Here is a 116,123-nt window from a genome sequence, read left to right as displayed (position 1 = left end):
TGATTAATAGGTATTTGCTTTTTGCTTGTGATCAATGGTTTAGTGACAAAAAACGTTTCAATAAACCCCTTAAAATTCAATGTCAAAATAGACCAAACAGGTTGCATGAAAAAATTAAATAAAACAACCTATTTAGTCGAAACATTTCGTATTTCGTTATTTTGACGAAATCAAATAAATAAGGAAGTTCGGTGTTTTAAAAAAAACATGTTTGTTAATACTATCAAACTAAGCAAAAAAAATAATATTTTAATGTATCGTATTATCATTTTTTGTTGTTTTTTTTAAATCTTTTTCATCAAATTTTGTATTTTTTTAAATTACCCAGCACGTGACGTCAGAAGTTTTCTTCGGGGAGTTGTCCTGATTGGTGAGTTGGCTTTCCGTTAACCGGTGACGAAACTTGCAAAACAATAAACCATCACGCCGTTTCACCGTAGGGGTAGGCAGAAAGTATAAAACGCCATATCACCCTGTCTTTGCATACATACATCGCTTCCTCTACATTCATTCATCTTCTGATGCACGCACCTTGCCTATTCCCACTCTTGGCATGTCCATCTTCAAGTGTTTGATGGATTTTATCTTGCCATGTCTTCCTCGTTTTCTGCATCCATAAACATCTCTCATTACTGTTTCCATGCATTTTCGAGACCCTTCGTCGTACAATTAAATGCTGTAATTTTTACCGCGTGAAAGAAAACATTTCTTATTAAAAAAATCCCACTGAACTTCCTCATTGTGAATGAATTTTTTTTACACAACTATCATGGTGTTACTGGACCTGAGGCATAATCGAATTCAATAAATAAAAATTCCTATAGCGGTAAGTAATATATCATTCAGTAATTTAATTATTTTTAATATTTTACACACAGATAGTAATAATAATGGTTCATTAACAAAAACTTGCAATTTCTTCTTCTACTACATCTTAATATTATTTTATTTTTTTTACAGAAACAGACAGTCGACAATGAAATAATAACATAAAAAAGATACGGCTTAAGGACAGACCAGCGAAGTTTCTAAATAAAAATCATACATACTAAATTGTGGTACAACAAAAGGATATGTTTATGTGTATAGGTGTGTTTGTGTGTATGTGGGAGTAAGTGTGAGCATCATTAAATAGCAAGCTTAATTTATTTTATTTTATTTATAGCCCCATTTTCTTAATAAAATACCTCAAGGGCGCTTTACATAGTGATTCTAGAGATAAATATATTTAATTTAAGCTTTTTAATTTATAATTGAATTAAGACAATTTATTTTGTTATCACATGCTACGGATTTATTCAAATGATTTAGAGAACGAGTGGGTTTTAATTTTTTTCCGTAACATAATTTCACTTCTACAGCCTCGCACCTCTGCTGCGAGAGCATTCCATGCCATAGGGCCTGCGACCGAAAATGCGCGTTCACGGAATTTAGTGCGCTGTTTGCGTAGAGACGTAAATCAGACGTAGCTGTAATCTAAGACGAATCTAATTATGTATTTGAACAATTTTAATGATTTTCAAAGTACCATAAGATTTTACTAGTGCTGTGAGTGTTTTCTGCAAATTGAGAAATGCCGTTTCTGTGATCTACATCATTTTCAGAAGGTATTAGGTATGAAAGCGGTCTGGATGTTTTTAGCAGAACATAGACTCAACCTTACTGCACCCGATAATACCAATATCTCATTTTTTTAAAATCGTAGACTGGCTGTTTTCTGCATTGTTCAATTGGGGTTCTATAGCCAAAACAAATCGAAAAATGCTGCCCTAGGTGTTGAATCTAGTCCTCGTCAACAAAAATTGGGACAAACTAAAACATTGTTGATTAATTATTACTAATTAATAAATAAAAGTCGTTTATGAAATTGTCTGTATGAACAAACATTCGTTTATTTAAATTAAGTAGAAAAGTAAATAAAAAACGCAATCGAAATATTGTCGGTAACTAATATCACCAAATACAAAAATATTTATAGGTAAAAAGTTATACAGATTCGCATGTATTTAAAATCCAGTCTTAGCATGGTGAGTTTTAGTACATACATCATCATTTGTGTTGAATTCTTAGTAGTAAGGTTTTATTTTACATACATAGTGATAAATTGTTGGGGATTGTTATTACGAATGGTAAGGCTCCGCCATCGATTTAAGAAATTTAACCATTGTAATTTTATTACATTATTATGACACCAAACCCGTGCTAAATACATAAAAAAATGCTTTGAAAAAGTTTTTAAAATAGTTTACAATTTAAAGATTTAAGCCACAGCAAATTGTCAGCAAAATATTTGTATTTCTATCGGGTAACTAATAATATTATTATCTAATTCTAATTGGTGGATTTCAACACACAAAAATATATTATTAGTATCGTGATTTGATACAACGAAGATGAGATTGCATACACAACCAGCATGTAATTTTTAAAATGAAATGTTTACAATGCGAAATATTGTGTTACTTGTGAATCCCACGTGACATATGAAATGTACAAAGGAGTCAAATTAATTAATGAAAAACTGTATTAAAGAATTATTTAAAAAGTAAGATTTTTATTCAAGTATCACAGAAATTGAGAAATGCGTAAAATAGGGTATATTTAAGTGGAAATGAGGAAAAAGAAATAGTGGAAAAAGAAAAAAAGGAGAGAAGAAAATAAAAATAAATCCAACGCACGAAAAACACGAAATCAGAAAGGTTATAAGTATGTAAGTGAGTTTTGAAAGAAGATTTCAGAAGTAAGAGATATCAATGTATATTTATTTCGTATATGTAAATAAGACTGAAAAAGTGAAAACATAAAAATATAATAAAAGTCGAAGAAAGGAATGAAGAATAAAGGAAATAAAATAGTCTTAAAGTATAAATTTGTAAAAAAGACTAGCCTTCTAGAAGGAATACGATTTTAAAATTATATTTTTAATTTTATTGCATAATATTTGGTATTTTGTTCAAGTATAGGAGAAACGTATAAAGGAAAGTGTTTTGAAAATATGTATAAAAAGATAAAATAAGGAAGATGATTAAGAAATTTTAAAGATTGCGTCTACTATAAATATATAGTAGGTATAAAGTAATTGAAAAAATAAAAACAAAGCTTTGAAAGATAATAATTTAGGAAGTGTATAGAATCTAAGGATAGAGATAAATAAAACAAATTGGAAAATAATAAATAGTATGAGAAAAAATAAAGAAACAGCTAAAATACAAAGTGTAAGTGTACAATAAATGAAATAAGTGATCAAGAAAAGCTTACAAAAACAAAATAAATTGATTGAAAAGGGAGAAAATAAAACTTTTGGCATAGAAAATGGAAATTGAAAAATGGTAATAAGTTTCTACAAATTGAATAGTATTTTATGAAAAAGAAAAACTTTAGAGAAGGAAATAAGTAATAAGTACAACTTTATAAAGTAAAAGAATACTATAGATTCGATAGAAAATGAAAAGAGTAGAGAAGGTTTTAGATATAAGAAATATTGGAACTTGGAAAAAGAAAAAAAATAGACAGAAATAAAATGAAGAAGGTAAAATTGAAGAAAATAGAATAGGTAAATAAATATAGCATAATGCTTGGACACGTAAGTTACAGAAAAAAAGAGTAAAGGAGTTCAAAGTAGTACTATAGAGGAAGCAGGAAGATAAACATGACTGCAGAAAGATGAAAGGATAAGAAAAAAATAAAGAAATAAAGCTTGAAATTGTGAAATAGGACTACGTGTAGAACTTAATACTATAAAGAACAGGCTAATGTGAAATTGCTACCAACAAAAATGTTTGAAGAGGAAAAAAGTCATCAAAATTAAAAGTAAATTAAGAAGAATGTTATTCATAGTGTCGTTGGTAGAAAAAGTAAAAATAAAAAATATATAGAAGAGGAAAGGCAGGCAGTCTTTAAATAGTAAAACTTAGAATGAACAGACAGGGTCAAAGAGTTATTAAGAGTAAGAAATGTATTAAGTACATCAAAGTAAACAGTGATAAACGAGAAATAAATGACAACAGAAGCGTCTATGTAAAAAGAGAAAAAGGAAAAGTATTAAGGATAATAAATAGTGAAGAATCAAGAAACCACTCTTCTCTCGTATGTGGAGGACGGATGTAAGAAGATGTGTAGAGGAAAGTCAACCAAATTAGGAATACAAGCTCTACGCAATTAATGAGTGTGAAAGAGGATGCATGGATAGAATTTAAGACGTCGTCTACAGCCCTAGGATCTCATGAATCGATGAATTGTGAAGAGTGTTCAGCGCTCAAAGCTTGATGTATGGTTCCAGCTTCATGGCCCTCATGATGTCTCCTGTAACAGAGCACTTCCCCGCCTGCACAGCAGCCCTGGCAGCCACCTTTCCCAATGCCATGGCTTCTAAAGTCTCCTCAGTCAAGGTGAAAGTAGCGTCTGGCTCCTGATCGTCTTCTGGCTCTCCAGGGTAGACGATCACTTTGTTGAAGTCCATTGCTGCGAAGAACAAAACCCCATTTAAAAAAATATTATTGCTGTAATTCGTGGCACTGCAAACGAACATCTCATCAAGCAGGGAGGATAGCACGCCACACCACATCTTAACATACCGACAACGCTTTCTCTTCATTCGTTCGCATTCTACATTCACGCATCTTCTCCGACTAAATTATTTATTCCAATTGAATTTCGTCTTGCCATTTTGTCTTGTTATGTCATGTTTCGGTCTTCCTCGTTTTTGGCATCCATCAATATCAGCATCATAAATCTTTTTAGCCTTTCTTTTGCTGTTTATTCGCTCTACATGTCCAAACCATCGCTCTGCAAATAAATCTATAGTAATTTTTAATAAATGTACAGTCACCGTTATGATACTATGAAAAATCTCATGTATCATACGTCCATATACATTCACGTAAAAATAATCTTTTAGACGCACCTTGCCCCAATAATGATTCAAAGCGGCAAACTGATTATATCTTTTAGCTAAAAATAGATAACTAGTCAAGCAGAACTGATTTCATTTTAATTTTAATCTATAGATAGCAAGTTACATTACATTTAATCATTTTAAGTTTCCAAAAAAGAAGGAAAAATCGTTATCAATACGAAACCTAAAATTTTGTCACAAATTAACTTTGAATAAGCATTAATAGTTCAAATAAAATCATAAGAAACCGTACAGCTTTTGTGACGAATTGCTAAAAATATACAGGGGCCAGACACTCAACATTCAAGTCCACACAGATATATATACATATATAATAGTAAGAGAGAAAAAAAAATGAAAAAGAAAACAACATTATATTATTAGTACAGCTCAAACATTTAACTACTGCGGAGACATTAGGTCAAGTAACAAGCTACTGTCAGCTCCCAGTGGCCCAATTATTTATTCTTTATTTATAATTAAAAAATATGTTACACTATCAAACAAAAATAATTATATCTATCGCATTGTAAGTATTTTTAATTCAATGTTTTTAGTATGAAAACAGTTAACATTTTACTGAACATGACTGATCTTTATTTCGCATGTCTAAGGATGTTGTCACCGCTTTTTTTTACCTGTAGTGTTCCTGTAGTGTATATCAATCGACAGGTTTACGAAGCCCGTAAGGATTGGCATTAAATATATAAACACATTGAATAAAACATCTAACATTTAAACACAATGGAACATTGATTAAAATAAACCTGAACTTTGTTATTTAATATTGATTCACCTTTCGTAAATAACCGTGTAAGAAAATGGCGAACATCACTTGTGGACGTTGTGGTAGAGCGGAGTTCGAAACTACCCACAAGTCCGCAATTCGCATTTACCCGTTTAATTATTTCATTTTATAAGTTGATAGATTTCGTATTTACATAATCACCTTATTCTTATTGTATATTATGAGAGTCAGTGCTAAGTAAGCTCCCAACGCCTCTGTGATTCATTGTAAAGGTTTAAATTAACTTCACTGAAAAATGAAGATTTTAAGATAAATCAACTATAAGTCAAGTCCTATTTGCAATTCTCAACTCACTCTTTGATGCGCCTGAACTACTGAGCTCAATAAAATTAAATATCCCAACTAGAAACCTCAGACAAAACTAACTCTTTCATACCGATAACCATAGAAATAACTACGCTTTTCATTCCCAAATGCCCAGAATTCTTAGGTCTGCAAACAAACATACCAGTCTTGATTTCTTTCATCACCGAATCGAATTCAATGAGGAACTTCAACCCTACGGGAAATTGGATAAAAAAAATGTTTTCTTACGCGGGGTAAAAATTAGAGCATTAAATTGTTAAATATACGAAAAAATAATAATATATATTTTGATAAAAACGCACTACTTTAAATGACGTCACTGGTTCATGTGAATCAACCTATGATCTGAGAGCTATGGAAGATTTCCGATCTGCTTGTCGCTTCTGGACCAATAGGAAGAACTGAATGAGAATAAGCGGAAATGAACCTCTGACGTTACACGCGGAGTTATTTCAGAAATACAAAACTTTAAAAAATCGTATCGCCGATAATACGATATGTAAAAATTAAAAAAAAAAATTTAACTTAGTTTAACAGTCTATTAACAAATAAAAAAATTGAAAAAAACCACTGAACTTCCTCATTATAAACACCTCTCTCCCGCTTCCATTCCCACCAAGTCTACTATATGCCATTGCGTCTTTCTACTTTCTTTTATAATAATTTTCTATGTGTATATATGTCCTTAAAAATTCCCATTGGGCGTATCTATAAATAAATAAATAAAATAAGAAACCGCTTATTTAAAGGAAATGCGATAATAGAGGACAATCAAATCAAAAGGTATCTTGTTATTAATTTATGGGACAAGTAATAACATATTTTAAATCTGTTACATGTTCTTTGATTCACACATTAAGTATAATCCCTTTCACCTTATCTCAGAGTACTTTGTATTTTTGATAAAAGACACCTTAGTAGAAAGGTTACTGAAAACAGAAACATCAATAACTGACACGTTTAATTATAATTTATTGACATTCAAATGCATATGATCCATATCTTTGTATATCGTCTTATAATGGAATTGATAGTGTTTTAATTTTTAATTTAAAACGGTAAAATTTCAGCATTTAGATTATTCTAAAATTCCCGAGAATTAAAAACAAATCATCTTCTAAAATTATTTCATGTACATTTTGAAATAGGTCTTTATCTCTTTTAGCCTTTCCCTTACTGTCCTAAAAACGCCCGCGCGGTACGGTGCTGCGTAGTCATTACACATTAAAAATAAGAGATTTAAAAAGGGAATATTTATAGGGAATGGCCTTAATTAACCATAATTTAATTCAAAGACGATAATATTTCAAATCTAACTGCTGAAAACATGAAAAAACAATTGGGTATCACTAACGACTCAGGCGAAACTTGCACCCGCGCCAATTTCCTTTCGTGAATATTGTATATATTATCTTCATTTTTAATTTCCACTTTAATTGATCTTTAAAACTGCATTAAAAACGTGTTAAAATTCCTTGTACTTTAGGAAACAGGTAGGCAACAAAATTTTTATTTGACTCCATAAATATTTGTTCTAAAGAACAAAAAGGTTTTATTTGATTTTTTGGGGCAGCTATGGGCCTATCCATGCAAATTATTTTAACATCATTTTCACTAAACTCGCTGCATCTTTTATTGAAAAATATTTTTAAATAAATAAATAATAAGATCAAAATGTGAATAGAATACTTTAAATGGCAAATATTTAAGAAATAACTGAAAAATCGCGAATCAAAACTTCAATATCTCAGTTCCAATAAAAAGCCAAATGATACCTTGTTGTTCTATGGTCAAGATATGTCAAATTTAGTCCGGTTTTACAAATTTAAATATTCGGAATACGACACATTTAGATTTAAAATTGCGTCGCAAAATGAATGTCGAGTCCAATTCGACATAGCAGTCGGTGTAAGAAATGCGATGTTGAGCCTCACTCGACATAGGAGTGGTAAGGATCAAAGGGTTTTCGTCTCTACCAATGTCAATTATCAATTTGTCTACGCTACCAGCTTTTTAATATGTTTCTGACTCTCAAGTGAACTTACTCCAGTATCGAACGGACTGTTTCTTCATGACGCAGAAGAGAAATATTCCACCGAGAGACTTGACGAGGTTCGGGTCAGCCGTTTGCAGTTTATTTGCAATCCTCTGGAACATCTCCGTCCGCTCCACCTCTGTACTGCTCCCATTACCCTGAGGATAGAATACACATAGGAATAAAATTTATTATAATAATATATTTATCATATTTAAAATATACACAGAAAAATGCGAATGAAATTATATGTGTATTTAAAATACTAACCAAGCCAATTTACTTGGCTTGTCGGTGAAGATCTTTAAAAAATCACTAATAGTACAATTTACATATTTGAGAAATATAATTTTTCAAACAAAAGTTATCAATATGTTTCTTTTTTATTTATTTATTAGTGTATACACGGCACAAATGCCTTTTATAAACATAAATACAATTAACATACAGTGTTCTATTACAAAATTATGAAATAATATAATAACAATATATTTATACATATTACACAGTTGTTTTATAAATGTTCTATATAATAACTTAGAGATTTTAATACTTAACATACTTAAGTAGAAAAATAATAAAAATAAAGATAACGCGGTATATTCAAAATAGCAAAAATAATAAATTATTGATTTGTTGGTATTGTTGCAATGTATATTGAATGCTCTAGGAATAATACTGTCTCCTGATAAGAGCCCAGGGGTTCTTAACCGTTTTAAAAATAAAATATAAAAAGAAACAAAATACTTAACCTTTAAAAAAAAAAAAAAAAAAATTAAATTTAAATTTGAAAAACTAAAAAAAAAAACAAATATCTAGTCATACGTTTATAAATATTTGACATGTATTTATTTATAAAGTTATTTGTCTTTTTTATAAATGAACATAAATACTTAAACGTCAGTCAAAATCCTAAACTATTTCTTTAATAGCAAGTTTAAACTTCATTTGGCTCATGTGAAAAATGTCAATACAACTGATCTGGTTCCCTAGACTGTGCAATCTTGAAATAGGTGAATTCATAGCATAATTGGTAGCAACAATATGTGAAATGGGACATTATGTCTAGTAGTCCTAACAGGTATTCGGAATTGAATCATGTTTAGCAAGTCAGGAGAGTCCAACATGCCATTTATTATCTCAAAGAGAAACATTAAATCACTTAGTTTCCGTCTTCTAGATAAACAACAATATTTTGAGTTTGTCCAAATTTTTTTTTGGACGAACTCAAAATATTGTTGATAAATTACCTGGTCCATGAAGAAGTATAGAAATTGAAAAAATAATATTTTCAGGCGTTGCCTAGTATGTAGGTGAAATAATTCAATTAGATGAATCTCATCCGCATAAATAAAGGTTTCAGCTCTTTAACTGCACAAACATCAACAGATGAAAGAATTGAAGGAATATAGATGTTCAAATATAGGCAGAATGGTGAATGTTACACCGTGTGTAAAGTGGCCACTTAAACCAGCCGTTGACAGGCCATAAGCCCTGTAGATGCCTTGACTTCTATATTACCTTTTCTTAAATGTTCTTCATCTCTGTTATAATGTGTTGTTCTAGATAAACTTTCCAAATGTGTTCATTAAGAAGTCATAGTTTAAAGATTCAATAGGAATAGATAGCTTGTAGTTGATAAAACGTAAAAGTTTTCTCTGCACTCTCTCAAGTTTTAACGAATGAACTCCGTAAAATGGGTTTTTTGGGCGATACCGCGTGTTTTTGGGTGATACTGTGGGATTTGTTGCACAAATCCTTTATATTTTTATGTGTCGTATTATCAGCGCTCTGATTTTTTAAAGTTTTGTATTTCTGGAATAACTCCGCGTGTGACGTCAGAGGTTGTTCTATGACAGTTCTTCCGATTGGTTCGTTTACGGTGACCAAACCGGATATCCTTCAAAGCTCTCATATCATTGGATGGTTCATATGAACCAGTGACGTCATTCAAAGTAATGCTCTTATTTTTACCGCGCAAGAAAACATTTTCTGTATACAATTTCCCGTAGGGCTGAAGTTCCGCATTCAGAATGATGGTTGCCTACCGCCGGTAGGAGCGGCGAAAAAGGATGAAGAATAAATGAGTAGACAGCAATATAACCGTCAACTATATAAATCTTTTACTTTTACTATAACTCGAAAGTGGAAAGAATTCCGATTTCTATCTTTATTGTACGTATAATATAAAATAAAAATTCGGTTCGCTGGCGCACGCGGGTATGAGCAAACTTCGTATTATATAACGCACTTAATGGTTACTTGTCAGAGCTGAGAGTTAATGGCATTTACTAATTGGCGGTTTTATGTGTAAATAAAGGCTTTTCATGAATAACCATTTGACAGCGATAATTAATGGAGTCGCCAATTTGTCAATACAAAAATTCTTTAAAGAATATCGGAACAACACATTAAACAAAAAGAGTTTTAGAAGAACACAAAAAATTCAAAAAAAATAAGCCTTCTTTTTGTTTTCCGTGCCATAGGGAAATATCACATACTACGAATACCGATAAAAATAATATTTATGCAATGGATTTAGAATCATTAATTGTACTTTCAAAATCAATATGGATATTGTGGAGAAATGTTTTTATACATAAATGTAAAATAGAAATTTAATAAAAATACTTTTCTAGAAAAACGCGACGTGTTTGGCCTTGGTTGTTGTGACGTCAAGATTCGTGGTAATGTACTACAGGAACAAATAAACATGAATCGTGACGTGTTAAGGGCGTGGCAAATAGAATCACCGTTTTTGCGGGAATTCAAAATTACAAATTTAAAAATATTTTTTGTGCTACTGATAATTAGCTAATTTTACTGGACAGTAGTTCATAGACCTTTATTACTTTAAAAATGTAAAAAAGTGATATTTCTCTATTTTTCAAACTTCATTTGTATATACCTCGTAAATATAAATTATTCAAAGTTTTTTTTAATGTAAATAATCTTAATTTTAAGGAAGGTAGATTAATAAAAAAACGAATTAAAAAACTTGTTCTACAATTTGAGAAATGTACTAAATATACAAAGCTTAAGGGCAGTGTACTTTACACTATGTCACAGTATAATAGAATATGGGATCATACGTTAGGGATCAGCCTTTAAAACCGCACTTAATCCCCTAAAAGTATCTCAAATGATATTTCTTAAAAAAATGTTTAAGTTGCCAATTGTCACCAGTTCAGTACATGTGTTCGAAGCAGCGGCTGTTATGGATGTTATTGAAATTTTCAATAGGGTTTTACTATGTTATTAGTTCAATCACAAGACATAGGAATCCGGGAAGCCATTGAAGAACTGCGGTCGGTGCTGAGAATGAGGCCATCTTATGGTTAATGCTCTCACTTATATATTGGATCCAAATCCTTCAACAGTCTGCCAAAAAATGTTCACGACGTATCAACATATTCAAAATTCAAACAGAAAAAAACATGTTAATCGACAGAAATGGAATCAACCCGGAAACTATAGTCACCATATAATGAGGAACTTCAGCCCGACGGGAAATTGGATACAAAAAATGTTTTCTTACGCGGGGTAAAAATTAGAGCATTAAATTGTACAACAAAGTTTCTTGAAAATGTACAGAAAAAATAATAAAAAATATTTTGATAAAAACGCACTACTTTAAATGACGTCACTGGTTCATGTGAACCAACCTATGATCTGAGAGCTATGGAAGATTTCCGGTCTGCTTGTCGCTTCTGGACCAATGGGAAGAACTGAATGAGAATAAGCGGAAATGAACCTCTGACGTCACACGCGGAGTTATTTCAGAAATACAAAACTTTAAAAAATCGTAGCACCGATAATACGATATGTAAAAATTTAAAAAAAAAATGACTTAGTTTAACAGTCTATTAACAAATAAAAAATTTGAAAAAAACCACTGAACTTCCTCATTCCGATAATCCAAGCTAAGCTACCTACACTTAGCTGATACTTGTAACAATGTGTTTGTATTTTAATTAAATTATTTTCTGTTTATCTAAAACAATTAATTATGTAAAAAATATACGTATATATCACGCTAAAATAAAATTGTAAAATGTCTTCCTCGGCGCGGGTTTTCCCAGTGAGGAATACATTGTAAATTCAATTTTGTAATATATTTTTGTGAAGTATTAAATAAATAAAATTATTATCAATTGTTCTGTTTGTATAAACCACTTTAATTTAGAGTTATTCTTCGACCGGTTTCGAGGTTACTACCTCATTGTCAGGAATTAAACTAACTTACAATTACTCGCGTTGCTATTTAGATTATAAAATATTGTATAAAAGAGACAGAAAAATGAAAGAAAGAGAGAAAGAGGATAAAATGAATCATAACGGGAGTATTTTTAAACGGGGACTCGAAGTTAAATTTAATTGATTATTTATCATTTGAAGTTTTTGATTGACGGCTTTACTAATTCCTAATCGTTCTAAATTGTCTAAAAATTAATAAAATCTTGAGTAATTATAAGTTAGTTTAATTCCTGGCGATGAGGTAGTAACCTCGAAACCGGTCGAAGTATAACTTTAAATTAAAGTGGTTTATACAAATTTATAAACACACTAGCGGACCCAACAGACGTTGTCCTGCCCGAACGTTGGCTTGCCTGCTATTAGCTTGGAAAAATACTTTTTATTGATAAGTAGGTACCTAGGTTCATGTTTATGGTTGAATTCCAAAACATAAAATAATTCATTTTCAAATATAGATTTATTTTTGTAAATGTCAAACTCGGCTCTTCTCTCGAACAGGGTTTCACTTTAATTATGAATGCAATTTTCAAAAATGTATTTGATGACAGTTAATATTATTTTAGCATTACCAAAAATCCAGTAAAAAGAAATAAATGGGTAGAAATTATAAAGACTTTAAGGAACGAATCATCAGATTCAATCATGAAATCCACAAAAAACAAATGTTGTTTGTAAACATTCAAAAATAAACTTATTTTATACAGAAAAATATCTTTCCATCTTTTGTAAATGAATTCTCCTCGAATGCAACCCTGGTAGATCGATGAATACAACATATATGCTCCTTACTCTTTTGTACATATTAAATTGAAGATTTTAATACCTACGAACACGCACAGCGCAAAGATCTATATTTCTCTGAAAACCGCTCGTAAATCGGTTAAGCCATTTAGGAGGAGTTCGATGACATCAGACGTACAGAGAAATTATATATTTAAAGATAAGTGTAAAATGTCATACTACAAAGTGAAAAATGTTTTTGAAAACAATAATATGTTTTATTTGTTTTTATAATCCTAACATTATGAAATTACGGTCAACCAAATAATACACGTATGATAAACATGACCAAATTCGTATACACACGTGCGAGTAGGTGATACATATGTAGGCACACATTTGCCAATAAATTTGAATAAATAAAGCGATGTTTAAATAACCAGAGTGATGTTGCAATAATTAAGTCGATTCTTTGCCATTTAGTTTTAGGTAAACAAAGTTTTGAAACACTTTCTAGCTGCCCACTCTCGCCCAATTTATTTTACGTGAAATAAAGCGATATGATTTTTGTGTTTAATATTCCTTATACGGAGAAAGTGTTACGCGTTGCATCTACCTCGAAATGAGAGACACGATTAAACTTTGATATTCAGAAACCACAGACGTATAAAAAGCGTATAATAACGTAAATTAAACACGCCGAACACGCGCTAACTCTAAATTTGAGCCTTTCAACTGGGCGTGCGTTCAAATTGCAGACTCGAAATGTAAGATTTACTCATTTAAATTTACTAGATTTATTTATGAATTTAATATTTATGTGGTTTAATATTCCGAAAGGAGTCAAACAGGGATGTGTAATGTCACCATGGTTGTTCAACATATACATCGATATCTGTATGAAAGAACTGAAAGATTTAAGAATGGGAGTAAAAATAAGTGGTATAACTGTTAAATGTCTTCTGTATGCGGATGATATCATGCTTCTTGCTAGCAGCAAAGAAGACCTTCAATTCTTGGTAACAAAAGTCTACGATGCATGCAAGAAAAGCGATTTGCTTATGAATGTTCATAAATCGAAAGTGATGGTTTTTGAAAGGGATGAAAATATAAATAAATGTGAGATCAGCGTGAACGGAGATATTCTGAATCAGGTGGAAGAATTTGTGTACCTGGGAAGTATGTTTACTAGGAACGGAAAGGCCGAGAAAGATATTGAAAGGTGGGTGAGTGCCGGGAACAGGGTGAACGGTGCACTAAAATCTACTTTGGCAAACAAATGTTTATCGCAGGAGGCTAAGCAGTTCACAACGGAGTTCTAGTGCCAACTCTAATGTATGGGAGCGAAGTATGGAATTGGAAAAATGATGATGAAAGTAGATTGAATGCTGTCGACATGCGATCCCTCAGGCGAATGTGTGGTAAAACGATGTATGATAGGTGCGGTGCACAAAAGTCGAGAGCCGTGAAGTGAGTAAGGCTGAGACATGCATTATTGACAGAATCAAGAAAGGGGTGCTGCGTTGGTTTGGACATGTAGAGCGAATGGACAGCGAAAGAACAGCTAAAAGGATCTACGATGCAAATGTTGATGGATGCAGAAAACGAGGAAGACCGAGAAAGACATGGCACGATCAAGTCCATCAAATACTTGAAGATGGATATATCAAAAGTAGGAATAATCGGCGTGCGTGCATGAGAAGATGTATGAAAGTAGAGGAAGCGAGGTCTGTATGACGAGATAGAGTATCATTGCGTTGTATCCTCTCTGCCTACCCCTACGGGGAAACGGCGTGATGGTTTGTTTGTTGTTTGTTTGTTTGTTTGTTTATGTATTATTTTGTGAACAGTGGGTGTCGTTAAGGATAGAGGAGGGGTGATTGTGTTTATGGTGGGGTGGGGGTAAGGGAGGGGGTAGACTTTACTGGGAAAATGTTTAAAATAGGACTTTGAGTTAAGTTTAATTGATTATTTATAATATTTAAATTTTGTATGACGGCCTTTTTATTTCGAGAATTACCAAATTATTTGATTGATGAATTTTACTATTTAAATGTAATATTTCTCTTCCATCTTCAAAATTAAATGAATGGTGTTAAAATATGTTCAGCAAGTTCCAAAAATTTTTATCATTGAGACATCTCATAAGTTCTTTTATTCAAATTTTAAATGACCGCGATGTTTTCCCTATATTTTTTCCCCTTTTATAGTTTCTTTTACGTACGTATATTTAGTTATTATATAACCCTGAAGCGGGCAACGTGAGTTGCAGAAACGAGTCGGTTGTGACATTAACGGCGGCCTCCGTGGTGTAGTGGTCAAGACGCTTGACTCACGCTCGGAAGGTTCCGGGTTCGATTCCCGGTGAGAACACAAAAATCAAAATTAATTTTTCTCAAGCCTGGGTGTTCTGTGATGAAATTCACCACTGTAATTGGGCCTACTGGCCTGTAGTGGTGCAAAAATAAATGAAAATTAAAAAAAGTGATTCATAAAACAAAGTAATTTTATTTATTCCTTTAGAATATAACAATAAACTACAAATTTAGTGCTACAAACATCAAAAATAATCAATAATTTAATTGAAAAAACAGAATTTCGTCTAAAGCCAGTTTATATTAAAAAAGAACGTTAAATAATTTCCTTCAGCACAACACTTTTAACACAATATTTTTTGTGTCTGAAAGTGTTTATATGAACAATAAAAATAAACGTTTTGCGGAATAACACTTTCACAGTTGAGTGATCAGATTTGTTCACCGAACCGAGAAATAAAGGTCGTGGTTTTATTTTCCCATAAATGTTAGTGGGTATTTCTATTTCTTATATTTTAGAAACCGTATCATACAATTCATTTATTATTTTTATTTATTGCATCCACATAATCTCTTTCTTTTGTGGGCAATCACTGACACGCCGCACGGCGCGTAGACTTACTCTCGGGTTACGCTACATCGGAATACCAAATTCAGCGAACCTACCTCTCTAAAAAACACGAGGAAGTTAGGTGGTTTTTATATATTTTTTTATTTGTTTACAGTCTAAACTAAGCAATTTTTTTTACTATTTTTCTATTTTTAAAAATCAGCGGTATGATTTATTAATGTTTTGTGTTTCTGAAATAACTCCGCGTGTGCCATTGGTCTATTGACGACAAGTAAACCGGAAATCATCCATAACTCTCTTATAATTGATAGATTCGAATCAACCAGTGACGTCTTTCAGAGTAACATTTTTTTTGGTTCGTGTACCTGCACACAAATCTGGATTTTCTCCCAAGACGGGAGTAGGTATATATTTTTATTTATATCCCTACAGAGATGAGGTAGAATTTTTTCAAATTCAAGATTCAGGATTATGGATATTCGAGCGATTACAGGGCTTATGACCTGTCATTGGCTGGGTTAAGTGGCCCCTTTATGTAGGTACTACAACATTCCCCATTACGCTTATTTAGCGAATATCCACACCAGGTAACATTTTTGGTTTTTGTATATATGCTACGAATCTTTCAGAGTAGTTCGTTTTTATTATATTTTTCGTATATTTTCAGGAACCTTTGTCATACAATTTAATGCTACTTATAAATATGGGTAAACAATATGCGGTAAACCGCACGCAAGAAAAAAAAATTGTATCCAATTTCCCGTAGGGCTGAAGTTCATCATTCTTGCGGACATAAAGAGAACGTCTGACAATAAAGCATTTTTTCATTTAATTAGTAAATATTTTCAATTTAAAATATGAGTGACAAAAAATATTCAGTGTTATATACATAAAAAATAATTATTAATAAAATATTTGACTTTTTAAAAAATATGTTGTATTACTGACTGTTTTTTTAAATTTCCTTTGTTCATTTTATTTCAGAAAAATATTCCCTCGTAAGTATAATGATGTTGCTATGTAGTTGTTTTTAATTTTTGAATTAAGACGTTACTAATGAGTGATTTTATTTATTTGTAAATAGACTATTAAACTAAGCCTATTTTTTTTTACAGATCGTATTATAAGCGCTATGATTTTTAAGGTTTTGTATTTCTGTAGCTCATTCACAAATAACTATCGACATGCTTAAAAATATGATGATGAACAATGTACAATAATGAACATGCTTAATTTATAGCAGTCATAAGTCAACGCGTGTGTAATCTCTAAGTCAACGCTCGTATCAGTTTGATTTTTGTTTTCCTAGTAAATAAAAACAGTTCAATGGCGAAAAATCGGCGTGCACTATAAAAATAATACAATATATTGCATTTGCAAAATAGTAAGGAGTATCTAATACAACGCACCCTCTCCCTCTTTCATTCCCACACGCACATGTATCCTCTCCCTCATTCATTCACGCATACACACATTCACATACACATGAATACAAACGTCACACAAATACAATTACTAAACTTCTTTTCTTATATATTATGTGTCATTATATTTACAGTGTATTTTTTTAAATTGGCTTTAGTATTATTAAGATTTTTCTAATTATTTTGTTTATGTAATAGCTGTAAAAATCCCAAATAAAATGAAATAAATAAATAAAAAAGTAAACATTAAATTACAATTACCATGGCGACTGCTTTTTTTGACATTTGGATTGCAACCGCCGCCGCCGGCTAAATGCAATAAATAGCATAATAAATAATAAATAAATAAAAATAGCAGTTTAGGAATATTTTCCATATTTACACCGGTGAAATTCAAATATGTGATGGCGCAACAGGATTATACGATGCGAAACGTAAATATTTTGACATTTAATATTAGGTGTTCACGGATGTTCCATTATGATCGCGAATACGAGAAACAACCATGGTGAGAAATTCTAAATAAAACTACTAAATAATAAAACATGAAATATAATGCAATATAAGTTGTCCGACTCGTAGTCTAATGATCGGCGCGATTGCCTACCATGCAAGAGACCGTGGGTTCGGTTCGAAAGTAAAAAAAATATATTTACACTAGAATATTTCATAGTCTTGGGGCTGCCAGATACCTGAAGCGTAAGACTGAGCATATTTCCTTCGTGTAACAAAAATTAACAAGATGCGCTGCGGTTGGTGTACCCACAAATGTAGTTCCCTATGCACCATACCTTCTAAACTTCTTTCACCAACAAATTTTAATGTATTTACATACATAAAAAATAATAAGTTGTGTCAATTTTTTTCTAAATTAAAAAAATATCACCAAAAGTAAAACAAAACGGTAAAAGTTATACGTCATTCGAAAGAGTTTTTTCTGCTCTACAAGATTTTGTATTTGCTTTTAAGTTAAATATTATTTTATTTTATTAAAAACCTGTAAAGTGGAATGTCAAGTAGACGAAAGTGCACATTTCGACACCTTCTTTTGTTCGCGTTCAATCGAGAGAGTAAAGCTGTCAAAGCTGCTCGCGACATTTGTGCAGCGAGCGATAAAGATGCTATGAATGAAAGGACAGCTTGTCGGTAGGCTTTTCTTGAAAACGTGTGAAATAAAAATCGTTTTACTAAAAACTAACTACTTACTACAATGGTAGAGTGATGAGATAGATTTTCGGTTTACTTCGGAAGAACTTGTGACGTCACACGCGGAGTAATTTCTAAATGACAAAACTTTAAAAAATCATAGCACTGATAATATGATTCATAAAAAACAAATATTTTTTGACTTAGTTTGATAATCTATTAAAAAATAGAATAAACCACTGAAATTCTTCAATCCACATCCATACCAATATTATATCTTCAATTACAGAATAGATAGAATAACAATATATTGCAACAGAGATGAAGAACATTTTAGAGAAGGTAGTATAGAAGTCTAGGTATCTACAGGATTTATGACCTGTCATTGGCTGGTTTTAGTGGCCAATTTACACACTGTATAACATTCACCATTCTGCCCATATTTAAACATCTTTATTCTTTCAATTCTAAAGAGCTGAAACCTTTATTTATGCGGGTGAGATTCATCAAATCGACTCACCCGCATAAATAAAGGCTTCACAAACATCAACAGATAAAAGAATTTAAGGAATACAGATGTTAAAATATGGGTAGAATTTCACCAAACGTTACACAGTGTGTAAAATGGCCACCAGTGGTCACAAGCCCTGTAGATGCCTAGACTTCTATATTACCTTCCCTAAAATGTTCTTCAGCTCTTTAGTAATATGTTAATATTGACAGCTTCCCAGGGAGTTGAATACAACCCTTGTCTACAAAAGTTTGGACAAACTCAAAATATTGTAGATCGAATAACATTTATAATTTTTCAAATCTCTTAAAATAAGTTGTACCGTATGCTCATAATGATATTAAATTTTATTCAAGTAAAATGGCAAAATAATGCCGAGCTAATTCTACCATATAAAACAAAACATATTTAATTTTAATATAACAACGTAGTTGTATAACATATAAATGTAGTTAATTAGTATGTAGTAATTAATATGTAGAGACGAGTTTGTCGATATTTTAAAAGTTCGAAATAAGCGGAAATTGACTAATCTACTTTCCTTCCATGCTTTTATTTGCTTTTTATATAAATATCTTGATATTTTTGTATTATTTTATTTAGTACTTACAATTATTTGGCATATTATTTATTGCTCTTATTTCCTTCTAAAAATTAATGCAATTAATAAATAACGCAGAGCTATTTCTACCCTATAAAACAAAACGTATTTAAATTTAATATAACAACGTACTTACAAAATTTGTATAGCATATTAATGTGTACATAATTAGTATGCCGTAATTAATATGTAGGGACGAGGTTGTCAATCGTTTTAAAGTTTGAAATAAGCGGAAATTGACTAATCTGCTTCCTTCCGTATTTTTATTTGCTTTTTATATATCTTGATATTTTATGTTTTTTCACTCCGAATTTTTGTATTATTTAATTTAGTACTCATTGTTATTTGGCATATTATTTATTACTCTCATTTCTTACTACAGAATAGAGTGAGTTTCTAGAAAACATATCTCAATTATCAATTCAATTATGTTTTTATATATTTTTTTCTATTGATTTCAATGATATTATTATTTTGTAAAATTGATTATGTATTAATCTAAATATGTATAATTTGTATTTTAATGTTTATATCTGATAAAAAAAAAACATTGTATTCTTTGGAATTTTATTATTTATTATTTATACTTTGTTTTTCTGGATTGTTATTCCATTGCATCATATGTCATTATAATTTAATTTAATTTATTTTATAATTTATTTTTTTAACAAATTACAACAGGGATGGCGAATACCTTAAAGAAGGGAATATGGAAGTCTAGGCACTTACAGAGCTTATGACTTGTCATTGGCTGGTTTAAGTGGCCACTCTATACACTGTGTAACATTCACCATTTTGTATATGTTTGAACATCTATATTTCTTCAATTCTTCCATTTGTTGATTTTAGTTAAGTTAAAGAGCTGAAACCTTTATTGCTGTGAAGAGATTCATCTGACTGAATTATTTCACATACTAGGCAACGTCAGAAAACCCTTTTCTAATTTTTAAACTTCTTCTTGGACTAGTTAGTTTTATTACAATAATGACTTAATGACTCCCGAGAGGTTGAAATCCAGTATTTTCATTTCAAATATTGTATTGTATTTTTTTATTCGTTATTATTATGGCCTGACACGGACACAGCCTAAAAAGCCTTAATCAGTTAATTAATATTTAAAGTAGTGTAATTTTGAATGAATAAATAAACAAATTAGTAGAAATTTCTAAAATTGTTTAACTGAAGTTATATGATATTGTAAGTTAAAATTTATTCCTGAGAGAGTTGGGAAATTAAATTATTTAAAGATCTTAGGTGTACGCGGTCAGCACTCACCATATTGGGCGTCCCTCAGTACCGGAAGTGCGTGTGTGTGGCAAGCCGGAAGCAGCAGGCAGCAACAGCCAGCTCGGCCATCCGGCGGAGACTGCCGACTGTGCCCGTAACTTTGTCTCCATCTGCCTCTCCGACCTCTCCAACTGCAACTTTCACTTTTCTCCTTTCATTTCTCTTTGTATGTGCCAAACTCGAGTGCCACAGCCCCAGTGCTCGCAGTCATACGACAATTTAAGTTTTTATACCAAAACCAACTGGACCTAGAAGAAGTTGGTGTAAAAAATTTAATCACAAATAACTATCGATGTGCTAATAAGCGACGTGATAACAATTTCTCACGACGGTTTGTTATCGTATTCGCGATCACAATGCAACATCCGTAACCGCCTAATATTAAATGTCAAAATATTTACGTTTCGCTACGTATAATCCTGCTGCGCAATCACATATTTGAATTTCACCGGTGTAAATATGGAAAATATTCCAAAACTGTTAATTTATTTTCTTTTTTTTTTTTTAAATAAATATTTGGGATCTTATTATTTATTTTTTATTTATTTATTTTAAATAAACAAACAGTCAATAATGATATAGTAACATTAATAAATACAGTTTAAAGACAGACCAGCAAAGTTTCTTGATAAGTATCATACATATTATTAAATTGTGTAACAACAAAAAGGTGTGTTCATGTGTTTTGTATGAGAGTAAGTGTAGATGTGTGTTTATGTGTATTAGTGTAGGAGTAAGTGTTCATGTATGTGTAAGTGTGAGCATCATTAAATAGTAAGTGGGACTGTATCGCGCAGCCAGAAATAATGGGTCTTAATTTATTTTTTAATAAATTAAGAGGCATGTAATATATATTAATTGATGGAAAAAAAGCATTATATTTAGAGCAAGAACGATAGAGGAAAGAGTGTTGTACATAGTTAGTGCTACAGACTGGCAGATGGAATAAATACTTATTTCTTGTCACGCGAAAGGGGACATTAAGATTAATTTTGGAGAGTAGGTTAAAAGTACAAAGCGTTTTATTGTTTTTATATTCTAGGTATTTAAAAAAAATCGTTAAACATTCTCAATTCTTTCTATGTTTGTTATTTATGCAACAACGGATGCAAAATCCAAGTTGCTGCGTACAAAAGTGTTGTATAAAGTTTTCAATGTACTTAATATTTCGATTTTGGGGTCATTTTCAACGAGTTGTAAGTAACTCACTATTAGAAAATAGAAGTCAAGTTGGGGTAGAGTAGGGTTCGAACCTCGGACCTCTCATTTATTTATTTATTTATTATTAATCATGCTATTTATTGCATTTAGCCGGCGGTTGGCAAGCCAAATGTCAAAAAAAGCAGTCGCCGTAGTAATTGTAATTTAATTTTAACATTTTTGTATTAGATACTCCTTACTATTTTGCAAATGCAATATATTGTATTTTTTTTTATTGTAAACGCCGAATTTTTGCCAGTGAGCTGTATTTATTTACGAGGAAAACAAAAAACAAACCGATCGTTGACTTAGAGATTACACACGCGTTGACTTATGACTGCGATAACTTAAGCATGTTCATTATTGTTCATTGTGATCGCCCAAATGCTTAGCATGTTTTTAAGCACGCCGATAGTTATTTGTGATTGAGTTACAAGTGTTGCGTACATGGGTAAATAAATTCAGTCACATAAAACTCAGGAATATATTCATAGATAATACTAGGCAACGCCCGAATTTGTTTTTAAACTTTTTTTAAATCTTTTCTTCCTGCCAATTAGTTGAATCAAAAATATTTTGGGTAAGACCGAATGTTTGTAGACAAGGCTGGACTTTACTGCCCTCCAAATGCCGGTCTATCCACTAAATCCACGTCAAGAAACATTTAGACATGCTCAATATACTGTTAGCTAACTGTTACTAAAAAATTGCTTTGTTCTGAGATTATTTAAAATCTGTTCACTTTGGAAGTGTTTGTTGCGTCTGAAATCGATTAAAGGGGCTCTGGCTCTGTGAATGTAATATACAACTGTATTATAGTTGCATCAATAACGGCTTTAAAGGTTTGTATTAAGTTTGTACAAAAGAAATACGGTACTTGAATTAAGTTATACAGTTTCGTAACAAAATGCAGAGTAGGACCGAGGAATCGCAATTTTAATCAAACAAATTAAGTTTATGACTCATTTACTAACTAGTTTTAGGCAACAAACTCCTAATAATTATAAATTGTAATTGAGACAATCAGTGCCAATGCATTGAAGATGTTTGGATTTATTTTATTTATTTATTTTATTTTATTTATTTGGATAACCAACAGCTATAATTATCTCATATTTATATAACAAAACAAATAACAAATAAGCCAATTACAGGTTTTCACAAGTAGCATTACAGTAAGTTAAAAAAGATTCTCGAACATAAAATGAATAGTAATTAAATGTAAATTTAAAAGAAAAGAAAAAAAATATATACATATATACTACGAGTTAATTCGAAAGCAAACGCCGTACGTCATTAAGATTATTTGCAAATAAATCTATGTTAAATGATTTATTTATTACATAAAAATTATTATTTGTTCTGCGTACTGCCAGGGTTTTCGAAAATACTCGCGTACTGAGAACTCTTTAAAACTCCTTGGTGCGAAGTAGACTCGAGAGTGGCTCGACGATTTGGGGGTCACATAAACTGAAGTACTCTCTTATGATAGAGAAAATCCAAAAGAAGTTTCTGAGATATCTCTACATAAGAGAGTGCGAGCATTATCCTTGGCTCTACTCGACCGAGTTTCTCCAGGGTATGCTTGGCTACAGCAGTTTAGAGACTAGAAGGAATGTGTATTTGACTACACATTTTTATCGATTGTTGCGCGGTGTGATCGATAATTCTGAGATTATGATGAGCATTGGTTTGTATGTTCCTGATAATCACCTAAGACAGCGTCAGCATAGATTGTTTCATATTCCAATATATAGGACCAATGCTGAACAACATCGCTCTGGATATTGATCTGTTCCATGTATCCGAAGGGGTCATGAGTCAGGAGCGGGATTCTCCTACTACTTTTTGACATGAGTCTCATTCATGTATTTTTTTCTTTTTTATAATATGTACGCATTGAGTATATGTTTGTAATGTATATGATATATTTGAAATAAATGAATTGAATTGGAAAAAAAGGTCTAAAAATCTATGAATTTTTAAATAAACGCAATACCTATTTATCAGGGGCATGCGGTGGGGTTTTCGATTAGGGAAGCAAATAATATAAAGGTATTTGATACATAAAATATACACTGCCCTTAATAAATTAAGGACAAACTAAATACTATATACATACGACTATAAATAATAACAATAATTTGGCATATCTAGTAATAAATTATTATACCAAATCAATCAACTTAACTATATAGGCTAATAAATAACTGCGAAGTATTTTGTGGCATTATATTTTATTTGACTAAAATGCAGTGAAACCAAAATAGATATTACATTTATAAAAAACATGGCTTTTCAACGAAAAAGAATTAGTCATTATTTGAACCCAAAAAATTCAATATATGTCAATTATTTATTTATACTTTTACATTGTTTGTATTCTTTTTTTATACAGAATAATGTTCCCTCACTGGGGTGTCCCGTGCCGAGGAAAACATTTACAAAATGTGAAACATGCCTAAGATTAGCTATTTAACAAAGTTAACATAATCGTAACAATAAAAAAAAACGTAATTCATCCAATTAACCTAATTATCATTAACATAATAAACAACATAAACTAAAATAATGATAAAAAACATAACCAATTTATATAGACCAATAGAACAAATTTCATAAACAGTACACACATTTTACCTATTTGGCTTAATCCACTCATCAATCCGTGCGCAACCCACCTCCACTATCCATTTCTTAATAGCAATTTTATATTGTGAGAACTTACTAATTGTCCTTATGAATAATGGAAGTAAATTGTACACTTTAACCGAGTAGTAGGCCAATCCTCTTTGACCGAAGGTTGTATTTATTTTTTTATTTTTTGCATCATCAGGGTGGAGTATCTAGTAACTCTTGTATTTGTAACGGAAGGTAGAGAATAATGTTTAAGTGCATATAGTAACAAAGCTTTTACATAAAGTTGTTTTATAGGTTTTACATTAAGATTTTCAAATATACCGAGGGAGCTAGTTCTAATTGGGACTCTTAAGATATTTTTTATTAAAGTTTTTGTGCAATTATTATTTGCTTGATCAGTGTGTCATTTGCACATCCCCATCCAATTATCCCATATTCCAAAACTGATTGAGTTATTGCGTAATATATTTTTACAAGTTCTTTTAGGCTGATTATATTTCTTATAGTTTTGAAAAAGTAAATTTGCTTTTTAAATTTATTTTTAATATGATCAACTTGATTCGTTCATCATTAATTCCCAAATATTTAATTGAATCTACTCTGTCCAATGATTTACAAATACATTCAATATATTGACAGTACACCCGTTTAGTTGTACGATGTCAGTAATTATATATGTACTCGTATATTCATTATTAAATTTTGTACTTTTTAGAATATTTTTATATAACTGTATTTTTTTTCTTATTATTCAAATTTATTTTATTTTATTTACTATATTTTCATTAATATATACATATTTGTATTTTTATTTTATTTTTTATTTGCAACTTCTAAGTGCCTAACATTTCTCAATTTTAAAATCGCTTTTATTTTTGATACCTATAATGTACTTTATTAATAGCTTACATCACTGTGGAAAACTTATATTGACCGCTTTCACAATTTTAGTTTACTTACATTCTTATTTTCTGTCGGTAAAAACTGTTTTTTTTCCAAATAAATAAATAAATATAACAACAAGGCCCTGATAGTCCGAACACCCAAAATTATACCCTATTCGGATGTACGAAGCGTTCGCATTATACGAGTAGTTTGCGGTTAATTTGCAAGGCATTTTTAAAAGTTTTTTGTAACTGAAAGTATGTTTTAATCATACGAAATGTTACGTCTGTAATTTAGTATACACCTCCCGAATACAATCTGTGTAAATCTTGACATTTGATTTAAGAAGAAGAAGATGAGTGGATCTCGACATTTTACTTGTCGTGGGTATAACAACATGTACCATAAAACCCGGGAGTTCACTTTTTGCGTTTTTAACGTTAAAAAGCGTATCTTGACCATTGTTGTTACATGAAGGTAAGATGATCAGTCTAACGCTTCAGGTACCAGTCCAGGGACTATGAAATATTCTAGTGCGAACACATCCTTTTAAATGAAAATTTCATATCAACCGTACCGGGAATCGAACCTGAGACCTCTTGCATGGTAGAAAGACGCGCTGACTATTACACCACGAGGCCGACAAGCTACGTTATACGTGAATAGTCCACTTTCCTTATCAAAATATTTTTTTAAGTTAAAATAAAAATGTGAAATTCACTTCACACATTTTGGTTTAATGCAAAAAATATCAGTAGTCCCAGATACGCCATTTTAATTTGTACTATTATAATCAAAATAGTTTTACATTGAAAGTTCATTTTAGATTGAATTTCTTTGAGGTTAGCCTCAATTCTACCACGTTACTCCCAAAACTGTTTTTTTTACGACACATTTTGTAATATCGCAAACAGTTATGTTTGTTTGTTCAAAAATCTCGGTAAAGCTAGGGTTTCCTAGGACAGCGATGCCCGTATCTCAACGGCCGTAGTGAACGGTGTTGCGGTGGACAGCCTGCGTAACTGTGTCTAGAGAGTGGTTTTATTTTTTAACGGTGTTGTTAACACTGTTTTTCTATGAAACTACTCTCTAGTCACCGTTACCACGGCTGTCCACCGCATCACCGTTCACTACGGCCGTTAAGATACGGGCACCGCTGTCCTAGGAAACACTAGCTTAAGCAGCGGGAGAAGCGGTGGCTGTGTTATGTCATTAAAACAGCCAATTGTTCGAGATATTTAAAAATCTGTGGAATTACCGTCGAATTTGGTAGATTGCTCCGATAATCGGTAGAGCTGGCAACGCTGCTTCCACGGGACCACAACCCGGTTCTCCAACATCACAGTATATAAAATAAATAATTGTTAAAAATGACTTTTCTCCGACTTGTATTCATCATCTACCCTACCCCTCCATCGAAAGACCTACCCCCCCCCCCCAAGCCACGACTCACCATAGACCATGAAGGCAAACCGCACTCCACTACCAACCTGCCGATGGTAATGCCAGTAGGAAGAGCAATGTCTTTACTCAACCGTATTTCTTCGGATATCGACATTTTTCGTATTAGTGAAAAAAAGTTCAGAGAGGAGAGCATCCTTTTTCTATAATTGCTGGGGACTTTTATTTTACCATCTTTGTATATTTACATTTTAGTATCAATTTTTTCGTGTTATGTATGCGTTAAAATATTTTTGTAATGTACGTGTTAACGTAAATGAAATTAATAAATTGAAATTTAAATAAATTACGCCACATAAAGATACATATATTGCTGCATATCAACAAACTTTCTTATTCGTAAGTAGTATTATATGTACATATTATCTAAGCAGAAACGTAAGTACGTAATTACCAGAATTACCAAAAATTATCTACTTATCGTATTAAGATACAGAATTCAATATCGGCTGCATTTATCAGTACGATGGATTGCATAATTGTAATGGTGTCGGTTACATGCATTTAAATACACGTACATCGCAAAAGGTAATATACTGGTGGATTTTCTAAAGCTGGCGCGTTCGCAATACTTACACAAACGCATTGAATTAGTATCTGTGAATAAGCTCATGGTATGACATCGCACGGCATGCGCAATTTGAAAACAATCTCTGACCCTCTCACGCTCAGTAGCTCAATTACAAATAACTATCGATGTGCTTAAAAACATGCTAAGCATTTGAGCGATCACAATGAACAATAACGAACAAATAATCTTATAATATTAGAAATCAAACACTGATTTCACAGACTCAAATCAGTGTTTGATTTCTAATATTATAAGTTTAATATCATAAGTCAACGCGTGTGTAATCTCTAAGTCAACGCTCGTGTCGGTTTGTTTTTTGTTTTCCTCGTAAAAAAAAACAGCTCATTGGCGAAAAATCGACGTTTACTATAAAAAATATTACAATAAACTCGTATTGCATTTGCAAAATGGTAAGGAGTATTTAATACAAAAACGTGAAAATGAAATTATAATTACTATGGCGACTGCTTTTCTTGACATTTGGCTTGAAACCGCTGGCTAATTGCAATGAATACCATGATAAATAATAAATAAATCTATAAAAATAGCAGCTACTTTTTTTACACCGGTGAAATTCAAATATGTGATTGCGCAGCAGGATTATACGTCGCGAAACGTAAATATGTTGACATTTAATATTAGGTGTTCCATTGTTATCGTGAATACGATAACAACCATGGTGAGATATAGTTATCACGTCGCTTATTAGCACGTCGATAGATATTTGTGATTGAGTTTCGCGAACACGCCAGCTTTAATTAAACAACCACTATCCATGTGTAGGTATTATACATTATACGTATATAGAATACATTACATACATAATATGTAATACGCAAATACAACGTAGCGGAGAAAGCTGTTAAAGGTCAGATTTACAATCGTGCACAAAGTTTCTAAACATCCGAATGGAAGAAAAAGCTAGGTTACTTCGTTATTGACCATTCTTTATGCAATTAATTTGTAATTAGGTAGGTATAACTTAACTTATAATTTTCTTTGGTGGTAAGTAAAAGTGAACTAATTATAATATTTTTAATTGGTAAGATTTTTAGAACATTTACATTAATCGAAAAATATTATCTGTCAATTATTCGGAGACGCGTAAAATAATCGAATAAAGTAAACAATGTTTTGAGTTTGTCCAAATGTTTGTAGACATGTAGACAAGGGCTAGACTCAAACCCCCAGGGAGCTGTCAATATTAACACATTCCAACATTTCTCAAGTTTTCTCTGTTGTAATTCAAAATATTGTTTATAAATCCACCTGGTCCAAGAAGAAGTATAAAATAAAATAATAAGTATATATTTATAATCGCTAGAAGGAATTTATCTTCAACTGTACCGTCAAGGTGAAGGTATGACGTCTTTATCTTCCATCATGATCGAGGCCCTGAAATACATATTAATTTAGAGGCTCGAATAAAGACTCCAATAATCGTACTAGAAAATGAGAAGTAAGGTTTGAACGTCCGAACGTTTGATCCGAAATCAGCGACGCTACAACAGGATCACATTAGTACAATAAATACATAACATAGGAATCTCATAATATTGTAATTACAAACATAAGTTAGAGAAAAACGGAACATATTTTTAGATTCTATACCTTGCATTCGATTGACCTTTTTAATATACTCACCATTTATTTTATTACCTGTTAATGTTATCTGTGAACATCATCGATATTATCTTTAAAGTTATAAATTTGTAACATTATGATAACTGAAAATTGACGTGGACGATTTTTATCAAAATGTAAAATTAAACTTTGCACATCACACGAAAGATAAAGTTTAATTTTAAAATGGTGGTTATCCGATTTTCTTATTTGTATCATCTGCACATATTTTTAGAAACAATGCAAATATTGATATTACATACTTTTTAAATAGTTTCTCTAAGTTCATGAAATACGTATAAATAAATTATTTAATAAGCAACTTGTTTTTTTTGTAAGTAGTAAGTAAATAAGTAATGGACTTTGAGTGGAGGCGTAAAAAAAAAAAAAAAAAAAAAAAAAAAAAAGTAATGGACTTTGCATGACACGGCGCAACGCCGCGCGTGTTGACGTTGATTGACATCTATTGAATATTACTGAAATTTCGTTAGACTTTCATAACCCTTCTTTCACTTGTGCCAACTTTCGCGTTCCGGTGCTGTGACTGCTGTTTGGTCAACGCACGTACAACAATGAGGAACTTAAGGTGATTCTATCATAAGGTGATTCTAATAAATGATCTTATTTTTTGTTTTCTACACCATTTTGTAAAAAGGTCCTAAATTATACTGTTATGGTATTTGTTACAATCAATACAGTGTAAAATTTCCGTAAACCAAGTTTTGTAAAATTTCCATTGAAAATAAACGTAAAAATGTAAGTTTTCAATAAAAAATGTTAAAAGCGCCATCTATAAATAATTAGTTTCATATTTTCGTTTAGAATCAACTTGAAATCTGATAAATGGAAAATTGGCAATAAGGAAGTTCAGTGGTTATTTATTTTTTTATTTTTTGACTATTAAACTAAACTAAAAGAAAAACATTTTTCTATGTATCGTATTATCATCGCTACGATTTTTCCAAGTTTTGTGATTGCTCCGCGTGTGACGTCACTAGTTCCCTTCGGTGAATTGTCCTGATTGGTGGGTTGGTGTCCTGAAAATCTATCTAAAATCATTATCTAAATCTATATGTGTTCCAAATAGTGGTTGTTATGGGTGTTTTCCAAATTTTTAATCCGGTTTTACTTGTTATTGGTACTTAACATTTGGATTCAATCGGCGCACAACCCACCTCTATTACACATTTTTGTGTAGAAAAATACTACATGGATCTTAATATAATTTTTACATTTTTTATGAAAACAATATTTAGATTGATAGATATTAGATTAAAATATTTAAATATCAAAAATATTTTTTTAAGGAATGAGAAACACCTAGTAGTAAAAAACAGCGTATTTGATTTTAGAAAACATTTATTTTTTCGTCATAAGTTTTATCAGCATTTCAATCATTTTACAAACATACAAATCTTACAACATCTATTTAATTTATATAATCATAATTTACATGGTACTATGTTTTCTTAGATAAAATAAATATAGCTGGTATGAAAATAATGAAAAATAACCCTTTTTTTCTTTGACAAAATTGATATTTCCAAATACTCAAACAAAAGTATTTGTGAAAGAATCAACATTTTATCTGTTCTAACATAACTGCGATAGCTTAATATTATTTTGGTATACATTATTGGTATTTTGTTTGATGGACTTCATGAAATGAAAAACTCACAAAATTTTACATAGATTAGCTTAATGATGGAACGTCTAGAGTTGTGTCCTTCCGGTAGATAGATTTGTAGCCATCATGGCTAGACTGATCACAGAAACATGGTTCGAAAACTTGCTAAGAAAAGGCCCGCTTTATGTCCTTCAAAAGCTTTTTTTTGCGATTTTTGCGACTAAGCTTCATTGTTAGGAATATTTAGGCATACATTCGAAGTGGACAATTATTTATTAGCCGATTCCTGGAGCATCTTGCCACTGCAGTCTCTAATTGGCAGGAAAGATTCTGCTCGTAATTCTTGTCAGAAAAGAAAAAATCAAAATGATTTTTAATTATGATCTGAACTAAAAAGCAGAAAATGCACGTTTTTTTTCATAAAAAAATGTATATTTAAAAATAAAATTTAGTTTGACATTCAATAAAACTCAATTTAAAATACTTTTTTGGTTATTTTATTGGTTCACTTAAAAAATTATTTAACGCTTAAGGGAATAAGCTTTGGTTTGGTTTAATAGATCATATAGTTTTTATGCTATCAAGGCTTCGAATTGGCCTCTATAACTTTGTGAATATATTCGTAGAATTTTTTTTTTTCAGTATGTCCAAATGTTTGTAGAAAAGCTGGACTAAGCTGGTTCAACCGGATGAATCTCACCCAGGTTTCAGATCTTTCATTTCACAAAAGTCGACAGATGGAAGAGTTGCGGAAATTTGTATGTTTTAAACATAGGCAGAGTGGTGAATGTTACACCATTTGTAAAGTGGCCGCTTAAACCAGCCAATGACAGGTCATTAACCCTGCGGATGCCTAGACTTCTACATTCCCTTCTCTAAAATATTTTCCCTCTCTGTTGCAACAAATTAATTCTTAGATAGTTTATCTATCGATTTATGCATTTATGCGTTTTGGTCCTTGTAAAGCAGGTTAAAAATAATGAGTCTCACTAGCAGGTCTAGAAATCCTCATATAACAAGAACATGTGTATCCTACCGGTAGATCGTAAAGCGCTGTAAGCAGGACTCTGGAAGTTTTATCATTTGAAAAAACTCTAAGAAAATGACAATGTGCTGTTTTAAAATGCTTCCTAAGCTGAATACATTATTTTTCAGTAAAAGTTTTTGAGATCCCAATAACCATTATAAGTTTATGTGTAATATGTTTTTGAAATATAAAATAATCAGATATGTATTTCAAAAAGGACTTAAATGTTTAAGTAAGGAATAATGCAGAATAACATTTTTGCATAATTTTGGTATCGAGTCAACATTGTAAATATTTTTAATAATTTTGTTTAATTTTGTAAAAGAAGCACACATCAACATTACAGCTAATCTTAACATTATCATTAATCTCTTGGAAACTAACATAAAATGAATTCAAACTCTTTGCAATCATCATTATATTTTTGAGTCAATAGAGGTATGGAATTTTTTAGTAAAACTAGGTGGTAAAATGTCATATTTCTTCTCTTTCTATTGAAATTATTTTCTTACAATGTCATTTGCGGAGTCGTACACCGCAGCATTTTCTTCAGTTATCGGAGAAATTGGGAATAAATCTATGGTAAATATGTATAACTGATATTTATTTCCATACAGGTCTCCGTTCAAACCAGACTCCATTTCTTCAAGCACCCTTACTAATTTTCATAAAAACACATAACATTAAAATACACAATATATGCTAGGTCATTTGTGCGTAGATTGTGAAATACTTCGGTGATTTCCTAAGAAAATTATATTTTGTAACATTTTTCAAGATTTTTTTTTCAATACTAATATTACGCATTTGAAGAACATACTGAAAATCTGTTATTACCATTTCATCAATGAAACTGCAATACCGTGTAACTATCAATTGAATTTTTTGGCAAAGGAACCTAAAAAGCGTTCTGTTTTATATAATTTATTACTTACGATTTTAATCTGTCATCAATACCGCTGGAGTACCAGAAAAACTATTATTATTTAGAGTAAAAATAGCAATAATTTAAATCTCACGTCTCTTAGTTCATGTAACGAGTTTAATGTTGTAACACATTTTCTCTAAAAAGTCAGGTTATTCGGTATCACACTATCACCAACGATTTCCTTGTTACATTCTTAATAAAAAAAAACTATTCCAATTCTATTATTTTTGTGGAAAGTACCAAATGATTTTATATATATTTTACATAATGAATAATTTAATTTATAAGTGATTTGGACCACCACTGAAATAAAGAAATGTGTAATTATGGCAATTTATATAATTTTGTTAAGGAGTTTGAGAATATTGTTTACGTTATGGCTATTCATAATTTTTATGAAATAGTAGTGCAGAGATTCAAAAGCTTTCTTGAGATTACTACACTCAACAATAGGATTCATACGAATAACATATATTTTTTTGAACATTATTGATTTTAATTTATTAACACATTCATTGAAACAGTCTATCTATTTAAAGGCTTTGCTTTACATATTAATTTATGATATCTACATACAAATCTGTTATTCTTGGACCATCTGTACATATTTTGCAAGTTATTTTATCCAAGAAGGATCAAAGGCTTTGTGTGAATTGAAATATTAGGAAATAATTGCGGATGTGCGGTCATATTATTATCATTATAGAACTTTTTATATACAATACAATGTCAAATCTAATTTACATTTGCAAGCCTGTATCAAGAATCAAGAGACAAATTCACATTTAATATAGTCAATACAATTTGTAACTTTCAATTTGATAAATTTGTGTAAAACTAGCAAAACTTCTTAGAGGATATTGTGTTTTTGTATGGCATACTTGGATAATACTTTCTTACGGTTTACCTTACACTATACATTATAGCACACCTGATAAAATAGAGTCACAAGTAAAAAAATGTGATTCTTTGCTAAGCATACAGAATAAATTTTTATAATAACTCTCATATGCTAAAAAATTTACATAATTCTAACTTTTCAATTTACCCGCTTGATGGCTGTATGATTTACTTACATTAACTTATTTGAACGCTGATGTTCTTAAACAGTGTCATATTGGAACAATTTTCAAGAATCAAAATATATATTATATGACACATTGGGATTAAAAAAATTCTATAAAAATACACATTTTTAAACATTGAGGTATATAACTAGAGTAAACATGAGCGTTTGAAATATGATCCCTCAACTTGTGGGCAATTTCCATATGTTTGATAGAATAGCGAGCGAAATGCGATATGATAGAAATGCGAGCATTCCCCGGGTAATTTTCTCCTCGCAATTACTAAAATGCCCATATGTACGCTACACTGCACAAATCAATCTGGGAAAGATAGAAAAAGCGATGGTTTTTATCTTAATCAATATTTGTTTAAAATAGCTCTTTTCACGTTAAAAAATGTTTTATTAATATGTTACCAGTCGTGAGCTACGTCTCTGTCCTGCTCAGCTAGTTGGGTGAAACGATAAACAAAGGCAACGTGTATGCGAAAGGGAGCGACATACTGAATAGAACTTACAGTAGACCGATGTAAACAGTCCGTGGTTTTACTGTACTACGTGTTTTGCTTGTCGAAGTCGACGAGATATGACGTGATGATACTTGCTCCCTCCGCTGGTCATTCCCTTTCCTTTGAGGACGACTTTTTAGCTCAGATTTGTTTGGAGTGTCATCTCTATATATTCTATCTCAATGGTTTTAAAACATGTTTTTTTTTTGGCTCTTCTAGAAATTCTGCTTTGTTTAGTCATAACTGTATTTCATCAGTTGTGCTATATCTATATTTATGCAATAGAAGTGGAGCTTCAATACTCTTTGCCGTCATAAGAATAATTAAAAAGTTTGTTTATAATATAACCACACATGTGACAATACAATAAAATTACTGTTCACTATTTTACAGTGTTCTTCGGGCTAATATATTTTTTTATTTCACTGGATGTGTAATTACATTTAACAATAAAACACTAATACTATTTGATAATTTAAACTATGGCAATTTAATCGCAAGTTCTTCCTTAATACATTTAGTAACAAAAATATATTTTGTTTCAACAGTCAAAAAACTTTTTAAAGATTCAAAAACAATAGAAGTAGGTACAAATTAAGCACTTAACAAATTTGGAAAACAATAACAAAATTGTTTGATTTCATTAGAATACCTAATGAACTTGGACACATTAAAATATTGTATTATACCAGACCTCCAAATTAAAAATTATAAAAAAATATGTTCTATTATATTTATCTCTATTATCACTACCAAATATTAGGAATCATTATATTATGGACAAATACTTGACTGCTATGGAGAGCCATGAGAAGATCCACAGTATGCCGAGTGGAAGAGCTGCTATCGAAGCAGATGACATAATCCCCTTCCCTGAAATCAAAAATAATATAACAGACTTTAAAAAAAACATTTAAATTTTTGTGTTCTCACCGGGAATCGAACCCGGAACCTTCCGTGTGTAAGTCAAGCATCTTGACCACTACACCACGAAACTGTTACAAACTGTAATCAATAATAAAAATAATGTGACCTCACTGGGGTTACCCGTGCCGAGGACACTTAACAATATACTTTTTTGAAATGTTATTACATTTGAGAATAAACAAAGAAGACTTATTTAATAAGCAGATATAATCAACAAAATATATAGACAATTTTAAAAACAAGGTATATAAGTAGGTACATTTATATTATTTATATTACAAAACGCACAATAAAAATAATAAAAACCTAATATAAGATATACACTTCTGGAGCAGTTGATTCAATATTGGTTTGGGCGAATGAAACAATTCATTTTACTTCTACCTAGCTCAACTATCCATTTTTTAGTATTTTTATTTTATTTAGGTTAGAATATTTAGCCTCAAAGTATCACTCGGTATAGATATAAAGCAGTTTTTTTTTGTCAAAAGTGTTATATAAAGGGGTGTAATAGTAGTTAGTTGTGTTTTGGTCTCACGTACATTATAAAAAGGCCCAGGGGGGAAATAAAAATAATCACTGAATTAAATATTTTAATGTTATCCCCTATAATTCTCCTGATATAGCAAATATATCTACTAACCCTTCAGCAGGAATGTTTATGGCAGGCAGGTGCCTTGCATACCCCATGTACCATACGTGATAGCATGTGTCGCAGGCGGAGATAAGAACTTGCTGTGATGCCTGTTACATTTTTTCATTTCGACTTGAACATTATTACGAGAAATATAATGATGATTAGGTTTTATTCCACAAATAGAATAGAGATGTTCTGAGTTTGAATATTATCTCATAGACTTGACTTAGAACTTTAGTCTAATAAAAAAAAGGGTACATTTTGTTATACTCTATTATAATATTATTAAATTTAGATGGCCAGCACTTTCAAAATTAGCCCAAAAATGTATGGAGGCTGGGTGATCTTTCAAAAAGTAAAAATAATCATTATTTCGAATGTACTCTAGCGTACCTAGACAATATAATTAAAAAGAATGCTAAAATATTGCTTAGTGACAAACTTCATCAAAAAGTCAACAGATGTCGCATAATATGATGAAGCGTCTGCTAAAGAACGTCTGTTTTAACCAGATATACAATTTCTGAAAATTGTGTAGATGAAGAAATCACATTACGCAGAATGCTGAATATTAAACGATGCGTAAAAGCGATCACTTATATCAGCAAATTTCAGGTCACAAGCTCTGTAAATGCTAAGATTTCCACCTTCCACAATAATTCCTCCATCTCGGTTAAGAAATCTATCAAAAAGTTATTCCCTCGGTCTCTGTTGAGATTTTGGGCACTTACATTTTTTGGCAATATATTTCTCACAGCAGCAAGTTCGGAGACGAACATATTCCGAGCAATCGGTGGCATCCGTGGCACATCGCTCTGGACCCAGGTAACATGTGTGAGGTACGTACGGAAAAACCTCTACAAAAACAAAATTTCATTTATTTATTTAACTTGTAAAATTTTGTTTAGACTTATTGCAAAATGACATATTCTTTTGAACCACCAATAAAATAAATAGTATTGTTTTTCATGTTTCAATACATATGTAAATAAACAAAATAAAATTGATAAAATAATGATACGAGTGTATAAATAAATTATTTGATTCTTATCATAGAAAGGAAATAAAAGTATAAGAAGAGAAAAGTGGAAATGTTTTTCAGATGCCATAAAAATATCTAACTAAACTATTTATCTAACTAAAGCCATAAAAAATTAACGAAAATATGAAACTAATTATTTATAGATGCTTTTATGACGTTTTTATTGAAAAATTACATTTTTACGTTTATTTTACGAAACTTGGTTTGCGGAAACTTTACCTTTACACTATATTGATTGTAACAAATACCATAACAATATAATTTACATCCTTTTCACGAAATAGTGTACAAAACAAAAAAAAACTTAAGAAAAGATAAGTTATTTTATTATAAGTACAAAATAAATATAAACTATACATTTTTTTGCACCACAACAGGCCAGGAGGCCCAATTGCAGTGGGGAATCACAGCGGAGGCCGCCGTTTATAGATATTTTATTTATTTTCACAAATCGTCCTTATAACAATCTTAAAACAGATGCATATACTCTAAGGTTAAAACGTAACACGGTACAAAACGTGAAAAGAAAATGTGTTAAGACACAATATTTATGTCCAAATTCTGCACAAGATTTTGTACCATTTACTGACCAATATAAAACGGGCTTAAGATTATAGTTTCAAAAATTGGCCGTGAGATGGCGGTACAAGCGCTCGCAGCGCGCTTGACGTAGCGTAGGGGAGCCGTGAACGACACGGCGCGGCGGTTCTCGCACAAGACGGGGCGAGAGGCGAGACTTTCAATTATTATTCGTACGTTCGTGTATTTTGTATGTAAATACACGTGATAATTCAGCCACGAGAGCGTTTGGAATACCAGCCCTGATAATTTCCGGTATTCGTAATATTTTAATACACTTAGGTACTTAGGTCCAGTTGTATTTTTTTTATTTTTTTTTTTATTAATAACAAATAAAAATACAATATTACAACTAAATACAATTTTACATTAATCAAATACATATATTTACATTAATGTTTCCCATTACGTAAAATAAATAAATAATTCTTGTGTACATAATGGGGAGTGACGTCTTACAATAGATTATTTTATTTTAATCAATAATATTTTTAGAACAACATAAATAAATTACAAAAAAGATATAAACGATGTTTTCAATCAGTGTTACATAAAGAAGAATTATAGATGTAATTTTTTACTTTTCTCTTAGATATATTGTATTCCTGACTGTACTTTTAATTATCTTTGTTCATTTCATTAAAGAAAAATATTCCTCTGTAAGTATAATGATGTTGTGCAGTAGTTGTTTTTAATTTAGGAATTAAGATATTACCACCTGTTCTAGGTCGCGTACTTACGTTTTGAGACCTAGAAATACTACTATTTATTTTATCTTTATGTATTTGAAGCAAACAATTCTTTTTATATAGCAATTTTATAGCTAAAACCTTAATTTTTTTAAATAATTGAACAGTGGGAAAAGTAGACGGTTTTTTCAAAATAACTTTTATAATTAATTTTTGTATTTTTTCAACCGGTAAAATATTTGTTTTAAAAGCACCACCCCATCCGATTATTCCGTACTGTAATATGGATTGGGCGAATGCAAAGTAAATTGATTTTAATTTTTCGATGGTTAATATATTTATTTATTTACATATTACATTTGTTCTAAATGTGGTGCGATTTTTGTAACTGTTTTGAATAAATATTTAAAAGCATCCGTTCCTTAACGGGCAGAATATTTCTAGATGAGGAGAGTATTGCTAGAGCTAGTTCAACGTGGTTACCTAAATAGCTCTTATCACAGCAGCAGTGGTCGTTAATGACCTGGAACCCCGCACAGTACTGCATTTCCTTGGGCGTGCACTCCATACACCCGGTTGTCTCTGGTACTGCAACAAAGGAAAATCCTAAATATGACATCAAATATTGAAAAACAAAATATACCGCGTAGATTTGAAAAAGGATGATGAGTCAACTAGCCAACACGTCGAACCATGAGTTATCTTACAGAAGAAGTTTCATCGTTACCTGTACATGAGAGAGCATGGATACTCTACATTGCAGTGGCTCAATCACAAATAACTATCGACGTGCTAATAAGCGACGTGATAACAATGTTTCACCATGGTTGTTTATTGTTTTTGCGATCACAATAAAACATCCGTGAACACCCAATATTAAATGTCAAAATATTTACTTAATAATTTTAATCCTGCTGCGCAATCACATATTTGAATTTCACCGGTATAAATATGGAAAATATTCCAAATCTGCTATTTTTATTTGTTTATTTATCATTTATCATGATATTTATTGTATTAAGCCGGCGGTTGGCAAGCCAAATGTCAAGAAAAGCATTCGCTATAGTAATTGTAATTTATTTTTCACTTTTTTGTATAAATTACTCCTTACTATTTTGCAAATGAAATATATTGTATTATTTTTGTAACGCCGATTTTTTTTGCGAGCGTTGACTTGGAGATTACACACGCGTTGACTTATGACTGTGTGGGGACCAGAGAGTGAGAGAGGAGGATGTGTTGTTGTATATGGCCACAGTGCCCAATGTACCTATATAAGGGCGCGTAACACGCCACTCGCCCTTCTCTGTCTTCACCAGTATTCAAATTCACTCTATAATATTTTTTGTGTAATCTGTGTATTTTCGTGTGTAATAAACCAAAAATTGTAAGTAACTTAAATTATTTTATTTATTTATTCCTTGAGGTTAAATCCGTTAAATCCATTCAATCATAATATGTTTTACATGAACTAACAAATAGCTACTATCAAGTAAATTATAATAATAATACTTATACAAAATGGACTTCTTTGACATGCCGATAACTTATATTGATATTCATTATTGTTCATTGTTATCGCTAAATTGCTTAGCATGTTTTTAAGCGCGTCGATAGTTATTTATGATTGAGCTGCTGGTTCCTACCCCCAACACACGGGATGTACCGGCCTTTCAAAACTGCACTGTCTATTTTGCTGCAGCTTGTATATACATTGTATGTGTATATAAAATAAAGTGTAAAATAAATCAATGATACAGGGGTCCGATAGATATCTTGCAGCCATTTCATTTGAGGGATTTGAATACTGTCCAGCAAAGCTTGTATTTTATTATCTCGAAAAGGAAGAGAAAACAGAAAAAGTAGAAAGAAGAAGAAAATATAAAACAGTGCAAAATTAATATTAATATACATGAATTTAAGTAATCTACGATTCTAAAATGTAAGCGATAAATTTGTAATTGAAACTTCTGGCACTGACTGAGTTACATATTGCTGTACTGTAAATTGGCTTTATATATTCCCTTTTTCTTGCGCCAATTAGATCTAATAATCTTAATTAATGGAGCCTACTTCGTTTGATGTTGAAACAGTTCAGAAATTAGCGCGAGCTCGGGGAACTGCCCGAATAAAAACACACGCTGACAAAATGTTTACAAGTGGCGTCCATTACGCTGATCTTCCATCACGTTACTTTCTTTAGATCCTCAAAATAACAGGTATGCGTTATTGTATGTGGTATCTAAATGAAAATTATAAACGATTGATAATTATTGACCTACAGAAACAAGATTTTCAGCCGAAAATGACACCGAATTTCGGCTTCTGTTCTAGCTGTGGCCGAAACTGAAACTTATTTCAATAGGTTAAAAGTCACTTCAAAACGCCCAAAATTAGGCATTTTTATTATTAAACCTCACAAATTCATTTAAATAAGTGTCAAATAAAATTCACAATGGCACAAATGTACTACTTGCAAACCCGGCAAAATCCAAAATCTATACGGGAAATTGGATACAAAAAATGTTTTCTTACGTGGGGTAAAAATTAGAGCATTAAATTGTACTGCAAAGTTTCTAGAAAATGTACAGAAAAAATAATAAAAAATATTTTGATAAAAACGCACTACTTTAAATGACGTCACTGGTTCATGTGAATCGACCTATGATCTGAGAGCTATGGAAGATTTCCGGTATGCTTGTTGCTTCTGGACCAATGGGAAGAACTGAATGAGAATAAGCGGAAATGAACCTCTGACGTTACACGCGGAGTTATTTTAGAAATACAAAACTTTGAAAAATCGTAGCGCCGATAATACGATATATGATTTTTTTTTTTTAAACTGACTTAGTTTAACGGTCTATTAACAAATAATTTTTTTTTTAAAACCACTGAACTTCCTCATTATTTTTTTCTTAAAAGTTTTGTCAACATTTTCTTTTAAGATCTGCTTAGGAATCTTATTGAAAATTTTAGGAATTGTATAATGAAGTGTTCTTTGGCCATACTTATTTAAAAACCTCGGTACTGACAAGCCTTCACGTTGTGCTAGCCTTGTATTATGTATATGTATATCTTTTCTGGGAGGTAGGTACTATCAAACCGATATCTAGAAACATATTTCAGCCATAGAATAGCATTTACGGACTGGCACCCTCGCTTTTTAAAAAGTTTAGGTGCCTCTTCCTAACGAATTCCAGCTGATCTGTTGATACCACAATGTGACTGCAATATTGGGTATGTTTTGCGATTTCATTGTACTCAATACTCACTGCATAATGTCGCAGTTCCTCGCAGGACCCAGTTTTGACATCATAGACTCGTTGACAGTCGCATAAATAAATGGCGTCAATATAAAGTAGTTTAACTGGATAAAACTTGGTACAAAAACATCGAGATGAAACTACTCAAGCGCACCAAACAATGGCGGATCCCAAGGTAACTGTCACGTTTCTCGCCCATTTGGACGTGCGTTTTCATGTTAGAATTGACAGACGATTAGATTTATAAGTCACCACGGTACAGTGGCTATGTCCTCAGACCTTCGAAGAGCATTGAAGATCAAAACCACTCAATTATGGTTTATTAGACGTAATAATATTCCCAACAACATAAATTAAAATGAGTCTATTCGCTTATTTATATTATTTGCCGTAAAACATTTCATTGCTCGCAGGACAATAAAATTGGAAACATTTTATATTTTACCCATAGAATTAAGAATAGTCCAGAAGGAGCGTAGAATCATATTTGAATACATCGGACTGTGTCTAATAATTCCCTCACTTTCACTTAAGAAGTATAAAAATGGAAAAAATAACATTTTCAGGCGTTGCCTAGTATGTAGGTGAAATAATTCAATTAGATGAATCTCACCCGCATAAATAAAGGTTTCAGCTATTTAACTTCACAAACATCAACATATGAAAGAATTGAAGGAATATAGATGTTCAAATATAGGCAGAATGGTGAATGTTACACAGTGTGTAAAGTGGCCACTTAAACTAGCCATTGACAGGTCATAAGCCCTGTAGATGCCTAGACTTCTATATTACCTTCTCTTAAATGTTCTTTATCTCTTTTGTAATATGTTAATTCTTGAGAGCTTTCGTGAGCCGTCGATCTAAATTATTTTAAGAGCAATGTGCAACTTGTGCGTAGTATAACAGATAGCGAAAAGACTATTTATTTTAAGTTAAATGTGCAACTTGTGCGTGGTATAACAGATAGCGAAAAGACTATTTATTTTAAGTTAAATGTGCAACTTGTGGGTGGTATAACAGATAGCGAAAAGACTATTTATTTTAAGTTCAATGTGCAACTTGTGCGTGGTATAACAGATAGCGAAAAGACTATTTATTTTAAGTTAAATGTGCAACTTGTGGGTGGTATAACAGATAGCGAAAAGACTATTTATTTTAAGTTCAATGTGCAACTTGTGCGTGGTATAACAGATAGCGAAAAGACTATTTATTTTAAGTTCAATGTGCAACTTGTGCGTCGTATAACAGATAGCGAAAATATTATTTATTTAAGCTGAATGTGCACATCGAACTTAAAGGAAATATCAACAATATTTTGTGTTTGTACAAATTTTTGCAGACAAGGACTGGATTCAACTCCCTAGGAAGCTAGTAATATGTTAGTATTTTTATTTAATTCGATTTCAAAATTTACTTATTTCTCTCTTATACAGGGTGTTCTTTAGTTAGAATAGGCTTTTGAGAAAAAAGTGCCAACCTCAAAACGACCAAAAATTTAAATAAATCGTAATTAAAGGAAAAATTGCTCGGTGGAACAATTTTTTTTTCACTTTTAATGCGTAGATAAACGTATCGAGGGGTTCTAGACCCGTCGGTATGAACCGATGTACTTACATCAAAATATGATGGTAAGGGGATCGGTAGTGTATCTTAGTAGTCGGCCGGGAGACTTTAATCTTCAACTATAATGTCATACTGAAGCTATGTCATTTCAGTGCGTAGATATGTGTACCGTGACGTACGTTTCCCCTTGTTTCATATCGATGTACCTATCCAAAACTTGAAAGGGGGAGGGTCGGTAGTGTATCTTCGTAATCGCTAGAGAGAGTTTATCTTCAACTATACCATCAAGGTAAAGGTATGACGTCTTGATCATCCCATCATAATGGAGGCACGGGTTTTGTTGGTTTTCCCAAAAACAGCGATCACGGACAATGGCGGTTTTGCATTTATCCCCACAATTGTAAAGATCAAAAATTAAATATAAAAGTTGAATACTATAACTGACGTAATGAGAATTTCCTTCCTGAAGTGCTTTGAAATTAGATTAACCTTGGCATATCAATATGACGAGGGACAAGGTACCAAATGAAGTGCATTATTTGATGATATGATGCGAGTTGCATGTTGTACGTAGTTGATATACAGTTACCGAGCAGTACCGGACTGCGGACTGCTGACTGTGATGACTCAAATTCCTCAATACCCACATACTTTTAGATCTCTGAGCCCTGTGCCTCCTACGCCCAACGCAAATAAGCTATCCTAAAATACTGTTTTAATCAAAATAGTTACGAACCTCCAATATTGAAGTATTATTTTAAGTATGATTCTGATAAAAACATCGATAATGTTAGGATTTGTTCTGCGTACTGTCAGGCTTTTTGAAAATACCCGCGTACTGAGAACTCTTTACAGCTCCTTGGTGCGAAGTAGACTCGAGAGTGGCTCGATGATTTGGGGGCCACATGAACTGAAGTACTCTCTTATGATAGAGAGAATCCAAAGGAACTTTCTGAGATATCTTTACATGAGAGAGTGCGAGTATTATCCTTGGCTCTACCCGACAGAGTTTCTCCAGGATATGCTTGGCTACAATAGTTTGGAGACTAGAAGGAATGTGTATTTGACTACACATTTTTATCGATTGTTGCGCGGTGTGATCGATAATTCTGAGATTATGATGAGCATTGGTTTGTATGTTCCTGATAATTACCTCAGACAGCGTCAGCATAGATTGTTTCATATTCCGATATTCAGGACCAACCTGCCTATGGTTATGCCTGTTGGAAGGGCTACCGCTATGCTGAAAAACATCGCTCTGGATATTGATCTGTTCCATGTATCCGAAGGGGTTTTCCGGGGCAGGATTCTCCTACTACTTCGACATGAGTCTCTTTCGTGTATTTTTTTTTCTTTTTTATAATATGTACGTATTGAATACGTGTTTGTTATGTACATATATGTTATATTTAAAATAAATTTTGGGGCCCAGAAACCTGAATTTTTTTGCCCGAATTCAGAGTTTCTGGTAGACCCCATAACCCATTTCCACCTCAGAGGAATTTCTCTTTTGTGGCCCCAAGAGTGTTCAATGTCCTGGATGAACATATTAAGTGCCTATTAAATATGTACACACTTCTGTTTAAAATTTTGGTACTTCGGTTCTGTATTTATTTATTTTTTATCTTAAAATCATCATTTTTATCATTCACTTATTTTTTGCTTTTTTTTACATCTTCTAAATATTTTTTTTGAAAGCATCAATTGATGCATGTAATTACATGTACTTTTTTTCGCTCCCTATATCTAAGTTAGTAGTAATTATTATTATAAAACCATGTAGGACTATCATATGATTAATTGTAAAGGATCTTTACCGACAAGCCATATTCATTGGCTTGGTGAGTCCTGTAAAAAATAAATAATTTTTAAAAATGTCTTAAAATAACTAAAATGTAATATTGTATGTAAATAATAAATAAAATAAAGTTCTCCAAAACGAAAGCCGTTTTCAAGAGGGGTGTACAATTCTAGATTTTGTCTAAGGGAAGAGACTATTGCAGGAGACTGCTGCGAGATATTGCATAGATGTATAAACTATTAAGCGTGTTGTCCAGATGCCCTTTGAAAAATACGCATGTTTATGTAATAATATTTATTTTTTATTTTTTTGCTATTATTAAATTATGTATGTGCTTTTACTCTCCATTGTGTTGTATCCCAACTTAACACAGGGCCCTTGGCCTCATAGAGTTTGGAATACGTTATTATTGTATTTTTTGGTAATGTATATGTATTTGCATTAATGAATAAATAAATTACCGTGCCTTTTAGATTAAACTGATACGTGTGAAATAGGCTATTTTTCGTCGGGTATCACGCGACTAGTTTGTCTATTTGAAAATTCTTGTAATAATGAACAAACTTTAGTATTTAGTACAATAACCCAGGAAGAAAACACGGGAATACGTTTGTACGATTATCTCTAGCTACTTCTATTACATTTACGTCCTAATCCAATACTGGTACGCACAATATTACAGAACTAATAAAAATATAGCATTATCATAGAAAATTAATTACGGTGTAGTGACATGGGTTAGTACGAAGTGCCTACTTAGCTTTATCTACTTTAACATAACCAACGTGACATTCACAATGATTTATGTCATTCTTACATAATATACGTGTAGTTAAAATGACAAATGCCTAGAAATATTAATATATTTTTTAACAATTACATGTGCAAAAGACTAAGAAAATTACTCCACATATTTTATCGACGGATCAATTAAAGACAGTTTATTATGCTCTAGTACAGTCAATCATTCAATATGCAATAGTTGGATGGGGGGGGGGATTATAACGCTCATCTTAGACGCTTAAAAATTCTACAAAAAAATCAATAAAATAATACTTTATAAACACCTATATTAAAAATACATCTCTTTTTTCAAAATACAGTAAATGTTAATTATGTCAAGAAGCTTTTCTTTAATTTATCCTTAAATTTTCCGTAATTTATTTCTTGCCGTAGATTTTGTGTAAATTATTGAAAAGCTTCCGTCCTATGCTCTACCGAGAATCAAAACTACCACGGCCAAACATCATTATACTTACATAGGACGGAAGCTTTTCAATAATTTACCACAAAATCTACGGCAAGAAATAAATTACGGAAAATTTAAGGATAAATTAAAGAAAAGCTTCTTGACATAATTAACATTTACTGTATTTTGAAAAAAGAGATGTATTTTTAATATATGCCCGTGTTTATAAATTTTGTGTTTTTATTTAATATTTTTTAGTGTTATATTTTCTCAATTTTTAAAATTGTTTAATTTTTTATTTATTTTATTATTTTGTTTTGCATTTTATGTTTTATTTTTATGTTATTTTATTAACTTGCCAAACACAAGAGCTAGATTCTTTTTTGGCAAGTTCAACCTGAAGTGTTCCATTTTTCTACTGAATGTATCGTTTATTTATGCTAAAAAAGGTTTTTATAAAAATAAAAAATAAATGTTTTAACCAGTAGCTCAATCACAATTAACTATCGACGTGCTAATAAGCGATGCAATAACAATTTTTCACCATGGTTGTTTATCGTATTCGCGATCACAATGGAACATCCATGAACATCTAGTAATAAATGACAAAATATTTACCGAAGGTTGAATTTATTTTTATTATTTTTTGCAGCATCAGGGTGGAGTATCTTTATCTAGTTACTATCTAGTTACTCTTGTATTTCTTAAATACTCTTGAGTATCTAGTTACTCTTGTATTTGCAACGGAAGGTAGAGAATAATGTTTACGTGCGCATGGTAACAAAGCTTTTACATAAAGTTGTTTTATAGATTTTACATTAAGATTTTCAAATATACCGAGGGAGCTAGTTCTGATTGGGACTCTTAAGATTATTTTTATTAAAGCTTTTTGTGCAATTATTATTTGCTTGATCAGTGTGTCATTTGCACATCCCCATCCAATTATCCCATATTCCAAAACTGATTGAGTTATTGCGTAATATATTTTTACAAGTTCTTTTAGGCTGATTATATTTCTTATAGTTTTAAAAAAGTAAATTTGCTTTTTCAATTTATTTTTAATATGATCAATTTGATAAGTCCATCTTAAATTCCCATCTATATTAATTCCCAAATATTTCATTGAATCTAATTTGTCCAACGATTTACAAATACATTCAATCTTCGGAATCTGGTTATTGTAATTACAGTTGTAAATATTTAAGGAAAGATTTGGATTACATATAGTTTTATTATTAATTTTAAATGTATGTCAAAGGTTTAAAAGATTCGGCATCTTACTGATATAGAAATAGCAAGGGAGCCACAGATATTGACTCTGTTTTTGTGCTGCAGAAGAGGGCTGTTTCAGCAATATACAATATGATCCCCGGAGAGTCACTTAGAGATAGGCTCAAAGATATTAACATATTGACGGTACGTGTCAATATATTGACGAAAATTTAATGTACGTTCACAAACATATTGATGATTATTTCCATAGGTTCTACACAATGAATAAAGATAAACTAGCTGTGCCCACTACTAGACTGCAAAGAATGCATAATTCTTCTTCCTCAAACTGCATACGATTCTACAACACGGTACCTCTTGAAATTCAGGATTTGCCAATAAAGAATTTTAAAGATTTTGTCAAGCACAGGCTGTTTGGAAAGAGCTGGGCCCCGATTACAATTGGAAGTTAACATGTATCTTCAATTTTATCTACAAAGTAAAATGAAGTTTTATGTATGAAAAACAGAATATGCATTTTATTTTTTCTTCTAAACGTGTTCAATTATAGGTGACTGGCGAAGATACTTTGAATTTTCATGCAAATATACTCATTTTCGTACACAAATATCGATTTTTCTTCACCGACAGTCGAAGACAATTCTGTTAACTTCCCATCGGGACCCTGGACAACACGATAATTAGTATATAAATCTATGCAATGTCTCGCAGTAGTCTCCTTAAATGGTCTCTTCCCTTAGGAGAAATCCAAACTTGGACAATTCTAACTTCTATGACGGCAATATAGCTTTTTAAAAAAGCGATCGTGTTTTGTTGAACAATTTTAGCATTTTGTGTGAACTTATCGCGTACGTGGTGATAAAAAGCTATTGATTTTTGACATTTCAATATATTCCCTTGTCCTATGATAAGATAACCACAGATAACATTCCTGAAAGACAGTACCAACCATCAACCGATGGATCTCTGTTACACCATTTAACTCTACCGAGGCCAAGGGATATTAATTATCATCATTATTTCCCTATCTGAATTGTTTTTGTTACTTCGAACATGTTGTTTGAGAAATAGTTGAAAAAAGTAGAGGGGTTGGAGGGAGAGGGTGAGCTTAATAGGTTTAATAGGGTGACCATTACAGTGGAACATCGTATAAAGGACTAAATTGAAAGTTTGTTTGATTATTGATCAAAGGAACATTATTTTTAAAGCTTTCCTAATGTGAAATATTTCCATGTTATTTACTTATAACCCTTTATTATTTGCATGTAAGATTTTAACCGCTGTATTTTAAAAGTATTAAAGTCATGAATTAAATTGATTGGGTGGTTTGTGAATTCAGAGAAATTATTATTGTAAAGACACCTCATATGTTATTTAACACAAATATCAATATTTCTTGATGTTCTTCCAACGTAAACTGAAGGACAAGAATTGCATTTTAATTGTTACAACATACAATATTTTCATAATTTAAGCAGTGCATGTTTGTCTTAATCAGTGCATGTGCTTATTAAAATGTATGTCGTGTTGGTTTTATATTTTTGTGCAACAACTATGGTGAAGGTGTATAGTGGGTTTTGCATGTTGGTTTAATTGGTGTCCTGGCGAAGAGACGGGTTCGTCTCAAAACTGGTAGACATGAAAAGTCGGTAAGTGGTTATGTACAAATATTTAATAACATTAAGTAAAATGTTTGACCACAAAGTTAATGCTTAAAATATTAATAATAATAAATTGTATTTTCAAAATCAATATTGTGGAGAAATGTTTTCAGATGTTTTTTTTACTTTAAAAAAATGTCACTAGAAAAACGCGATATGTTTGGAATTGAAAATTGTGATGTGAAGATTCATCAATATTCTAAAAATAAAAAAAAAACGGTTTGGAACAAAGTTGAAAATTAACACGAATCGTGACTTATTTGGGGCGTGGCAAATGTAATGACCGTTTTTGCGGGAATTCAATATTACGAATAAAAAAATATTTTTAATGTTAGATACTAGTAAATAGTTTAATTTTATTTTTGTACTCGACAATATTTTATAAGTTTGTATTACTTGAAAAATGTAAAAAAAAGTGGTATTTCCGTATTAAATGTTCTAATTTTTACCGCGTGTGGGTTTTTTTTTTTAATATTCGATTCGATTAACTTCCTTATTGCAGCACCTTATGTATGGATAGGGAAATGATGCCAGTAAAAAATATAATACTAAAGTCCCAGAGGAAAAGAAATAAAATGGCACGTACAGTTTGAGATGTTCAGCAGTCGAATTGCCAGCTTGGCTTGCGAGTTAGAGATCTCGTGTTCCACCACGTAGACGGTGGGGGCCTCCACGGGGCGGTTGCGGCTGCCCTGCACCAGCGGCTCCAGTCCCCCTGGCGATGGGACCACCGGGGGCGGAGCCTCCTTCAGCATTCTCCACTTGTCACTGCCGTGATGCTGCTTCTCCTGTGACGCACGAATTACATAGTTATCGGTAATCGGCAAATCGGTTGTTTTGTTCTATGAAATGACACTATTTTGCATTTCTCAATATTTAGTTCTAATCTGTTGATAATATATAAATATAACAAAGTCTACTCAATTCAATTTCAATCATAAAAGCAAAGTACAAATAATTTGCAAATAAAAAAGTAGATTTAAGTATCATTTGTCTTTTATTTCTATAATAAATTACAATTAACTCACACCAAGAATTTTGACTAAAAAACTTGGATAAAAAATTTTAATATTAGAAAAAAATATCCAATAATCCGTGTTTTCACATACTCAAAATGTCGTTGAAAAAATGCTAAAGAGATTTCATTTACTTCTATACTCTCTTACCAAGAATTTGTCTTCCTCCGCGGGAGGCAAAGCTTCGTTGGACAGGGCGCCGAGCCTCTTTCCCTTGTAGGGGCTCGCGGAGTCTCCCGCCCGGCCCAGGGGGCTGGCCGAGCTGGCTAGCAGCAGCAGGAGCAGGGCCCCCGCCAGCCCGCGCGCCCCCAGCGCCCCCAGCCTGGGGCCGAGCCCCCTCAGGTGGCGGAGCACTGCTTGGTCTGCCATAGGGAAGGAAGGCGGACGGAGAAACACATATCACGATGCGATTGATTTTATCTGATTTTTAAAAATTATTTTTATGTGAGATCTGAAACAAAAGAAAAACATAAAATTACTTTTTTTATGTAATAAACTATTGTAGTCAGCAGTTAGTTTTAATAAATGTTGCGACATCAATTGTCTTCAACTTAACATTGACAAATGTAAAATAATATATTTCTCGGTAAACCTATATAATTCAACTGCAAACTAAAAAATATTTCTCTTTCAATGGTTTCGTCCATAAAGGATCTTAGCATTACTTTGGATAGTAAACTCTCCTTCGTGACCGAATTGATAATATTGTAAACAAATTTCTCAAACTTCTCGGTTTTATCAATAGAATGACGACGGACTTCAAAAATATGAATACTATCAAAACTCTTTGTTGCTCACTAGTTCGACCCTATCTAGAATACACTTCTTCTATTTGGTCTCCATTCTACAGAATTCATATTATGTGGAGTCTGTCCAACACCGTTTTCTAAGAAAAGTGGCATAGTTGCTCCGATTACAAAGGGGTAATTATTCCTATTTTGAAAGAGAGCAATCTCTTAATCTGTCTTCATTTGAGAAACGTAGAACTGAGATGGACCTTATATGCATTTTCAAAATACTTAATGTTTTAATGGATGCCCCATCTCTGTTGCAATCAATTTCTTTTCATGTTCCCAACCATGTCACCAGAAGTCAAACTCTGATATTTATTAAATCTTCTAAGAGAAACTTTTGTTTTTGTGGCCCAATGTCCAAAATTTGTTTATTAATCAATTCGTCACACGACTTGGAATTCTTTGGGATAGTACTTCCGGCTTTTTGTAGATCTTTTCGCGACTGAAACAGTGTGGGATGAAGTTTTAATAATTTAATAATTTTAATAATTTTAACGTTTCAAAAAATATTCCGCACTACTTTTGGCCCTCAACCGAGGTTTGAAGTTTATAACTGTCTGAACATTTTGTTAGTTATCTATATTGATAAAATATTTATTTTGTTATTAAAAATATAACTTAATCACATTACAAATTAGAACACGATTTAAAACTACCGAAATGCAAAAAGTTTACACTCCGCGGAACTGATTCCGTTGAGCGCCTGACTAATATTAACGAAAACAATGCTACCCATTTATTACAAAAAAGTGCAACTCACGCCCTCACACGCTTATTTAATAAGGTTTAAACAATTTTTAAATTTTTAAACTTCTTCTTGGACCAGTTGGTTTCATTACAAAATTTGAGTTTGTCTAAATGTTCGTAGACAAAATACTGGATTTCACCCCCTCGGGAGTCATTAAGATTAACAAATTACAACAGGGATGGAGAATTATAATGGTTTTCAGGCGTTGCTTAGTATGTGAAATAATTCAGTCAGATGAATCAGCCAGCCAATGACAGGTCATTAACCCTGTAAATGCCTAGACTTCCATATTCCCTTATTTAAGGTATTCTCCATCCGTTGTAATTTGTTAATTGTGACATTTATTTAAAGTAAAAAAACATCTGAAAACATTTCTCCACAATATTCATATTAATTTTGAAAATACAATTAATTATTATTAATATTTAAAGCATTAACTTTGTGGTCAAACATTTTACTAAATGTTATTAAATATTTGTACATAACCAATTACCGACTTTCCTATGTCTACCGGTTTCGAGACGTACCCGTCTCTTCGTCAGGACACCAATTAAACCAACATGCATAACCCACTATACACCTTCACCATAGTTGTGGCACAAAAATATGAAACCAACACTACATGCATTTTAATAAGCACATACACAGTTTGTAGCGGTGGTAATAAAATTCGATGGACTCAGCTTCTAACTTTGTACATTTAATAAAAGATTCAAGCTCGAGTGAGTTTGCTATAAAAAGCTATATTTTTTACTCGTTTTACATTGCCATATTTATGAAAAAATGTATTTAACGGTTGGATAAATTCAGGACATATTTAACATTAAAAACCTTGATAGGCTACCTCCAGAAATCATTACAAATAATAAATATCTATGTTTTTTGCATACTTGAAAAACTAGATCTACGATAAACATATTTATTCGTTCTGTTCAATAGACTTACGTGTTTCCTTGTGAGTTCCAAGTATACTATATGTTTTTTTTTGTTTTGTTTGTGGAACTACGCAAGCATGTAAAATTAAAGAGTTTTCGATAATATCCTTTTGTTTTCCTTGCTTCTTTCCTTGGTTTTTTATTTTTTTATTTATAAAGTAATTGTTCTAAGATGGAGATTTTCTATCTTTAGAGCATAAGTAGTTTATACAAATATAACAAAAACATAAAAAAGAACAACTAAAACTACTTAATTATAAATGCCTAGCTTATCAAATGTAAGAAATTAAAAATCGTTATTATACAAATATAAAGTATTTAAATGTGCCAAGAATACATGTTACTTAAACATAAATAATATAGTATAATATAAAATAAAACAAATATAAAGCAATGAAATACATAAAAATATAAATAATATATGTACCAATTATATAAAGTACCTACTACGTTTTTGATTGACATAAAAAATAAAAAATAAATCTCTTGCTACACTATTTATATGTGCAGTTATTATTATTTTAAAATTTGTTTTACATTTTGAGTCTTTTATATTTGGCAATAAATCATGAAATATTTTTGGAGCTATAGCAGTTTTACTTCTAAGCTTCCTAAATCAAAAGTATAGAAAAATATGGGCTTTAAATTTACTTATACTATGCACACACAGTAATTCAGTTAGGCAGTTGTTATTGTTAAATTTTGTATTTTTTTTATTTATTGAAAAAAATATTGACAAAATAAGTATAAAATTGTATTTATTTATTTTATTTTATTTATTTATATATACGCCCAATGGGCATTTTCTAAGGACATATTTATACATAGAAAATTATTATAAAAGAAAGTAGAAAGATAAAATGGTATAAACCTAGTAGACTTGGTGGGAGTGGAAACGGGAAAGAGGTGTTTATAATTGAATTTGATTCAGTGATCGTTTGAAGTTAATATGTTTCTTTTTTGGGTGATACCGTGTGTGTTGGATTTGTTCCGGCGTTTCGGCTACCATTGCAGGAGCCATCTTCAGGGTAAACTGAGTAAAAAAATTGAAGGAGACTGAGTAGAAGTTCGAGTAAGTCCGTCTCCAAGTGATGTGGTTGGCGCATAAGACGGACTACCTAATTCCGATAGCTGAAAATATTATGTAATTGCACGTGACCAACCGGAAGAACTAAAATCACTCCACTCGATAACAGGCGCCGAGATATTACATACCCCTGCGTTCATATCTTTGCTTAACCGAAGTCCGAATTGATGGAGCTAAAACAATGCATTAGTCACCGAACACGGCGATGCATTTGTAATATTAATGTAAATGTGAGCAGACACCTTTCGCAGGAATTCTAGAAGTACGCCGATTCTGATTATCCAGTGATGGAATCGGCACATAAATATTTAGGTACAGAAATCATACTCATTGTCTTGTTGAACTCATTCGAATCAGCATAAAACTCGACCAGGAGCAATTTTAAATTGAAATGTTTACATTCAGGGTTTCATTTTCATTAAAAAAAAACTCTCGTATATGTATCTACATCAGGGGCGAATTGTATATAGAAGCGATTATGCGCAGCCCACCATTATATTTTACTATCCATAATATTTTTTTACGGTGACTTTATTTACAGAAAAACAAACAAATAATTTATATTTCTTTTAAATCATTGCCACTATTTGTATGTTTCTTTAAATATGAATAAAAATATTAATAAAGCGCGCACAGCGCCAGCCTTTATTTACAGAAAAACAAACAAATAATTAATATGTTTTATAAATCATTGCCACTATTCGTATTTTTCTTCAAATATGAATAAAAATGTTAATAAAGCGCGCACAGCGCCAGCAATGAGCCAAGGAACTAGCCGATAACTCCAGTTTATTTCTTCATACAAATAAGTTTACTATATTTTTAACATATTAAACCCAGTAGCGGGATTTTTCTCTTGGAGTAAACTTGCAGAATACACAGATTCTTTAAAGATTCTCGATTTGGAAAACAGTATTTCAAACATTATTTCTTAAGGACTATTTTTCTTTGAGACTCGCTGACGTTCGACGCGGCCGTTTTTGGCATTATTCATTTCTAGAACAAATCGGCCAGTTGACATATCAATCGTTATGAAAATACCCAATACTGACTGAATCATAAACTTTTATGCTAGTTATGTGTTAAATTAATGGATAATATATCTACGCAATATAATATATTACGAAGTTAAGTCGTTTGAGTTGATTTCATAGATGAGAGTTGTTGTGTCACACAGAACCACAGGAAAAAATAGTCATTTACAGTAAATGTACATTATATTATGTACCTACTATGTAGGTACAAATAAATGATATTTTTTTATTGCTTACCTGTAAATAAAATCACCGTTCGCCACTAATGTATGCATGTATTTGTGCGGATCATGGAGGGCCGGCAGCTAGTTGGTATAGAGGAGCCAAATCTAAATCAATATAAAGCGATAAAGTTTCCTCGTTTGTATAGGGGACATTCAGTAATATTTTCTAAATTTTTCATTTCATTTCATCTGATGCCAATCGTAGAAGATCTAATATTCCTGCGTCAGTGTTTTCCTCGATACATTTTAAGACTTGTATATATGAAAATTGAATTTTTGCAGTTTCTGATTCACGTATCAATTTTTTTACGTTCCGTTTTTTTGCTGTCTGCGGCACCTCAACTATTTTACATGGTCTCCCTTTTATGCTCTTTTCTGTCAATGACGATTAAGCTTTATCGACATTAATAGGTAAATCGTTATCCAACCACAATTTATTTTTGCCGAGGAACCTATCTTTCGTTTCCGTTCCACCGCCTTTTAAATTCCGGCAAGACATAGGTACGACAGAATGTGCACAATAACATAACTCATATGTGATTCCGATAAATCAATCCATGTTTAATACAATTTTCAGCTGATAAGATATGCTTTCCATGTTCTATGAAAGCTTCACACAAATCTCTTCTTGTAACTTTGAATGTACTAATTTTAAATAAATATAAATTAATACCCTTAAAATAAAATTAGACCTTCAACTGGTAATTTTTTCACATATTCACTCAGTGAGCAAAATTAAAAAATATATATTTATGTTATTAACCACGCATACAATGAGTTACCTGAAGAAATAAAGGTGATGGAAAAGATTGAAATATTTCAAATTAATTTGAAAAAATATGTAATTGAGAAATTTTGATAAAAAAAAATTGTAATGTTATTAAAAGTTTAAATTAGTTCTTTAGATGTTATGAACTAACTTAATAAAGCATGGCCCACAAAATGGCAGAAAAATTACTCTGAGATTGGCCCTTTAAGATCCAAGCCTCAGATTTAACTCATTTTGTGATATTTGTCGAAAAACTGCATTTTTGGTTGAGGGCAGAATAACACTAACATGCAAATCCCACGATACACATTCACCATCTTCGTCCCCCACCCTTTATTTTAACTGTTGATCCCACGAGATTAAATTTCAATTGTATTACTTTTGTCGGCCTCGTGGTGTAATGGTCAGCGGGAATGCCTACCATGCAAGAGGTCTCGGGTTCGATTCCCGAGATGGTTTAATTGAAATATTTATTTAAAAGGGTGTTTTCACACTAGAATATTTCATAGTCCCTGGACTATTGATCAAGATACGCTGCGATTGTACCAATGCAGTGCCCCATGCATCATTGGGTGCGGAAAGGGAATGATGATGACGATGACTATGGTAAAGATGCATAGTGGAATTTGCAAATCAGTATAATTAGTGTCCTGACAAAGAGACGGGTAAGTCTCAAGACCGGTAGACGGAAACGCTGTTAACTCTTGTGTGGCTGTGATGTCACACTAGTGGACACAAGACACAAGACTTGACATATCTCTCTTATTTTTTTAAACGATGAATTCGTATTTTTTGTAAGGAAGACGGAGACACAGTTCAGTAGCCGGTGTTTGTGAGAAAAATAACAAAACAAAAGAAGAACGCTGGGCGCGTAATACCTCCCTCCAATGTGACAAAATTTTAATTACACGGGAAAGTGAAAAAACCGATTTTGAAATTTCTTCTACTGGGCAGCAGTGTATCTTTTTTCACCAAAGGTTAAAACCTTTATTTGTAAACACGATCAAAATATCATCATTTCCCTTTACACCGCCATATGGGCCATAGGGCACTGCATTTGTGCTCCAATCTTTATTATTTTTGCTACTTCCTTATTGTCGTTCTGTGGAAGGAAAAAAGATTAACCGAATGAGAACAGTGACCTGAGTAAAAAAACGATCCATTTATCAATGAAATATAGAATTATGATACGAAAAATTAAATTATTCCAAAAGTGTCTTCCTGGCGTGAGAATGTTAATAATAAAATGTTGGAATTAATTAAGTCGCAGGTGTTCGTCTGTATATTATACCTGAGGACGTGCGAGAGTTTGTTCCAGTAAATTTTACGTTCTGCGTTATAAATGACAGTTATATTTTTGTTTTTTGCAAGACAAACAATGTTTATTTATGTACCAGAGGCGGTTTCTTAGTATGTGCATAAGTTGCAGTGTACTGCCAAGTAAAAATATATGGAAATAAAATGAACATTTAAGAAAAGGTAATATAGAAGTCTAGGCATCTACAGGGCTTATGACCTGTCAATGGCTGGTTTAAGTGGCCACTTTACACACTGTGTAACATTCACCATTCTGCCTATATTTGAACATCTATATTCCTTCAATTCTTTCATCTGTTGATGTTTGTGAAGTTAAAGAGCTGAAACCTTTTTTTATGCGGGTGAGACTCATGTTTATACCTTAGTCGTCATAGAAATCAATAAAATATCAGCAATAAAAAAAATATCTAATTATCAAGAATATTTTGAGTTTGTCCAAATTTTTGTAGACAAGGACTGGATTCAGCTCCCTGGGGAGCTGTTTATATTAACATATTACAACAGAGATGAAGAACATTTCAGAGAAGGTAATATAGAAGTCCAGGCATCTACAGGGCTTACGACCTGTCAATGGCTGGTCTATGTCTATGTCGAGATGCCTATACTTCTATATTACCTTCTCTTAAATGTTCTTCATCTCCGTTGAAATATGTTCTTGTATCTGTTTTTTGTGAAGTAAAAGAGCAGCCAATTTCAGGTCATAAGCCCTGAAATGTAATGAAGAAGTATAGAAATTTAAAAAATAAGATTTTCAGGCGTTGCCTAGTATGTATATTTATTGGCGGCCTCCGTGGTGTAGTGGTCAAGACGCTTGACTCACGCACGGAAGGTTCCAGGTTCGATTCCCGGTGAGAACACAAACATTAAAATGTGATTTTTCTCAAGCCTGGGTGCTCTGTGATGTAATTCACCACTGTAATTAGGCCTCCTGGCCTGTTGTGGTGCAAAAAAAAGTAAAATAATTTAATTAGATGAATCTCACCCGCAAGGTTTCAGCTTTTTAACTTCACAAACATCAACAGATGAAAGAATTGAAGGAATAAAGATGTTCAAATGTGGGTAGAATGGTGAATGTTACACAGTGTGTAAAGTGGCCACTTAAACCAGCCATTGACAGGTCATAAGCCCTGTAGATGCCTAGACTTCTATATTACCTTTTCTTAAATGTTCTTCATCTCTGTTGTAATATTTTAATAATAGTGTTTCTTTAAAATTATTCAATTAGTTGAATATCACCCGCATAAATAAAGGTTTCAGCTCTTTAACTTCACAAACATCAACAGATGAAAGAATTTGGACAAACTCAAAATATTTTTGATAAATTCACCTAGCCCAGATGAAAGAATTGAAGGAATATAGATGTTCAAATATGCCAGAATGGTGAATGTTACACAGTGTGTAAAGTGGCCACTTAAACCAGCCATTGACAGGTCATAAGCCCTGTAGATGCTTAGACTTCTAAATTACATTCTCTTAAATGTTCTTCATCTCTGTTGTAGTATGTTAATAATAGTATTTGATTAAAACAATACCTAGGTATCGACCGAATTAGTATTCTGGAGTTATTTGTGATGAATATTTATTATGGCACGCGACCTTCGTAATCCATCATCAGATAAGTGCTGGTAATCAATAGTCAGCTCCAGTGGTGCACTTGGATACTACAGCCTGACATGGACTGGACTGATACAAATAGATAACTTTCACAAGGGCGATTACCACCGTTGACAGATTTAGACAACTGATAAAATGATATAAATCATATTAAATCGTTGTACCTACCGGTATATTGCAAGTGACAATCTATAATATTAAGGTCTTAAAATTATTGATTGAGTCTGTTATGTACGGGCCTGTTTCACACGTATCGCGCCATTCAAGTCGGTCCGGTAAAATTAGGGTGGGTGACTTTTATTTTATTTTATTTTTATTTATTAAGGAAAAACAACAGTTGTTATATAAGAATACAAAATATAAAAAATAGTACATACATCCAGTTAAAGTTTTTCACAAGTATAATGTGTGAACATGTTTCACAGAGAAGCCCTTTAATCTCGATATTTTATTTAAAATCATTTTTATATGAAATATATACAAGGTATATATTAGTTTTCTTGCGTAAAATGGATATTTTTAGAAAAAAAAAAACAAGAAGTTTGATCGATATTTTGTATCAAAATTATTGACTATGAAGTTTTATAAAGAAATATCTAAAAAAAACATAAATATTATTTAAAAATAAAATGCATAAAGACAACATCTCAGAGTAATAATTCACTAGAAAAAGCCTGTTAACTCTGTTGCATAAAACAAAAACCTTCAAAATGTTTGATTTGTTTTTTAGTTTAACAAAAAACGTGTAACGGACGGTTTAGGTTTGCGCTTGCATTTCTCGACTTGCGTACCTCAGCCCACTGTATTGCTGTAAACTGTAACTAACTTCGCGGTTGATAATCGCAGAATGTTTTTTGTTCGTATGGGCGACTCTATTAGCCAGACGTGTTATTACTCTACTCTAGAACAACATACAGAATAGTATGTCTACGTCATAAAACGCAATTACGAGACCTAGATCATCATCATCATCATTCCCTTTCCGCACCAAATAATGAAAACGAACCTCATAAACAAACAAACAGAAAGTAAACTTCGATTTTATAACCTCAAAATATTTTACGTTTACCTCGAACCAGTCTGACGAAGAAAGAGAGAGATAGCGCTATACTAAACAATTAGGACGCATGTGTATTCCCTTTCCAAACGACGTATGTCTTCTGCTATCGCTGACGTGCTTAACATGGGATGGTCCTATCAAATGACATAGAGTGGGTTTATTAATATATATATTTTTTTTAATTTCGTTTATCAATTGGCTGGTGAAAACACGAAAAAGTACACCATGAGGCGGACTAATCTCTACTCGATTTATTTCAGCATAATTTTTACCCGCGAGTAGAAACTAAATAAATAAACGTAGAAGCATTTTTGATCTGTCTTTCCTCTTCAAAATTTTAAACAATTTTATCGATGGTCCATATCTCTTGGAGCGTATTTCAATCAATTGTCCCGTAAAGTCAACACGACAAGTTATTTTTTTAAATAATTTATTGCCAAAAAAAATTATGTTCAAAACTCGTTTATTTATCGTAGCTGCTCCAAATTTAATTTACTTTGTCCCCATTTAGATATTTTTAATACAAAATTTTGTGACTTAAAAAAAAAACTTTTTGAAACACTATAAAATAAAAAACATTTGTCAGTGTGTTATAAGTTTATGTTCCTTTAATTATGTTTATTTTATTATAATATCAAAATTTTGAATTGGTTATGAAACTATATTATGAAAATCCCTCTCCTCCACTCCTCCACTCTATTTCCTCACCCCTTAACCTTCATAAGAGCTCTTTTTTTTCTCATGTCTTTTATAATATATTATTTTTCTCTTTACTTTGAATTTACAAATTACAAAGTTGTAAATTCGTCTTTGTATTTCATTACGAATGCAATAAAACACTTTAAATTATTCCATATTTGGTTTAAAAATATATGCAATAACAATATTATGCATATGGGCATTTGTTACTCTAAAACATGTAAGAACCTACGTGTTCTATTTTTTGAATTTATCGTATTTATTTATTTATTAACGGTATTGTCCATTTATACATTTTATGGGGTTTTAATATTACAATAAAAGAATAGTTAAAAACATTTTAAAAAAAAGAAAAGAATCATTGACAAACATAAGGGACATCGAGACAAGATCTGCACTATTTATTTAGTGCTCGTTTAAATCGCAGTAAACTTAAACCAAAAAGTTCAGATCTTGTCTCGAGTTAACAATACGACAAAAACAAGCCATTGGAGAATTAAGGCCATAGTTTGTTCTATGCTGATCGATGAACAGTACTTCATTGTTTCTCGACCTAAGAGTCGGAATATGGAATTTTACTTGTCCCAGTAATGATGGAACATGGATTATACCATCGATTATACCATCGATTATAATATCGATTAAGAAGTTTCATTGATAAGCTTATTTATAATTTTATCATAATCATCGATTATACCATTTAGTATGACGAACATATATATGGAATCAATATTAGTCCTACGTTTTTGTAGACTAGAAATATTTAACATTGACTCAGTATAAGAATAATTACCTCTCTAGTCCAAGCATCCATGCTACTTTTCGAAGCAAGCGATGTTGGACTGATTCAATGTGATTTATGCGATTCGAGTAGAATGGAGACAGACCACTTTTTCAGGAGGCATATTCTAGAAGAGGGCAAACAGTTAAGTAATAAAGAGTTTTGATTGCACGGACATTAGTAAAATCAAAAGATATTCTGTTAATGAAGCCGAGTAATTTCAATGATTTATTTAATGTATTATCTATATGGCGGGGGCAAACCGTATAAATAAGCGATTATGCGCAGCTTACCATTATATTTAACTAACCATAATAATGTTTTATTGTAACTTTATTTACAGAAAAACATAATTACCATTTATTTTAAATCAATTCCACCGTTTGTATTTTTATCCTAATATAAATATACATTTTGATAAAGCGCGCCCTAGTACTAATTAGCCGATTATTCCAGCTTATTTTTTCATACAAATAAGTATACTATATTTTGAATGTACTAACCCCAGTGCGGGTTTTTTCTCCTAGATTAAAATTGCAGATTAGATAATTTCGATTTGAAAAACAGTATTTCAAACATTGTTTCTTAAGGACTATTTTTCTTTGAGATAATACTTTTGACATAAGACCATAATTACTTTCATGCGTCATATTGCAGGACATATAGCGCTCCACGCGGCCGTTTTTTGCACTATTAATTACTAGAACAATTCGGCCAGTTGACATTTCAATTGAATACCGAATATCGACTGAATTCAAAGTGGTATTTTTTATTTATTTTTTAATGAATTATACATGAAAGTAATGGATAATATATCTATATAATATAATATATCACGAAGTCACATCGTTTGAGTTGATTTCATGAATGAGAGTTGTATCACACAGAACTACAAAAAATATCAATTTATAGTATATATTACTTGCATTATATTATGTACCTCCTGTGTAGGTAAAAATATATGTTTTTTTTTATAGCTTACCTGTAAATAAAATCACCATTCGCCACTGCTATATGGTCGTTGTACGTCATTTATGGTTCAAAACAAATCCTTAATTGTCAATTTTGGCGTTTTTTATTAGGTACTAGAAGAAAATCGGTTGTTTTGTTTTATAAAATGACATTAATTGGCATTTTTTAATATTAAGTTAGAACTAATCTATTGATTTTGCACCATTGATCGTGTGTTTTATTATTATTATTATTTTATTTTTTTCTTTACATATTTATTACAGCAATATACAAGTAATTATTTATACATCAAATTAATTCAGTGGGGTCTAGAATTTCAACCGTCCATGCGCTCAGTAGCTGCAAGACTTGTTGCTATCTAACTTCCAATTTTATAAATTTGCTTTTTATTTCGTTTTTAAAATATCACTTAAACTCTAAACTTCATTGTCAAATAAAAAAATTAAAAATAAAAATGTAAATAGGGGCTAGATTTCTTATTGTCCATGCGCTCTGTAGCTGCAAGACGTTCTGTTATCTAGCTCATATATATCATAATTGGAGACGAGGAACTAGAATCCCAACCGCCCATGCGCTCTGTAGCTGCAAGACGTGTTGGGATATTTATTTATTGTACAGCGCCCTTGAGCTGATTTTCACAAAAATGGCGCTATATAAATTATCCAAACATTATTATTATTTTTTTTATTATTATTATTAAAAGTAAACATACATATTTTTTTTATTTTTGTTGTTGGTTCATCTAAACTGCCTAACTAGGGATAGCTAAGGCAGTAAATTATGTATTTTATAATGATATTTAAAAGTATTTACAGTTTTATCATAATGTGTGCTTTTTCAGTCTTAAAGGTAAACAATGAATATCCAGAGAAAACATAAATAATACCAAAATCTCTATATCCTAAGTCCCAAGTCATTAAAACAAGCAACCAGCTTACGTCCTTCTACATCGGACAACAAATTCTCTGACTCCCTCCGACCAATATGGATTAAGAATGCAGTCAACACCTTCCTCAGACTGGCAATCCCACCACATTTCCACTAATCTGAGATATGGCTATATACCCTCGGGCCTATATAATATTGCTGCCTTTGAGCCAAAAAAGTATTAACTGTAAAAGTATTAAGTATTATTATTTGATATAACATGTTAGTAAGTTGAAATTATTTGGGAATTACAAAGATGTGCTTGTGTTAAATTTGGTTTACTTTGATCAACTGAAAAATCGTTTTTTTTCTGTAAATATTGTTTCGTACAAACTTTAATTTTACAATGCCTATATTGCCCATGAATATGACTGTGAGAAAACAAAAAGTCTCCTAAATGCGTATCATCATCAATGCAATCCCACTACATTTCCACGAAACTGGGATAAGGTTATATACCCTCGGGCCTATATAATATTGCTGCCTTTGAGCCAAAAAAGTATGGTTATATTGTTTTCATTTAGTTCTAAATTCGTTGTTTATTTTAAATAAAAACACACCGGTTATTGTGAATTTTCAGTTACTTTAGAGGTGTAATTTGGTAGGTGTAATTTGGGATGTACACAAAATACATACAGTTTTATGTTTCTTGATCAAATTAAATTATAATCATTTAATTGGAAATTAGTTTTGAAAGACAAGAATGAGCTCACTTCGCCAATTAGTCACCAACACAAGAACAAGTCCGCTGCTAATAAGACATGTTATGAGTGTGAGGTCAATTTAATTTAATCCAATTGTAGATTTTAGTCTTTACTTCGGAGACTTAACTTAGCGAAGGCGAAAAATAGCCACGAAGGATATTCATGGGACCAAGTCTGTAGCTCAATCACAAATAACTATCGACGTGCTAATAAACGACGCGATAACAATTTCTCACCATGGTTGTTTATCGTATTCGCGATCACAATAGAACATCCGTGAACACCTAATATGAAATGTAAAAATATTTACGTCTCGCGACGTATAATCCTGCTGCGCAATCACATATTTGAATTTCGCCGGTGTAAATATGGAAAATATTCCAAAACTGTTATTTTTATTTATTTATTTATTAACATATTACAACAGAGGCGAAGAACATTTAAGATAAGGTAATATAGAAGTCTAGGCATCTACAGGGCTTATGACCTGTCAATGGCTGGTTTAAGTGGCCACTTTCACCTGGTCCATGAAGAAGTATAGAAATTGAAAAAATAACATTTTCAGGCGTTGCCTAGTATGTAGGTGAAATAATTCAATTAGATGAATCTCATCCGCATAATAAAAGGTTTCAGCTCCTTTACTTCACAAATATCAACATATGAAAGAATTGAAGGAATATAGATGTTCAAATATGGGCAGAATAGTGAATGTTACACAGTGTGTAAAGTGGCCACTTAAACCAGCCATGCATAGGTCATAAGCCCTGTAGATGCCTTGACTTCTATATTACCTTCTCTTAAATGTTCTTCATATCTGTTGTAATATGTTAATATATACAGCTCCCCAGTGAGTTGAATCCAGCCCTTGTCTCCAAAAATTGGGACAAACTCAAAATATTGTTTGTTTATTTATTATTTGTCATGCTATTTATTGCATTTAGCCGGCGGTTGGCAAGCCAAATGTCAAGAAAAGCAGTTACCATAGTAATTGTTTGTAATTTTTCACTTTTTTGTATTCGATACTCCATACTATTTTTCAAATGCAATATATCGTTTAATTTTTTATAGTAAACGACGATTTTTCGCCAGTGAACTGTATTTATTTACGAGGAAAACAAAAAATAAACATGCACGAGCGTCGACTTAGAGATTACACACGCGTTGACTTATGAATGCGATAACTTAAGCATGTTTATTATTGTTAATTGTGATCGCTCAAATGCTTAGCATGTTTTTAAGCACGTCGATAGTTATTTGTGATTTGAGCTACTGGTGTTCCTGTGCCGCGACTATGAATGCTATCTTCATCTGTACATATCGAGACGGTACACTTAACTTCTGTACTATCTTTATTTGCCTCAGTATGTTATAAAAACTTGTCATCTTGACGTCATATGGTCAAATCCAATGAACGACTCCGAAAATTTAGTCCACGTTCCTCACTTTATTAAAATTTAAAATAGTTTCCTTTTTATAAACTCCAATAAATCCCAATTCAAGCAAAAAATGGTCGCTTGAACATGATTTTTATATAACTTTTGACAATCACAATAATTAAATGTCATTTTATCTTCAACTATGACATCATACTGAAGATATGTCATTTTGGAGCGTAGATATGTGTACCGTGACGTACGCTTCCCCTTGTTACATATCGATGTACCTACTCAAAACTTGAAGGTGGGGGGGCGGTAGTGTATCTTCGTAATGGCTCGAGAGAATTTACCTTTAACTATACCGTCATGGTATTACGTGCTTAACTTTCCATCATAATCGCGGCCCCGGTGAACAAATGGGTATTATTGGTACTAACTTCCAACTAGAATACAATGAAGCGTATGTTTGAAGCCCCTTCAAAGGAATTTTAAACAACTGTAAGGGTTTATCTGACAAAATGGTAATGCAAAGATATTTTTATCTGAGTCGAAGTAAGCATATGTTTCCATAACAGAGTTTTTAAAATAATGTTTATAAAAGGAGCTGACCCATGTTGAATAGAAAATAAATAAGAATGGAAATGAAAACCATTGTTTTTACCATTTATTATCTTATTTTTTGTGTTGGGTGGAATACAAACACTATTGACTGTATAAATTTTATATTTAAAGCACTAACTTTGTGGTTATTCATTATGATAAAAGAAATAAAAACGCCTATTTAGCCATTAATTTTTTTTATGTTCTACCCATCGGTTTAAAAGTTATACAAAGCTTCTTTATCAAGACATATTTATTTTTTCTCTGCTGCATTGACATGTTTTTATACTTTTAAACTACTTTTAATTACTTATATTATACATGTATATAAAATTAATATATTACTACTCTTACTATAATGTGTCATTAATTTTGAAGATGTTTTTTAAATTGATTTAAATTTATTGTCTTATATTTCACTTAAAGATTCTTCTCATCGTTTCTTTGAATCCCTTAAAATATGTATTTGTTTATTTATGTTTCTCCTTTTTTTTTTAATGTTATTACTATTTTATTTTATTAATACATCAGAGCATGTTTTTCTTTCTTTATTTTAATTCTTAACTTTTAATTACTTTTACAAATTTTCTTCATTTTCAATATTATTTTCATTTGTAAATACTAACTACAAACTACAAACTACAAACTTTAAAATAACTTTTTTTTTCTTAAATTTTAATTTTTAAACAACTTCTATTTATGTTTTTTTTTTCCTTCTCTTTTTTATACTTTCATTAATAACCTTACATATAATTACTTTATAATATGGAAAAACAGTATTTCAAACATTATTTCTTAAGGACTTTTTTTCTTCGAGATGGTACTTTTGACATAAGACCATAATTACTTTCATGCGTCATATTGCAGGACATATAGCGCTCCACGCGGCCGTTTTTTGCACTTTTAATTACTAGAACAATTCGGCCAGTTGACATTTCAATTGAATACCGAATATCGAATGAATTCAAAGTGATATTTTTTATTTATTTTTTAATGAATTATATATGAAATGAATGGATAATATATCTATATAATATAATATATCACGAAGTCACATCGTTTGAGTTGATTTCATGGATGAGAGTTATTGTATCACACAGAACCACAAAGAATATCAATTTATAGTATATATTACTTGCATTATATTATGTACCTCCTATGTAGGTACAAATATATGTTTTTTTATAGCTTACATGTAAATAAAATCACCATTTGCCACTGCTATATGGTCGTTGTACGTCAGTTTATAGTTCAAAACAAATCCTTAATCTCTGATGGACTTAACTACGTCAATTTTGGAATTTTTATTAGGTACTCGAAGAAAATCGGTTGTTTTGTTCAATGAAATGACATTAATTAGCATTTTTAAAATATTTTGTTAGAACTAATCTATTGATTTTGCATCATTGATCGTATGTTTTATTTTGGTTATATTGTTTTCATTTAGTTCTAAATTCGTTGTTTATTTTAAATAAAAACATACCGATTATTGTGATTTTTCAGTTACTTTAGAGGTGTAATTATCTAGATAAAATTAATATGCATAGACTTCCATACTCTCAAATATATTTTCCCTCTCCCTCCCTGTTGCAACACATTTAGATCTAAAAAGCTCCCTAGGGAGAAAATCCAGCCAATTTGCAAAAAATTTAGACATACTTAAAACATTGTTGAATTAATTAACATGTAAAAGAAGAAGTATAAAAGTAAAAAAAATATTTTCAGGCGTTTTCTAGTAGGCGAATCCGTTCAGCCAGATGAATTTCACCCACACGATAAAGGTTTCAGCTCTTTTACTTTTTACAAAAGTGAGCAGATGGAAGAGTTGAGGGAATGCGAATGTTTAAACATAGGCAGAACAGTGAATGTTACACAGTGTGTAAAGTGAGCACTTAAACCAGCTAAAGAAAGTACATAAGCCCTGTAAATGCCTAAATTTTCATATTTCCTTCTCAAAAATGTTTTCCCTGGGTCGCAAAATAATTAAATACATATATTGTCAAGACTGAATCACTTTGGACAGCGCCTTTGAGGTTTTATGTTGCGAAAACGGCGCTACTTAAGTTATTCATAATAATTATAATGATTATTATATTTTCTTTTAGACACATACTTGTGTACCGTATTGGTTGAGCTCTAATTTTTACAAAACTATATTTTTCATCCGCCTGGCCTATTAAAAATAAAATAAATACTAAATAAAATTTTTAAAAACATTTATGAAGTAAAAAATTTCATTTTCATACCGATGTATGTCTTTGTCTACAAACATTTGGACAAACTCAATATGTTGATGATTAAACCAACTGTTGCCTGGTATGTAGGTAAAATTATTCAGTCAAATGAATATCACCCACAACAATCAAGGTTTCAGGTCTTTAACTTCACAAAAATCAACAGATGGAAAAATGTAATAAATATGAATGATCAAACAAAGGAAGAATGGTGAATGTTACACAGTGAGTAAAGTTGCCATTTAAACCAATTACTGCCAGGTCAAAAGCCCTCTAAAATTTTATTCATATATTTTGATAATATTTTGCCTTATAACTCCCTAGTGGGTGAAATCTAGTGCTTGTCTACAAACGTTTGGACAAACCAAAAATATTATTAATAAAATGACACGTAAAAATGAACATGATTATACTGTGTTTTTAATATTAGGAAGATTCGCTTTCATTCCACGGCGCGCAGTCGCCATCTTTGCGTGGCTCATTGAGCGGAAAAATGCAAAGTAATTCATTCCAATTTTGAATAATTATCAATATGGAGTTATGCAACGATGCTCATTCACTGGCGCTTCGCCATAGATAAACACTATTTATTGATGAGTGGTCAGTTCGAATTTATAACTGATCATTATAGTTTTATTTATTTATTTATTGAGGAAATAATGGTCTTTAACAAAAAAATGTTAACAACGTATAATGTAACAAAAGGAAAGTTCAGTGCTACGGGAAGTTGGATACAAAAAAAGTTAAAAGCACGGAAGCATTTAATTGTACAGCCAAGTTTCTCTAACGTGTATGAAAACACTGATAAAAATAAGTTTAAATAAAAAATGAAAATGGCCCTAAAATTTAAACATGTTGGCAAATCATAAGAATGTAAAAAATAATAAAAAAATAACAATTTTGAACTTGCAACATTATTATGCGCGAGGTCCCGAAACAGCGAAATTCTGAGTTTTGAGAATAGGTGTCTCAGAAGAATATTGGGTGTGCGATGGTTTGACTCTGTGAGGAATGCAGGTATAAGAGAACGAACGCAGCAAACTCCGGTGACAGCTGTCGTTAAGCGGAGGCGATACGGTTGGCTTGGCCATATGCTGCGGATGCCAATTGAGAGCCTTAACCACGCTTGCCTACTTCACAAGGCAACAGGTTCTCGACGTCCTGGACGTCCACTGCTGACTGTTCGTCGGCAGTTCGTGATAGAACTACGGGACGCGTTAGGAGGATGCACAGAACCTGGCAGCCGACAGAGATGCTTGAAGGATTTTTATGGACCATGGAATAATGAATGAATAATGAAATGTAACAGGTATAGATGCGACGAATTTGATAAACCAATTTAGTGCGCTATACGCCATCAGGGCTGGTATTCCGAACGCGTTTACAGCGCGCTATAATGCATATTTAGTACGTAAAAACGCGCTATACCGCGCTATAATTTCGTTTGGAATACCAGCCCAGATGTGAATAAGGGTATGCTGATGATTATAAAACATTAACCTTACATTTTTATATTAATGGTCATATTCGCAGTTACGGCTGGTCACCTGTCATAACCGTCACCTGCCCTTTTTTAGGGGACGCAAGTTTATTGGGAAGGGGTAAAAACAGGTCGAAAGAATGAAGTATTTAATTTTAATATCGATCGAATTTTATCCTCAAATCAAGTTTGGAAACTCTACCGATTTCGGGAGCATTTAACAAATGGTAATTTGATGGTAATTCTACCGATTTTTTAACATCTTGAACAATTGTCAATTTTTATGACATGGCAGACACCCAGGATACATGCAAAATTATTTATAACACATGCTAAGAATACCGATAAAAATATATGAAATGTATTCAGAATGATTATTTGTATTTTCAAAATCAATAAAAAAGAAATTCAATAAAAGTACGTTCGTAGAAAAACGCGACGTGTTTGGTCTTAGTTGTTGTGACGTCAAGATTCGTGATAATGTTCTAAACAAATTTCATTGGCCAGGAACAAATAAACATGGATCGTGACTATTAGGAGCGTGGCCAATAGAATCACCGTTTTTGTGGAAATTCAAAATTACCAATTTAAAAGTATTTTTTATGCTCTAATAATTAGCAATTTTTTTTTACTGGACATTATTTTATAGACCTTTAATACTTTTTTTTTATTTAAAAATGTGATACTCGTATTTTTCTATTATTGAAAGACACATTTACTACTGTAGCAGGATAATATTATCGTATTTATTCAACCAAGAACAATCAAACAAATTAGCTATTATTTTGAATGAAAAATATATTCAAGAAAGGTAACGGTGATGTTAAATAATATTTTAAAACACAAATAAAAATAAAGAAATAACAAAAATAAAATGCTTAAAACGTTTATGAAAAAGTTAAAAAATTAAAAACAAAGATTACTAAAATAATAATAATAAAATGAAATACAGAATAAATTTAAAATAAATTAAATGCAATGAAAATTATTTTATATTTTAACTAACCAACGGTCCAAAATTCAAAAACTAAAAAACTTAAGCAAATAAAATTACAGATATAAAACAAACGTATTAATCAAATGAATGAAAAATAGACATAGATTATTGAAAATTGAAGGCAGCATTAAATTCTTATTTTTAGAACGTCATCAAGTTGACTTGTTCCGATTCTGAGGATCAGAGCATCCCTTATATCTTTACATATATATGATTCCTCTGTACGTGTGATGTCACCGTACTCCTCCTAAACGGCTTAACCGATTTACGTGCGGTTTTCAGAGAAATATAGATCTTTGCGCTGTGCGTGTTCGTAGATAGATTCAAATGGAGTTCGTAGATAATTCAGGAGCATAAATGCTTTATTCATCGATCTACCAGGGTTGCATTCGTGGAGAATGCATTTGCAAAAAAATGGAAAGATGTTGTTTTTTTGTGTATAGTAAAAGTTTGTTTTTCAATATTTACAAACATCATTATTTTTTTGTGGATCTCAAACAGATTCTTTCCTTAAATTCCTTAAAATTTCTACCCATTTATTTATTTTTATTGGATTTTTGGTAACACTAAAATAATATTGATATCAATACATTTAAAAAAATCGTATTATTACTAAGCACACCCCTTTGTTGGTGAGACGACCAGAGTTTGACGTTTGCAAAAAGAATGCTATATTTGAAAAAATATTTATTTTATGTTTTGAAATTCAACCATAAACAAGTACCTACTTCAATTTAATATTTGAATATTAACTATTTTTAGATTTGGAATTTAATCACAAGCAATTACATAGGTACCTACTTATCAATAAAACGTATTTTCAAGGCAAGCCAACGTTCGGGCAGGACAACGTCTGTCGGGTCAGCTAGTTTTCTATATATCTTAATATGTATTTGTGCTAAAAGTATGGTATTGGGTTTTGTTCACATTAAGCGTAAGTTAATTCAAATCCAACCACGGTTTAAGCGATCAAAATAAAAAATAATAACTGATAAAAAAACACACATTTTGGAAAGAAAATAATAAAAACAATTTATGAACATGATCAGATAAACCAAAATCTTAAGTCTGGTCATGTCAAAAGCAGACAGAACCGAAGGGCATGTATGACAAGATGTATGAATGTGGAAGAGGCTAGGATTGTATGCCAGAATAGACGTGTGTGGCGGTCCATTCTCTCTGCCTACCCCTACGGGGAAATGGCGTGATGGTAGTAGTAGTAAAGATAGGTAAATTGGGGGATGTTACACAGTGTGTAAATAGGCTACTTAAACCAACATATAACAATATACTTCACACACATCAACACTGCCGTGCAGAGTCTAAACCGCCGTTACTCACATTTGGACGTCTTTAAGTTATTTACATATTGATTCGTAATCTGCATTTGATAACCTAAAAGTGTATCCAACTTTTTTTGCTGCTACAGCTGGAAGGTTGTAAATTAAATATCTACCCACGCAGTAACATCAAGTTTTTAGCCCATAGATGAATAATATACTAAATAGTTTGTATATATGTTTTTTTTATTTATTTTATATTCTTTATTTGGATAACTAACAGCGTTATTTATCTTATATATGAAACAAAACAAATTACAAATGAGCCAATTACAGGTTTTCACAAGTAGCATCACAGTAAGTTAAAAAAATATTCTTGAACATAAAATGAACAGTAATCTAATGTAAATAAAAAAGAAAAAAAAACACCACAAATTATTTTAAAGGAAACGCCGCACGTTATTATGATTATTCTCAAATAAATATATATTTAATAGTTTTGTTGGTGCATTAAAATTATTAAAAGTTCGCCATAAATATGAATTTGCCCATAATTAGATGAAACAATAGGAATATGAAGAAAAGGGTTATTTCTTAGTACTTTGGAAGGAACATTAATGGAGTTTGCATAGTAGTTCAATACAGTCAATTGAACCAGAGGCAATTTTTAATAGATTAATTATTTCAGCTATTTTACGACGTTTTTGCAGAGGTGATGTTTTTTAAATATTTTAATATATTGATCGGGTTTGATATTGAATATATTGATGTTCAAATATATACAGAATGGTAAATGTGTACTCAGTGTGTAAAGTGGCCACTTTTTTTTATTTATTTTTTTTATTTGAAAATTTATTTATAAACCCTTACGGATTATTACATTCATTTTACATAAAATAATATATACATTTTTCATTTATACTCTGTTGTTCAAAATAATATTTTTTACATCTTTTGAAAAGTTTGTCTGAGTCTTTTGTTTAGTTTTGTCTGGTAGTTTATTGTATAATTTCAGTCCCTGGTTCATTAGTCTTGATTGTCCTTGTCTTGTTTTAGAAAGTTGTATATGGTATTTGTCTGATATTTTCGTATTATGTCCATGTTGACAACAATTTTTTACAAGTTTTAGTTCTTCGTCTACAATTACATTAGTGGCTAATTTATGGATAAATTTTAATGATTCTAGTTAAAAGAGTTCAGTTATATTTAATTGCTTAGTTTGTTTAAAAAGTTCTCTAGTTGCAGTTAAATAGGGAAGGTCATATACTAACTTAAATATTTTATTTTGCTGTCTTTGTAGTCTGTTTATGTCATTTTGATATCCTGCTCCCCATAGTAGTTGCTTAAACCTGCCAATGACATGTCATAAGCCTAGTAGATAGACTTAGACTTCTATATTCCCTTCTCTAAAATGTCCTTCATCTCTGTTGTAATATGCTAATATAAGTCATGGAAACTAATAATTAACCTTTTCTTGTATTTACAGCTTTTTAAAAATAGTTTGAGTTCGGACGACTCACATTATCGTGATTGAAAAATATATGGCGATGACCCCAGGTTTCTACTCGGTTGGCGCCGATATTCATTCGATTCTGAAACTGGAATTTTGTATAGACGGAGGGGAGAATACAAAAGAAAGTTTTTTGTCGAGTATTCAGACGACGGCGACGGCAAGACAACCCACTAACACAAATGTCGAAAAGTGTCAATAATACTACATGTAATATCTGGCAAACGGACCTCCAGACCCTACGGCTGCATCATATTTTCTAAATTAGCGTATTTTATATACTAGCGGTATAATACCGTATCTGGCCCTAATTACCCTATTTTTATTTATTATTATATTATATACATAAAATTATACTCCTATACAAAGTTGCTTTGATTAGGGTTATTCACCCCGTTCTAAGCTAGTCATTTTTTTAAAATATAAAACATTAATCAATGTATAGAAACAATTATAAAGATAGTAAGCATAGTGAAAAACATGGTAAAATACATAGTAAAAACAAACATGGTAAAATACATAGTAAAAACAAACATGGTATTTTTTTTTGTAAAAAACATATTTGAAATCTCAGTAAAATACGTAGCAAGAAACGTAGTCAAAAATAAATATAGGTATGAATAGCAAAAAACATATTTAAAAAAAAAACACAGAAAAACATCTGGTGAAAACGAAGAAAAAAAAACATAAAAAAAGCAAAGTAAAAGATGTATTTGAAAAATGTATCTTTATTTATATTTATAGTAAAAAGAAAGATATTTATAAAAACACCCAGTAAAAAGAAAGTAAAAAGACCTACGAAAATTCAATAAATAAAAATATATAATTATAATTCAAATAAGACCACGTGTGCCCTGGACTATCAAACAGCCCCCCAGACTCTCTGCGACCAATTTCATTGAGGGACGTAGTCAGTAACTTCTTTAGCTAGTGGCTCTTACAACATTTTCATCTTATAAAGTAACACGTTGTGATACGAGTACATTGCCTGTGTCTTGTGTTCTAAAATTATGAGTTTAAATATTTGTTTTGTTTTTTTTTCTATGTTTTTTAATTTTGTTTATAAAATACAAGCGTTTTGTATTTCATTTTTGATTATTTTTTTATAGATTGTTAAAAGCATAAGTCATTGAAAAGATACATACAGGTGACTGGAATTGAACAACAAGTGTAATAAATTAATGAAACACCGTAGTTTTTTTTTTTTATTTCAGGTTGAATTTGATCGTAAAGTTTTTTTTAAAGCGTAATATTTTATATTTTAACCCTAGTTTGAAGGAAGTTCCAACGTATTTTAATCACAAATGTTTATAAATACCAATAAATAATGAAAAAAAAAGAAGTTCTGAATGCTTGAAGGTGAAATTTTGGAAAAATCTCAATAAAGTATAAAAATTGACATATCTCCCAAACTATAAAACTTTAGCTAGGGAAAGTAAGGTCCAATAATTAGCAAATGACCTCCTCTATGTGCGAATTTTCTACGGTGGGTTCTGTTCCAGTCACACTGCATATATAGACTACACAGCGAAAATGTTTTCTATATTACAAATATTTATATACAAACTCCGTTCGTATGTAGGCAGTCTAGGTAGGAAGAATAAATATTATATTACATCTGTCCTACATTATTTTTACTACTTTGTAAATATGAATTAAATGAATAAATATTTATTAAACTGTTTATGTATTTCATAACAATAATATTAAGACACTATTACGACTCCAATATATCTCATGATCGTAGAACAACGACGCATGTGATTTTCTTCAACTTTAGATAAGAAATTAAAAAAGGTTTTTGTCGCAACTTGACCAGTACAAAATAATATCATTTGATACTTAGGTTAGTAAGAAATTATATGTCTATAAATGACATATTATAAAATGTTAATATTTTTCGGCGTGTTATACTCGTATGATTATATATACGTGTATGATTCATATCATTAATTGTAGTGCTTTCACACCTATAGATTACGCAGACAGGGTATAGTTTAAGCTTATAACCGAGTTACACAGTTTAAACCCGCGCTGTGCCAGCGGGTACCCTGCAAGACATCGGACCCTCACATGCATGTTATATGCATGTTATATTCCGTGTGCTATTATGATGATATGGTAAACACAAATCATAATTACTAAATGATAAAATAGACTTTTTTAACCTACTCTTCAAAGTTAATCTTAATGTTCCCTTTCGCGTGAAAAGAAATAAGTATTTATTCCATCTGCTGTCTGTAGCACTAACTATGTACAACACGCTTTCCTCTATTGTTTTTGCTCAAACCATAATGCTTTTTTTCATATGTTGATATATTTAACATGCCCCTTAATTTATCTAAAAATAAATTCAGACTTATTCTTTCTAGCTGCGATACGCTTCCACTTGCTATTTTGTGATGTTCACGCTTACACACACGTGAACACTTACTCCCATACAAATACACACAACACCTCTACACTTACTCTCATACAAATGCTCACAAACACACCCTTTTGTTGTACCACAATTTAATATGTATGATTTTTATTTAGAAACGTTGCTGGTCTGTCTTTAAATCGTATCTTTTTTATGTTATTATATGATTATCGACTGTTTGTTTCTGTAAAATAAATAAATAATCATGCTTCGTCGTCAAATGGTCTGCGCGTTTGCTTACCATGCAGATTATCTCGGTTTTCAATTGTTTTAAAATTAGATCAATGTTTTAAAAATATAATTTTAGATCAATCAATTGTTTTAAAAATAGAGTGCACGGGTATTAGTCAACATTATAAAATTGTAAGCATTGTTAACTTTATGTTTTGAAAGTCTTCTAAATATATTATCGGTGTCCTTTGAGATATCAATCTATTTTGAAGAATTTTTGACCTAGGTTAAAAGATTTGGTCGTACTTATAATATTGTTGACATTTACGAGTATCGAATATCTGTACTTCTTTCAGATTCTGGAACCCATATTTTTTTGTAAAACATTCAGTGAAGTAAATATAGTATCAGATAACAAATTTATAACAAAGCAATACATATCAATAAACTGAGAGTTTTAATTGTTAAGGTCAATAAATAATATTAAATCTTATTATGTTTATCAAATAAAAAGTAAATAATTAAGCGTTCAACTTTTAAATGTCTGGGGAAGGTTTACTTGACGAGAAATGGAATGACTAAAGATTTTTTATTAAAAGATCTTAAAAAAAGATTTATATTTAATTTAGAAGTTCTATCAATGTATGAGGGTATGTATCTTAACCCAGACGGAGATTATTATTTTGAAAGAGCTTTATAAAAAGATATGCATTGGACAAAATAGAGACATAATTATAATATAAATTAATATTGTATAACTGTATAATAAATTAACTAGTAGGTAGTAATTTTATTGTTTATTTTGCATAAAAATGTCTGCCTTAAAACAGGTTGTACCTAGTTAGGCAGACTAGACATGATCCAGAAAAATCTATCACCTAAATGTGTATGTAGTAGATAAAGAAATCGTGGTTTTTGTTAATAAACCATGATTATTATTATTGATTAAAATAACAAAAAAATAAATGTAACATCGACAGTTTTGATGGATGATGAAAAGGTAATTGACATTAAATGCAAATTTTGAACACGTTAATAAAAAAATATCAAAAAAATATTTTTCCTTAGTAGATTGAGAAATAAATTAAATAAAGATACTGCAGAACTAATTTACAAAACAATCATTCTTCCACATATAGATTACTGATCAACAATATTATTTTTAGAAAACGAAGGAAATTTAAATAAACTAGAAATTTTATAAAATAAAGCGATGAGAATAGTTCTTAAGAAAAATAAATATAGCAATGTAAAAAAAATGAGAGATGAACTAAAATGGTTATCTGTAAGAAGGAGACTTAAATTTAATATGTTGATATTTATACATAATTTTTTTCACGATAAATTACCAAAATATTTTAAGGATAAAGTTGACTTAAACAAAAATTGACATGAATATGCTACTAGACAAAAGGATAAAATAAGACTACCATTATTGAAAAGAGCTGAGTCGCAAAATTGTTTGATGTATAAGGGTTTAAAAATGTATGATGAGATGCCTGAATGTATGAAGAATGAAAAGTGTCTGAAAGAATTTAAAAATAAATGTAAAAGTTACTGTAAGGAAATGTAAATATATATAGATGATGTAAATGTACATAATAGTTTATATTAGTTTTAATATAAGCTAACTTAAGAAATAAATAAAAAAATAAAATAAAAAATATGAAATTATTTAGGGGTAAAGATGGATTCAAAACATAGGTACATTTTATAACAATAATAATATTATTTTTATAACAATAAGTAAAGGAGGATTGAAACAAAAAAATAATTAAAAATTATTAATATTTAAAGGATTAACTTTGCGGTCAAACATTTTACTAAATGATATCAAATATTTGTATATAACCACTTGCTGACTTTTCGACGTCTACCGGTTATGAGACGTACCCGTTTCATTGTCAGGACACCAATTGAACCACCACGCAAAACCTACTATACTTCTATATCCCTTCATGCCCTCCCTTTATCGAAATTCTCCAGCAGCCTAGTGGACCACATGGTGACGATATCTACCTACTGTCTACAAAAGATTCTCTTCGGACATCTATCTCCCTTTGTTAACCATGGAGTTGATACAGTGCTTTATTTATTTAGTTTTTTATTGCTTACTTCTTGGTATGAACACTTGACCAATTTACTACTATACTCTATTTTTTATAAATTTATTGATATTGTTTTAACTTTGCTGGAATTCCTCTCATCCATGCGCTTTGTAGCTGCACGATGATTGGTTATCTAGCTTTCATATTTCAACTTTAAAATACCTTAATTTTGTAAACGGGGTCTAGAATTCCAATCGTCTATGCGCTTAGTAGCAGCAAGGCGTGTTGTAATCTTACTCCTTTTTACTATTCATATTATTATTATTTTGTAATACACTAAATTTATTTGTCAATTTTTAAAATGTGTAAATGGGGGCTAAATTTCTAACTGTCTATGCGCTCTGTAGCTGCAAGACGTCCTGTAATCTAGCTCCTATCTATTATAATTTTTGATTGATCTTAATTGAAAACGAGGAACTAGAATCCCAACCGTCCATGCGCTCTGTAGCTGCAAGACGTACTGGGATATTTATTAATTGTACAGCGCCCTTGAGGTGATTTTCACAAAAATGGCGCTTTATAAATTATCCAACTATATATATATAACTATTTTTCCCACAACATAAAATATTATTATAACCAATTCATTGTATGTAAGGGTTGTCTACAAAATGCATGGCATGTAGGTTTCATATTTTTGTGCAACACTATGGTGAAGCTGTATAGTGGGTTATAAATGTTGGTTTAATTGGTGTCCTGACAAAGAGACAGGTACGTCTCGAAACCGGTAGACAAAGAAAAGTCGGTATTTGTTTACATACAAATATTTAGTAACATTTAATTAAAAGTTATAAGGTAAATAATTATTACATTGCATGTTAACGAAGTGTAAAAATAACAAAACTGTTTTTAAAAAATCGGATTTTTTTGTATTTTTGGTAGCTGTAATAAAAAGTAGGCAAATAAATAAAACGAGTAACTTGTGTTACTTTTTCAATAATACCGCCTTGATATTCCCTACCCAATGTTTTCAAGAATTATTGTGTAACTTGAATTTAACCGCAATGGTCATTCTCAGGGAAATTCGATACAGAGAGAGGTCAGGGACTTTATACCACGATTGTATAGGTCAGAGATTTGCAAACTGAGAGGCGCGTAGTGTAAATAGAAGCGCTCCATACTTCGATGGAATATACAAATATATCTACTCGTACATCGTATTTTACGGACCATAAGACGCACTTTTTGAATCTAAAAATACAACCAAAAATTAAGGTGCGTCTCACAAGAGCCCTCACAGGGCACTGCAGATAAAACAAACACCTTCTAGAATGATCCTTTCCGAAACTTCTAGATGTAGGTTCTGCAATGGAGATGAAGAATGTGATGCTTTACATCATAAAAAGAGCCTCATCCTCGGGGGACTACTGGTTAAACCTGAGGTTGTAAAAAAAGCTCGCCCTTATTTTTGAGACGGGAATATTGAAGTCTAGGCATTTACAGGGCTTATGACCAGTCATTAGCTGGTTTAAGTGGCCACTTTACACACTGTGTAACATTCACCATTCTGCCCATGTTTGAACATCCACATTTACCCAACTCTTCCATCTGTTGACTTTTGTGAAGTAAAAGAGCTGAAACCTTTATCACGTGGGTGAGATTCATCCGGCTGAACCAAATCACCTACTAGGCTCTTTTACTCCACAAAAGTCAACAGATGGAAGAGTTGGGGAAATGTGGATGTTCAAACATGGGCAGAATGGTGAATGTTACACTACAGGTTGTTTGTGTGTAAAGTGGCCACTTAAACCAGCCAATGACAGGTCATAAGCCCTGTAAATACCTAGACTTCCATATTCCCTTCTCAAAAATGTTTTTCCTCTCTGCTGAAATAAATTTAAATATAAATAACTCCCTAGGGAGGAAATCCAGCCAGTCTGCAAGCATTTGGACATACTCAAACATTGTTAACTATCGACATGCTTAAAAACATGCTAAGCATTTGAGCGATCACAATGAACAATAATGAACATGCTTAAGTTATCGCAGTCATAAGTCAACGCGTGTGTAATCTCTAAATCAACGCTCGTGTCGGTTTGTTTTTTGTTTTCCTCATAAATAAATACAGTTCACTGGCGAAAAATTGGCGTTTACGTTTAAGGAGTTTATTCATTTATTCATTTATTCATTTATTTATTCATATATATGTACATTACAAAATAAAATATCTTAATTCATACATATATAAATAATTAGGTAAAATTAGGTATATGTAAAAAAAAACACATTAGTATACATAATATCCAAAGAATAATATGTTAAAAAAGTAAGAGAATCTTGTAACGAAAAACTCCCTCAGAGACGTGAAAAATGTCAATGTCCAAAGTGATATTGTTCAACATAGAGATAGCCCTTCCAACAGGCATAACCATTGGCAGGTTGGTCCTGTATATTGGAATGTGAAACAGTCTATGTTGACGCTGTCTAAGGTAATTATCAGGAACATAAAAGCTAATGCTCCGCATAATTTCAGGGTTGTCAATAATACCGCGCAACAATCGAAAGAAGTGCGTTGTTAAATACACATTCCTTCTAGTCTTCAAACTGCTGTAACCAAGCATACCCTGGAGAAACTCAGTGGGATAAAGCCACGGATAATATCCGCACTCCCTCATGTAGAGAAACCGAAGAAATTTCTTCTGAACCCTCTCCACCATAAGAGAGTACTTCAACTCACACGGTCCCCAAATCATCGAGCCACTCTCGAGTCTACTTCGCACCAACGAGTTATAAAGAATTCTCAGTACTCGTGTACTACCAAAAACCCTAGCATTACGCAAGACGAATCCTAACATCTTCAATGAACTACTACAAACTGTTTCGATCTGATCATGAAATGTCAGGGAACTCACTAAAGTGATGCCTAGATCTTTAACCTTCGCAATCCGCATAAGATTCTGGTCATTCATTCTATAGCGGAAGAATAGCGTTTTGTGGGCCCTGGTGAAAGACATAACTGAGCATTTTGAAATATTGAACAATAATTTATTTCGTCTTCCCCATTCAGATACGTTTAATATATCCATTTGGAGAGAACGAAAATCATCCAAAGTTTTAACCCTCAAAAATAGTTTCAAGTCATCCGCGAATAATAAAAAACGCGATTTGACTACAACTTTTTTAATATCATTGATAAAAATAGAGAACAGTAATGGACCCAAGTTGGATCCCTGGGGAACACCTGAGTAAGTATTAAAAATTTTTGATGCAAACAAGCCATGTGAAACGTATTGATTTCGGTTTCGGAGGTAGCTCGCCATTAATTTTAGCATTCCATCCGAGAAACCGATCTCACTCAGCTTGTTTAACATAACATCATGATCGACTGTATCAAAGGCTTTGGCAAAGTCATTATATGAACAGTCAACCTGATGTCCTGCATTTAATGCAGGAGTATCTAATTAATACAAAAAAGTGAAAATAAATTACAAATACTATGGTGACCGCTTTTCTTGACATTTGGCTTGCCAACCTCCGGCTAAATGCAATAAATAGCAGGATAAATAATAAATAATAAATAAACAAATAAAAATAGCAGTTTTGGAATATTTTCCATATTTACTTCGGTGAAATTCAAATACGTGATTGCGCAGCTGGATTATACGTCGCGAAACGTAAATATTTTGACATTTAATATTAGGTATTTACGGATGTTGCATTGTGATTGAATACGATAAACAACCATGATGAGAAATTGTTATCACGTCGCTTATTAGCACGGAGGGGGAGATTTAGCAAAATGTAAGCTTTCGCCTTCCACGCAGTTGTCAGGCTCTTTATAGATCTGGGCGTGGATGGTGAGAACTATTCACGGGGACCCTTCACAATAGATCTTCACAGGTCTCAGTGATGTCGGGAACTTGCATAGCACTAAGCCCCACCACTAAAAATAATGATAATAATAGGGTACGTCTTATGGTCCTATGCATCTTATCATCCAAAATATTTATTTTTATCTACCTTTTACCTTACCCGATCGATTTTTTAATATATTTTTAAAAATCAAATAAATTTTTGCGTTCTTATAATTCACCCAAATATTTCATTTGAAGGGCCATTTTCAACGAGTTGTTAATAATTCACTGTTGGAAAATGTTTTTTTTTTTCAAAAAGCGGGCTGTACTGAAAACTTATTAGATTATTCACTAAGGGAATATTATTTTTTAAGCCTTTTTTTAAAGTAAAAAATATCCATATTATTTAATTAAAGTCCTTTCTTATTATTGGAATGTAAAATTTTTACTCATTTGTTCTTTTCGAAAACGTGATTTGAAGTTCCCTTCTCAAAAGTGTTTTTTTCTCTATTGCAACAAACTTAGACCTAAATAACTCCCTATGAAGGAAATCCTGCCTGGCTACAAACATTTAGACATGCTCAAAATATAATAAGTATCAAGACATTTTATTTACCTGTAGTTTTGAAACACCGCCGAATTATTAAAACCTATAACGGTAGGAGAGGCGTCTAATATGCATCTAAAGGGGGGCGAACAAACGTACAGTTTTAAAACCACTAGCGCAGGTAATTTGTGCGCTGAATGCGTCACCCTTCCGCCAGAGCAGATACACCTTCAAAAATCAGAACACACCTAAAAGTGGGTGTTAATTACACCATTAGCGCTGCCATTATGTCTTCCTATTTACATTCCTGGATTCTCGCTAATAGGTGGAAAAGGAACGACATAGAGATAAGAATAGAATCGATAAAATGCGAAAAAAACCGTCAAATAAAAATACAGTTCACAACTGCCGTTTGTTGTTTTAACTGTTAATATATTAAATTTTATTGATTTATTTTAAATAATACAAATATTACAAACTAAATTTAATACGTACATATTATAAAAAGACAAAAAATACATAAAGAGACTCTTGTCAAAGTAGTAGGAGTATCCTGCTCCGGAAAACCCCTTCGGATACATGGAACAGATCAGCATTCAGAGCGATGTTGTTCAGCATAGCAGTAGCCCTTCCAACAGGCATAACCATCGGCAGGTTGATCCTGTATATTGGAATATGAAACAATCTATGCTGACGCTGTCTTAGGTAATTATCTGGAACATACAAACCAATGCGCATAATAATCACAGAATTATCGATCATACCGCGCAACAATCGATAAACCAAGGAGTTGTAAAAAGTTCTCAGTACGCGGGTATTTTCAAAAACCCTGGCAGTACGCAGAACAAATCCTAACATCTTCAATGCATTGACTGATTGTCTCTATGTGTTCATAAAATGTTAGGGTGCTCACAAATCCAACGCCCATCCTACTGCTGATCCCTGCTCCCTAGACGGAGGCTAGCACCTAAAGCGTAAGAATGATCATCTTATCTCTCTTTTCTACTCTATTTTCTCTTTCAGGATGAGAGTTCGATGTAGAAGTCTGAACGAGGACCTCTGAGGTATCGCAACCGTGATAAGCCATAAGGACTTATCACATGGATTATACTGGATCATAATTTATGAATGTTAAAACATCCTTAAGACCACATTTTGCCGAAAATAACATTTGTTGCATAAAGTGTTCATAATGGTTAGATGTATCGTTTGAGTGTAAAAAAACCCACTGATTTTTATTCTAAAGACCCAAAACTACAAGAGACCAATTAATGTAATAATAATTTTTATTTTTTGAAATTATTTATTTATAATAATCCCAACTCAACACAGGGCTCTTGGCCTCATAGAGTTTCAATCAACCTTACTTACTTTACTTCTTTAAGTAACTTTGGGTTTCATTCTTAACTTAAGAACCATAAAGGATTTTGAATCAGTTAAAATAATAAAACTCTTGTATATATCCTCGGTTAGAAGCCAATTAGAGTACAACTCTAATATATAATCCCTTTTTTACAAAATTCACATAAATAATGTTGAAAGAGTCCAACGAAAATTTTTAAGATTCATTAATTTTAAACTGCATATTCCTATAGAACAAATTTACCACATGTCTTTGTTAAACTTTTTGAATTTACTACTCTGGAGGATCGCAGGAAAATAACTGACCTAATATTTTTATATGAAATCATTAATTCTAAATTAATTAAATTAATATACCAACACGTAGAACTAGACAAAATAGTATATATTATTGTCACCCTTCTCAAACGAACTTTCACTGTCACTAAATACCGCGTATACACAGACTAGGAAACAATTGTACCTCTCATGTCGACATTTTTAACTCGAGTCTCTGTGAATTCAAATCATCGATTTATAAATATTTTACGATGTTCTATAGTAACGATTAACCAATTATTCGCAAAAGCTACTTGCGCCAATGAGCTGGTGTTGATTAATTTTATATTTTTTATATCGTTTGTATGCTGACATATATACATGTATATATATATATATATATATATATATATATATATACATGTATATATGTATATGTACATGTATATGTATATATATGTCATTATGAAACTGATATCCTTCATTGCATTTTGTAGTGTTGATCCAAATATTTATAGGAGGTATAACCTGTTCTTTCAATGAAAAAGTGATGTCATATGTTTTTTCAGTGTGTATAAGTTTGTTCTAATGCTCTCGATCATCTGTTTTATAATGTATACAGAAGTATACGCACCCGGTGCGGTGGCGTACCTGGCTTTGGTCACTGGCGCCATTAAATGGTATTATTAGCATTAATGTTGCGATATGATCAGATTCGCGGGCCACGTGCGCGGAGGATGAGTGCATGTTCGAGTATTAAGTACGGCCAAAGCATGGCTGCTATTTCAGAAGCTTTTATCTTTATCTGACTGTTAGCTTAGCTCTCGTCTTGCTGTAGAGGGCGGAGGAAGGATGGCGAACGATTGGTAATTCGAATCAGGGAAAGAGAGAAAGAAGCCAGTTCCCAATAGGGAAATACCCCTTTTTTTTAAAACATTTTTTGAGTAATAAAGGTCCATAAAATATTTTTTTGGTAATTATTAGTAGCATAAAAAAATACTTTTAAATTTGTAATTTTGAGTTCCCGCAAAAACGGTGATTCCATTGGCCACGCCCCTAACACGTCACGATTCATGTTTATTTGTCCCTGCCATTGAAATTTGCGCAGAACAATTTCATGAATATTGATGTCACAGCAACCAGGGCCAAACACGTCGCATTTTTCTACTAACATATTTTTTCTGAATTTCTTTTTCACATTTATGTATGAAAACATTTCTCTACAATGTCCATATTGATTTTGAAAATACAATTAATTATTCTAAATCCATTTCATATATTTTTATCGGTAATCGGAGTATGTTCTCCTCCTATTTGGTCTCCATTCTACAGGACTCATATTGACCATATCGAGTCTGTCCAACACCGTTTTTTAAGAAAAGTGGCATGGTTGCTCGGATTACAAAGGGGTAATTATTTTTATTTTGAAATAAAGCAATCTCTTAATCTGTCTTCATTGGAGAGACGTAGAACTGAGATGGACTTTATATGCATTTTCAAAATACTTAATGCTTTAAGTGATGTCCCATCTCTGTTGCAATCAATTTCTTTTCATATTCCCAACCGTGTCACCAGAAGTCAAAATCTGCTATTTATAAAATCTTCTAAGAGCAACTTTGGTTTTTATGTAGATTAGTCAATTCATCACACGACTTGGAATTTTTTGGGATAGATCTTCCGGCTTTTCGTAGATCTCTCCACGACTAAACAGTGTGGGATGAAGTTGGATTGGCATGGTTTAGCTCAAAGTTTTTGATCTTTCGTTTTTTTGAATATATTGTATACTATTATTGTTTTGCCTTTGTTTGTCTTTGCTAAATAGTTTTATGTTCTTTTTGTTCAGTTTCTTGCATTTATGTTTCTTCATGTAACTGTTGTAATTGGCTTAGGCCGTATATATATAATAAATAAATGTGATATTTCCCTATTGTGAAAAGAAAAAGATGTTGGTGTTATCGGGTGCGGTAAAGTCAACTCTATGTTCTGCTAAAAACAGCCTGGCTGCTTTCGTACAAAAAACTGTAATATAATCACCTTTTGAAAATAGTGCTGATCACAAAAACGGCATTTTTCAATTTGCAGAAAACTCCCACAGCACTCGAAAAATCTTTATGGTAGAAATATATATATTTAGATAGGAAATTAATGCCTCCAGAAATGTAGTTTTCCTTAATAAATTAAAGTGGATGAATACATAGGCATTTTAATTGTATAAATTCAGTCATTCCTAAATTCCACACAAGTCATGGTCAAAATAGCTTTGTCTTTAAAGGTGTAAAAAATTATAATCATCTCCCCAATGAACTAAAAACAATTAAAAATAATATATCAATAAATAAATTTAAAGTAAATCTAAAGAAATTTTTTGAACACCTGTAAAAACTGCTTTAAATGTTAATTTGTATGCATGTACTATTATTTTAAGGTTTTTTCTTTATTTATTCTATGTTTAATTTTTTTTTCTCATATACTCGTACATTCAAAATTATATAAACTCTAATAAATAAACAACTACAACAGTGTAAGTCACTCTCCAAGCACAAGAGTTAGTCTCCTATTTTGGAGAGTTACAGTGATAACATTTACTAGATGTATAAAAGTAGATCTGTATAGAATTAAAAAAAACTTTTGATGAAATTTATTAATATATATATTTTTTTTTTTAATACTCGTAGTAAAAAACATGTTTTAACACAGAATATTACATCATACATTAAATGTTTAAATGGGGTATCATTTTACATTAGATCTGACTGTTTGATGCAAAATACTCATATTAGGTTATGTGATAAGCCAGACTTAAAAAATATCCAAAATTGCTTTAACATATAATTTAATAATATATATGTATTATTTATCATTTGTTAAAGTAAAAAACATTCCAACTGTTGTGTAAATCAGATTATTCACTCTTTTCACAAAAGGGATATTATCTCAGTTTCACTTTTCTATGGCTGGCTGCTTTCTGAATAACTGCGTTAAATTGTACCAAAAAGCTTAAAACTAATTGATGAGGAAGTTCAGTGCTACGTTAAATCGGATATAAAAATGTTTTCTTACACAAATTAGAGCATTTATTTGTACAGCGAGATTTCTCGATACTGTAAGAAAAAATAATGAAGATGATAGAAATTTATATTTTTTGTCCTAGCTTTAATTTTCTTTATTTGTATTTTATTTCAACTGTGCCTGAATGTGTTATAAAGATTTGTGATTTTTTTTTTAATGGACAAGTCCGTTAATAAATAAGTAAATAATAGATAAATAAAATGAACTACCTTCAACCACGTGCTAAGTTCTTCCAAATCACCCAAAGGTAGTGTTGTGATAGGTTTCCGGTTTCCGGAAAGCCAACTTGCTAATCATCAGATCTCACCAACGAGAACCTGTGACGTCACGGGTGCAGCAATTTCTAAATTACAAAACTTTGAAAAATCATAGCGCTGATAGTAATATTATACTCACATAAAAAACAAAACTCATTCGGCTTAGTTTGATAGCCTATTAACAAAACAAAAAAATCAAACCACTGAACTTCACTGAACGCGACAAAATGCGTTGAACGAAAAAAAAGGTAGAACAATCCATTTTTATGACAACGCAACAATATTATTTACTTTAAGATCCTTAAGCATAGAAGGTTCGAAACCTTAAGCGTAAGTATGATCACATTACCCTTATGTAACAAATTATCGGAATACGATGAATTTGGCGAACCAATACCGTGCTCCATTTACCACTGGGTGCCGTTAGAAAATGATGATAATGACTAAAAATCGTAATCATTATCATCATTCCCTTTCCGCACCTAATGGTGCATAGGGCACTGAATTGGTACACCAATCGCAGCGTATCTTGATCATTTTTGTTACATGAAGGTAAGATGATCAGTGATACGCTTCAGGTACTCGTCCAGGGACTATGAAATATTCTGGTGTGAAAACACCCTTTTAAATAAATATTTCATATCAACCATGACGGGAATCGAACCCGAGACCTCTCGCATGGTAGGCAAACGCGCTAACCATTACACCACGAGGCCTCAAAACACTGTTTGTCAATAATCACAAACCAGCAAGTAGTTTCTCCGTTTTTCTTGAGATCTTTCCATACTGATAACGGACATGTTTTTGATTCCTAAACACCTTTATTTTCAGGCCGCTCCTAGTTCCTAATACATTTGGCGTTCATTTGTCCGTACAAGAGATAAGAAGCGCGAGCGTGCAGTGATATACACGGTTTTTTAGGGCAAGACCGCTAAACTTCAGAGGAACATACCTCATGGTAAGATTTTTTTTAAATCCTAATAAAATATTTCCAAAAACTCATTAAAAAAAATTGTTATGTCAAAATGTAGTAAATCCTTAATTTCTGAAACAAGCAGTCCCTCCACAAACCCCTACCCCTCTCCTACCCAGCCGCTTTCCTTGTCCGCGCTGGTGCGTATCGCTCATTTGGTCAAAAATGTTTTTATCGCAATATTTTGTCAGGGAGGGATAGGGGTTTGCGGAAGGGATGCTCTAGGAATTATAGATTTACTCCATTTTGTAATCATAAAAAAAACAAAAAAATTAAATGGCTTTTTGGAAAAAAATATTTGGATTTTTTTAAAGCTACCATGAGGAATGTTCCTCTAAAGTTTCGCGGTCTGAGATAAGAGAAAACAGGAAATCTGCGCATTTAGGAGAATTTTTGTTTTCTCACAGTCATATTCATAGGCAATATAGGCATTGTAAAATTAAAGTTTGTACGAAACAATATTTACAGAAAAAAACGATTTTTCAGTTGATCAAAGTAAACCAAATTTAACACAAGCACATCTTTGTAATTCCCAAATAATTTCAACTTACCAATATGTTATATCAAACAATAATACTTAATACTTTTACAGTTAATACTTTTTCGGCTCGAAGGCAGCAATATTATATAGGCCCGAGGGTATATAGCCATATCTCAGATTCGTGGAAATGTGGTGGGATTGCCAGGCTGAGGAGGGTGTTGACTGCATTTTTAATCCATATTGGTCGGAGGGAGTCAGAGAAATTGATGTCCGATATAGAAAGAAGGAAGAAGCCGGTTTCTTGTTTTACTAGTAATGACTTAGGACTTATACAGAGGACGGGTATAGAGATTTTAGTATTATTTATATTTTCTCTGGATATTTTTTGTTTACTTTTATTTTAGACTGAAAAAGCACACATAATGATAAAACTGTATTACATTTCAATATTACTATAAAATATATAATTTACTGCCTTAGAACGGGGAAGCAATCCCTAGCTAGGCAGTTTAGATGAACCAACAGCAAAAAAAAAAATATATGTTTACTTTTGCTACTTAATTCATTTGTTGTATACATAATTACTTGTAAATTGCTGTAATAAATATGTAAAAATAAATAAATTAATTAATAAGGAAATTAGGCAAATAAAATATAAAAATAATTTTTATCAAGTGTTGTAGAAGCTTTGCTTGTTCGCTGACAGCTGTATAAATAAGCTTTTTTTAATTAAAAAGTACAAATCTGACTCTGTTATAAGTTTTTTGGAAGATATTTGTCTTAGAAGATATTTACACCTATGGGTTTGGTTTTGGTTTTAAAATAAAATGTTTTATTGCTAATTACGAAACTATTATTTATAAATAATGTAAACAAAAAATACATTTCAAATGTAATAAAGAGCATTTATCGGAAAAAATATTAAAATAAACTTAATTTCATTTCATGACATTTTACAGTTTTTTAGTTAATTATTTTATGTTTTAAACCAAACGAAATAGCTAATGCGATTTATTAACGATTTTTTGGAAAAAAAAACATCCGTTTGTTAACATAAAAAAACAGGCTTTTCATCAATACTATCAAAAATCGTTCAAATACTAACCGTTAAAGTGACTGCAGTACCAGTAGCTCAATCACAAATAACTATCGACGTGATCAAAAACATGCTAAGCATTTGAGCGATCAAAATGAACAATAATGAACATGCTTAAGTAGTCGCAGTCATAAGTCCACGCGTGTGTAATCTCTAAGTCAACGCTCGTGTCGGTTTGTTTTTTGTTTTCCTCGTAAATCAATACAGTTCACTGGCGAAAAATCGGCGTTTACTTTAAAAAATAATACAATATATTGCATTTGCAAAATAGTTAGGAGTGTCTAATACAAAAAAGTGAAGATTAAATTACACACATTTAATAAGGCGAGTGCTTTTCTTGACATTGCTTGCCAACCGCCGGCTCAATGCAATAAATAGCATGGTAAATAATAAATAAACAAATAAAAATAGCAGTTTTGGAATATTTTCCATATTTCCATCGGTGGAATTCAAATATGTGATTGCGCAGCAGGATTATACGTCGCGAAACGTAAAAATTTTGACATTTACTATTAGGTGTTCACGGATGTTCAATTGCGATGGTGAATACGATAAACAACCATAGTGAGAAATTGTTATCACGTCGTCGATAGTTATTTGTGATTGAGTCACTGCAATGGAGAGTATCCATGCTCTCTCATGTACAGGTAACGATGATACTTCTTCTGTAAGATAAGTCATGGTTTAACGTGTTGGCTAGTTGACTCATCATCCTTTTTCAAATCTACGCAGTATATTTTGTTTTTCAATATTTGATGTCATATCGAGGATTTTCCTTTGTTGCAGTACCAGAGACAACCGGGTGTATGGAGTGCACGCCCAAGGAGATGCAGTACTGTGCGGGGTTCCAGGTCATTAACGACCACTGCTGCTGTGATAAGAGCTATTTAGGTAACCACGTCAAACTAGCTCTAGCAATACTCTCCTCATCTAGAAATATTCTGCCCGTTAAGGAGCTGATGCTTTTAAATATTTAATCAATACTTTTTACAAAAATCGCACCGCATAAAATACCCAAATTTTGTAAATGGGGTCTAGAATTCCAACCGTCCATGCGCTTAGTAGCTGCAAGACGTGGTAATCTTACGTTATTATTATTGTTTAATTTATAAATTTCCGTAATAAGCTAAATTTCTTTGTCAATTTTCAAAATGTGTAAATGGGGGCAAGATTTCTTACCACCCATGCGCTCTGTAGCTGCAAGACGTGCTGTAATCAAGCTTCTATCTGTTTTAATTTAAATTGATCTTAATTGGAAACGAGGAACTAGAATCCCAACCGTCCATGCGCTCTGTAGATGCAAGACGTGCTGGGATATCTATTCATTGTACAGCGCCCTTGAGGTGATTTTCACAAAAAAATGGCAGTGTATAAGTTATCCAACTATAAATATAAGTACACTCAAATTCTTTTATAGAAACAAAAAATGACTAAAAATCAACACTATGCTATGAAGAGAGGAGGGGGAATGGGACGAAAGGAGGAGAAAACTCAAGTATTCAGACAGTGACATTTCAATCTCAATGTAAATATAGAAGGAGCGTCTCTGACATCGGTGTAAAGTAACATGGCGGACACATCAAAAGAAATAGTGAAAGTGAAATTTAAGCATTTACAGGGCTTATGATTTGAGATATGCTGCGTTAGTTAACGAATTTAATCATAAAAACAGTGAGTAACTGATGTGTCTGTGTTTGTTCCTAATGAATTGGATTTATTTCGAACAGTCGTTATTGAAAGCAATTCATCAGTGAAAATAAATTTTACGTTTCATTGATCGCTCTGCTCTATTTAGCTCCTTCAAGTTAACCATAATCCCAGCGATTTGCAAACCGTGATGCGTGCACTACTATTTGTAGTGGGGTAGTTCTGAAGTAAAAAGGCCGTTTACGCGTAGACAACACGATATTGTTTTGCCCACGCGTAAAAAAAACATTCAAATGTTTCTTTACATTTCGCGCGAAGTGGCACGGCACTCCATGTCACTTAAAATACATCAGTTTGCATACTGCTAGACTGTCTTCCCATAACATATGCAAGTTATTTTGCAGAAAATTTAAATAAACCTCGTGGTTAACTCTAGTTGGAAACTCGAACAATTCGAGGCCTCAAATACACATATTTTTTAATGGGCGCGTGTAACATAAACTTTGGAAACCGCTGGATTATACATAGTTGGAACGAGAAACTAGAGATGGACCAACACTTGAAAAATGGATTAAATTGAAATAGAATTATCGATTCAATTAGTTATTGTTGAATTATAATAAATTGAACAATGTTTGAGTATGTCCAAATGCTTGCAGACTGGCCACTTAAACCAGCCAATGACAGGTCATAAGCCCTGTAAATGCCCAGACTTCCATATTCCCTTCTCAACAATGTTTTCCCTCTCTGTTGAAATAAATTTAAATATAACGAATTGCTTTAATTAGTTATATTTGAACTCAAAGGTGATAATATTTTTTATTTAATTCCTGAAAACATGACAAAATCATTGGCTCATGCTCGCAGCGCGAACGAAAGAACCGTCCCTGGAGAGCTACTGGCAGGCGTCTAGCAGAAGTACTGGCAACTTCGTTGTTCGCGCGTGTGTCGCGTGAAACTGTAGTAAAGAGTGTGTGAGACAATTTTATATTTGGTATAATTATACTTCATACTCCGCAACATGCTACACATTGGTAAACCTTTTATCGGATTCATTTCCAATTTTTGACCAAATGCATTTTCTGTTCAAAATAAGTCTTAAATATTTAATAAAAAATATTTTTTACCGATACTTAAATGCACGACGGAAGAATACCGAAAATCTTAACCCATAATTCATTATATGATATTAATATATGCAATGTGTAATCACAGGGAAGCAAGAGTTAAAAAATACGGTTTTCAACACTGATAAGGGTCCAAATATATGCCAATTTTTACAGATAACTTGTTAAAAAAATGTGGTGTTTAAACAGACAAATCAGTAAGTGATGGCTGTTCTGAAATCTCATAAATGCCTAAATTTACATGCACTCTTCTCAAATATGTCATCTATCTAAAGACTAGAACTAAAAGCAGTTATAAATTATTCGATTTTTATAAACAATCAACTGTGCGCATCACTAACATTATGTGCATCGTGAGTATGGTATATAGAGGTATGGATACTCCTCTCCTCTCCCTAACGCCCCAACTCAAACCCAGCGTATAATAGGTGTATCCTATCTGTCGATTAAAGTCACATTGAAAAGAATATTGTGCTTGACACGAGTAATAAGCTAACACACTTTAATATACCTGTATTAGACAGACGCGTGCTTAACTTTCGATACGGTGAAACATAAAATCAAGCAAAAACGTTAGTGGATATTTTAACAGAGACGGAGATCTTAACAGAGACGCAGCAACCTCCGGTAATCCCAATTCAAGCAAAAAATATTGCTTAAATATCATTTTATATGACTTTTAACCATTGCCAAAACGATACGCTTAACGATCGTCTGCATTTATCTACTGAGGTAGTACTGAGCGATTACAAGGCCGACTCTCGATACGTTCTCTCAGAAAGATAGTAAAACAGATATAAAATATGATAACTGAATTATTTTTTTACAGTGGTAACTTTCTTACGCCTAGGTACTATTTTTTTTTAATAATACAAAACCTAGCGACATTATTTTCACATCTAGGCGTTCGTTTTATTTAACTGACAGTTATGTTGGAATTTAATTCGACTTCAAAATTTACTTATTTATCTCTCATATTTTTAATAGGCTTTTAAGAAAAAAAGGCCACCCTCAAAACGATTAAAAATTTTGATGGATTAAAGGAAATATTGCATGGTAGAACAAATTTTTTGACAATTTTAATTCGTAGATAAACGTATTTAGGGGTGTTCTAGACCCATTGGTATAAACCGATGTACTGAAATCAAAACTTGATGGTGGGGGATCGGTAGTATACCTTTGTAGTCGTTCGGGAGACTTTTATCTACAACTATGACGTCATACTGAAGCTATGTCATTTTAGAGCGTAGATATGTGTACCGTGACCTTTTAACTACTATTAAAAAAATACCATGTAATCTTTTACAGAATATTTTATTTTCTCTTTCTTATGTGACACGAAAATATTTTAACTGTCTATTTATTATAGGAGCAAAAATTTATTAACATTTTCTTGTATACCCACGAACAGGCCATGCCTTTGTGGGATTTTTTTGTTTACTATTTTTTCTAGTAATTTGTATTTCATTGCTTTATAACTATTCTTTATTTTTGAATACTCTGTTGTACATCTTATGTAGGTATATTGTGAAAAAAAATAAAAAAATAATAATAATAATTAAATAAAAATACCAGCGAATCTATATAAAACTAGTGAATTATAAAATGAATACGCAGCGTCCTCTGGTTAGGATAGTCTCCATCTAACATGGCTCAGCCTGTTCCAAGATGATGCTGGTGTATTAATAAATGCGTAATAAATATCATATAACTGTACTTATTTTTAATCGCTTATCAAATGAATTTTCACTAGAAACATGATTTTATTGCTCGTCTTGTTGGTTCCAAAGTTGGGTGACAAATTGACTAATCTAAACATTCTGGACACTGAGGCATAAAAAAAATTGCTCGTAGAAGATTGCATAAATGGCAGATTTTAACTTTTGGTGACACGGTTGAGAACATGATTTTTTTTATTTGCAACAGAGATGGGATGGGAATTAAGTATTTTGAAAATGCATATAAGGTCCATTATATTTGCTGTACTAATTTTTGATTAATAAATGTATTAGTAAATAGATAATGTACAAAATATTATCCCTACATAAGTACTATTAAAATGTTACTTTATTAAATTTAGATTTTTTTAAATCATTGGCCATGTATTATTATTTTATTTTTTCACCCCAACAGGCTAGGCGGTCCAATTACAGTGGTGAATTGCAACACAGAACACCCAAGCTTGAGAAAAATCACGTTCATTTTTTTGTGTTGTTCTTACCGGGAATCGAACCCGGAGCCTTCGTGTCTGAGTTGACAGGTTAAGTCTTAACCACTAAACCACTAAGGCCATTATTTGACCAAATGTATGCTTGGGGATGTTATCCATCTTCTAAGCAAAATATAAAAAATTCAACACGGATTAATGGGCAAAAATAGAAATATATTCTTAAATCATTTTTGGGATTGAACGTAGTTATGCAGAAAGCAGCCAGTCCACAATTTTGAAAAAATAGAAATTGATGTTATCGGGTGCAGGAAGGTCAATTCTATGTTCTGCTAAAAACAGCCAGACCGCTTTCGTACAAAAAACTGTATTAATCACCTTCTGAAAATGGTGTCTATCTCAAAAAAGGCATTTCTCAATTTGCAGAAAACACCCACAGGACTAGAAAAATCTTACGATTTTTTAAAAATCATTTTAACTGGTCAAATACATAATTAGATTCTTGTTTGTAATATATAAAAAAACTAATGTATTCATTGTTTATCATTTGTAAAAGTCAAAAACATTCCAACTGTTGTTCAGATTTGATAATTCACTCATTTCACAAAAGGCTGCTTGCTGCTACGTTAAATTTTCCTACAGATTTCACATTTCATATTTATTTCCAATGAAATGAAATTACTGTGTAGGTACAAAGATCTAGGTAAGCCGAAAAGTAAACCTCGAACTTTTATCAGAAAAGTAAACAAATGGAGGAGTGTGATTTAAAGTTTATGCCCGGACTATATTTTGCACTTAAGGTGTACGTAAGTGTGAATGTGATTGGTTTTGTAAATATTTATATCACGAAATACACGAAATTTATTAACGACAAATGGCCTAGTAATATTGTTATTTTTAATATTTAAGATACATATTTACACGAACGTAGGTGGTAAGTGTAACACGTCGTGCTTTGATGCCTAAAATCCCCTGAATGTCGAACCAAGTCGTCGAATTTTTCAAATACCTGGGGGTACATTTTACGGAAAATGGCAGCTTTCAAAAAGAACCGGAGGTGGGATTGGAAATAGCAGACGCAATATTCAAAAGTATGAAGGCAGTTCGGAGATTGGACATTTACTTGGTTCAACCCAAATGCCAGCATAACACCTATTCTTCTCAACGAACGCGAACCGTGGCACCTCACTAGGGCCCGAAACAGCAAAATAAGATCGATAACCGAAGTCATATTTGTATGCCTCGTTGAATGATAATTTAGTTGAGTGGTGGTAATATTTTGACGTTTATTATTTAAATTATAATTTATGGTGGCAAATACTATCCGATTTTTATTTTGACCGGGACATGAATCACTATAACCACTCACATTTGTTGATTTCTAGAATTTTGACGCCAGTCGGCATTTAAAGTCCGCCATTTTGAACTAATCTAAGTGTGATTGAAGCGCCAGCTTTGTTAATAAAAAATATAACGAACAAAATTCCCTATTTGACTCACAGAGGAGTTTTACCTGAGACACCAAATATGCAACAATAAAAATATGATAAAATGACTGGCGTTTTCTTCGTACTTTACGGGTTTTGAAGTTAATTAGTTTAAACGACATCCAAGTTTTATTTCTAAATGAAGTAAAATGTTTGTTGTGGTAACGATGTTTTTTTACCAATAAGTAAAATTTGCTGAACAGTTCAAAAATACTTTTTAAAGTTAACCTAAATGACAATCCTTAAAAAAAAGTCCAGTTTCGTGTGGTATAAATCCGTAATTTTATGAACGTCATACGGGAGGGTTTTTGACGTAAGTGCCAAAATTGACGTCCGATCTCCAGGAAAGTCGGCTTATACGATGCAGCTGAAAATTCTTAGTAAAATGATATATTTATATATCAATATCGCCCAAAGTGGCGCAACAGTTACTTAGTCTTTTTACCGTCGATATGTATCATACGAATATTGAGTGGGTGGTTTGACTTGGTAAAGAATGAAGTAATAATAGAACGGACGGAACAAACTCCGGTGACAACTGTCATCAAGCGGAGAGGATAAATAACCATGTACTACGGACGCCTCTTGAGAGCCTCAACCACGCTAACCTACTTTACAAGGCATCAGATCCTGGATGTCCGCTACTGACTGTTCATCGGCAGTTCATGTCAGAACTGCGGGACGCGAAACTTGCTCGGGAGATTGCGAAGAAACTCGCAGCCGACAGAGATGCCTACAGGCTCCTTGTGGACACCATATGCTCCAACTAAGGAGCGGGCATAGAATGATAATGATGAAGTGGTAAATACTCGAGTATTGCGAGTTATTTACATGGAATCATCATCATAATTCCCTTGGTACTTCAATTGTAGCGTATCTTGATCATTTGAAACCAATATACCGAGAGTGTTCAATATTTTGGAAGAGCGTATTAAGCTCTTAAGGACAAAAACTATTTTCAAGAAAGTAGTTAAGGACTGGATTTTTCTTGGTGGGAGGGATTTGAGTAGGAAACTCCTTGATGATTTTCCGAATGTTTGATTTTAGTGTTTACAAAACTGATGTGCTATATACAGGGTGTTCTTTAAACCCTGTCACATCTAAAACCACGATGATCAATATGAGCAAGAAGACATATTGACACATTAAAATAAATTTTAGAACGACTAAAATCTTAAAAAATAAAAAACAAGTGGTTGCTTACTCCTTTAGGGGAAAACGAGGAGGGGGAGCCTGATACACTGTCAACCGCACGTCCGCGCCCCCCTCGCTTCTTCCCTGCAGAAGTAAGCAACCATTTGTTTTTTTTAATTTCTTCGTTCTAAATATTTTTTTAAATATGCTAATATGTCTTCTTGCCTATATTGATCATCATGGCTTCGGATGGCATTACATTACAATAAAATAAAATAAATATATTTCTGATCCTATTTCTGTGGTGATATACTCATGTGTCTGTGTCAACTAATTGCTAGTTCCAACTCAACACAGGACTTTTAGTCCCATGGAGTTGGGATTTATGTCTCAAATAATGTACAATAAACTTATGTATGTAAATAAATAAATAAATCAATATTTCACATTCACCGTATCAGAAATCGATCCACGGACCTCAAGCATGGTATGCGAACGCGTCATCCACTACAATACGAAACGGACCTACGGATCCAATCTCGAGCCAATTAATCGTTATTATATGTGGCAACATATTATTAAACGTTATTTTATTTTTATTCCAGATAAAGACAGTAATGTATATGCCCTAACCTACGGCTCGGTGAGACTTGGTTCTATTTACATTCAGCTAAATATTGCTAATCTGTTGCTAATATGTTAACAAACTGTTCAAATATTTGATTGCGTATAAAACAATATACATATTAATTCCATGGTAACGCAAGACTACATTTTACTCCATAATTGAGTTTTTTTCGATGTGTTTTTATCTAAATGATGTAAAAAAATATTTACTCTGTATATCACTGAACATTAAACATCGATTAAGGGAACGATTTTAGAAAAACAATAATTCAATTTTGGTAAACAAATATTTTTTTAAATATTTATTTCGCTTTGGTAATGCACGTTGCATCGTGCCACATGACGTTATTGAACAAGTACTCGCATATATTTTTTTTTCCTTTTTAGGGCCTTCTACCAAAACTTGATAACATAGGCCAAAAACAAGTTACATTAATTTTTAATAAACATAAGAACAACATAAACAGAAAAAATAACAATATAGATACAAACAATAGACAACAAAAATATAAGTACAAGAATAACATCAAAATATTAATTGTAATAATAAACATACAACTAAACTAACAAAAATTTCAAGTTAAACTGAAATAGGCACCAACAGAAAAACCCACCAAAAACCTGATAGCGCCTATTTAACAGAAAAGAAAAACTTACAGTAAAATATTAGAAGGAAGTAAGAACTTAATCACTAGAAAAATTATAACAAAATAATCAAAATATTAACAAACATAATAAAAAATAGTCCAGAAGGAGCGTAGAATCATATTTGAATACATCAAACTGTGCCCTAAAATCCCCCCACTTTGCTCCACTTTCGACGCGCGCATGCGTGAATTCGTTGCGTAATGCTGCCAGATCGTAAAAAATATAATTATAACACAAATGTAAGATAAATGTGTAAGATAAATTCTCTAAAATTTTATTTTACACGCGGAAAAATTTATTGAGACAACAGAGTAGATAAGGAAATGGTAATTTAATAAGAGTAATTAAATTAATGAACTTTGAACTTAAAAAATGTTATTTTACATAAAGCGGATATTTTTATGTCATGTTAAATAATATATGATGGGCAAAGTAGCATGAAAAAATTTACTACCCTGGCACCACTAACAAAATATCCATTTTGTTTTTTTTGACAATCTGACAGATGGAAAAACAATTCAATTTTTAAGTAATGCATTTGCTTCTTACACACGCATTTGCTATTTACACATGAAATGTGATTCCATCCTGTTTTTTTAAGTTCCCAGCAGTATTTCTACACTTTAAAACGACACAACACGGCATAGTTTAATTCAAATCGGGAGTTGCGTACTAAGCGACGTCTACAAAGAAACTAATGGGTTTAAACGTAAAACTAGTCGTTTAATAGTAGTTTAGTCGCCTTCTATTTGATGCGCGTATGCGGTTTCTAGACTATTCTTAATTTTATGTACGACTGTCATTAAAGCCGAAATAATAAAAACACGTGGTTGTCTAAAGGACCCTATTTACATAATTTGATTGGACAAGATATTTATTTTTAGATATTCATCCGAGAAATATTGTGCTATTAAAATGCCAAGTGTTTTAACATAATAATCGTAATAATCTTAAATTAAAGTATCAAATATTTCAATTTTGGTGGCCATTTTCAACGAGTTGTAAACAACTCACTATTATAAAATGGAAATCCAGCAGGGGTAGAGTGGGATTCGAACCTCGACCTATGTTCCGTGAGTCCGCAACACTAGCCACGGGACCACAACCCGGTTAAATTGAAATCTATGGGTACTCGTAAATAATGCTAAAGATGCGTACGGCACCGCTTTGGTACATAAAAAGCATCGAATCTAGAGCGATGATATTAATTTGACGAAATACCTTAGTTTAAATAGGCTTTAAAAAGTTGGCAAGCACAATGCCAATGATTTGATTATGGCAACGTTGCACGTAAAATTGTTTATTATTGACAGCGGAGTCTATGGAGCGAGACTCCTCGCACGGATTGATTCGATACTCTACGAGAGTTTAAGTAGTTCCTAGTGGCTAGAGCTGCTGGCTACTAGTTGCCTATACCTACTGTAAAATCAGTTCTTACCTACCTATTGTTATTCCGCTTTGACACAAAATGCAGAACCGGCAAAGTAATTTGTGACATTTAAAATTCCATTTTTTTTCAAATAAATAAATAAATACACAAAGCTCAACACAGGGCTCTTGGCCTAATAGATTTAGAAACACGTTTTTATTTATTTTTTTGTAATATGTATCTTTGTATGAATAAATAAAATAAAATAAAAAATAGATATTATTAATAATGTAATAACTTATATTTACATACAAGTTATTAATTTCAAAAAAACTTTGTACACTTCCATTTATTTATTTGACCAATTAGCGCTTTCACCCTCTAATGGGCATCTTCAGACTGCTGAATATTATACAGTGAAGGATAATTTATATAAAACTAAAAAGCGCTAATTGGTCAAATAAATAAGTGGAAGTGTGCCGGAAGTATTTTTTTAAATCAATAACTTATATGTAAATATAAGTTATTTCATTATTAGGTACACTGGAATTCCATCAAGAATTGTCAATAAATAATTTGAATAAAATAAGATTATATTAATATTGAAAGCATTAACTTCGTGGTCAACTAAACAACAATAACAACAAACCATCACGCCGTATCACATCACTCCATCTTTGCATACAGATCTCGCTTCCTCTACATTCATACATCTTCTCAAGCAGGCGCGTCGTTTATTCCGACTTTTTACATGTCCATCTTCAAGTATTTGACGGATTTGGTCATGCCATGTCTTTCTCGGTCTTCCTCTATTTCTGCATTTATCAACATTCGCATTTTAAATATTCTTAGCCGTTCTTCCGCTGTCCATTCGCTCTATTTGTCCAAACCGGCGCAGACCTCCTTTCTTGATTTTGTCGATAATGCTTATCTCAGCCTTACATAATGTACGGATCTCAACATTTGTGCATCTATCGTACATATTTTTACCACACATTCGCCTGAGAGATCGCATTTCGACAGCATTCAGCCTACTTTCATCCCTGTTTTTCCAAGTCCATACTTCGCTCCCATACATCAGGGTCCGGACCAGGACTCCATTGTAAACTGCTATTTTTTTATTTTTTTTTACTAAATGTTATTAAATATTTGTACATAACCACTTACCGACTTTTCTATGTCTACCGGTTTCGAGAAGTACCCGTCTCTTCGTCAGGACACCAATTAAACCAACATGCAAAACCCACTATTCCTTCACCATAGTTGTTGCACAAAAATATAATATCAACACGACATGCATTTTAATAAGCACATGCACTGATTAGGACAAACGTGCACTGATTAGATTATGAAAATATTTTATGTTGTTTGAGAAAAAGTTGAAAAAGGGAATAGGGATGGAAGGAGTAGCTTGAGTTTAATAGGTTTAGGGTGACCATTACAGTGTAACATCGTATAACGGGCTATATTGAAAGGTTGTTTGATTATTGATAAAAGGAACATTATTTTTTAAAGATTTCCTAATGTGAAATATTTCCATGTTATTTACTTTTAACCTTGAAGAGACGGGTACGTCTCGAAACCGGTAGACATAGAAAAGTCGGTAAGTGGTTATATCCAAATATTTTATAACATTTACCAAAAAATAGATGGCGAAAAGCGCAAGCGGTCAAGGGTTCAATTTCCGACATGGTCGAATTAGATAACTTTGCAAGAAGAGGATCTTAAAATATAACACTGGGATAGAAGTCAAAAGATCAGTTTCAGAACTGCATTATGTAGGTATGATAGTGAAGTTGTGTTGTTTGAAGAAATGCCGGAAAAAATAAAAAAATTAAAGCTCAAATTGTTTTTTTTTTCCATAATTGACTTGCTTTATCTGTGGATCGTGTGGTTTGCTTTTCGTTTTAGTTTTACGGAGGAATATTTTTCTTTAATTAAATGTACAAATAAAAAATGCAGTCAGGAATACAACATATTTAAGAAAGAAGTGAAAAGTCACATTTATAATTCTTTTGTGTGTAGAACTGATTAAAAACACGGTTTATTTTTTATTTTTTTGTAATTTTTACGTATTCCTAAAAACATTAATAATAAAAAATAAAATTATCAAACTATTGTAAGACGTCACTCCCCATTATGAACACAAGAATTGTTTTTTTCTGTTACGTAATGGGAAACGTTTTTGTAAATATAGGTTTTAAATAAGATAAAAAATTGCATTTAGTAGTAACATTGTATACTTATATTTGTTATCAGAATAAAAAAATGGAGCTCTTATTATTTTCCCACAATTTTTTAATTTTAAGATCGTTTCTTAAAAGTCGTAAATAACTTATGCTGGAAAAATGGGCATCGAGTTGAGATAGAGTGGGATTTAAGCCTCGGACCATCACAACTAGGTTAAAAAATGTCATAGACAAATATGAATTTCGAGCCGGCCCTGTTGAACTAAGATCAATCATTTGTAGTTTTTGCCTGTTTTTGTTGTATCGTATTACAAACCATAAAATGGAAAGCATAGATAATATGAAAGCTGAAGAAATAGTCAAAAAGAAATAAGCGAATACTAGTTTTAAATTATCATTTTTATACCATAAATAGATACGAGTACGTCATTTTCCAATTCTTTTTTTTTCTGAAAATTTTCGATAAATGTAAATAGTATGGCGTAAATCATGCATGAAAATAAAAATAAAGTCAATTTTGTCAGTGCATTAAATAGAACCAGATTCCTAGACGAGTTTTTTAGACTCGATAGCAACTCTCAGATAAAAATCCTGAAAAAGGAAATCGAGTGGGAATAAGTCGGCCTCGCAGTGTAATGGTTGCAGCATTCATCTACCATGCTTCTAGGTCCAGCATTCGATTCCTGTGCCTCAATTACGAACGCTATGTTTATCTGTATATATCGAGACGGTATACTTAACTTCTATACTATCTGTATCTTCCTCGGTGTGTTCTATCTACTTGCCAAATCGACATCGTATGATCGAAACGAACCAATGAATGACCGCAAAAATTATTCCACATTCCTTACTTCATTAACATGAAAATAGTTCTCATTTATATTTTTAAAAGGCTTTTTCGATGGAAAGTGCCCACTTCAAAGCGATTATAAACTCCAATAAATTCAATTCAAGCAAAAAAATGTCGCTTGAAAATGATAATTAAAAGACTTTTGACACTTGATAAGACGATATGCTTAACGATCGTTTGTATTTATCTACCGAGCGACTACAAAGCCGGCTCTTTTAACGTTTCGATACGCACACTCCGGAAGATAGTTAACAGATGGAAAAAGTATAATAACTCAATTTATTTTTTACATTTGTAACATTTTACGGCTAGATGCTCTTGAATGTTAATAGGGCAGCATCTAGCTAGTTTAGCCACTCGTTTCCGAAACTGACAGTTATGCCATTTAATTTGACTTCAAAAAATACTTATTTCTCTCTCATATTAGTAATAGGCTTTTAAGAAAAAAAGTGCCAGCCTCAAAATGATTAAAAATTTTAATAAACCATAATTGATAGAAAAACTGCTAAGTGGGACAAAATTTTTGACACTGTTAATGCGTAGAAAAACGTGTCGAGAGGTTCTAGACCCGTCAGTATAAACCGATGTACCTTCATCAAAACTTGATGGTAGGGGGGGGGGGGGGTATCGGTAGTATTTATTTGTAGTCGGTAGGGAGAATTTTATCTTCAACTATGACGTAATACTAAAACTATGTCATTTATAAATCATGTATAAACAGATCCCAGGGAGTCGAATCCAGTCCTTGTCTACAAAAATTTGTATAAACTCATAATATTGTTGATGTTCATTGTTGTTCATTGTGATCGCTCAAATGCTTAGCATGTTTTTAAGCACGTCGATAGTTATTATCGACGCCAAATAAAATATAAATACTCTCCCGAGATGTCCTACCTACACGTGAATCTAATCAAAACACATACATAGATATTTTTTTACCACACAACTAACAATCTGTAAAAATAGCGTCCGAGGTAACAGTTCCATGATTCATCTGCTAAATAAGTATAATATTCTACCATTTGCTCGATTAAGCCAGGGGTAGACAATCCGGCACGTACTACGTCGGCAAAGGTCAATAATCGGACACTTTCGATTTTTCTTTTGTTGTAAGTAGGGCTTTTTTAAACATATTTATTTTTTGAACTTTTAACAGGGTTTTGTATTTTATTAATATTTAAAGCATTAACTTTATGGTCAAACATTTTACTTAATGTTATTAAATATTTGTATGTAACCAAAAACAAGAACATCAAGAAATTTTGATATTCGTGTCAAAGAACATATGAGGTGTCTTCACAATAATAATTTCTCTGAATTCGCAAATCACCTAATCAATTTAAATCACGACTAATAAAAATACAGGAGTTTAAATCTTACATTCCAATTAAAAGGGGTTCAAAGTAAATAAAATGGAAATATTTCACATTAGGAAAGCTTTAAAAAATAATGTTCCTTTGATCAATAATCAAACAAACTTTTAATTTAGTCCTTTATACAATTTTCCACTGCAATGGTCACCTTATTAAACCTATTAAGCTTACCCCCACCTCCACCCCCTCTCTTTTTTCAACTATTTCTCAAACAACATAGAATATTTTTATAATTTAGTCAGTGCATGTTTGTCCTAATCAGTGCATGTGCTTATTAAAATGCATGTCGTGTTGATATTATATTTTTGAGCAACAACTATAGTGAAGGTGTATAGTGGGTTTGCATGTTGGTTTAATTGGTGCCCTGACAAAGAGACGGGTACGTCTCAAAACCGGTAGACTGGTCATATACAAATAATTAATAACCTTTATTTTTAACAGGGTATTTATTGTAATTCTTAATTTATTCCATAAGGTCATTTTGAAGGTATTCGTCGATACAATTTCATACAATTTGAAGGTATTCGTCGATACAATTTCACATGCATATACACAGTTTTTCATGGTCCGACCGCGAAACTTCAGAGTAACATTCCTCAGATTTAAAAAAAATCCCTGATTTTTTTTTCCAAAAATTTTTTTTTTTTTTTTAAGATCTCAAAATGGAATAAATCTTTCATTTCTCAGACTTGCATCCCTTCTGTAAACCCCTAATCCTCCCCAACAAAAAAAAATTGCAACAAAAACATGAAATCAGAAAATCATACGATTTGGCCATTTTCAAACGCTGTATCTTTTCTGTCGGGAATATTTCATTTCTACAGTATGTCTTTAGCAAAATTTGAACGCCATTTGACGGCCGGTATGAGCATCAATATTTTGCTCAAGCAAAACATTCTTTTAAAAAAAAAATTGATATTTAATTCCATATAAAAGGGGCGGAATCGAAATATTTTAACTGTTTTAATTTTTTAAAACGATTCTTAAAGGCATAATTTCACGTAGAATCAAAGAAAAAAAGTTCAAAATGTATGTAATTTAAAATGTCCAAAGATTTTGCCACCACATTTCGTTTGTACAACTTTCATCTATTGATTTTTGTGAAGTTAAAGAGCTGGAACCTTTATTTATGCGAGTGAGATTCATCTAATTGAATTATTTCACCTACATACTGGGCAACGCCTGAAATTTTTATTTTTTAAATTTCTATACTTCTTCATGGACCAGGTGGCTTTATCAAAGAATTGAAGTAATATAGATGTTCAAATATGGGCAGAATGGTGAATGTTACACAGTGTGTAAAGTGGCCACTTAAACCAGCCAATGACAGGTCATAAGCCCTGTAGATGCCTAGACATATATATTTCCTTCTTTAAAGTGTTCTTCATCTCTGTTGTAATATGTTAATGTTTACAGCTCCCCAGGGAGTTAAATCCAGTCCTTGTCTACAAAAATTTGGACAAAAAATATTGCTCTCAAGGATTGGCATAAAAAAAATTGTAAATTCATTGCTTGAACGTAACGTAAATAGTCATAGAAATGATTTAAAATTGAAATGATCATAATTGTAATAATGAAAATACTTTATTAAGTTTCTCACTAGTACATATTTATATAAGTTTTACTAGTAACCGGGTTTCGTCGTGACCGAGATCATCAGACTAGTGGAAAACTAAACAAATTTTTAAGTTAGCAAAAAGGAAGTAAATCGTGTATTTAATTAGGCCAGTGAAATTATGTAAGCCCTGTAGATGCCTAGACATCTATATTGCCATCTTTAAAGTGTTCTTCATCTCTGTTGTAATATGTTAATGTTAGCAGCTCCCCAGGGAGTTGAATCCAGTCCTTGTCTACAAAAATTTGGACAAACTCAAAATATTGTTGACAGATAAATAAGTCAACAAAACAAATATTAGCAAGGATAATTTCTAAAACATCTTGGTAACCTCTGGTCGACAGTTATATGCATGTACATACTACATCGACCAAATTAGTAATCATGAGACCGTTTTACGATTGTCTTTTGTGATAAGTTGTGTGACATGTTGAAGTCAATAGATTGTCAAGGTCTATTACGTTTTACTGGAGCAGCGGATAGAACGCTTAACAAATACTGTGTATAATGAAGAAAATGGAAAATCATATTGTGGTTGATCAAACGAGTTAGGCCCATTACCATTACCCGTTTATAAATTAAATATTAATAGAATCGAGAATGTTCAAAAAAAATTCCTGAAAAAACTAGAATACAAATTTCATTTGCATTTTCCAAATTATTTAGCTTCATTAAAATGTTATAACCTTGTTTCATTAGCACACATAAGAGATATGTTTGATCAGATCCTGCTTTATAAAATTGTCAATAATAAATTCGATTCCCCGGAACTCATTAATCTACTTGCTTGCCGTGTCCCCTCCAGGCCAACTAGACTCTCTGATATTTTCTATATTCGTAAATTTAAAACTAATCATCGGAAACATTCTACAATCCCTCGTATATGTGAAACATTTAACAAAAAATTTAATAGTCTTGATATATTTAACACTCCATACAATATGTACAGAAGAGAATTAATAGGCTTGATTCATGCTCTTCATTCATAATTCGTTTAATCAATAAATCAAATGCAATTTTCCACTCTCACTTTCCTTCAATCATCCTTTACCACTCCTTATCAATTTCCTTCTTTTCCTTTCCACTATCTCCTTGTTTTGTCAATATTTATCTTATTTTAATATATAGTATATTTATTATTTATATAGTTTAAACTTCAAGCCGTCGTCGCTTTATTACAGTATTATTTAGTGAATACATATAATTGGATGGCAGGCCCTACTATGTTTACATTTTATGTCTATTTTTTTTTTTTTAATATTCATTTAACCTGTACATCTGTTTGTATTCGAAATAAATAAAATAAGAGCCTAAAAATCCACAAAATGGGCCGTTTTCACACTACTGCAAAAATCCACGGCCCGATAAAAAAACTCAATGTGGATGACTTTCATCGTAAAATAATTTACTTTTAAAATTGTTTGATTAATAATTGGCAGGTAAACGCGCGAGCCAGAACACCCTTCGTCTCACTTCTTCACAATATTTTTAAAAATCCCACTTCGCCTGTTTATCTGAGAGAGCTCATTCAACCTCCTTCACATCACGGACTATCTCTTCGTTCTAGTAACGAGAGAAACCTTTTAATACCCTGTCATCGCTCTAATTTTCTTGCCTCCTCTTTTACAGTAGTAGCCGCTCGATTGTAGAATAATCTACCCACTAATGTTAGAGACGCTTCTTTATTTACATTTAAGTCAATATTGAAACGTTACTATCTAAATATTTAAATGGTTCCTTTATCCTTCTTTTTTCCTTCCCATCCCCTCTCCTCTCTTCATAGTATAGTGTTAATTTTTTTTAAATATTTTTTATTTTGTTAAATTTTGTTTTTAATTTTTGTATAAAATTGTAAGATTCAATATGTCCATGTATTTATAATTTTCTCAAACTGAACGATTTGGGTAGGTAGAAAGAAATTACCTTAAGGCAATATGCCCGCCCTTATATGTACATATATTGTATATGTATATAAAGTGTCAAATAAATAAATAACACCATAAAGCCTAATACTAATCTATTCTCACGTATCGGATATATTTAATGTAGGTGATCGCACCACTTGCCTGTTGGCAGATGAACCCTCAAAATGGACCCGTTCGCAGAATGCGATATCTTTAACTGCTTTGCCACCGAACCCTAATACAATGAATGTAATTACCTACCTTGTACTGGGGTTCTGGCACCTTATTGTTTGGAACTTCTCTCGCGGCAGTCAGGATCAGATCAAATCCTGTGGTCAGGAAGGAGGGGCACTTGATGTGGTTTCTTGATTTTTAAATTGAATATTTTGTGCGATTACACGACACTGTAGATTAAATGAGTTATTGATCGCAAAAAAAACTTATTCGCGATCGCGATAAGAATATCAAAGGCACATGCACACACACATACGATAACAGTTTAGTTGTGGCTAGGACAATATTGGTACCCACGGTAGGCATTGCAACATCTTTACCAGGGCCCAGGATTTGCAGATAAATTTGAACACCTCAACCTAGTCAATGTGCTATACACACATTAAGTAAAAATACAGCGTAACCAGTAGGGTATTCCTCCTATAGAATAAACCTGATGAATGGTAATTAAACGTTTAACATAATTATTACACGAAACAGTAATGTTACGATTTTACTGTTCATAATTTAAAATATTTTACTATTTAATTTGATTTTTAAATTTATATTTTAATTGTTTTAAACTTCTGTTGAATGCGTTGTATAATTTTTAGGTTTAATATTTTTATTTCTAAATCTTGGGTAAAAAGAAATGTATGCTTTTTTGAAACTACTAAACCAAATATGTTTTCAAAATTTTTTAAGGTTTTCAAATAAATATGTACGAAGAAAAATTAATTCAATAGATATGTTGAAAGTAAGAGTTTTGTAAAAGGCAATTTTGCCGTATATGTTAGTAAAATAAATAAATAAAATAATCTCCACTTAATTTCCTTTAGCAAAATTTTCACGAAAAAATAAAATAATAAATAAGTATCCACCCACCCTAATTTTACCAGCGCCGCGATTATGAACGCTATCTTTATCGGTACATATCGAGACGGTATAAAACTAACACCGATATTTGTGTACGAAAATGAGTATATTTGTATGGAAATTTAAAGTATCTTAGTCGGTACCCTGCAATTGTACACATATTATATTTTTCATAAAGAAAACATGATTTTACTTTGTAGATAAAATTATAGATAAATTTTATCTAAAAAGTATAATTGAGTTTTCTGTATGAAAAGCAGAATATGCAAAATCACAAGCAGAATATGCACAATCGACTTTTTAAAAACTTCAAGCTCTGGTTGAGGGCCAAAATTAGTATCAAATCATTTTTTTAAAATATTTTTTGCATTGCAAGTAATTCAAAAGGCAACTATTTAGACCCCTTTCATTTCAAAATTCGGAAAAAAAATTATCGGCCTACCCTTATATACGGAATAAGGAAGGGGTGGGGTGTAAAAGTCAATACCTTCGCCCTGGAAAAGTGCGTCAGCAACAAAGCACGGCGCGGCTATATATTTAGTCACCTTTTATGGCAAAAATACATGTTATGACCAAATCCAACGGATACTTGAAGATGCACGTTTCATTTTGTTGTAGTTACTAAAAAGATTAGTCAACTTATATCTGATTTTATTGTATCAGAAAATAAAGCACTGATTGTTTTAAAAGTCAAATTTTTAGGGAAGCATTGGTTCCATTCAATCTATGGACGGGCCGCGCATGGTATGAATGTAGAAAAAGCAAACCCTGCATGAAAATTTACACAGATATGTTATCCTCCCTGCCTACCCCTACTAGGAAACGGCGTAATAGTTTGTGTTCGGACCAACTCTCAACCTAATCTCTACATTTGTTGCAACAGAAAGAAAAACATTTTTGAAAAGGAATATTTTTTTATTTATTTATTTATTAGGGATACCAACAGTAATACATATTTTAAAAAATATGACAAATGAAATATGCAGAGTATAAAACCAATGACAGATATCCACAGAAATACATTAAATACTCGTACAAATCATGCTAGTGTGTTTGTGTTAGTTTAAGTGTGTGAGAGGGTGGGTGAATGGAAGTCTAGGCATTTACAGGGATTATGACTTGTCGTTGTCTGGTTTAAGTGGCCACTTTACACACTGTGTAACATTCACCAATCTGCCTATGTTTGAACATCCACATTTCTTCAACTCTTCTATCTGTTGACTTTTGTGAAGTAAAAGAGCAGCTAATGACAGGTCATAAGCCCTGTAAATGCCTAGACTTCCATATTCCTTTCTCAAAAATATTTTCCCTCTCTGTTGTAACTAATTATATTATGTATAACTCCCTAGGGAGGAAATCCAGCCAGTCTGCAAGCATTTGGACACACTCAACAGTGTTGAATTTTAATTTCTACCTACCTATCCCTCTTTCCCACAGATATATTAAATTATATATTCAGTGGTCCTTCCCATTTCTAAGCGCATCCATAGAGGAGAATAGGTGTTATGCAGGCGTTACATAGGCAGCATTTGGTTTTCACTGAGTAAATATCCGATCTCCAGACAGCCTTCATACGGTTTAATGTGGCGCCTGCTACTCCTAGTAGCACTCCCAGTTCTTTTTGAAAGCTGCCATTTCCCGTATCATCTCTCATCTTCTCACACCCTTCTCAAAAATGTTTTCCCTCTCTGTTGCAAAACAGCAAATATTGAGTTTCTAGAATAGGTGTCTCAGAAGAATATTGAGTGCGCGTTGGTTTGACTTTATGCGGAATGAAGTAATAAAAGAACGGACGCAGCAAACTCCGCTGATAACTGTCATCAATCGGAGGCGATACGGTTGGCTTGTCCATGTACTGCGGATACCTCATGAAAGCTTTTACCATGCATACCTACTTTACAAGGCAACAGGTTCTCGATATCCTGGACGTCCACTGCTGACTGTTAGTCGGCAGCTCATGTTATAACTACGGGACGCGAACCTAACTTCTGGGGACGCACAGGAGCTGGCAGAAATGACATACATGCCTGGAGGAACTTCGTGAACACCATATGCACCATCTAACTAGGGAGCAGACATAGAATGAAGACGATAATGATGTAAGATCCAGCCTGTCTACAAACATTGGTGTGATGAATACTTTTTAACACGATAGTATTATCTAAATAATGAATAGGTCGATTCCTAGAGATATTAGAGTTTATCCCAAATTCTCTGTTTAACTAAATCCCAAACCTCTCTGCTGGTAAGTATTATAGTTCCCTACATTGATTATTGCTCCAGTATTATTACAAAAACAACCACTGAATTGTTTTAAACAACAGTTTTTACATAAAATTACATAAGGGTACATTGGAACTTAAATTAAAAACAGTCAATATTCATTTTCCACAGCCATGTAATTTATTAATCTAGTGTACATATATTATTCCCTTCTCAAATATGTTTTTCCTCTCTGTTGAAATAAATTTAAATATGAGGCTGGCTGAATTTCCCCCCTAGGGAAATTCTGCAAGCATTTGGACATACTCAAACATTGTTGAATAACACTTGTGATCATTTGTTGAAATTTTATATTCATCAATCTTGGTGATAAAAAGACAAAGGTGGTGTTAAATTACTTGACTATGCGGTCAGTTCTTTTGGCACGGGTAAGAAAACGGATTTTATAATTATTTACATTATGAAGATGGCCACATGAGGTGTGACGAAAATAGTACCAACTATCTTTGTATATAAATCTTCCACATTTATTATGATAAATCGGAAATGTTTGATGAAGTGGCGTGCCGCAAGCCGCCAACCGCCAACCGCCAGTGCGGTAGGTAGTATCTGGAGTATAAACCATAAACCAATAAACTAGAGAATGTTTCTTGTTGACTGTAGAATAAATTATTGATATTAAATTGATGGATCGGGATGTTTACATTAAGGATAAATATTTATATAACTTATAATTAATTACCGCAGAGTTGTAAAGAAAACAAATTTTGAATCCCAAGAAATTTTTCCTAGCTACAATATTATTTATTTTACTACTGTTATAAATATGTTTTGATTTTTTTTAAATTTAACAAAATAAAGTACAATCCTAATACATAGGTATACAATATTTACACAATTATATTGAATTAACGTTCCTACCTCTCTAGTGTTAAAAAAGCGAGTTTTTAGCGATTTGGAGGTTCGCAATCAGCATTTAATTAGTAGCAGCAGTTTATCCAACACTTTATTCGCTACGACAACAGTAGCTCAATCACAAATAACTATTGACGTGCTTAAAAACATGCTAAGCATTTGAGCATACTGATTTTCTTGACATTTGGCTTGCTAACCGCCGGCTAAATGCAATAAATAGCATGAAAAATAATAAATAAATAAATAAAAATAGCAGATTTGGAATATTTTCCATATTTACACCGGTGAAATTCAAATATGTGATTGCGCAGCAGGATTATACGTCGCGAAACGTAAATATTTTGACATTTAATATTAGGTGTTCACTGATGTTCCATTCTGATCGCGAATACGATAAACAAGCATGCTGAGAAATTGTTATTACGTCGCTTATTAGCACGTCGATAGTTATTTGTGATTAAGCTACTGGGAGATTGTAAATTAAATACCCAACCATGCAGTAACATCAAGTTATTTCCGTAAATGATTAAAATACTAACTAAAATTATGACTGGAATAGTTGACTGTACAGAACTACTTAGTTTAATAACAATACATGTGCCAGCCAGGATTTGTAGACGGTACCACCTGTTTCATGTACCAATAAGTAAAACATCGTACGTTAAAAATACTGTTTTTCGTAGGACTTTTTCAGTGTACAATACAAAATTTAAACATATAGATTACACAAACATCACTCTGTCAGATTTACACTAAAAATGAATTATGTAACTAAGTAGACATTATAATAATAAATAAGTTCATCTCCCTTCCCCTCCTTATCCTCTCTTCAAGCATCCTTGTTCTAATCCCGCTTGGTCATATAACTGTGCCGGTCAAAATAAAAATAAATACGTAGTTGCTTTGTACATATTAGCAACAGAAAATATTAACTCCATAACACAACAATATTTGATCACGGGTCACACCCAAAATGAAGGAGATGCAATGCACTAACTCATCGAAAAAGAAAAAAAGAGAATGTCCAAAAGTTTGAAAAAAATAAATAAATATACGACATCGCATGAGGTGCCAACCGGTTAGTTTAAATTCCATAAATTTTCAAAATGCTTACATCCACCAGGAATAACTGAACAAAAAAAACCTAATACCGCTCGAAGAGAAAATCCATTGACTTATGAAGAAAACGATGATTGAAATTATATAAATTGACGAATTTGCACCTATAAACCTTTGTAATTTTGCAAGAGACTTTGAAAATTCTCAATATTTTTTCAGTTACATTACTAAACTATTAAAATTTGGTGAGATGGTTTCTACGTTATTTTCTTTGTTTTTATAGGTTACTTTGGCCAAAAATAAAAAATAAAATTATTCAAAATTAATGAAAGTTTATTATTTTGCACCATATCTTAAAGAAAAATTATCTCATTTCCTACTTTTGTTAGTGCAATAATAATGTACATTATAAGTCAACTTAAATTCTTGATTCAAATATTTTATTTGTCTAGTTTTAGAGTATGATATCTCAAAAACGCGACTATAAACACAATTTCCTTTTAATGTTTTATTTTTTAAAACAATGCATTTTAAAATACAAATCCTGACAAACAAATTATAAAAAATGACGGTTAACTAAATACATTATTTGATTTCTTTCAGAGAAATGAAACTTTGAATGAAATTATCTCAGAATGCTATTTTTTGACTTGTCATAGTCTAAAACTAGGGGTGCGATATATTTCTTGATTTGGAAGAAGGTTCCATAGGCACACTGTCTGATATAGACTAGATTTAAAAAAAATATTTTCCTTAACATTTTCTTACTAGAAACTAGTTAGTCGAAACTTATTATTTAGTAGTTTACACTTGACTTATACGGATTACTTATTTATTATTTTATTAATTTAATAACAACATAATACGTACATTTATAGAGTACAGAGACACAATCAGGAACGACCCATGCCTGTGAACTATACTTGTTATGTTTGTTCAATCTTTTTTTTAAAACCCCTGATGTAACCCATATAATAGTCTTCAATTCAGACCCTCAGTATTTAAACAAATCTTCAAAATGTTTGCGTAAGTATTATATATTATAGTCGCCATTAATCGTTTCTGGATATAGAACCTAGAATTTAGCTACCGGATATTATTCAAAAAAACTCAATAAAATAATTTTAATTCAACCTGAAGCTGTCAAAACAAGCAAATAAATCTAATATATACATATTACCCAATACCCAATTAGAAGTAAATGTAAAGGATACCCAATTATAAGTAAATGTAAAGGTTTTAATTTAATTTTTGAAAATAGTAAAGGGAGGCACGACGAATATAAATAAACAGAGGCTTTTATTTATTTGTTTATTTTATTTTATTTGGAAAATCAACAGTTCTACATACATATTTATAGTAAACAAACAGATATAGTGTATAAACTCAGAACTAATAACAGATTTCCACAAAGTTTTCAAAGTTAGTAAAGAAAATATATTACATATTAAATAAATACATATAAAAATGTTATTTTCATGTACTCGTAAATATTTTTCAATAATCAAATATTTTTTTAAGAACAGTAAGTTATTGTGAATTGGGCGGGATTAGGACAAGAATGCTTGAAGAGAGGATAAGGAGGGGAAGGGAGATGTACATATGTATTATTATAATGTCTACTAAGTTACATAATGCATTTTTAGTTTAAATTTTAAATCTGACAGAGTGATGTTTGTATAATCTATATCTTTAAATTTTGTATTGTATACTAAAAAAGTCATGTCAAGTCAGTCTTTGTAGGGGTTTTCATTATAGGATTGCGATCGGTCCTTTCAGTAGACAAATAAATGAACATCTATGCTGGCGAGCTCATACTAATGAATTAAGCCGCAAAATATTTGTCAGTCTACCACTCACTTAGAGGGTTGCAAAAATTCTTACCCATCAATACTAAATGCACTCTTGTACAAGCATTACTACTACCCATTCGAGATTACGCTGCTGTTTTCATGACTGATTTAAGCTGTGAACAACTCGATAAACTTAAACGACTTCAGAATACATGCATAAGGTACATTTTTGGTCTTAGGAAATATGACCACATTTCTGATTATCGTATTTTATATTTTCATGCGTTTTTTGTATGCATTGATTAATACATAGTTTCATCTCACACTTGTGCACTATTTATGTTGTATATAGTTAAGCTATGATTTCTTAATATAAATTAAATAAATATAACAACTAACGACTTTTTAATGTTGTAAATCAGATGTTGTTTTCTTTCAGGCTGCCGCCACTATGGGGAGGAAATTTGACGATTGATAATGTAAAAGAACAAAATGTAAAACTCACCGTTTTCAATTATCAAAACTCCATTTCATTAATCCAGTACGATAATATACCCCAGCACCAAACTTTAAATAAACAATTGAGAAAAACCGTTTTCATTTCCTTCCGCACGTGTTAAAAACAGCACGATGTTCATACATTTAGCGTTAAATTAAAAAAAGACAGACGTGCAAGCCGATCGACTTCTTTCTCGCGACTGAAAGTTAACAGTAGTGATGCGTGTTACGCATAATCAGATCTGCATTCAATTGCACCGGTGCGGTGCTTTGATAATAATCGAACTATTCGATTGATTTCAATATCCGAATAATTGGATTATTTGAAAATAATCGTTGTATTTCATCATCAACTTTTATACACATAAACATATTTTGCGTTTTTAAATGTACATAAATATTTTAGTTTTTAGACTATCGTCAAACAGTTGTGGATGCTTTATTCTACTGACTAGAATTTTGATTAATTAACAGTTAACTCTGTAACAGATAAAAAAAGTGTAATGATAAAACGCTTTCCTTTTTTCAATCAATATGTTAGATTTGAGAAAAGAATCGTAAAAAACCCTGAAAATAGTATTTTCGTATATCGTTTACTTTATTGAAACTTTGGTATACTGTGTTATTGAATCTTCATAATTCACAAAAAAATATTGGTTGATAAAAACTTTGATTTATTTTTAATGTGTTGTAAAAAGTGTAAAATATTTTTTAATA

General features: G+C 31.8%; 2 protein-coding genes across 4 annotated transcripts; both read right to left on the bottom strand.

Moving 5' to 3' along the window:
• Window positions 1–1,858: 1,858 nt before the first annotated feature.
• On the bottom strand, window positions 1,859–20,995 carry LOC148283082 (sterol carrier protein 2-like). The gene is made up of 3 exons (XM_088224124.1): window positions 20,864–20,995; window positions 8,054–8,201; window positions 1,859–4,461 (listed from the first exon to the last, which is right to left on the bottom strand). Exons 1-3 carry the CDS (start codon window positions 20,864–20,866, stop codon window positions 4,256–4,258), a joined length of 357 nt encoding a protein of 118 aa, XP_088080250.1. The 5' UTR covers window positions 20,867–20,995; the 3' UTR covers window positions 1,859–4,255.
• A 9,601-nt stretch (window positions 20,996–30,596) lies between these two features.
• Window positions 30,597–115,718, bottom strand: LOC148283081 (uncharacterized). 3 transcript variants are annotated; one of them, XM_088224122.1, is made up of 7 exons: window positions 115,414–115,718; window positions 54,848–54,939; window positions 50,163–50,463; window positions 49,583–49,784; window positions 38,770–38,874; window positions 36,708–36,833; window positions 30,597–35,285 (listed from the first exon to the last, which is right to left on the bottom strand). In XM_088224122.1, the coding sequence occupies exons 3-7, from the start codon at window positions 50,379–50,381 to the stop codon at window positions 35,182–35,184; spliced, it is 756 nt and encodes a 251-aa protein (XP_088080248.1). In that variant the 5' UTR covers window positions 50,382–50,463; window positions 54,848–54,939; window positions 115,414–115,718; the 3' UTR covers window positions 30,597–35,181. The 3 variants fall into 3 exon arrangements, with proteins under 3 accessions (XP_088080248.1, XP_088080247.1, XP_088080249.1); XM_088224121.1 differs by lacking the exon at window positions 54,848–54,939; XM_088224123.1 differs by lacking the exons at window positions 36,708–36,833; window positions 54,848–54,939.
• Window positions 115,719–116,123: the final 405 nt, after the last annotated feature.

This window comes from Micrasema longulum, unplaced genomic scaffold, assembly GCF_059751315.1.
Source record: "Micrasema longulum isolate JH-2025_06_02 unplaced genomic scaffold, ASM5975131v1 h1tg000262l, whole genome shotgun sequence".
In the NCBI taxonomy this organism is placed as follows: Eukaryota; Metazoa; Arthropoda; class Insecta; order Trichoptera; family Brachycentridae; genus Micrasema; species Micrasema longulum.
Note: the sequence above shows the minus strand (reverse complement) of the source record. Positions and strands in the feature narration are given on the sequence as shown.

Excerpts from the sequence above, each read along its gene's own strand:
- LOC148283082 (XM_088224124.1), bottom strand. Across the intron at positions 4,462-8,053 it reads ACAGTCCGTTCGATACTGGA|CAATGGACTTCAACAAAGTG; the intron begins GTAAGTTCACTT and ends TGTTCTTCGCAG.
- LOC148283081 (XM_088224122.1), bottom strand. The coding sequence starts at position 50,381 with ATGGCAGACCAAGCAGTGCTCCGCCACCTGAGGGGGCTCGGCCCCAGG. Across the intron at positions 36,834-38,769 it reads CTGTGATAAGAGCTATTTAG|AGGTTTTTCCGTACGTACCT; the intron begins GTAACCACGTTG and ends TTGTTTTTGTAG. Across the intron at positions 35,286-36,707 it reads GAAATATATTGCCAAAAAAT|GGAAGGGGATTATGTCATCT; the intron begins GTAAGTGCCCAA and ends TTTTGATTTCAG.